Source organism: Labrus bergylta, chromosome 15, assembly GCF_963930695.1.
Source record: "Labrus bergylta chromosome 15, fLabBer1.1, whole genome shotgun sequence".
NCBI classification, from domain to species: Eukaryota; Metazoa; Chordata; class Actinopteri; order Labriformes; family Labridae; genus Labrus; species Labrus bergylta.
In genome coordinates, this window is record NC_089209.1 from 8,593,717 (window position 1) to 8,700,707 (window position 106,991).

General features: G+C 39.2%; 11 protein-coding genes across 20 annotated transcripts; 5 read left to right on the top strand and 6 right to left on the bottom strand.

The window, feature by feature from the left end:
* Positions 1-4,377: 4,377 nt before the first annotated feature.
* LOC109978908 (cytospin-A-like) lies at positions 4,378-13,139 on the top strand. Of its 2 annotated transcripts, none has more exons than XM_065963734.1 (12): positions 4,378-4,802; positions 5,787-5,910; positions 7,689-8,165; positions 9,482-9,555; positions 9,800-10,431; positions 10,516-10,603; positions 10,746-10,821; positions 10,918-10,954; positions 11,308-11,404; positions 11,515-11,631; positions 12,343-12,402; positions 12,538-13,139. In XM_065963734.1, exons 2-12 carry the CDS (start codon positions 5,871-5,873, stop codon positions 12,625-12,627), a joined length of 1,788 nt encoding a protein of 595 aa, XP_065819806.1. In that variant the 5' UTR covers positions 4,378-4,802; positions 5,787-5,870; the 3' UTR covers positions 12,628-13,139. The 2 variants fall into 2 exon arrangements, with proteins under 2 accessions (XP_065819806.1, XP_065819807.1); XM_065963735.1 differs by lacking the exon at positions 4,378-4,802 and adding an exon at positions 4,807-4,944.
* Positions 13,140-13,283: 144 nt separating this feature from the next.
* Positions 13,284-16,008, bottom strand: grcc10 (gene rich cluster, C10 gene). Of its 2 annotated transcripts, none has more exons than XM_020628169.3 (4): positions 15,923-16,008; positions 14,452-14,505; positions 14,172-14,348; positions 13,284-13,927 (listed from the first exon to the last, which is right to left on the bottom strand). In XM_020628169.3, the coding sequence occupies exons 2-4, from the start codon at positions 14,501-14,503 to the stop codon at positions 13,788-13,790; spliced, it is 369 nt and encodes a 122-aa protein (XP_020483825.1). In that variant the 5' UTR covers positions 14,504-14,505; positions 15,923-16,008; the 3' UTR covers positions 13,284-13,787. The 2 variants fall into 2 exon arrangements, with proteins under 2 accessions (XP_020483825.1, XP_029131915.1); XM_029276082.2 differs by lacking the exon at positions 15,923-16,008 and adding an exon at positions 14,594-14,617.
* A 36-nt stretch (positions 16,009-16,044) lies between these two features.
* Positions 16,045-18,014, top strand: saysd1 (SAYSVFN motif domain containing 1). The gene is made up of 2 exons (XM_020628165.3): positions 16,045-16,478; positions 16,897-18,014. Exons 1-2 carry the CDS (start codon positions 16,290-16,292, stop codon positions 17,218-17,220), a joined length of 513 nt encoding a protein of 170 aa, XP_020483821.2. The 5' UTR covers positions 16,045-16,289; the 3' UTR covers positions 17,221-18,014.
* Positions 18,015-18,160: 146 nt separating this feature from the next.
* On the top strand, positions 18,161-23,441 carry bpnt1 (bisphosphate nucleotidase 1). 3 transcript variants are annotated; one of them, XM_065963736.1, is made up of 11 exons: positions 18,161-18,380; positions 18,474-18,598; positions 19,052-19,173; positions 19,324-19,428; positions 19,695-19,802; positions 20,011-20,059; positions 21,701-21,784; positions 21,980-22,071; positions 22,147-22,344; positions 22,685-22,790; positions 22,998-23,441. In XM_065963736.1, exons 3-11 carry the CDS (start codon positions 19,054-19,056, stop codon positions 23,147-23,149), a joined length of 1,014 nt encoding a protein of 337 aa, XP_065819808.1. In that variant the 5' UTR covers positions 18,161-18,380; positions 18,474-18,598; positions 19,052-19,053; the 3' UTR covers positions 23,150-23,441. The 3 variants fall into 3 exon arrangements, with proteins under 3 accessions (XP_065819808.1, XP_065819809.1, XP_029131906.2); XM_065963737.1 differs by having other exon boundaries at positions 18,478-18,598; XM_029276073.2 differs by lacking the exon at positions 21,701-21,784.
* Positions 23,438-29,666, bottom strand: LOC109979064 (serine/threonine-protein phosphatase PP1-beta catalytic subunit). Its single transcript, XM_020628155.3, has 8 exons — positions 29,516-29,666; positions 27,812-27,943; positions 27,274-27,504; positions 27,047-27,151; positions 26,520-26,591; positions 25,848-25,999; positions 25,451-25,585; positions 23,438-25,359 (listed from the first exon to the last, which is right to left on the bottom strand). The coding sequence occupies exons 1-8, from the start codon at positions 29,565-29,567 to the stop codon at positions 25,255-25,257; spliced, it is 984 nt and encodes a 327-aa protein (XP_020483811.1). The 5' UTR covers positions 29,568-29,666; the 3' UTR covers positions 23,438-25,254.
* Positions 29,667-30,573: 907 nt separating this feature from the next.
* On the bottom strand, positions 30,574-48,416 carry LOC109979702 (phospholipase B1, membrane-associated). 2 transcript variants are annotated; one of them, XM_020628470.3, is made up of 42 exons: positions 48,259-48,415; positions 47,418-47,471; positions 46,935-46,995; positions 46,787-46,821; positions 46,071-46,155; positions 45,939-45,990; positions 45,673-45,753; positions 45,332-45,397; positions 45,175-45,236; positions 44,472-44,541; positions 44,245-44,352; positions 42,601-42,675; positions 42,414-42,485; positions 42,141-42,215; positions 41,985-42,045; positions 41,378-41,436; positions 39,956-40,029; positions 39,777-39,820; positions 39,565-39,673; positions 39,158-39,209; positions 38,841-38,921; positions 38,677-38,742; positions 38,490-38,590; positions 38,235-38,316; positions 38,037-38,141; positions 37,708-37,803; positions 37,393-37,464; positions 37,139-37,216; positions 36,829-36,889; positions 36,360-36,418; positions 35,880-35,947; positions 35,740-35,783; positions 34,684-34,783; positions 34,535-34,586; positions 34,268-34,348; positions 34,115-34,180; positions 33,914-34,008; positions 32,689-32,770; positions 32,492-32,596; positions 32,306-32,401; positions 32,144-32,218; positions 30,574-31,475 (listed from the first exon to the last, which is right to left on the bottom strand). In XM_020628470.3, the coding sequence occupies exons 1-42, from the start codon at positions 48,311-48,313 to the stop codon at positions 31,212-31,214; spliced, it is 3,279 nt and encodes a 1,092-aa protein (XP_020484126.3). In that variant the 5' UTR covers positions 48,314-48,415; the 3' UTR covers positions 30,574-31,211. The 2 variants fall into 2 exon arrangements, 1 of the variants encoding a protein (XP_020484126.3); XR_010668755.1 differs by lacking the exons at positions 30,574-31,475; positions 32,144-32,218; positions 32,306-32,401 and adding an exon at positions 33,136-33,252 and having other exon boundaries at positions 32,538-32,596; positions 48,259-48,416.
* LOC109979489 (protein yippee-like 5) lies at positions 37,726-56,922 on the top strand. Of its 4 annotated transcripts, none has more exons than XM_065963739.1 (3): positions 37,726-37,815; positions 55,155-55,306; positions 55,942-56,922. In XM_065963739.1, the coding sequence occupies exons 2-3, from the start codon at positions 55,166-55,168 to the stop codon at positions 56,161-56,163; spliced, it is 363 nt and encodes a 120-aa protein (XP_065819811.1). In that variant the 5' UTR covers positions 37,726-37,815; positions 55,155-55,165; the 3' UTR covers positions 56,164-56,922. The 4 variants fall into 4 exon arrangements, with proteins under 4 accessions (XP_065819811.1, XP_065819812.1, XP_020484010.1 ...); XM_065963740.1 differs by having other exon boundaries at positions 55,158-55,306; XM_020628354.3 differs by lacking the exon at positions 37,726-37,815 and adding an exon at positions 53,708-53,889.
* Positions 56,923-58,268: 1,346 nt separating this feature from the next.
* Positions 58,269-65,291, top strand: slc35a1 (solute carrier family 35 member A1). Its single transcript, XM_020628194.3, has 8 exons — positions 58,269-58,443; positions 58,724-58,904; positions 61,916-62,075; positions 62,524-62,676; positions 62,829-62,895; positions 63,269-63,445; positions 63,544-63,678; positions 64,536-65,291. The coding sequence occupies exons 1-8, from the start codon at positions 58,434-58,436 to the stop codon at positions 64,670-64,672; spliced, it is 1,020 nt and encodes a 339-aa protein (XP_020483850.2). The 5' UTR covers positions 58,269-58,433; the 3' UTR covers positions 64,673-65,291.
* A 1,451-nt stretch (positions 65,292-66,742) lies between these two features.
* On the bottom strand, positions 66,743-76,826 carry rars2 (arginyl-tRNA synthetase 2, mitochondrial). Its single transcript, XM_020628191.3, has 20 exons — positions 76,679-76,826; positions 76,456-76,529; positions 76,264-76,366; positions 74,565-74,648; positions 74,350-74,450; positions 74,193-74,248; positions 73,469-73,552; positions 73,307-73,383; positions 73,003-73,161; positions 71,807-71,913; positions 71,223-71,318; positions 70,668-70,728; positions 70,435-70,511; positions 69,662-69,786; positions 69,062-69,129; positions 68,827-68,936; positions 68,403-68,498; positions 68,219-68,293; positions 68,012-68,075; positions 66,743-66,942 (listed from the first exon to the last, which is right to left on the bottom strand). The coding sequence occupies exons 1-20, from the start codon at positions 76,712-76,714 to the stop codon at positions 66,856-66,858; spliced, it is 1,740 nt and encodes a 579-aa protein (XP_020483847.2). The 5' UTR covers positions 76,715-76,826; the 3' UTR covers positions 66,743-66,855.
* A 777-nt stretch (positions 76,827-77,603) lies between these two features.
* akirin2 (akirin 2) lies at positions 77,604-82,229 on the bottom strand. The gene is made up of 5 exons (XM_020628554.3): positions 81,691-82,229; positions 80,997-81,131; positions 80,422-80,571; positions 80,254-80,325; positions 77,604-78,260 (listed from the first exon to the last, which is right to left on the bottom strand). The coding sequence occupies exons 1-5, from the start codon at positions 81,860-81,862 to the stop codon at positions 78,250-78,252; spliced, it is 540 nt and encodes a 179-aa protein (XP_020484210.1). The 5' UTR covers positions 81,863-82,229; the 3' UTR covers positions 77,604-78,249.
* A 1,771-nt stretch (positions 82,230-84,000) lies between these two features.
* Positions 84,001-88,239, bottom strand: cnr1 (cannabinoid receptor 1). 2 transcript variants are annotated; one of them, XM_020628525.3, is made up of 2 exons: positions 87,908-88,239; positions 84,001-87,058 (listed from the first exon to the last, which is right to left on the bottom strand). In XM_020628525.3, exon 2 carries the CDS (start codon positions 87,011-87,013, stop codon positions 85,607-85,609), a length of 1,407 nt encoding a protein of 468 aa, XP_020484181.1. In that variant the 5' UTR covers positions 87,014-87,058; positions 87,908-88,239; the 3' UTR covers positions 84,001-85,606. The 2 variants fall into 2 exon arrangements, with proteins under 2 accessions (XP_020484181.1, XP_020484180.1); XM_020628524.3 differs by having other exon boundaries at positions 87,903-88,239.
* Positions 88,240-106,991: the final 18,752 nt, after the last annotated feature.

A 106,991-nucleotide genomic window follows, 5' to 3' on the forward strand; every position in this document is an offset into this window, starting at 1 on the left:
ATACATTGAATGCATAAAGGGGAGCAACACAATGGGGACATGTGACAATTTACAGACAGGAAACTTAAACCGGGTTGAGATGTGGGTCTCCTACAATAACACGGGAGGACACGAACCTTCATCCTCCAAATACATGAACAGTAATCTCTCAAAAGCACACAGGCCGACACCTTTCATGCATTAGTGTGTGCATTCATTGAATGATCTGTGCAGGAAATCATTCATAGAGTGACTCATTCACGCTCTGCATAACTTAGTACAGCTTCTAACATTCACACCTTTACTCCCACCAGGTGCGTTGTTTATCCGGTCAACTCCTCGCCATCCTCACACCTCATGAAAGGTGCACTTGAAATAAACAGTCAACAACAACAACAACAACAACAACAAGCTCTGCAGCTGCAGGCTCCATGCACAAACACCGTGCACGTTTCCTTCATCTTACCTTTTTCAGCGCTGACATCTTCCTCCTCGGAGAAGGTCACTACTTCTTCTTCTTCTTCTTCTTCTTCTTCTCCTCCTTCTCCTTCTTCTTCCTCCTCTTCTTCTTCGATAGTAAACGGGCGACAAATAAGTAAGAGGCGATCATGTCCCCCGGTATCCGTGAAAATGTTCATTGCCACGTTCGTTAGAAACATCTGCGGCAGAGCGGCTGTAGTTTCTCATCATGACAGCTACTCAAGTGCGTCTCTCTGTCCGCGTCGAGCCCAGATCCAGCGGCACACTTCTTCATTCTCTCCAGATGAATTTGTTAAGCGGAGATGTTGTTGTGCCCTCTGATAGCACAGCTGTTCTTGCAGAGGCAGCCGATATCAGACGCCATTTTTGACAAAAGTCTGCGTCTACAGTCTTGTAGCCCACTTTCTTGGACACAGCGTGAAATTGAAATTGCAACTTAACAACAAAATATCGTGCAAACTTCAACAGAAAAAGTGTTTAAAAAGAACGAGCGTCTCTTTTTGTGAACGCTGTCTTGAATTGTTGGTGATGACGCACTTAGTAAAAAGTGAATTGATTAATTAAGATGAGTCACGTGAAGCTTAATTACTGGTGACTGATATGTGTGGCTTTACCATGAAAAGACAAAACAACCGTGTGTGATGCTAATTATTTAAACTATTTTATAAACTAGAGTACATAGCATACACAAATTACCAAACAGTGACACATGAATTATTTTTCTTGTCCTTAATTTATGGATAACAGAAGCCTAACTCATAAGCATACTGGCTAAGTTCGTTACATTAAAACAAGAAATGAATGGTGAACAAAGTAACTGATGTAAACAGCAATACAAGATAGTTGACTAAACTTTTGTATGTTTTAGCAAATAGAAAAAGAGAAAGTTTTATAATTGGATATAAGAAGGGGTTTAAATATAGATACTGACTTTGCTCTCACATCTGAATGATTAGAATAACAGAAACTGTGATGATCCCACTGAAATCTTTTTATATCTAAAGTTTGAATTGATCAAAAACGTTTGTAATGTCCTTTATAAGCCTTCAGCTGGAGTGAATTTCAGCAGGGCACTACATTTACTTAAAACAGCTTCATAACAGGTCAGTGTTGACAGCAGTGTACTGGAAAAAAAACACAAACTCAGCATGGGTTACTGCAAAAAGGGGTCTATTGATCTGTCTAAGCTGCACCTATACAGCCAATCTCCTCTGCTCACCTGTACCTTTCTTTTCTCTTTTACTCTTTTGTCTTTTACTTGCAGCAGCTGCCTCCCAGATGAGAGAGAAATCAACCATAGAGAGATGAAGACTCAGTAAGTTCCTCTTTATCTTTTTCATCTTCAGAATTAAAAAATATATGCAACTTTTTTTTAAATTCTTAAAGAAAAGTACAAAGAAAATTTGCAGAAAACCCATCTCTGTAAAACCAGTTTGTCCTGGTACCTTAAAATTAATTGTCAGTTTAACTAGAAGTTATGTTAATTTTGTGATAATTCAACATTTTGTCTTTTTGTCATCTTAACTGATGTGACGTTTTCAAACTTATAGACAATATTTAATTTAAAATATTTTACAATAAGTAAACAATTAAGGAAAACAAAAATTACAAGTTAATTTCACAAGGAAGGGCTTTTCTGTAATGAATATAAATTTATCTGGATTTACCGTCTGAAATCCAGTCAACTTAACAGTTTAACGCAGCCTGAATACAAACTTTTGCCTAAAGCTTTGGAAAAAAAAAAGTTTCAGTCGTAAAAGTGAGTGGGCTTGGTGTGAAGAGACTTGGTGAGATTGATTTCTAATGCTTATGAAGCAGGTTTTTCAGTGTGTGGTCTAAAGGTCAACAAGAACTCAAGAGGATTCAGCACATAGAACAGCCAGAAGCTGTTACTGCCCCCATATCTTAACCTCTGCTCTCACTGCAGAGAGCAATGGATTTTACACAGCGCAAAACAATCTGCACTTCCACCATAACCTAACAGTGATAACTTAACCTCGCAATCAATAAAACAACATACACACACACTGGCCAAAACAAGTTTCTCTCTGAAATGAAATGAAACCGAAGCAAATTAATCAAATATAAATCACACTGCAGCTTTTTTTTTTGTGACGGCAATAATGGCTGCACATTTTGCTTAAATGTATAGAATCTTTTTTTTAAACACTTAGCAAAAGTTGCAAAACAAAGTAAATATATATTTTGTGCAAATACAAACAATAATCTATAATATATACATATATATATATATATATATATATATATATATATATATATATATATATATATATATATATTAGTGTGTGTGCAATTTTATATACATTTTAAAAATCGATAGACCAAATGTACCCAATGTGTAAAAACTTTTAGAAACCAAAATTCAAACTTTATGTTGCAAATCCAAACTTTTATAGCAACAAAGAACAACATTCATAGGGCCCAAGTAGCCTAGCGGTTAGTGTGTGCGCCCCATGTACAAGAGGCTTATATCCTCTAGAGCAGGCGGCACAGGTTTGAATGCAACCTGTGGCTCCTTTTCCTGCAGGTCATCCCCCACTCTCTATCTCCCCCCAGTTTCTGACTTTGTCCACTGCCGTGTCTCTAAAAAAAGGTATAAAAAGCACAAATATAAATCTTTATATATCTTTATACATTTTTAAAGACTGAAGTTTATGTTTAAATATATTTTTCTCTTCCAATTTTCCTGACAGTACTAAATTTAGGGACTAGGTGGCGCCAGAGACATTTTTTTTTTTCTCACTGAGCTCTGTCCATGGTGCTGGAAAAACTCACCTTCTCTGTATATCTACATAATTATGATTTCACTTAAAAAAAATTACCAATCATTTATCTAAATGATATATAGTTTAACATTGCTTCCTTGGCAATACACAATACATCTTCTCCAGCCTTCAGTTTCCCATTCTTTGTATTCCTTCATCCTTGATGTCTCTATGCTATGCTGAAGTCATCCAACTTTTCTGTGTATCAAACAACACAAAGACTTGAACAAGTGTATATTTTTGTTTTGCCTATTCAAACAACACAAAGACTTGAACAAGTGTATATTTTTGTTTTGCCTAATTCTTATTTTAATCTATTTAATAAAGGTTCTGAGAGCATCTGCACTTTTGGGGTTTAGACCCCATCATCGGTCATGTCAGCTGCATAGCTTCCGAAGTAGTCTAACTTCTATTTATACATTTTATTACATAGTTTAAAACCATAGCCAGGCAGCAGTGTTTGTTGTGTGATTGTATTGGTTTAAAGATACCGATATGGCATCATCAGTGTAATTATAATGTCTTCATACTACAGGGACATGTTTATTCCTGTTCCACCTCACCGTGCCCTTTGCCCTCAGCACCATGGTCTGCTACCCAGCTCTGGAACTCTCTGCCACCTGACATTCGCAACATTGACTCTCTCCCCATCTTCAAATCCAGACTCAAAACCCATCTGTTCAAAATCGCCTACTCACTCGAACATTTTAAACATTTGCAATTCCACTGTCCTACATTTCATTTCTTTTATTGTATGCTGATTTTATCCATCGTTGTTTTTTAAATGTTGATTGTTGTACAGTGTCCTTGTGTGTCTTGGAAGGTGCTTATAAATAAAATGTATTATTATTATTTTTATTATTATTATTCTGGCTATGTGGAATAAGAAAATAAAGAATATCTTATCTGATATTCCTGGTGTAATAATAACTGTTTTCTTTAATTCAGTAGCCTATTGGTGCAGGTGGAGCTTCAGGAAAAGAGAGGTGGACCTCTGAATATCTGCAGCTGAAACCTACACATGCTAGTTATGTCATCCAAATATTTCAGAATGACTGTGACGTAAGCCAGCCCGAGATGTTACCTGTTAGCCTACCCACCCACGTGCAGCCACACCTGCAGTAATAATTAGCCTCCAGCCGGTTGAGCTGCTTTGTCGCGCGCCCTGTTTCACACCTGCAACACAACACATTTCTGTCCATTGGAGTACACCACACGTTATTTCGATTTGTTTTATTCATTATGTCTGATAAATTATATTAATAATGTCATTGAATTCACTTGTGTCGTCGTCTCAACGTGCAGCTTCTACGCAACCAGTTTGTTTCTGCTTCCTTCTCTGCTTTTTGTCGCATTGGATTTAAAGGCAAAGCAGAGTTGGAATATAAATCTGAGTTGGACAACCAAGTGATACATGGTTGCTGCCTTATACACGCTATCTGTATGGTCCATCGGACAGTGTCCTAGGCTGAATTTAAGATCGAGACATCCCGGATAGGAAACCGTCGCACAGTCGGGGACCAAGCTTGGAACTCGTCCCACTGTCCGGCTGATCAGGTAGGATGAAACTGCAGGGTGTCGGGAGTCGAGCAGTGTCGTTGGTTGGAGAAATCGTATGTCTGAAATGAATCTGCAACCACGAGACGGGGGAGACAATTCTGGGATGAAAATGTGAATCCAAACTTCATTCACCTAACGGGTATTTTAATATTCAAGGCTAATTGAAGACAGGGGCTTGAAGCACGACCACGAAATGAAAACATTTCACATCTTTTGATACATTTGATTTTTTTTTTTATTATTACGGTTTACAATATTTTAAGCAACACGTTTATTAAGTAGCCTAATGATTTGGCGAGATAGTCATCCTGACACCTGAACCTGATCTGCGTTGGTCAGTAACAAGTGTGATTCTGGTGTTAAAAAAAAAAAAAAAAAACGAGATTATTTTGACACCTATTGCTTCAGAGGAATCATATCTATGCCGATGTCTTCTAGAGATTGTGCCGATGTGTTCCTGACGCTTGTTGTGAAGATTGGTGTATTTGTCTTTTCTTAATTCTATTAGTTGTTATAATTTGTTGGGATTTACGATGGAGTTTGGTTGATTTTTTTTTTACGAGGTCATGTGTTGTAAATCCAGCTCTGCAAGAGATCCTCAGTGAACGTTGTTGGAAAGGATGTCTACAAATCTGTGGCTTCTTGTAGTGACACATTGAGGTTGAGTAAAGTTGAAAACATGCTGTGTGACCTGAGGCACTTCATTCATGAGGAGGACAAATCTGACAGCTGTCTGACAGCAATTTAACAACAACTGCAGCCAGGTGACACTCCTGGCACATTGACTTTTGTACCGTTCAATAACAAACCATTATCTTATTGTGCTTGAGAAAATATTTGTAAGATTATTCAACACTCCCTGAGCAATGGTTACATTGTCCGACTCTTTTTGTTTTGACATGTTGCACTCATTTTGTAGGCTGATTCAGCTCTGAGTTATGACTATCATTGAAGATTTGTATTTTATTCCCTCCTGTCCAGAGACAGCTGGGAGCCTCACGAAACAGAGGGACACAGTGAAGGACACAGGGGTCGCCTGTCCAGATAACCCACCCTTGCTGGATCATGGGTAACCAACATGGCAAGGACGGCCACAGCACTACAGGTACTAGAAACTGAAAAAAAACCCAAGTATTTTACATGTTTCCAAATATGATAGAGGGGGGAAAAAATCTGTTTTTTTGGGGGGTTGCTGCAGTGAATATGGTCTGTTTTTCACTCATGTTTGAATTGATACCCTTAATTTGTTCATCATACCATAGGACTGACGGTCTATTCTTAGACTATTGTTTCCTTGCTTCGGAGACGGTGTGCTGTGTGTGTGTGTGTTTCTTTTTTTTTTTTAAGTGTCAGTCTTTTCCTTCCTACTCCAGGTGAAAATAAGCTTTTTTCACTCAGAAGAAGAAAAATGTTTGAAGTTCTTCTTTGTATATGCGGACATGTAACAGAGGATCCTTTATTCTGAGAAAAGCTGTGAGGTTCTAACTCCTGTGCGCATCAAAAGAAACAAATCTGTAGAATACAAACATACAGAGTCAACACAAAAGAAGAGAACTTCAGAGGATTATTGTGTATAACAGTTTCAGATTTTGCTGGCTTTAACACCCTTGAGGTAACAGTGAGTGCAGTGATATTCATTGTGTTCCTTGAATTATGAGAACATGTAATCACAAAGGCCATTCATTGTATCCTTCTGTTTACCTTAAGTACACTAATAGAATACAAAGGCTGCACAAAGCATTTTTGTAACAAAAGTATGACACTAAACCAAAAATAAGAAAATAGTGAAAAAAAACATAATCAGGAAAAAAAAAAATTTCAACCAAGTTAAACAAAAATGTTAATTCAAGTTTTTGTGAACAAAGAAGATGCTACTCTGTGCGAATGCATTTCTGGTGCTGACTACTGTGCAAACACTGAAATATCACTTGGCAGACAAATAAGGAGATGAATCAGTTTGGTGTTAAATAAAAAACAGTATCCCAGATGATTCTGTATTTAGCCTCTCTCGTGCCTTCAGCATCCTTCAGATCACAGCCAGCTGTCATTTAGCTCAGCTAATGTGTGAAATTTCCCCTGTGCAGCCTTACTTGTCGTGTTGTGTAGACATTCGGCAGTTAAACTCCAACTCACAGCTGTTCAAAATGCTAGTCCTTGTTTTCCTCTCTTGGCTGTCAGCATGCAGGAAGTATGCTCAGGCTAGAGGATGAGAATAGCTCCCCTGCAGCTGTAGCCCGACAGACTACATCATGCTGCTGCTGCTGCTGCTTGCGGGGAAATGATGAGTCTGCAGAATCCTGCAGTACGACGCAAGGGCAAGGAGGATGAAGGAGTAGAAAAAGATCTGAAATGAACAGGTGGAGAACCCTGTAGCATGACGTTTATGACCAATGCACACCATAAACAGAGTTTAAAAATCACATAAACGGATTGATACGCATACTTCTTAGGACATGGAAAAACAAGCAAATAAAATCCACAAATTCACTCTAAATTTCTTTCAAAAATGTATTTCAAAGGTATATGCTTTCATGCATAATACTTGCAGTAAGATGATACATGTAATGGCCTTGTGACTGCAGTGACAGCAGCTGTTTGATAGCAGATAAGGGTGAAATCACCTCGCTTCCTGGATCTTGCCACATGGGGGAACAGTGTGTGAGTATTAGCCTGCCAAGACTCGGAGAGGAGAGATTTTTTGCTGCATCAGTCAGCCCAGGACGGTAAATAAGCGAGCAGACACTGAGTGCTTACATCTGCATCAAGGAAAAGAAGAGAGGGGCTCTGCAGTTAGCACATTTTTCATCCTATATTAGATGATTTTTCAGGCTCAGAAAAATATTTTTCTCCCTGTCTGTTTTACAAATTATTCCCCCCTCTTAGGCTCTCCCCTAGATTTCTTCCACACGCCTCCCACCACACCCTCAGATTCCGATCTGTCTGCCATGGCCTTGTCCTCTACAGCCGCCTCTAATAAGGCACAGACGCCGTCACCAGCCGGCAGCAGCACCACCCCCTCCACCACTTCTCCAATTGCAGACTGGACACAGAAGCTGGCTGCTCCCTCAGAATGGGCCGTTATAAGCGAGGACAGCATCACCAGCTCAGAGGCTGTCGTGAGCAATGCAGAAGCGAGGCACAAGAAGGCAGAGCTCAGCCCGAGCAGCCCCTCGTCTCTGCATTCGTCCAGAGCATCGCCATCAGGGCAGAGCTGGCAGGATCAGGACAGCGGAGTGGAGCCGCAGGCTGCAGTAGAGAGAGCTGGAGAAGAGATGACCCTGGTTTTACTCAGTCTGATGGAGCACTATAGAGTCTCTCTAAGCCTGAGCCCCAACACTGATGTAACCACAGGAGCAGTAGGTAGGTCCTCTATCTGCTATGTTTAATTTTTAACTTTATTTTTATCGCTGAAATTCCCTGAAAAATATTGACACTAAAGACAAAACAATGAGACAGAACAAAACCGAAGAGTGAGATAGTTGACAGAATACCAACAATGACAATAACAATAATGTATGGCTGGCTGCTGTAGGCTAAGTCACAGGGGGGAGATACTTCAGAGGAAAAAAAGTAAAATAATAGTGATGGTAATAACTGCACAGAAAAAAGGGAAATGAGAGAATGGAAAGAAATTTTAAGTAATGGAAATGTATAGAGGCATTTATTGTTAATAATGTGTTTGGACTGTATAAAGATGGTCGGGAGAGAAGTGAAGCCAAAAGATTTAGAGCGCCCTCTGCTGAAAGACTACAGTAGTAGAGTAGTAAAATTAAAAAAACATGACAAAAAATGTCTCAAACATGATTTCTGTCATTATAGTACCGGTAAGTTCTTTTCATGGCGATTTATGTCCCTAGTGTTCACTTTTCTGACAACTTTAAATTTTGTTACTTTATGTGAAAAAGAGCTCATGTAAAATCATGATTGACAGCTTTGTTGACATATGTGGCTCCTACAGCATTATTTACCAGATTAGTAGAGTAAGGAGGGATAGCAAGAGGAAAGGAAGTGACTACTAATACTGGAGTCTTTAGACTTTATCACCATCAATATCAAGTGCCTGCTTCAAACCTACACAAGTTTCCGTTCTGCTGTACACTGTTTTACTTAGCGAAGAGGTGGGGCGTCCATACCCCGGCCCCACCAGCCTGTCCGTTTTACATGACCAGCCAAATATGTTAGTGCCCATTGAGATGGAGATGCATTGTCCATATTTATATGCAGTCTATATGGAGGACAAGGAATATGAAAATAGTAAGATGATTAAAAAGGTGAGGTTATTTGGTGATAATATTTGAAACAACTTCCCATTCTAACGTCAGTTTACTGTGGGCGTCCATAATTTTCCAAGCAGATGATCAGGGTACGTATGGAATTACGTAATATCAATTTAGAACTATGGAGATTGCAGCTTCATACCACGCTTGTTTGATGAATACCTATATTCTCCCAGCTTTATGCCTCCCTTGATAGCCCAGGATTTCTATACCACAATTGTCATTTTCAAGTCTTAACTGGGGAAACCTTGATGACATCAGAATGACACTTACCAGGCTTAAAAGCACCCTCCACAACTAAAGAAGAACAGGTATCACAGGAAAGTTATTGCTGTTGTCATAATCTTGAATCCTTTTTTCTAAACTTTGTGATCAACTTGTGTTTGACTCTTCTCTCAGAGCTGCTCAGGCGCCTGATATCAGAAAAGGATGAACTGGTTGATGAGGTGGACGCACTGAGAGAGACACTCAGGGTGAGTTGAAACTGAAGTTCCAATGATAATGATAACTAATTTATATTTTTAATATTAATTATTTTTCGGTGACTTTTTATTTTTCATTTTATTCCTAACTATATAAGAATTTTTCTGATATGTCACTGCAGGCTAATTATTCTAATAGCCAACATTGTTCTAAGAGAGCATTAAGAGTTATATTAAGAACATTGTTTCACAGTTTTCTCATTTATTTTTGTCTTTGTTTTGTCCTCTGTGACAGACAGAGAGGCTGGAGTGGCGTCAGTTCCAGAGTGACCTGCAGGTAGCAGTGTCTGTGGCCGACCGGCTGCGTGCTGAGTCGGAGCAGGCCATGGAATTGCTTCAGGAAAGCCACAGGGCTGTGAAGGAGCAGCTGGATCAGGCCCTCAGCAGACAGCAGGAAAAGGAGCAAGAGCTGGAGATTCTGAGAGCTGAGCAGAGAGACGTTCACCTCAAACTGACTGAACTCTCAAAGCAGCAGCAACAGGAGTGGGCCGAGCTTAAAGCCCTGAGGAACACCAGCAGAGTGAAAGATGTGGCAAACTGTGACAAACAGGCTGAAAGACAAGACTCTGATGAGGGGCAGGGGGGGGGAATACAAAAAGTAAAAGAGGAAAATCGCAGGGGAGATAAAGACGAGGTGGAAGCTAAAAACATTGAAAAGAAAGAGGAGAACGGAACAGATAAAGAGTTGGATGCTAAAGTTGTTGATCAAGATCTTGAGGAGGCAAACGAATCAGGGAGTGAGCTGCTGAAAGGGAAAGGAGTTGCGGAGGGATACCTTCGCAGTTTGGCTGTGCAGGAAAAGAGGAAAGACGAGGGACGTGGGCAGAAGGATCCAAGGAGGATTGTTATGTTGTCTGAAAGATCTTGGTGAGTCTATATGAAAGCTCACACTCACAGACACAACTATAAATAGATAGCTAAAAAAAAAACATTCAAAAAAATGTCTTCCAGGAGTCTCTCTCGTCTCCCGCTCCCATGTGACCCTTCCAGTGAAAATGGGACCCCCAAAAAGACAAGCTCAACATTGCCTCTATCCAAGGTATACCAGTTTTTAAAGTTATTTTAAAAGGTTATTTAATTTTGCTTGATTACATGGACAAATACCTCGATGATTAGCGAGGGGGAAACCAAAGAAGGCATTGGCAGAACTAAAACATCTTGTCATTTCTAACTTTTTCCAGAAAGAAGAGCTTCCGAACCGAAGAAGAATGGACCGTGTTTTTCATAGGCAGGACAGCTGGTCCAGCTTTTACACAGGTGAGCTTAAATGTAAATATTTAAATGGCCTTTATGTTGTTTAAAAGCTTAGTCAGAAACTGTGTTGCAATGGCAGAGTCTTTCTTTGTCTCTCAGGAAAACAGGATGAGGACCAAAGCTCAGATTCTACCAGGTAAGTAACTAAATGGCTTCTTCTTATTTGACTCAGACAGGCTACATTTCAATACCCCCCCCCCCCAATATATTTTAATTAGTTCAACAGAAAAGGATTAAGTGTGTCCTGTATTTCAAATGCATTAGGGAGATTAAAAAAAAAACATGATGTCCTACTACGTTCATTTAGTTATGCAGTAATCAAGCCAGCATGCTCCTTTGGCACATCCGCTAAATTGTATTTAAACTTTTTACCTTTTATATCACTTTTTAAACCTTATTTGTCGTTTTACTTTTCTTAGTGTCTTAACTTTATTTTGAAAACTTGCAACTCTGTTTAAGTCATTATCAAACATTTTCTTGCCCTCTTAGACCTCAGGATGGTTTCAGCGCTCTGTTGAGGCGTTATGGCGGCTCCAGAAGAAACTCCCTGCTGCGCTGGTGCCAGAGTCGTACCCAGGGTTATAAGGTGAGGGGAAGGTTATTTTTCATATTGAGGGAAATTAAGTTAAGATCAGGGTGTTCAAAAAAAAATTCAATGACTATGTATTGTCTTTATTCTCTATGTTTTTATGGCAGAATATTGAGATCACAAACTTCAGCAGCAGCTGGGAGGACGGCTTGGCGTTCTGTGCAGTTTATCACACGTTTTTACCAACTCGCATCCCGTATGACACCCTCAACCTGGTGGACAAGGTAAATTGGAATTTAAATTGTAATAAGTGCATTTAAAAAATACTTTTGAAAAAGGCACAAGTCTCAAAAGCCATCGCAGTGACTGACTATAAATGAATATAACGGCTATCCAGACACAAATATTGATAATTTTTCATTTTGCTAAATTATTCCTACAAGTTAACAATGATTTCTAGTGACTCAAGAATCCATCATTTACATCAAACTTCGCCTCCAGTATGTTTCACCAAAAGTACTGCATGCTATTGAGGTGGCTGTGGTTCAGTGGTAGTTTGTTGTCTCTCAACCTGATGAGCGGGGGTTTGATCCCCAGCTCCTGCAGGCACATGTCAAAGTGTCTTTGGGAAAGACACTGAGCCCCAAATTAGGCCTGCTACTGAATGTGTATGAAGGGGAATATTTATACTAAGCAGCCTCTGCCATCAGTGTGTGAACGTGGTATTATGGGGTGAATGTGACATGTAGTTTAAAAAGAGTTTGAGTAATCAAGACAACTAGAAAAGCACGATACAAGCTCAAGTCTATTTACCTTTTATTGATCAATTCTACATATTTCCAAAACATTTCAGTCCTCAGATTGTGTTTCATCTGATGGTCTAAGGAATGAAAGTTATTTGGTAACAGTGAAGAAAAGTGATTTTGATGTTTTACCAGAATTACAAATTCATACTTGATTATAGAAAAAAGTTTTGACTCAGATTTCTCTTTCAGAAAGAAAATCTCGACCTGGCTTTTAAGACAGGAGAGAGTGTAGGAATCACAGCTACACTGGTGAGTTATTCACGAGATTACCTTCTGATGTTTGGTTTTATATTTTACAAAGCCTATTCAGAAATGTCATTAAAACTCCCTGGCACCGACGGACTGTTCGTCTAATATAATCTCTCCCTGTTTACTTTGTATCAGACAGTTGAGGAGATGCTGAAATCAGACGGGCCAGACTGGCAGAAGGTCCTGGGTTATGTTGAAAACATTTTCCGCCACTTTGAGATGTGAGCTCGGTCTATCTCTTCTTTCTTATCAGCCTGTTGCAACTGAGGGACTGAAACAGTGTTCAACACTAGAGGGTGCTCTCCACATAATGAACTCAGCCAGGATTGAAAATGTAAGCAATATTCGATTTTATGACATGGTTTTATGTATCACACACAAACAGGATTGTTTTCTGACGCCCAGATGGAAGAAACTGCACCTTGTAGTCATCTTATTGTCTACATACCATCTGTTCAGATCCAAAAAGCTGCTGGGTAATAAGGTACAAGACACAAGAATCAGCACAAGTACAGAATATGAGTTCCTTTCACATTTGTTACAAGGTGCAGGGTCACTGGTTTGCCTTTTTTTAATAAACAAGGAGCACTTTAGGAACATGTTTGTTTTTGTATAGATGTTTAAGAATATGGGGCACTTTATTTTTCTTTACTTACTGTGCAAGTTTTATTATGAACCTCTTCTGCTATGATGTCTGCATGCACCTTAACTTAAAGCCCACTGAACAAAGGATGGAGAGAGGCCTGATCCCAGATTTTATATATGAGACTAGGGATCTTTTAACTTTATATTTTGCTGCACCTGTCTAAGGAAGATAAATCATTACAGAAATGTATATATATGTACATGTGTTAGCGCTTCAGATTTTTTTTTTTTAAACATTGTAAACATATGAGTATGTTGTTGCCAAAGCCTTATTGCAATAATAAAGTTATGTATATATGCAAGTTATTGTTTTCTTTACCACAACATTACTACACAAGAGTTTCACGTAAAACCTTTTAATACAAGACAAAATAATGACATTTTATACATTTGACAGCATATAAAAATGGTTTAATGATTAAAAAAAAACAAGGCATTAAAGGAATTGTTTAAGGTTGAATGACGTAAGAGTATGGTCAAAGTGTAACATGTAACGAATAAATATGAAAACATTAAAAAAGCAATAATTTAACAAGTCTGCAAGTATGCTCTGAATAAAATAAATTGACTGACTTTCTTGGAACGTTTTAGTGTTTTGAGTATTTTTCCATTATTTCCTCAAGAAAAGTAATGTAACTAACAAATTAAAAAGAAGGAATAACAGTTCTTAAATGTTGATCCCTAAAGCATTACTTGAAAGCAACGTTGCAGTTGAACAATTGAGTGAATGTAAATATTTCCTATGAAGCTGGAATGGCGCCTCCTATAGGAGGTGTTGACAGCGGTGGCAGGAGGAGAGACTTCAATTTAGCTGACATGGCTGCAATTTCAGGGTCCTGAGTTTCATACATCTTCACCAATCTGGCAAATTTTAGGACACCTGTAAGTGGAGCGCCGAGATCATTATGAGGAAGATGCATCATCTGCTCTGAAACACTGAGGTTGATTTTTGCCACCCTCAGGTTCTCATACATAATTTTATAACGGTGTGCTAAGGCCTGAATAAAACACTCATGCCCTCATGTAGTAAATCCAAATTTGTGAATGCGCCCAAAATACTTCAGGGCGTCTATCTCTGAAGTTAATCTCTACTCAAGGGGTAGAAAATGCTGCGTTTTGCTTACCTTCTCCTTCGTTGTTGAAACCGTACGCTTTGATGACCTCTTGTTGAATCTGAGTGGCCACAGGGAGCACAAGCTGCAGCATCTTTCCCATGTCGTTGCAGGCACTTTCTCGAGCCTCCTCCATCCTCGCTGCATTATCTGGTACCGAGAAAGCCTGGATCACCTCACTCAGTACCACTGTAACATAAACAAAGTGTTAACAGTTTCAAGGCTTCTAAGGCAGGGATGTCTGAGATAAAGGTGAGTGTATTTTTAATAATATGAAATCTAGCTTTGTCACCTCTGGTCTGCTCAACAGTCAGGGTGGGCTGCTGTGCTGGAGCTGAGGCCATGTCTGCAGAGAACATAGGACAATTTTTCATTTCATTTATTATACAGGAAAGTTTAAAAGTAACATTAAGTTACAGTTTAACGGGCCTGACTCAGTTTAAAAAACTGGTTTCCAGCAGGTTCCTGTTCTGCAAAACATTACAAACATAAACCACAGTCATGACACATCAAGACAATGTGTATTGTCAATGTGACAACAGAGATATTTACAGTAACACTAACAGGACAGAACAAAAACTTTTTAAAAATGTTAGAGGCTGTTGATTATCTAACCCCAAACATTAACTAGTTTCTAGTCGGGCCGGATAATATATCAAGTTTTTAAGATATATCGATATATTTTCAAACAAGATATATGATAAGACAACATCATTAATATCGATATAGTTTATGTTGCATTAAAATAACGTTATAGAGGTGCCAGCTCACCTTTTTCTCATCTCACTGATGAAGACTGTCTGTCCCTCTTAACCCCGCTCCTCCTCTCTCTCTTTTATTGTATTTAAGGAACATTTTTATTTTATAATATTACTTTTTTTAAATTCACAACCAGGTAGTTTATTTTTCCATGTGTTTTCACTGTTAATAAAATACATATCGATATATATCGAGTATCGCCATTCAGCTAAACAATATCAAGACATGAGTTTTGGTCCATATCGCCCCAGCCCTAGTTTCTAGTCTCCCACTGTTTTAATTTGCTTCTTTTCTATGATAAACCTGAAACACTGATTTTCTTTCATGCTTGGTAGGTTTTGCATATTACAGTTAAAGTGTTTTTTTTTTCTTTATTGTTTTGGATCATTGATTTTATTTTATATTTTTTAAAGCATTCAAACTTCAGACGTAATTTTAAACTCACAAATAAATAATAAAGGGAATTTTTTAATGGTTATTTTATTTAATTTAATCGGCAATAGTTAGAATAGCCTACCTTTCTGTGCCACTTTATATAAGAGATTCAGAGGTACATTCTGATATAGGCAACTGTACTTTGATCATTTATGCACAAACAGATGTTATTGTGTGATTTAAGATTTGTAACAGTGTGGGTTGGTTGTAGGTTTTGCAGGAATAATGGTGCAATAATGCAAAAGTTGAACCATTAAACATCAGTAAGATGCTCTCTGTCGTTTAAAACCACCTGAAATCAGTGCAGGATAACATTAACTAATATGTAACACGATGAAACAGCAACATAAAACAAGAGCTATGATGGAGGAATTATGTTTTTAAAAACGATTAAGGTTTCGAGGTTTGAAACATCGTCGACAGCTTAAAAAAAACAAACGTAAAGCGACGTTGTTTTTTAAAAAACTCAGGGCCGACGTTAGGTTACCAATAGCAACAACATATAAAACCAAAAGATGCGTTAATCCATTAACAACTTAAAATGAATGCGTAAAGGTTTAAACACTCACCAGCAATGAAATAACCTAGCTAGTGGCAGACCTGTATTTTCTTTGCCAGAAAACCACCACACCCTTTTACGACAGTGGAAGCTTGTTTGCGACAGGACTTCCTCCTTTCTGTCCAACGCGGATGTAAAAGGTAAACAAGGAGCTTCGCTGAGCTAGTAGCGCCGTGAAATCTCACCAAAATGTAGTTTAAGTGGGAGTGGAAGTTAAGGACAGTGCGTGGAAACGAATTATACATCGTGTAAGGGTTTAACAAGACAAAGCTGCCGTCAAGAAGTTTTGAAATAGTTGTACTAGCAGGGTTTTTTTGTGGGTTTTTTGCCACGTACGCTTAACAACAGGAGGGTTAACACATTAGTTTGCTTTATCAATGGAGCAGAAGCTGGCGGATTTCCGAGCCAGACGCCAGGCTGCTCAAAGGGATAACAGTGCTGACCTGCAGTGCACAACAGAAACAGAAATGGAGACATCTCAGACTGACACAAAGGAAACATCAGACAGTCAGCACACAACACAGAGTGCAGAAAACAGACACTCAACTCTGACTTCTGCAAAAAAGGTGAGACATGCACCTGCTTCATTCATACTTGAACAATGCATCAAGTCGTTTAGAAACTTATTGACTTGAACAGGGTTAACTGTGGATGACGACACTTCTCTATTAACATTATTATAATTCTTTGGTTTGCTGAGAAAGTATCAGTTCTACTTGTACAATGTGCATACCCTGTAGATGAATATAAAACAACATACATAATATAATGGTATTATTTAATCTATACTTTAGTATAAAATACCTCTGATCTTACCTCAGAATCAGTAATATTTTATTAATCCTCTGCAGACACCGGCTCCAGAAGCACCTTTATTTTTTATCAGCTTGGTTTCCACAACACACCAATAGTACAAAGTTATGTTATTTAAAAAAAAAAAAAAGTGATTGGACTTATTAAACATTCTGTTGTGTCTCCCTGCAGGACAGCGCTGACTGGGTAGCGGACAGTGCTTTTGGAAGGTGGCTGGCTTCGAGACACTTAGTCTTGTCAAACCTCACGTTGCTTAAAGTGCTGCTGTGGCTGGTGCTGCTCGGTCTGTTCGTGGAACTGGAGTTCGGCCTGCCTTTCTTCGTCATCTCCCTCTTCTACTGGCTCTACGAGGGACTCCGCAGCCCAGCCGCCCGCGAGCCCGGAGAACTGAGCGCTTACTCCGTCTTCAACCCGGACTGTCAGCCTCTGCTGGGTTCTCTCACGGCAGAGCAGCTGGAGGGAGAGATGGGCTACAGACCTCTGGCCAACAGATGAAGCACTTTGTTTTCTGACGATGTAAACTTTATCCAGGGAATAAGATCTATGATGTCAGCTCATTTTCTCTGTGTAACACACTCACTTCAGATTGGTCTATTTACAACTTTACTTCAGATGTAATGCTAAAAAGTGATTGTAATATATGATTATAGGTTTAAATTCATCTATAATTGTTTGACCTTCGAACTTAATTTCCTACTGAAAGTTAGTTTGGTAAAAAAAAATAAAAAAAATGGGAATAACATTTAGGTGTGAAAGTTGGAAACAACAGCCTTTAATACAGTCACTTAAAAAGATAAGAAAGCTTAATCCACATGAGAAAAATGTTAACTTTTGAATAAATGGTTTCCAAAGTTCAATGCCTGTCTTCACACACCATGGTATAAAAATATAATTCGCAGACTTTTGCCAAACTATGGGTCATCGCACATTGAGTTCACCAGGGATGTTTTTTATGTGCAACATGAAATTTTCACATTTATTTAAAATTGAAGTTTTTTTTTTCTTACAACTCTTCATAGGAAATGTCTTACTAACGATCATGGGAATTAGGCTTTAGGGGAACGAGAGTAAAAATATCTATTTATGAGGACTTTTGGTGGGGTTCATCCCTTTGTTCCCGGGTCTTGCGTTTACTTTTATTACGAGAGATGTATAAGAGCAACCTTTGCATTTAAAGATGGAGAGAACAGTGTTTCCAATGCACTTAAATTGTAAAATTGTTCTTATTCATGTACAAGATAAGAAGGCTGTAGGTTGAATGGGTGAAATAAACTGAGAACATGAAATCATTTGAAAGCTCTTCCTAATGTGTAATCATTCCCATCATAATCTTTACTGACAGACTCAGTCATATATGCAATAAGAGGATCATTATCAGAGGAGCATAGAAACCCTGACAATTAAGAAAACCTTTAACTTTGAAGACCTCTTTTGCTCTTTTAAACTTGTACAAACACGACGGTCGCTTGGACCCGTAATACGACGTTTTCCCCAAAGAGTACATCGTATGCTGATAACGCGAGAGGTTTCACTGCAATCTACTTCCGCGTTTGCGTTTAGCTTTTAAACCAGTTTTGACTGTTTAGCTTGGAACACAAAGCTGATATATCCTTCTGTTGTCAATATAGTGTGTTTATTTTAAAATATTCATTATTGTAAGTTAGTGTTAAAGTCCTCTGTATGCATTAAAACTCATATTCAGCAGACGCTAGCTGTGATCGCTAACCTCTTGTCTTCTGATTGGAAAGGTAGATATCCTGACGTTGATTTCAGCTCTTTGGGTAAAAGGTCTTCTGCTCTTCAGGCATCTGCAAAATTCAAGTTGACCAACCTGTGACAGCTGTTTTCCGGGTACATCTGCGTGTTCACATCAGTAAGTAACACAGACTGTAAATATTAAGCCAAAACCTTTCTACAACTCTACAAAGCCGACCTAATCATCTTTGATTTCAGTGGTAGCATATCAGCTAATCATGTGACTTGCAGGGGGATTGTAGTTTATTCTCACTGTTTGTTCTTTTGAGTTCTGTGACTAACCTAAATCCTACCAATGTGGCAGTGTAAGACTTAGAAGAATATATTAGACAACATATGCAAGTGGCAATACAGTTCCCCTGCTGAATGCATTGGTTGCAAACTTGCTGTTGATTTATTAACTTTCTGTAAAACATTCACATAACAGTAGATGTGGAAAAGCAGGTCACATGGTTATAAAGTTTGCAGATCATCTTTTTTATTGTCCTGATTTAGGCATCTTTATCGACTCCACAAGTGTTCTTTATTTTTTTATTCATCCACCAGTAAAGATGATTGTTTTCTCCATCAGCAATGTCTGGAAGTCCTGCTGTGGTTATGCGGCTGGTGGCATCTGCCTACAATGTTGCTGAAAAGGCTGGCTCCATTGTGAGAAAGGTCCTTCACAGTGGAGAACTTGGCATTGTGGAAAAGGTGGTACTGATTTTCTTTTCTTTTTTAATGTTGTTTAAACAAATATTTAACTGCTCCTAGTTGAAAGAATGAAACAGCATGTACCTATCGCCTGCTGTTTCTATGAATTGACTGCAATGTTTTCTAATTCATCCATTTCCCCATCAACAGACAGGAGCTAATGATCTGCAGACACTGGCAGACAGACTGGCACAGCAGAGCATTTGTGCATCACTGTCCAGACGTTTCCCCAAAATCACCATCATTGGAGAGGAGGTGAGTGTATTGGAGATTTTTCTTTAGTCAATCAATCAGTTTTTATTTGTATAGCGTCAACTCATAACAAGTGTTATCTCGAGACACTTTACAAAGAGCAGGTAAAAAGACCTTACTTATTGCTATGTTACAAAGACCCGGCCTATCCATCATGAGCACTTAAGCAAAGCAGCAAACGTTACAGTGGTTAGTGTGTTGGTAGAAGTAATTCTAGTATCCGTTTTAATTGAAGAAAAGTCAAAGTTTAATGTGCATCACTTGTTTAGGAGCTTCCAGCGGAGGAGATCAAGGAAGATCTCATTGAAAACGGTCACTCAGAGGAAATCCTGCAGAAGACATGTCCAGCAGAGTACATCGGGCTGAAAGAGGAGGAGGTAACTACCAGAGAATCAGAAATGCTATTAACTTATTGGGATTAGTAATAGAGTATAATCTTTTCTACGTGTCATACAGTCTTAACAGATGTGTAGCACAGCTGTATCAACAGAGAAATGTGTGCATGATGATGTTGAGTGGTTACACACCGTCTCGTCTTACTGTGTACACAAACATGTCCTGATTGTTTCTCTCTCTGAATCTCAGCTCGTTGTTTGGGTTGATCCTCTGGATGGTACAAAGGAATACACTGAAGGTATGCGCTTAACATTATTCTGCGTTTAAACAAAATCTGCGTTACCTCAACATGCGCATGGGTGTGTGAATTTAACTACCCTCGCAACACATGTAGTAGGAAGATCAACTTTCATGATGGAGGCTACAAGCTGAAACGTGTCGGTCTAATAAAGTTCATAAACATGATCTCCATACTTCCAAGTGTTGCTGGAGCTTTTTGACCTCTTCAATCCTTTTACTCTTCATGCACCTGAGAAGTAAGTGAAGTTGTTGCCAGAAAACCTTACCTTTGCTTCTCCATTTCCGTAACTGCCCGTCAAATTCTTCTGCTTTAAGTGCGACGTTTTGGCTGATACAGTTCTTCTTCAAGAGACCCCCGTTACAAATACATTTATCAACAAAGAGACTCCTCCTGCTTCTGATCAGGGCATAGAAGAAACAGTCATTATCGGCTCGGTCTGGATTTGCAGCATGTTGCAACACTGGACCCTGAAGCTTTCTTATTAATCATTTATGTATGTAGTCAACAGCAGTGGCACAACGTCAAAGTTTGATCCGTCCTAATGTAAAACAGAAATCAAAAGGTTAAAATCAGGGCGCCGGTAGCCTAGTGGTTAGTGTGCATGGCCAATGTACAGAGGATGTAGTCCTCCAGGTGGGCAACCCGGGTTTGAATCCGACCTGTGACTCCTGTCCTGCATGTCATCCCCCACTCTCTCTCTCTCTTTCTCTCTCTCTCTCTCCAATTTTGGATTATATCCACTGTCCTATCTCTAAAGAAAAGCATCAATAGCACCAAAACCTTAAAAAAAAAGGTAAAAATCAAATCTGTCATTATGACAAGTAACTGAAAAGGGACAGAAACTGACTGGGTGTGTTAACAGTGATGTGCATGGCTTCCTGGGAGACAAAGTATTTGGCTAATTATTAAAATGAGATATGTTGTGAAAGGCTTCTCACACTAGTAATGCAATCTTTATGTCCATAGTGCAGTGAGTACCAGCTGTGGAATTACGATTTTATATTGATTATCAAACGCTCTTACGACAAGTCATCTGTTCTTCACAAACTACCAATCAACAGATACTGTAAAGGAGACATGGAATAGTTGATTGCAAAGCAATTAGGCTAATGCACCGAGGTGTCAGATTCACATTTAAAAAGTGCACATTACTGTCTGGTCGATCACTGTGGACGAGCCTATTGTTTTGTTTTCTTGATCAGCAGGAAGTTGCCCTCTTATCACAATAAAAGCTTTGTTATATGAAGATAATAAGATAAATGAATTCCATTATAATGGAAAAAAAACTAGCATTTTTATCTCAGATACCAATAAAAAATAAGATCTGGCGAAAACAACCTGAAATGACTCCTCCTCATCACGGGGAAATGAAGTGAACAAAATGTACGGATGCATGTTTGCCGAGAGCTTCTGTAAATGTCAGAACAGGACGTAGCCACAGTTTATGTATTTTGAAATATTTCTTTCTGATTCCTTGAGTTCCTTTTGATTTGGTTGTGTTATTCTGTCGCTGGCTTTTGTGCTTTTAGACTGCAAGGGCTTCAATATCACTTTTCTATTTTTCTTTCCCTTCTTTGTGTGTCCTTGTTTCTGCTGTAAACCTCTCTCTCTCTCTTTCTCTTCTCCTGCTGCCCTTAGCATCAAGGTGTCTCCGTCACCAAACTGACGCCCAGATACTGCACAAAGGGTTGGACACCTCTCAAGTTCAAAGCACAGCTCTCTGTATGGGAAGGCAACAGAAAGAAACTGTTATTGTGCACCAACAAGAAACCAATCTTTGACTTGGAAAAACCTACAGCTCTTATAGTCCTTTCCATACTGCATGTTTTCTTTTTTGCTAACACTTCATTTTAGTCAGACACAAGAGAAACATTTCAGTCTTTAAGTGGCTAACATCCTGCTGCTCTCTGATTTAAGGGCTCCTGGATAATGTCACAGTGCTCATTGGCATCGCATACCGAGGCAGAGCTATTGCAGGCGTCATCAACCAGCCTTTCTACAACTACCAGGTACAGACCGAACGAAACGACCCACTATGTGTTTCCTAAATGCTCTGCTTGATTTGAGACTGTTTCCTCCATCAGCTCGGAGGAGGAGAGGACTTAGGAAGGACCATGTGGGGGATACTGGGATTGGGCGCCTTTGGATTTCAGCTGCAGGAGGTCCCAGGAGATAAACGAATTGTTACCACCACGCGTTCTCATAGTAACAAGCTGGTAACGGACTGCGTGGACGCCATGGAGCCCCATGAAGTCATACGAGTGGGTGGTGCAGGAAACAAGGTGAGATGGATTCATGTAGATGGAAATGTGTAGTAAAGTTAAAATAATAACATTTCTCTCTCTTTTTTAAAATAATTCATATAAAGTAGAATTATCCCCTTTCTGACCAGAGTCCCAAAAGTAGAATTTGTGATAGAACTCCTGTTTTGGATTACATTAGATTGCACAGGTGGTCACAATAGAATTGATGTACATTACTTACACTTTAGTCCGAGGTTTGTCATTCCATCAAAGTGGGCAGTTGAACCTGGAGTTCATTCACAACACAAGAAGGGGAAGCTGCTTTAAATCATTGACATCATCAGCACACCTGTCGATGAGTTCATTTCTTTGCGTGCAGATCATCCAGCTCGTTGAGGGAAAAGCTTCTGCTTACGTCTTCGCAAGTCCAGGATGCAAGAAGTGGGACACCTGCGCTCCTGAAGCCATTCTGCACGCCGTTGGAGGTAAGATAACCTTCACTTCTGTCTTAGTGGAAGATATTAGGAGTGTATTAAAACACCTCTGTGCCTTTATTTTTATAAAAGAGTTGCTAAACCACACTAGTAGCACTTATAACCCTGCATATGAAAGCTCAGATTTAGGCTTTATTACATGCTTTGTTTCCGAGCTTTTCTATAATTTCCCCCTTGATTATTTCATTTCTCATGCAGGTAAGCTGACCGACATGCATGGTAATGCATACCGCTACAACGCTGATGTAAAGCACATGAATTCTGCCGGGGTTCTTGCTACACTGCGGAACCACGAGTACTACATCAGCAGAGTGCCAAAGTCAGTGCTGCAAGCCCTCAAGTCTGAGTGAGGTCTATCTGCATCACAAATCACACTAATGTCTCTCTGTGGTAGAAAGACTGTGACTGTACATAAAGAGAGTTCAGTCCTCTCAATACTTTCAAACCTTCAGAGATTATATTCTGTACACACATGCAGAAAAAACTTCTTGTGTTAGAAATCAATAAATCTTTTTTTGTACTTTTAAAAATGTTAAATTACTGTAATGTTTGAAAACACGTGATTTTGTTGAAGCGGTCACATCAAACATGCATCGTTCATGGTTTCTGAACATTAAAATCAACCAGAGAGAGCAGGCTCAACAGCACTTCCATTTATTTCACTCGTTTGAAACACTCGTACAAATCTCGAAACATCGTAACATACCGTTTCCAACTTGAAGACCGAATAAGATGAACAAGGCAAAAGGCAAGATTTCAATAAATAAAAATACATCGGTTAACTGTTCGTTTAGTGGGAACAATGTATTATAACTAGCATTATGCCAACAACACACAAAATGCCATCATCTTAACTGGATGAGTTTGACTTCTATATAACGTCGGGCGATGACCTGAAGTGCATTCATGTTCAATGTGAAGACAAACAACTTATGAAAGGTGATTCCTGTACCGTTAGTTAGTGAGTTAGTATCTTCCTTCCTCACACTGATACGTCCTTCCTTTTCTTCACACCTGCTGTGACTTTAACACACAAACTCAAAATGCTTCCTGGTGTTTGGCGCCACTCTTTTTTTTTTCTGCTTTACACACAATTTACATCAAAACTGAAAAATGAAACTTTTTACACTGATTAATTGCTCAATGAAATTATGCTCTCGAAGTGATGTGAGGGGTGAAAACCAGTTTGAGAGCTTTTCATGGAAGAGGCTGAAAACACTGATCTGATGTAGAGCATCTACTCAACGTGAACGCCCCATTAAAAAGGTACAGCATTAGGTCGGCTGTGTCCTCTGTTTTTAGCTGGAATAGGCATTTATTCCCTTCTGCATATGAAACGTTTTTTTTTTGAGCAAGTTATTGCACTTGTTTTGTTAAAACCTCAGGATATGTATACCTCCAAGGAGAGAAAAACATTCTTGAGTCACGGGGAATGTAAAAGCTATGTCCTCTAGTTGGTTGTTGATGGAAAAATATGGTAAAAAGAAACTTAAGCATATTTCACAAAGTTTCAAGAGTTACATGAGAAGATTGATATACATGTCTGTTAAATAGGAAGCTACAGCAAGAAGCTAGCCCACTTTTACTAGCATCAAGAAATACTGATAAGACTGGCTTCATCTAAGGGTAACAAAAAAAATAAAAACCTTCTAGAACCTCGAACACCATCTGATGAACGTGTTATAACTTACAGTAAACCTAAGAGAAAGATGGGTACTTACAGAAACAGTCAAACGCAGCGACCTTTGTAAAAGGAGGCTAGCTTTCTGCCCCCGTTTCGAGTCTTTATCAATGCTAAGCTAAATTAGCCTGCTCCAAGTGGTAGGTTCATATTTGACAGACGAGCGTTGTCTCGATCTTCTCATCAAACTTTTTGCATGAAAGCAAACAGGAAATGTCAAAGTATTTCCTTTTGCAGAGCACTACTTTAGCAAATATACAAGGGGGGGAGGGGGGCAATGGCACTAATAAGGTTGATTACATGAACATTAATCAAGGAGAGACAAGAAACAACTCTTGTCTGAGGGTAAGTATGGATTTTACAACGGCTAGGTCCAAGAACCCGTCTCAATTAACAAGCGAGCATGCATTCACAAAACCACTATGGAAATTGTTACTCTGACAGCAGAGAAGCATTGTATATACATCTTGTCCACTCCACAAGAGGTTTGGTTCTCATATTGCTAAATGGACCGATATTAGAAGTGAGGGCCGAGTTAATACATACCATGGCATGAAAAATATGGAGAAAAGATACCACTCACATGTTCATTAAAAATACCCACAGAACAAGCAAAAAACACTCCTGAAGTTTCTGAAAACACATGAACAAGCTGACCGAGAGAGGGCTGGAGTGTTTGAGGCAGCCTGCAGGGACGTGGGCCAGTGACCCGCCGGGGGTGGGGGGGGGGGGGGGATGGGGGGGAGGAGGAGGAGGAGAGTCAGGACCAGCTGCTCACCTCTTTTTAGGGGCCTGAGCTGTGCGTGGAGGGGTCACTGGGCGTCCTACATTCACACCTCCGTACTGGTACTTGGCTTTTTTTTCTGACGGCTTCAGGATCTAAAAGAAAAAGGTTAAAAGGTGGTGATCCATACTCAAACATATGAATCATCACTTCATGTTAGGGTAAAAGTAGCCGGAAGTTTTGTACCTGAAAGGAGCACATGAGAGACTCGTCCACACTCATCATGCCGCCCGCATTGTCAAACTCTCCGCAGTAGTTTGGGGCAGAGAACAGGGTGACCAGCTGTCGCTTGGCAAAGAACTCATAGCCGTCTTCAACAACCTGAGATGAGAACAGAGGCCATTTTATTATTTTTGAGAACTTTCACACTAACTTTGATAACGACTAATCCTTGGAGTCTTCCCGCCCCCCCCCCCCCCCCCACAAATTTGGCAAAAATTCACTGTTATTGTGTCTTTGATTCTTAGTAAGTATTTATTTGTTTTCACGAACAAGAATTTCTGCCGTCATTCTCTTCTTGGAATCAGTGTCCTGTGTTTTGTCTAAATCTCTAATATCTTGAATTCAGTGGTACACGTGTTACCTGATGCGCTCGGCAGATGAGGTCCAGGTCGTGACGGTTGAGAAACTTGCTGACAACATCGGCCCCAAAAGTGAAGGAAACTCCGCGATCGTTCTCCCCCCAGCCCTGCACGTCTTTGTCGGGGTCTGACCACAGCAGGTCGCACAGGAGGCCTGCAGCAAAAATAAAAAGCATGGAGCAGTCAGAAACAAAACAGTAAGAGGAGGAAACATGTTGTGGTGATACTCAGAAACCCTGTTGTGAACATGTTACGCAACAGAGTCACTCAGTGGGGAGTTATGTAGGAGTTTCTTTCTGGCGGCTCTGTACAATTCTGACCTTTTTTTGTCATTTCATTTATTTTTTTGGAGGTCCTGAGACTGCAAGATGGGCAAGTCCGACCAATATTTAAGAAATGTGCATGAATTCAATTTTCATTTTGAATTTTCTGTTAATGTTCAGGTAATTGAGCATGCACTAGGGTGTGATGTCATTGTGCCAGATTTAGCCAAGGGGGCTCATTTTCATTTGCAGCCTCAATGAAAAACTTTAAGAAAAAAACAAAAAAACACAAAAAGAACTACAGCACAAACAAATTGTAAAATAATAAGGACACAACCACCAATACAGATGATAACAGCATGTTTGACCATCTTCTATTTTAGAGTAAACTTTTATAAAGAAGCACTGCACCTGTGTCTGGGACATCAGTGGGTCTCATAATGCGTCGAATCTGTTCCATGGACTGTAGATCAGGTGACAGCCCTGAGGAATACAGGTTGTTGTGTTAACGATGACTCACCGTACAACGAGATCTTTCTTCATCCTAAAGCAACGTGGCGCTGCTTGACTTGCGTGTTGTAATCTGACGTGCTCAAAGTGTTATGAAATGTTCTGAATTGAATGAAATGTACTTTTTCCAAAGCTCTAACATGTAACAAATTACTTTACATCACATTCAATAAAACTGCATGTTTCCCGACATAGTCTAAATAATTTTTAAGCAATGTTGTAGGAATATGGACACAAGATCACACACTGATAATCCCCGTACAGAATGATACCCAACATTCAATACTAAATGCTCATGAATATTTCATTTAAAGTTACATAATCTGATATTCTAAACCCACACACAATCACACATTAATTACACAATGACAGGCATCTTATCCACATTAGTCAGCAGTAAAGCTACATGACAGAAATGTTTCACAAACCTCCATGGCAGCAGAAAATCTTCTCATCAATAATTGCAGCAATGGGCAGACAATTAAAACAGTCTGTGAAGGTCTTCCAGAGCTTTATGTTGAACCTGCGCTTGCCTGAGGAAACAAAAACAAGAATAATATTAATGCTATATATAGGATTTTAAGGGAATGTTTCAGATTTGCCTCTCTTTGGTCGAATGCGAAACACTCAGGAGGCAAACTGTTCTCCAACTTACACTCATCATAGAAGCCGTAAATGCGATTGATGGAGGCACACTCGTGGTTCCCCCTGAGCAAGAAGAAGTTTTCTGGGTATTTGATCTTGTAGGCGAGCAGCAGGCAGATGGTTTCCAGCGACTGCTTCCCCCGGTCCACATAGTCCCCCAGGAACAGATAGTTGGCCTCTGGAGGGAAGCCTCCATACTCGAACAGCCTCAGCAAATCTGTGTACTGTCCATGGATATCACCTGGAAGGTATGTACAGCTCATTTCACAACATTGTTGAATCTTAACAGTCTAAATCATTAAAGTGAAAGTGATGAAACATTATATTACTTGAATAAGGAATATATTTAATGTTGCTTTATAATAATGGCTCCATGCTGTAAAATACATAACTGTGAGAGGGAAACCACATACCTAAAGGCTGGTTCTTACCATTATTACTACATGTTACCTCATCACCTTACAGCGTCAACAGTCACATGATAAACTCGGACATAGAAATGTAAACCAAAAGAAAGAGGTGTTTTTGTTGATTGGGGCTGTTCTCACCACAAATCTTGAGTGGCGCCTCTAGTTCCAGCAGGATTGGCTGACTGAGGAAAATTTCTCTGGACTTGATGCAGAGTCCTCGCACCTCAGCCTCCGTCATCTGTACCACCTTCCCTGGACGACATCCTCGCACTGGAGATCAAGAGCACAGATTAGTCTTACCCTGACCCAAAAAGATTGTCAGAACACTCAAATGTATATTTAAGGAGTCTGAATAACAGCTGCATTTTCAGGCCTGATTCACACAATGACTTTAATGAAGCTAACTGATGCATAACAATCTAAATCTTTCAAAGACATAGACTAAGTGATTCTTAGTCGGAGCATGTGTTGCTCTTTCGGCAGTGGTTAGCTCCCACTCTGTTTACAACAGCGTCATGGTGCTTCTATTAAGAAGAGATGGCACTCGCGTTTGCTTTTGAGTTGTTGTGAACTGGCAACAAGTACAGGAATGAACAGCTTGTTGGCTCAGCTGGAAGTTTGTGACTGTGTGAGGGCGGTGTGGTCCGAGCGGGACAAAAAGTCTAATGTCAGCATTATTTATAAAGAATTAACCACATGCTTGTTTAGTAATGTATTATTAACTTTGGCTGCATGACTGCATGTTGGTGATTACAGTACCTCAGAGAAGTGTCATAATAGCAGACCTTGTGCATTTGTCTAAGTAGCAATAAACAAAAACATAGAATATATTTTAAAAAAAATAAAAGGTGATATTTACACATACATTTTTTTTAAAAATTGATTTTGATGGGGACAGAGGGTTGGAAGGAATTCACCGCATGACTAACACTATTGATGAATTTCGAAAATGTCCATATTATGAGGGGTGCAGGTTTTTTGTTTTTTAAATATTAGCTTTAAGAGTAAATTTACAAACTATTTTGGCATTCAGACCGACTAAAGAAGCAATGCAAACAATAAGAAAAACACAATTGCTTGTCTATATCTATGTTCTGTTTTAACTTTTCGCTCCCAACCTTTCGTCCCTTTTTAGAAATGCCCCCCCGCCAAATATTTTTATTGCAGATCTAAATGAATCACACAAATGACCTATTTGGGATCAAAAACGGTGCATTTGGCCAAAAGGTGACAAATTTGCACCCCTGTATTACACAAGATTTACTGATGTCCTGCGTAATGGGAGGGAGAGGGGGGGGGGGGGGGGTGTGTCCGAGGCGGTAGCCGAGCAGCTAAGCTAAGCTAACTACCGAGAACATTTAACGTTCCTAAGCAACCACCACATTCGACGTTCCTAAGCAACCACCACGTTCGAATGTTCTGACCCGTCCCACGATATTCAGTTTTAATACTGACCGACACATGATGTGCTTCAAGGCTAGTTTCGTTTTTATACTGGTAAGTTACCCGACCAACTAACTTAACCAAGTTAGCTCTCTATCAGGTGCCGTTATGGGAATTGTTTCTCTCTCAATAAGCATAACTAACTAACAATCAACCACTAGTAAAAGAAACAATCTAACTACAATGTACATTATATTAACGTGCATAGCAACAAGCTTTAGCAACAAGCTTTCAACGCCACGGTTAGCTTAACGTTCAGGTGATTCTAGACCGTGGAATAAAATGTTAAAATGGAATTTTAACAACTTGTGAAGTTATTAGATGTAAACAAGAGCACATAGAGCTGTCGATTTGTTAAATAAGGACCCAGAAAGACCACAAATAACAATGCTGTCCTACCTTCCAGCAATCGAGAGATGATGCTGTCAACGTTCAGTTCGCTCTCCGCCATGTTTCTGATGCTCACACAGGCTAGCAGGCTAACAGGCTAACTGAGCCCTGAACACGGGCTGTAAGGCTTAAAGAGGACAGGCCCTCCTATAAGGAGCCAATAAACACAGATCACCCAAGTTATCAGCAGCGTCGGCTCTAACTAAGTTTTTATTATTATTATTATTAGTCATGTACATTAAGTAGCTATTTTAATCTGAGGGGCTTTTCCTTTTAGAGGAAACAGAAACAAGGAAACTTAATCTGTTGGCTGAATTTTTCCTGTTTGTCTTTATGTTACAGTTAAAATGAGATCCTGAATTTAAAAGAAACCAGATGGCCATGCTCTTGAGTATGAAGATAAATAAAAGGTTGGTAATCTTTTTTTTTTTTTAACCCCCACTCAACAACTTTCTTGTATTTCTAGACGACCAGACCACATTTACAAATTCTAGGTTGTAAAAAAACATGTATACTTTTCTTAGAAGCAATATGCCATGTGGTGGACACTGAAGCTTCAGTGTTTAGCCAGCTCTGCAAGGGTCTGTAAACCTTTCTGTGTTCTAACCTCACTCCATTTTTCAAAAAGCATCTCCAATATTGATCCTATAGTTTGAGCACGTTTCTGCTCGTGGAGCTTATTAGAAACATGCAGAGGCTTTTTAGGTCGGGTACAATCACTTCTATCTGAACCACTTCTCTTGCCCGCTTCCATCGCTGCAACACCTGTTGGTTTGACCTGATCACTGCTCTCATATCTGGATATGGGTTTATTGAATAATTTCCTGTCACGGTTATAAGTTTGTTGACATAGCCTATGTAATCTATTTTGGATTTGCAACAATCATTCAGTATCAAACTATATCTCCTTGTTTCCTGCACATTAAGTTTACAGACAACTTGTGTGTATTTGTGACCTGTATCGAGTGTTTTTCATCACCTAGAAAATGATGACATCAGATATCCAGAAACAGTTTAAGGCACACGACTCCTTGCTTTTTCAGTTCACAAAGTATACACTAGTAAACTATGGCTTCAATGTTTAATTAGTTCTATTTTCTCAATAAATAAAAATTTGTAAAGCGAAATGAAAAAAAAGAAAAAAGAAAAAACAAACAGATTCATCAAGGTCAGTACAGTATTGAATATTCTACACCATTCTATAAAGGTAAAAAAAACAAAAAAAACTTTTCACATACCTGAGGCACAATAAATTTGTATTTTCAAGACAAACCACATTATTCTCTAAAATGTGATCACAGTGCGATTTGCACTTCAACTAAAACGAATGTACACCCCAGTATGCCACTCTATGCATCTCTTAGCGGTTTTTTTTAAGTTAGTTGTTCATATAATTTCAAGATTATTGGGTTAGGGTTAACCCAAGTGTTTGGTTTCAAAAGCTTATAACACCAGCACAAAATCACAACAGCTACTCCCACATCAAAACACCAGAACTGACTTTTCACAAGAGAGAACTGTGTCTTTGAGAGATAAAGAGACACAGAGGAATTGGTCAAGTTGTCAAATTGGCAAGAAAGAAGGCCGCTGCGTTGCCCCTAAGTATTTCTTCTGGACATTGTGCCCGCTTGTGGTCAAAAACTTTACGAGGCAGCTTTAAGGCTTCAATATCATGATCACAATAAATACAGCGTTGTAGGAACAATTAAAAACCAGTTCCCTTCAGTTCCACTGCTTTCTCCACTTTGTTTTTCCGACTGCTTCGACTGGAGAGAAGAAGCCAAGCAAAAATAATGCCAGCCATTGAACATAGGATTCCCACAATCACTGGCACCCACACAGGCAAAGAGGGGGGACATAAAGGCACAATGACTGTTGATGCAGGGCTGGTAAAGCTGGTGGCTGTGGTGGTGATGGTCACTGGTGGACTTCGTACACTGTTGACTTTAGTGAAGATGAAGGGATTAGCCTAAAGGGAAACAAACAACAGAGCAGACAAGTATGTGAAATTATTGTTCAGATAAAGGTTTAGTATTGACAAGACTCAAAGTGTTAATTATTAAATAATAATTTATTGAAAAAATAAAAATAGCCTATAATTTTTTTTATTTTAGAGCAACCCAAGTCTTTTAAACATCAGGGCTGCAATAATAAAATGTTTATTTGATTGATCATATGACCATTCGTAAATCCAAAATTGATTTTTTTAAACATATTTTCTTATTTTCTTTATGTCATAAAAGTCGGAAAAAAAACAGGACAAAAGTATTCATAAAGTCTTGGTTTGGTTTTGGTTCGGTTTTAAAGAATCGCGCCCTTTTCCCATGCCCCCCCCCCCCCAAAAAAAAAAAACATTAAAAAAAGCATTCTGCAAATATGCAATCCAAAGTTTAAAAAAAAGATCACAAACATAAAAGCCAAAAAAACATCAAAATATATAAAATTACATTTCAGCATAACTTGAGATACGATAAAAGTTCAAGTAACTTATTATCAAAATGGCCCTGTTATACTTCCATCATTATACATTTCTTCTCATACTTTATTATGTAATATTGAACACTTTAGGCGATCAAACAAATGAATTAGTTGTTGTAACAAAAAGAGTTGTGAGCTGATACTTCTCTCCACACATACCTCAGAGGGACAATGGATTTTCGAGCGGTCATATGTGAAGTTATTGTATGCCTGCTTTCTGCCCACTGGCTCCAACTGTGTAGACAGAAAGATCAATGATGTAAAACCTAAAAAAAAACTATCAATGAGCTGTAGTTTGGTCCATTATTCCTCCACGCTTACCATATTATTCCAGAGGGCAATGGCCATCTCAGCATGAGCTCGCTCGTTGATGTGGAAACAGTCCACAGAGAAGAAACTGGAGTCAGCCTCTCCTGCCTGTTAAGAGATCACATTTTAAAAAACAGATGCCTTTAATACTAATGTGACGTAATTGCTTGGATAAATCTGGATATTTTTGTAACTTACCCCGACTTGAGGGATAAAGGTATTCTGTAAAAAGGGTTGAAGGACAACAGCGAAGTCGTCTTTTCCCTCGTAACGATTTCCAGAGATAAGATGCTGGATCTCAGCCTGGGGAGGAAAGAGAGAGGAAATTTAGAGGAATAAAAGAGGGAACCCTGCAAATACAAAAAAAGATGCTTAAAGGAGCTCTTTGCTTGTACCTGATACTCGGAGTTTACACGTTTTATCACTTCAAGCTCTGGGGAGTTTTCAGCTGGGTTGATGACGCAGGGACAGCTGGTCCTGTAAAAGAAAAACTCCCATTTATTAAAATTTTCTAAGAAACAAAGAGGAATCAGATCTCAAATGAAACTTTAATGAGCTAAGGTCAATGCATAAAAATGGTTGAATCAAAGATACTTCCAGCAACTCTTATGTTTCCAGAAACACCGCAATGTCGACTTTACGTCCACTGAAGCTGTTTGGTCGAAGTGTGAATGTGATAACATTTGTCTCTACTCATTTCAAGCCTTTAAGGGCAAACTAAACCAATTGAATTCATCTTAACATTTGGTAGGTTAAACACATTCCTCCTTTTTTAACCACCTGAGGGCAGCACAAACAAATATTAACCTGACTTGACATTTGACCTTTAAAGTTGTTCTTGCGTATAGCTTCTTTCAGCAATCACAAAGCAAAAAGTCCTTCATTTGGAGATGTTTTTGGTCTTGTATTGAGTCCAGCATTCAGCTCTCCTTTCACTTGTTTTGGGTATTCATTAATTCCTGAAGGAAACATTGGGCTCTTCAGTTTATGCATCTTAACCAGTTGATTCACTTTTCTGTGTGCTGTTTGGTGGAGCTCTCTGTAGTCTACTCGCTGCAGCTTAAAACACTAACACATAGCAGAACAAAATCATAAAGTTACAGACTAACAAAAACAATAAGCTAAAAGATGCTTAAAGTCCCCATGAAAGGAAAAAAAAAATGTTCCCCATAATCTGCCAAATACATTTAAAAAAAAAAAAAGCAAAAGAATATTTTTTACAACAAAATAATTGTATTTTCTCTTCCCTGTGAAACGTTTGCAAGGACTGATGACTCATCCTGCACTCAGCGGCGTTTACTAATGTTTGGACCAATGGAAGAGTTTTGTCGACGCTAAAGATCCAATCAAATTAATCCCAACTTTATGTCCCGCCTTCTATCTTGTGATTGGTTATATCCCATTTTAGTTGGAAATACGCCCCAACAAGGCAGTTACGAGTTCAGTTTCATGAGGTCTTTAAATGGTCTGGAAAGCTGGAGGGGACTGCAAACATCTGTTGACTCGTTGAACGTTATAAAATAATGTGAATGTTGATTTGATTTGCCTCAATATCCTATGGCTTCTGATGTTACACAACGAGAGGAGGATGAAAAACACACAAAAACAGCTCAAACAAACCTCTGCAGGAGAGAGCAGCCAAGTGTGTTCTCCTTAACTGATTTCAAAGTATCTATCTGGAAGAGCTCCACAACATTAACCAGCAGCCTTGGTACCTAAAGAAACAAGGAGAGGAGGGGTAAGAGGGTGAAGAGTAAACATGGCCCCCATGCACTCCCAAGGAAGGCAGATGACAATAACTTCAAGTTTATAATATCTTACCTCTTTGTGTAACATGTCCAAACCGAGCATGATGTGGTGACTATAATTCTGAGGTGACAGATTATTCTGCAGAGATGAAAAAGTATGTTGAGTTTCATTACAAAATCAACGGGGCTATTTATGTACAATACATGGCGTTTAAGGAACACCTACCTGGTCTATGCAGTAACTGCAAAGATCATTTCCGCCGACTAATATTGTGACAAGTTTCCAGTCCTTTTCAAAGTTCACGTCCTGTGTAGTAAGTGTATAGAACATGAGCATGGAGGAGGTAGACACCTTTGAAAAACATCTTCTACAGTAAAGGTGATTACTGTTAGCTAACGTTCAGTTTCACTGCCGCTAAAAAGAGGTTGGCATTACAACTGTCAGAGCAGCAACCATCAAAACCATTCAGTCTCTTGTAGGTTTCAGTTTTACCTTATTTTCCCGCATGGCCTTGATGAGAGCTTGGGCCTGTGCTGGGATCTCACTGTAACACAACAAGCACATACAGCAGGCGTAAGAGGGAAGACAGGGTTGGTGAAACATTTCACTCAGGAAGAGGAACTAAAGGAAAATGTACATACGAGGCTTTAGCTCCAGGTACAGCCATGTTGAAGGCCTTCTGTCTTGAGCCGACGCCTTTGGAGAAGCCCTTTAAGGCGTTGTTGAACTTCCTCAAGATGTCTACAACAAGAAAGGGAAAGAAGGTATGGTACTTAGCACACTATTGTTTTTTTTCACTGTAGCAGGTAAAGTTTCTGCTCCTGCAACGGATAGACTTTTGAACTAGTAATCTAAGACACAGCTTTCAGTGGTGCGCCGTATACAGAAATGAAGACAAATTATTTGACAGTAAGTCGTTTTAACTCGTTAGTCATTTGGATTAAGGTACTTATATGTTTAACATGTTGATTACGCCCATACGAATGTAACTTGTGTGACAGATCTTGTGCCCTAAAAGAAAGTTCTCTTTATGAGGTGTGACGGCCTCAGGGTTGGCCTCTCTACCTGTCTGTTCTTCCCCTTTGCTGGCTTTGTTTCCCTTGTTGCAGGAAATGTGGGCGGAGTCTGAGAGGACTCTGTAATCGACACACATGAGCAGGCTGATTTTAGGAGGCCATAAAGCAGACCTGCTTAGTCCTCTCGCTCTCTTCCCTGACCTGCAGACTGCTGTCAGTATGTGTTTGTATTATACTGTGTTGACGACATGTACTCATTCACCCACACACACACACACACACTCAACACTGCATGCACACTGACTCCTCTCATGGCTCAAAACCACGTAACAGAATAGTCTAATTAAAATATATGACTGTGTGTGGTCTCTCTCTTTTGTCGCATACTGTAGAGCCAGGTTGAGACAGATGGAAGCGGCGAAAGTGCTTCCCTTCATTAACATATTTTTTTCCACTTCTTTTAATCAATTTCCAAGTGTGTGCGTTTTTCTTTCTCTGAGGCCCAGTGTTTTGCAAAAACGTCCCCAATTAAGATTACAACTGGCTGAGAGATCTCCAATACTACAAATACTGCTCCTCTGCAGATAACAAACACAAATCCCCAGAATTATGTTGGAGAGATTTTTAATTCTTGTGCGATAAAGTGACTCAGAGAAACTATTCCTTGCCAAGCATACTCACTTGGTAGTGTTGTGACAGTCTCCAGAGATTTATCCCCGCCAATGCTAGAAGAAAAAGCCACAACATATCAGCCTGGAACATACAATGTGATCTAATGTTAGAGTCACTTAAACCTAACGTATTGTGCAGGCAGCTCATACCTCCATGATACTCCTTTATACTCCTTATTGAGGTCAAACAAAGTCTTTGCTTTAGCGCCTGTGCCTGCCTGTGAACACAGGGGAGCAAAGAGGACACATTGGAAGACAAAAAAAAAGTAGAAAGTGAGATTATTACTAAGATAATTATGGTATCAAAGATGGAACAGCACTACATAAAAGCTGTAAGCATCAATGGTTATCTGGCTGATAACAAATGGATTAGATAGTTCATAGTTCAATGGCAGTAAATAGCTGATACCTACAGGTTTACAGTAAGGGCTGAGTTGCAATTTTTACTTCCCCCTTTCCCAGACACATACAGTACATACAGTATAATATATTAGTATGTGCGTGATTGTTATCTGTCAATTACTCATTGTCCTTTATTGCTAACATTGGTGAAAGATGTGCACTTTTCTTATATGCGTCTAACAGTTGACCCAGAAATAATCTGGATATCTTTTTGTGCAGGACACTGACCGTTGACGAGTCTCCCAGTGCTGCCACCACCTTGATGTCTGCTGGTCTCAGCTGGTGAACTTCAGATAAAAGAAAGAGACGATGCTGCTGAAATCAAGGTACACTACAAACAACCTCGCTCTACTTTGCAATATTTGACACTGATTGCCCCCCCCCCCCATCAACCCCACCTTCCTGTAGTCATTTCCCCCCTCACTTGAAGTCACTATCTGTGTCTTTTGAATGTAATTACAGCATTTTCAAATTAGTTTGATGTCTGTAGAAAATTGTGCAAATCTTAATAGCATCTGGAGCACTTTCATCATCTGTGTCACTTTTGGTTTAAAAGTAGAAAGGTGAACAGTGGTGTTTTTATCTTTGTAGTTATATGAAAGAGTTCATACAAAAATATCAAACAGCATGCACATCCAAAAACTGAAGTTCTGCTTGGTGAACAGAAAAAAACAGCAAAATGAACTTTTCATGTCACCTAAAGTTGGCACAGAGTCAGATGGAGCAAGGTCCACGCATGAGAAGTCACTTCCCCAGTTCTAAGGTGAAAGAAACATCAAATCACATTGTGTAAATAGTTGAGTTCATAAAACGTCACAAAATAGAGAACAACACGCTCCTTGAAGGAAATGCAACATCTATACATCTTAGTTTGTGCAAGCATGAATCCACGGCCAAACAAGGTTTAGTTTTTAATCATATTAATCATTAATCATTAATCATTTTTATAATCAGATAATGGATTTTTTATTTTGTCATAAAAGTGAGATCTCAGATTATGTGCTTACCTGGATAGGTCCAGGTGTTGGAGGGGGACCAGCATATGAGTAATCACTGTTGTTGTAGGTCCGAATGTAAGGTGAAGTCTATAGACCAAACAGTAAGTCACTTTGATGAAGTGATGAAGCCAAGGAACACAAATGAATCGTACACTTAGACGTTGAACAGCCGTCTGAGCATTCCCTCGCTTAATCGAGTCATCACAGAATTTACAAACACCTTCATCGTTATAACTAAATCTCTACTTGAATGGATTTCCTACCTTGGTTGGACAGCTGATGTCAGGGTCTGCAGAAAAATCCTGTTTGGAAGTTTTATTTCCGAGAGGTTCCAACTGGGAAAACAAAAAGTGAGCATGATGGCTGAATATTTATTTTAATATTTAGTTTTATAATTAACTAACAAAAAAAAAACGTGATATCTGATTTGATAAACACTGTTCTTACATGGGCAGGACAAAATATGTCCACAGGGGGCGCCAAAATCAACACCAACCAAAAGTTTGTTAAGTTAAGCGCCTCTGCAAATTATGACACAAAAGGTAAACTGAAAGATCTCCCTCTAGTCTGATTCTTACCATGTTGTTCCAGAGGGAGCGGGCCATCAGCGTGTGAGCTTTCTGGCTGAGATGGAAACAGTCAGCACTGAAGTAGGAGCGATCAGGACGGCCATCCTGTGACAAAAGGTATGATCAATAAAAGAACCATTGGACCCACCTTTTTTTTTCCAATCAGTGAATGTCCTGGTTCTAATAAAAAGACTAAAGTCTGTAAGAGTTTGGAAAATACATCAAGAGCAAGATACTCTTATAATCCTGCCACTATAACTAATGGTTATATGTTGGCTACAGCATCTCATTGATGAAACTTACGACATCTTAGTGAGAAACACAGTTTTGTTACTGACCGGCAGTCTGGGAACGATGATTTCTCTGAAGAAAGGCTGGATGACCACAGTGAAGTCTGAGCGAGTATCGTAGCGGCCTGACTCCACCAGCTCAGACAGTGCATGCTTAAAGAAAAATGAAGGAGAGGTGTCTGTGTCTGAAGATAAAGCGGTATCTCAATGATCATAGTTTTGATTGAATATTTTGTTCTTTCCAACCTGATAGCCTCTGTTCAGGTTCTCCAACATTTGCAGAGCTTGAGAGTTGGCCTTTGGTAAGATAACGCAAGGACACAGAATTCTATAAATCACCGGAGAGATAAAAAAAGGTTGTTACATCACATCTTATGATTATAAATGAGATGCCAGTTAATGGATAGCCATGATGACTATCTGTGCTGTTGTAAAACGTTTTCAAATGTTTTATATTTCAGAAAGCTTTACAGAAAGGCTGGGAGAAAAACTGGTACTTACTTTACGAGCCAAGTCGGACATTTAAGTGAAGCGTCCGTGTGCATTTCTCTCAGCGGGAGAATATGAAGAGGCTCTATTAAGTTCACCAGAGCACGGGGGACCTGGCAGAGACAGGCCAAGATGATTAAAAAAAAAAAACTGAACAGTGTCTGTCTGAGAGGGTAGCAGCATGTCCATTAAATTTTACCTCTTTATGTAGATAATCCAGGCTGTTACGGACATTACGAACATAATTATCCACAGAGTAGAGCAGCTGTAGAGAAAAGGAAAGCATCTTTAGGTGTTCCTTTTTTTTTTAACCCCGGAAGAAAATTACTCATGAATTTGTAATTACTCCACATTAGTACTCACAGAGTTGTAGCAGTGGTCACAGACGTCATTCCCTCCAATAAAAAGGGTGATCACCTTCCAGTCGGACTCAAAATTGATTCTCTGCAAAAGACATGAGATTGTGAGCAAATGTGAGTCGTGTTTCGTTTTTGTTTTTTTCCAACTGTAAGTGAAATGAGAGGCATGATGAATAAGGTGTTGCTTGTTGGAAGTCTGAATCAAATGCCGTCTTAGAGGCAAAAATGACTTACTATGTCGTTTTCCAAGGTGGATATAAGTTATGCAAGATGATTTTAATAAGCGATATGTAAAGAATCTGTATAAACATATAAACTTACTGAGTCATTCTTCATCCTTGCCACTAAGGCTCGCACCTGTTTTGGTACATCCCTGAAATCAAAAATACAAATAAGATAAAATCAACAGGCACAAAAACAGACACAAAAAAACTCAGTTTATTTTATACAAACAGAATAACTTTGATTCCAAATCAAAGTGCGCACTTTCATTTTCACACTTGTGAAAACTTTTAAATATATAGATGACACTATTCTTAAAAGTCATGAGTATCAATGTTTTTCCCTTCCTGTTTATGTTGAAGTAAAACCTGATGTGAATATTTAAAATAGCATACTTATTATTAGATTTTTTAATGTCTTGGCCTGCTAACAACTGTATTATTTGATTAATAAACTTTTAAAAAGCTGCCAAAACCCCCCAAAAAACAACCTCTGTCTAAACGTACTTGCTCTTAGCTCCAGTCACAGCCTGGTTGAGGGAAGCCTGAGGAGTGTTCTGTTGACCAATTCCAAGAGAGTAGCCTGTCAGGTTCTGGTTAAAATACCTTAAGATGTCTATGATAGCAGAGGAAGAGAAGAGAAATACACATGGTTTTTTTTTCCCACTATAAAGAAACTTATTTTAACGTGATCTAAAGCATTAATCAAAGAGACTCACTGGGCAGTGTGGTGACACTTGTGAGGTTTTCATCTCCACCAATACTGCAAAAAATACAAACACACGAGCAGCGTTAAAATGATGATCACATTTTTTTCAAACTAAAATAAGACTATATAATTAGACAAACTCTAGAACATATATATGAGCTCTGTTCTGCAGTATCTGTGCTGCCTTACCTCCAGGACAATCCTCTGTACTGCTGCAGGACCCCCAGGATGTTGTTGGGGCTGGTTGGAATCCCGTTCCCTGCCTGACACACAGAACAGGACAGAGTTTTAGTAACATGACCTTCTATGACCTCTATCAGACGGTTTACTGTAGATATGAAAAATGGGATTCTTTTCATTTCTGTAATATTTACAGGAAGTAGTCTTTGGACTTTTATTAAACCATTTTCATTATTGGTTCATGTGCTGGTTATCTTTCAATCACGAGAAGCTCAGTCTTAAAAAAAACTTGAACAAATGAAGTAAATAGAAATTCAAATTTAATGTGGTAAGAATGTGTGTCTGGGTGGGGTGCAGATGGCCTAGCGGTTATGTTTCGCCCCATTTAAAGAGCCCATATTCTGCCCTTTTTGGGGTTCGTATATTTAATCTATGTATCTACTTTTGTACGTTCACAATAACTAAAGTTATAAAAAAGTGTCTGTTTTCATGTACTGCTCCTCCTTGCTCCCTCTACGCTCTGAGTCCGTCAGCTACACTCTGTTGAGCCCACACTGTTAGACCCCACGTGGGCCAAGTCTGCTCTGATTGGTCTGCCGATCCGCTCTGTCGTTATTGGTCAGTTGCTCAGCACGCGTCTCGGAAATTTCAACAAGAGCTGCAGGGCTTGCCACAACGAGCCAATGGGCTTAGATCAGTGATCTCACACTGACAGTGACGTCGGACTGACACATTTTTATTGAGGGGGGCTAGAACCGAGCGTTACATGCAGCTAATGCTACAGCTAACAGGAGGACGTAGGAGAAGCTGTGTTTCCGTGGACTTTGAATTTTTGCACATAGATGTGCCTAAACATGCACAGGACACTTGGAAAACACACTAAAGGGCATATAAAACCAGAAAAAGCATAATATGGGACCTTTAAGAGGATGTAGTCCACCAAGCGGGCGGCCCAGGTTCAAGTCCAACCTGTGGCTCCTTTCCTGCATGTCATTCCCCACTCTCTCTCTCTCTCTCTCTCTCTCTTCTCTGTTTCCTACTCTATCCACTGTCCTATCAAATAAATGGTGTCTGTGTTCAAAATGTATGTTGTTCGATATCACTTTTCAGACGCTCTGTTACCACATGTATCTACTCTCTTGTACATACACATACAGTAAAGACTGTAGGTATAAATATATACATACAGTTATGTTTGGTTGCTATGGAACTATAGTCCTTCAACTCACAGTATAGAGTATGACTTAATGTTTCCACTTGTTCTATTCAACAATAAGCAGAATTTTCTGACCAGTGTCGGTATACAGTAATTAGTAAATGTTTGTTTTCAACATTGTACTTTATAGTTGATATCTCACACAATACGAACTGTTTCTTCTTCACCTTCCTCTGTGTTTTCTATTCTCTGAAAGTAATAACAAAACTACGTACAGTCAGAGAGTCTCCCACAGCAGCAACCACTTTGATATCTCCGGGCCGGAGTTCATGAACTGTGAAAATGAAAGAGGACACAAAGAAGAATTAATATGATGGCAGGACATTCAAATGGCTGCACAACTAGATAATAAAACGCCTGTGACTGTAATGATTTCGCAATAATATTAGCTAGTAATACTTTAAAGTAGTAGTTCAGTGAAAATCTTTGAAAGGACGAAGAAATGGTTCGTCATAAGATAACTCATCATCATAAAATGACATAAAAAGTAACGTTTGCAGAGGAAATCACAGACTTAAAGACGATTTATGAAATGATAAGTGATAGACAAGAAACAAACACAAGGATGAAACAGAGTAAAGTTTGTTATAATATAAGTTTGTTATTTTTAGTTGAAAGATAATAAAAAATCTCATTAGCAAACATAAATTTGCTGATCTTGGAATATAAAAAAACCTATGCGTGGCAAATGAACCCTAATTCCCTAATGTCTATCTTTGTACATTTAAGGCTTCCCTGAAAGCATGATTTGACCTTTTCTGTCAACTAAAAGTCGCCCTATCGCCTGTTAGAAGCAAACATGTCATGTCCAAACCAGCTTACCTGTGGCAGGTATGGAGGGCGAGGTGCTAAAGTCCTCACAGGGCATCTCTGTGCCTGTAAACTGAGTGCACACACACAGCACATGCACGCTGAGAACCAAACAGGACACGCACAACACTAAAGCCTCCATCAGGCTCACTATGACACTATACTCACTGGGAGAACGAGAGGAGATTCACCATGGTGGTGATACGAGGGAGAGTTCCCCTCCGTCCTCAGGAAGGGTCGGTGCTTTGGGGAGGGAGGAAGATAACCGAGAGGAGGAGGAGGAGGAACAAGAGCGTTGGGTGTTAAATTGGAAAGAAGTTAGGGTGGAATATTAGCATGGAAAGGTGGGATCTATTTTCCAAGCATGTTATGTGTAACTTCAGGCTTTGACGTGCTGATTGGACAGCGTGTGTGTACGGTCTGGCACAGATTGTTTCTCACCTCGGTTGGACATGGCAGTGCGATGATCTTTCCATTGTCATCTGTGTTATGTTGGCCATTTGTGGGCTGCAGCTGAAAGACAGAAAACTCTTTGTTTTCATGTTTGCAACACAGAGAACAACAACTCTGTATGTCGTTTGGTTTGTGTGTGTGCGTGTGTGTGTGTGTGAGAGAGAGTTCTTCTCACCAGGTTTGTCCACATCTGCACCAGCTGTTTATCAGTTTGTTGTGACACTTGTGACTCAGAAAGAGGCTTCCCACTCTGTAGAAAAAAATAAACGCAAGTTAGATACAGAAAGTACATCTACAGTACGATGACCAAGTCTCTGCATCTGTCAGTGTCACAAACACTCATGTAGAATTATCACAGACGATGAGGGCGTTTTCATCTCTCGTAAGACTTTGGCAATTTTTTAAATCTTTTTGGCATTTGTCTTGATTCCAAGCAACACGACTAAACATGCTCTGATTATACAGTATAAACTTTGCACTGTGAACTTTATTGAACTTGCCAATTGACATCCCTGGACCAAATGTTCCTCTGAGGACAGTTTGTGTATGGAGTTATGAACATATACCACAGAATCTGTACACCTTTCACATTTCACATTTCTCTACCAAAACTCCATAGTGCACCTTTAAAATAAACTTTACTCAGGTATCAAAAGTAAAAAGAAGATATTTTTGCCTTAATTGGATAGGACAGCTGAAGAGACAGGAAACATTTGGAGGAGAGAAGGGTTAATGACATGCAGCAAAGAGGTCAGATCTGAGCCCACGGCCCACTGACACGAGGACTATAGCCTCTGTTCATGGGGTGGGCAACATGACCACTAGGCTATCCGTCCCCCCAGGGTGGGCGCACATGGAATACTGTAAGTACTCCATGTTTTGAATCTTTGTGATTTGTGTCTCAACTTCTTCGGTCAGTTTGACTTCTAGTGTGCAGAGACCGTAGTGGAGCACACTGTTTTCTTTATTTGAGAAGCAGTTACTGCTCGCATCAAATTTAAAACTCTGCTGCTCGCTTACAAAACAGCGACAGAAACGGCTCCTCCTTACTTTAACTCTCTCATCTCCCTCCCGCCCACTACGCTCTGCCAATGAAAGGCGTCTGATCCAACCTTCACAACAGGGTCCTAAGACGCTGACTAGACTCTTCTCCTCTGTTGCCCCCCGGTGGTGGAATGAACTCCCAAACTCCATTCGATCTGCAGAGTCCCTCTGCACCTTTAAGAAAAAGCTAAAGACCCAGCTCTTTAATGAATACCTAACTTAACTTAATGATGATGTTTATTGATATTATTGATGATGATGATGGTTGTAACGATGGTTTTTGTTTGATAAACAACGACTTATAAGATGGTTTCTATACTGATTAGAGTGCCTCTGGTCACTTCCTGTCAGCACCTGTGTGTCCAATCAGACTCCGGGGTAAATGTGAAAGATAAGACTGCTAGGTGACAACAGAAACAATCAAACCAGTTTTCACTTTTTGCTTTCCCAGCTAGAGGATACAGGACTGCTACAGAAATGTGAACACTTTCCTGCCTTAGTCTCTGGAAATAGGTCTTTTTTTTAAAATTTGGGAACATCTTAGTTTCCACCTTTTCTTTGTAATGTCTGGGTTCTTGCATAAAGAGATAAATAATAAGAAAAGGCAAATGATAAAAAAAGAAAAATAGATCAACAATCAAATACTGTAAGAGTTTAAGCTATGCACTTTTATTGTGGAAAAATGATTTACCACAATTAAGCATTACATTTAAGTGGAGATAAGATGAATGAATGAATTAAAGGTGTAGAGAGATAGTTTGTGCCTGTGACTCACAGAGACAGATGAAATGTCTGGGATGAACGGCGTGTCCTGCAGAATCACAGTGAAGTCATCTCTGTCATTGAACCAGCTCTTCTTTACAAGCAGCTCATCCAAGGACTCCTGCAGTCAAGATGGAAAGTCACCAAAAAGTTTCAAAGAGTAAATAAAAAAAAACGAACGCCCTCAATGCATCAGGCAGATATTTTATTATGTAAAAAAAAAAAAAAGCACACACAAACCTGCAGAGCCTGACTCAGCATGGCCCTGAGCAGTCTGACTTCTCCTTCACTGTTTGTCTCCATGCACATCCTGTCAGTTAGAGAGAGTTAACAACTCAATACGTTTGTGTTTAGAGAATCACATCTTCATATGTCGCTTAAACTCTGATTTTACTGTAGCTTCAGGTAAATTGCTCCTTTTATAAATCTCTTTGTTTTGTTAACATTATTTTTTTGTTGTGTTTATTTTGACAGGGACAGTGTTCAGATAATTAGCTGAACCACAGTTAGCTATGAGCTGATTTAGCATCTGTAGTCCCTGTAGGCATATGTATGTAGGAGACTCATTTGTTGTTTTTTGCTTGTCTTGTGATTTTTTTCTTTTTTAAATTCATTTTTTTAGGGGCTAAAAAACCTACCTGCCTAAATAATAGAGACAGACTTGTGTCACATATAAAACATATATTTAATGTCATAAACTAAAAGGCTTGTTGTAAAAGCCTTGTTTCATCGAAAAGCTAAAGATGTAAGTGAGACACTCTTTATCTGCTCTTTTGTAATATTAAATTAAAAAGAGTAAGGTCTTTTACTTGCTTTTTGTAAAGCGTCTCGAGAGAACGCTTGTTATGAATTGTGGTGTATACAAATAATGATTGATGGATTGATGTTAAGCCAGAGATGATTCACCCGAAAAAAGAAAAAGATAATTTATGTATAAACTCACTTTTTCTGGCAACTGTCGTGCTCTCCATCCCACAGTGCCACACTTACGATGGTCCTCTTCAGCTGTGGCACAGGGGAGTGAAACAAAATGTGGAGGAATGTGTTAATATATGTCAAACACAGCAGTTGTGAATACTTTTGTGTCACTCTAAATCTACCTGAGAGTGCAACAGCTGCAGAGCCTCATCCACGTCTTTAACCACGGCTCGGACTACAGACTGAACCTGCAGACAAAGAACAGTCTGAGACACAAATAACCTTTCAGATCACCTCTCAATTGTCCAAGTTTATATACGTTTTCTCTGTCTCCAAAAGCAGAGTTTTGGTTTACTGATAAATGTTTGAAGAAGGGGATAGAATAGCGACTAAGCATTCTTTTTCCATCATGACTTGCCTTCATGTGCACATTATTTGACTGGTGAAAGTTAAAAAAAAAATAGAACAAGTGATTTGATTTAAACACAGCACATGTATCTTTCTTGTCAGTTCTTCTTCTTACCTGCTGCTGCTCACAGGGACAGAGCTGATCCACCTGAACAAAGAGAAGGAGAATCTTCCAGTCTTTCTCCACATCAACGACCTGAAATAAAAAAAATAACAGCTGATTCAAACGTCTGCAGACAATACAGTTGATTCATAAGTTAGTTTTTATGCTCACTCCCAAACAAGCCTCAGTGTGGAGTCATCACAATTAACAAGACAAATTAAGCAAAAGGTGACTTTAATCAAATTCTTTTCCAAAGAGAGCGTACTTTCATGAACTACCTGATTGTGTTGGAGGTAGCGGGAGACTTCCTTTGCCTGCTCCACCAGTGAGCTGCAAATCAAACGCAACAAGTTTAAATATTGGTCAAATCATGGGAAGAAAACCAGAGTAACACGTCTGTGGGTTTGTACCTGTTTTGAACAAACTGAGGGCTGTACGGGTTTGTTTGATCCGACAGAGGACTGATCAGTGCAGGACTGAACAGGGTCAGCAGCTCTGAAGGAGGAAGACGGACACTAAATGAACACCAAATAAACACAGCTTCTTCTCCTATGTGGTGCAGATGTGTTAACATAAGAAACAGAACAAAATTAAACATGCAAACATACATTATGGCCAACTTATTTTGTAATGAAATACAAAAAACATCCTCATTCTTATAAAGGAAATTGTCCCTAAAAACAATACAGTGGTACATTTTTCCAAAAGGCTAAAAAAAACAACAAGTGCACACTTTAATAAGAGGAAATTGTTTAATTAAATTGCATTTAATAACACTTTGATCAACCATTCTGCACTGTGTTAGTCTGTGTTTATCTCTATGAAGTATCGGCGGTACTTTGTGTTTTTTTTACAGAAAAGATAACAGCACACGGGCCTGACGTGTGACGAGTACATAAGGGTCTATTGTTTCAAATAATCACGGCTCATGTAGATTATCATTGTAGTAAAGATAGCACACAGTAGTGTGATAGAAGCTCATGTCATTTTAAGTGAAAGTTAAGTTTCAGACTCAGCACAACAGTGAAGACATGCCGAGTGAGGCAGCATTAGATAAAAACTGGTTTTAGACACACACACACACACACACACACACACACACAGAAACACATTTTGAATCTTATACCTGTGAGTCTTGATACCACCGTGGAGAGCTCAGTGCTGCAGGGAAAAGAAAAGACACGAGTGCCATTATGTTACTACACGGTTAGATTTCAGTCGTCTTCAGAGCTAATATCACTTACGGATGAAGCAAACTGTTGACCTGTTCTCACCTGTGCATGTGAAGTCCAACGGAGGAGAGCACGGCCACATCTGAAGGTCTAACGCTGTTAACTACAGAGAAAGAAATAATCCCTTCAGTCTATCATCAGCACTTTCCCTATAGTTTCATTATTAACACAAAGTCGAAAAACTCAAATTATTATCACAGCATAAGTAGTATTGCCACTCTGTGTAAACACTGCAAGAAACGCAAGTCAATGTGCAGAAACTTGACTTTTTTTTCATTCTTTGCATCTTAAGGTTAATTTTGTTCTATAGATATTAATTGTCTTTGGACTGTGGGGTAATTTTGTGCTTATCAAAACATCATCAACATATAAAAGCTGTTTGTTAAACTAAGTGAACCAAAAGGTTTTATATTCTCTGCAGAACTTCTGTGCAGTGTCCATCCAAAGCAACAATTAGCAGTTCACTCAGCCTACAGCGGTTCATATAAGTGGACGTATCATTAACTTTGTCTTTATTTCACTCACCGTTTGAAGGAGGCGACTGAGAGGGAAACATCTGAGAGCAAGGCATTCCAGTCACTGAAAACAAAAATACATAACTTTATTGAATACAACCTGTTTGTTCAGTAGATCTAATAGAAGAAAATCAGTTCCACCTCGGTCTACTGACTCTATCTCATGAAAAAGCTCAACACATAACAAAGAACTGATGAGCCATGAATATATAAAGATACATTTTGTTGTTATAAAAAAAAACCGATTAAATACAGACTTGATTGAGAGTGGGAAGAATATCTTTACTTTATCATCAAATCTAAAAGGGATTCCAAAAAATAAACCTACATTTTACATCAATGTTATGACTCACAACTGAAGTGCAAATTTATACTGGATTTCAGCTGCCAGCATATTTTCATAGAGGTATTCTCAGAGTCTTTCTTCTCCTGTGAGGCTCAACTCTGATTCAGAATCACCAAATCCAGCTCCAACCAATATGTGATATACCAGTGATGACTACTTTCAACTTTACAATATGATTTATGTTTATATCCTCCATAGCAGTTTTAAAAAAGCTATTTTCTAAAGTCCAATTTTTTAAAAATAACTCCAAGAATCAACAAAGGTGGGAGTGCCGATAGCCTAGCGGTTATGTTGTGTCCCCCATGAAAAGAGGCTCTAGTCCCTGTCGCAGCAGCTGTGGGTTTCGAATTCAGCCTCGGCCCCTTGCTGCATGTCAGTCCCTACTTTCTCCACCTAACATTTCCTCTCCCTTCAGCTGTCCTATCCAATAAAGGCAAAAAGGTCCCTTAAAAGAAAAACTTGAAATCGACAAAGGTGATCATGAAATCAAACAAACAGCAGGAACCTGTTGTCCATGTGAACCCGAGGACGCTGATCAGAAGCAGCCGTGGAAGCATCATCTCTGTGACTTTCTCTGATTGATTCTCTGTGATTGTGCAGCCTCTCTTCCTCTCTGCTCTCTCTCTCTCTCTCTCTCTCTCTCTCTCTCTCTCTCTCTGTTTGGCTGTGTGTCTATGTGATTAATTATACCTGGCCAGGATCACTGATAATGACAAACGCTGCAGATCATAAATGGACACAAAGGGGAGGGTCTGGCCTGCTTGTGCAAAGGACACGGCCGTGAGGTTTGATAATGAAACACGGACTCTGATAGCGCAGCTTTAATCATTATAATATAACATATATATATATATATATAGATATATATATCTATATATATATCTGCAGATATTTCTCAAACCACAAGATCGATGTCGAAATACTGTTGGGCTGTTGTCCAGAGGGTGGCCAGGGGTGGCATGGGCCCCCCTAGAAATTTAATCCCTATGGTGCCATCCCAAAAATCCTCAAATGTGATCGGCTATTTGCCCTGACAGAGGCGGGACTTATGATAATTTATTAGGTCTTCATTTCTTGCCAAGGCTGCTTGTAGTTTTCTTTACATATCAATGTAGCATGTTTTCCTTTGTTTGTACTTTAAATTGTAAACGCAAACTCTGGACATCTATTTCTTAAGACAGGTGCATGGGAAAGAAATGCACTTATGTCTTAATTGCAAAAAACTAACTGGCAATGTGACCAAAATGTTGCAAGTCAGACTGTACAGGAGTTTGCGTGCAATTTTATTATGTACTTTAAATTGTGACTTTGAACATAAATCTTCCTTTTGTGCCATTAAAAAATAAGCAAATGTTGTCATTATCTTGTGTTGTATAAGTCAGTAACCCAGTTTGGCCATCCCGGTCAAAAAAAGTCTGGTTGAAGTATCATCGTTTTTGTAAAAAAAAATTAAAAAAATAAAACATAGATGACTTTATCATCATGTACATGTGAACAAAAATAAAATACTAAAGTGACATCATGAAAATGATCCCTTGTTATCATAAGAAAAGTTGTTTTCAGTCTTGCTCTATTCAAGTTTTTTTGTTGACCTTCGCTTAATGTCAGAATCATAGATACAATCAATGAGATAACATCACTAAGTCTACCTTCTTGTAACTTGCTTTACCCAATAATTTTAACTTTGTTCTGTTGCAGTCACGATGTTATATACTTCTATACTTCTGACACCACTGGGCTGAAGAGAAACAATCATAATCAATCATAATGAAGAGGTATGGAGTTTGAATCCAAAGTTAGAAGAGCAGTACATGAGACATCTCTCCATGTTTCAGAGAAGAGAAGAGGCGAAGGTGAATAAAACACTGTCAAATAATGAATCCGCTCTGAGGTTATGATTCAGATCTGCCTGTGTGCATCAAACAATCAGAGTTCAGTTATTTAGTTCAGTTCAGTTGTTCAGTTGTTTCCTGTGGCAATGATTTCACTCTCAGTTTGTCTTTTAGTTTAATCCCCGGATGCTTTGATTCTTTGACTGAGAACACACAGCATCCCTCCATCTTGAATGAACGACGGCCAAACAAGCGTGTGTTTTACCAGGGACAGCTTCTGTGTTTGAAGTGTTATTCAAATCTCAGTCAGAACATTTCTACAAAAGGCTCGTCCCACAAAGCACTCATCAGCATCACATCAGTGCAGTGAATATGAAGCTTCAGCCAGCAGCTCGTCAGATTATTTTAGCAAAAAAGAATGGAAACAAATAAACCACAGCCAGGCTTTGTCCAGTGAAATCAGCTCAGCCTTCAATCTTTTGAAAACTCTCTGATGAAAAACTCGTAGGTGGAAGGATTAAGAGTTTTAAATGGCGTCATGTACTGGAGACAATAGTTTATCTATTAGGCAGAGCCAGCCTTCTTGTTTCTCCTGTTGTTGTTCTTGACTGTAGTCTTGGTATTTCCCAATAATCCTTTAATCCCTGATATATAAGTATGTCCTTGGCATGTACTCTTGACCTCCTCACTGCAGCAATAAATACACGGTCAGGACTCACACCACTCTGTAGACTGATTAACTGTGGGAACAGATGTGTTAAAAACACAGGTTGACAAGGTGAATGGGGCAGGATTATCCAAAAGGGTAATGGTTACTAGCCCTTTTTTTTCTACAGATGTTATGAGTACAGTAAAAGAAGAAACACTTTTCTTCCCACCAACCATGGCTTAATTTGAGATAAGTTATTTGCCATTAATTATAAAAAAATGTCTACGTTCATTCTAAAGAGGAGACAGACCGAACCAGTTAACAGCTGAGAAGCACAGTTAGTGTAATGTAGAAGACATGCTGAGTCCTGTATGTTACAGGATGGATGTACACTGTTGTGCTTTTTGTTACAGCTTCCTGTTAGACTGTCTGGGGGATTTTAATCTTATAATGCTATTAAAAAAAAAAGTAAGGCATCTTATGACAAAGATAGGCTAAATAATGGCATTTGAATGTGATTTTCTTAAGGCTGACATGCCCACTTTATACCTTTTTATTTTCATCTCCAAAACACAGCAGGAGAAATATCCTTTTTTTATGTAACAGTGACTCTTTAGTGTTGAAAAGGTATCTCTTATCTCCAGCTGATTGGAGAGGTGATGGTCAGGAGGAAGGGCAAAGAAGTTAAGAAAACAAATAACCTGGAGAACTGGAGAAGTCAGACACCCGTCATGCGCTGTATTGCGTACATTTAAAGCAGCAGAAGTCCAGAAAGTTTACAGTCATGTTTTTCTCCATTTTGTCCAGACCTTAAACGCAGCACAGAACTCTAATCATGATCACAGTAATCCAGATATGAGGTCACACTGCCTTTACAGTCTGTTATCTTCACTCAAGGACATTCACTCTTTATGAACCTCCTGCTGGAGCATGGCCTCTATCTCTCTGATCTATGAACAGTTTGTCCTGTAGTCACACTTCTTAAACACACAAAAAGCAGACACCGTCATTGTCTGTATGTACTGGAAGAAGACAGATTGGAATGAATCCACCATCTTCATTTTCTTAGGTCAAAAAGGCGCAACAATTAAGATTTACTGAAAAAAAAAAAAAAAATAGGCGGTCCACCAGAATGGAAAAAAAGATAAATCAAGCATGTTTAGATACAGAAAAAAAAAAAGACTAGAGGAAATTCTACAAAGAAAATGTGTGGTTATCTCACAGTGCATTTTCAATTATTAGTAATTAGATGTCTTGTTGTTAATATTTCTGTAATTTTCCTTTTTTACATAACTGTGTTATACATGTTGGCTATTAGAAATATTGAGAATATAACAAAAATTAAATATAACACTTGTTTTCTCTCATTTATTTCAAAGAATTGATATGTCGGATGAGAGTAAATCCTAGTAGCTGAGCGTAAACAAGTCATAAAATATCACTTACAAATAATTTTTCATTGATCAGGTAATCGTTCTGTTAATCGAGTACTCTCACAACTAACCCCTAAAAGGAAAGTATTTAAATCACTGCAGCAGAATCAGACGTGTCTTTGATTAACCACACATTCTCCTTCTTTAACCACATTACCCACAATGCACCGCACACCTCCTATAGTGAAGTCACAGATTTAGGTGTTGTGTCTGTCCCCCTGATGTGTTTTTATTTTCAAACGTGTGTCTCACAACTACATTTAACTTTTTCAGCCATCTGACTCAGGTGACATCACGTGAGGCCATTTACCAGATCTTGATTAAGTTGTATTTAAATTAACACTTTATATTTAGGTTAAAATGTTTTGTTTACTTGCACTGTTGTTAATTTAGTGCTCTGTGTGCCTTTGAATTGCCGCCCGGGGAGAAATAAAGTTTTTTGAATTGAATTGAATTGAATTGCAGACCTACTTGTAGGTGATTGGTTGACTGACTGAGAACATTTGCAGCCAATTAATAAATAGAGATGGCATTGAAGACGTTTAAAGGGACTCTACATGGAAATAAGAAGAATCTATTAGTAACTTTGAGGAGGGCAGGAAATCTTCAGCAGAATATAAGAACAGAAGAAGTTCAGTTTACAGTAGAAAGATTTTCTCAGATATTATTTATGATTCTGTTTTATTTCGCAAATGATCAAAGCAGAGGGAAGTACTAAGAAACAAGACAAACTTTTAGGAGACAGGGCTGCCTTGTTATCCACTCACTGCGGCAATAGACCACCAGATGGATGTTACCGATGGCTGCTTTTCTGGCAGCTCAGAGCACACAAACATGATCAGGCACCAGATGCAGTCTGTGGTATTTTGGGACATTGCTAGTGCCTTTGGCTGACTGTCATATAACTTCACAGAGGATTTTAGTTTCTCTGAACAATCTGGTGAAGACATATGAAATGCCACGGGAGGAATTAGTTCACTATAGGCATTCAGTGTGAAACAAAAGTTGCTGGACTGGTCGAGGTGGAACAGGACAGGATCCAAGTTGGGATTAAAATGGTTTGCAGTAAAGCCTGTTGGGTTGTCTTTTACCAACAATGTCTCATCACAACAATACATTTCCAGTAAATTCTTTTTAAAAAGTCCATCCCTGCTTCTACATGGTAACAAAGATAGAAGTCCTAGGCACCCAATTTGGGTAATTTCTTGTTTTAAATTACCAACAAAAAATACAGGAAACTGCTGCACACTGTCTAAATTTCCCAAATATGACAATGTTTCTGTAGGCCAAGTAATTTGGAAAATTTAGTCTCTCAAATTGAATCTCTCTCTTCTGCTCCCAGTAGCTTTTGGTCTAAAGTATGACTGAACTTCTGAAGGGTTTTTTTAGGCTTCTATACTTTTCAGTATAGGCTATTGATCATTAAAATAAAGAATGTATTCTTTTAAAACACTTTTCTTTTAAAAGTATTGAAGTATTTAACTTTTTAGTCCTTTATTAGCTTCTATCTGCTCTCTGTTTTACTCCTATAGAAGATATAGAGATCTTGTAAAACTTGTCACAACACTGTATTTTCACTTAAAAACTAATAACAAAAAGGTTAAAAATCCTCAATAAACCATAACATCAGGGCACATTACAAATTTAAAATAACACAGAGAGCATGTAGAAAAAGGAGTTTCTATATTTGAAATGAATAATTCATGTATCTTTAAAATGTAGCACTCATCATGCAGCATCCAGTACGTGTGCGCTCTGCTGCCCTCATGTGGCCATCATCTGGAGCGGCACTAAGCTGCTCGCTTCAAACATTGGCTAGACTCGGCCTTCAAAATAAAAGAAATCATTTGTAATTGGAAGAAGAGTTAGTTACCAGCAGGGAAGTTTGGACTCAAATTTTGTGCATTTATTCTACCAATTGATTTTAACTGTGATTGTGATCATTATCAAAAGGCAGGCGCGACTTTAAACGGCAGTGTCTCAGTTTATATTTGCAACGGTGATTTTATTCTGAAATTCAGAGCGAACCATCCCGTTTGTCGTTGATGCTAGCAAGGCAAAAACAAGCTGACTGGTTTGCATCAACTGCTGTCCTCTGTTGTTGTTAATCAAAGTCGATCCAGGGGATTCGTGGACGTCTGTAGTCACTCGATAATAACCAAAACGTAGAGGTGAAGAGTCAGCCTCGACGCGACTGCCATCCCGCTTGTTTACGTTTCGAGGTGAGACATTTATCTTCGAGTTAACCGTGTGGCCTTTTCAGCTAGCTGTTATGTGGATGCCTTTTTGTAGTTCTTTCTGACAAAGCTGCTTTTTCTCTGACGAACCATCAAGCAAACTGTAGGTTTTTAATTTACTAATGTTTTCACAGCTTTTGCGAGTTAAGGACACAATGCTAATCCGCAGTGATGTGTAACGTTGTTTACCTTGTTGTTGACATCCCATGAAGTGAGTCCTACAAAACAAACATCAGCAGTGTGTGACTAAAGCTCATCACTATTTCTAATCTTAGCATTAAATCGTAATCCAAATGTCTTAACATTCGTTAAAGTTAGTGAAAGAAAATACAACAGTAGCCTTAAACATCAGGATTGAGCATCACATATAATTCAACATTAATGTCCTTAATCCCTTTAAATGTAACTTTCCAAAAGGCTGAATTTGTCATTTTCATTTAACAAAATGTATTGTACACATTTTCTAATTTGGTTGTTGTGGAAAAGCCAATTAATTTCCTTTTAATGGGGGAAAAAAGGACCAGATGTGAACGTCTTAATCCATTACTTGATCACATTAATTAAAAAGACTGCTGTTAGTCAATATTCAACATGACCTCACACAACCAGATACATGAAGGGGTCATTCATGTTTTTCCCCAAATACTCTCCCTAAATACCATTTTCTCCTGTTGTATTTACAGTTGCAAGAAAAGGTATGTGAACCCTTAGGAGTTTACTAGTTGTCTGCTTAAATTTCCTGCATGGTTCACATCAGGCGATGCTTCTTGAGAGCAGCAAACTCAAAGCTGGAGTGTGTTTTTCACAGGGCAGGGCAGCTTTAAACCAACACCTCCAATCTCGTCTCATCGATTGGACTGCAGGTTGGCTGACTCCTGACTCCAATTAGCTCTGTGAGAAGTCATTAGCCTAAGGGCTCACATACTTTTTCCACCCTGCACTGTGAAAGTTTACATGTTGTGGTTCAACAAAAACATGAAAACACATGATTGTTTGTGTGGTATTAGTTTAAACAGACTGTGTTTGTCTATTGTTGTGACTTAGATGAAGATCAGAACACATTTTATGACCAATTTAATCAGAAAGCTAAGAAATTCCAAAGGGTTCACATACTTTTTCCTGCAGCTGTATTTGGTTGGGTTGTGCGGCGCCTTCCAAATACAACAGCGTGATGTGTCACGTGTTCTTACGAGGCTGTTTCACTTGTTTGTTTAAAGTTATTTGCGTTAATATCTTTTGTTCCCTGGCAGCAGTCATCAACATGGGCCGGATCTTCTTGGACCACATTGGCGGGACTCGCCTCTTCTCCTGTGCCAACTGTGACACCATTCTGACAAACCGTGCAGAACTCATCTCGACACGCTTCACAGGAGCAACCGGCCGGGCTTTCCTTTTCAACAAGGTAGCCTAAACACATCACCACCTTCACCTGGATCAAACATAACGTTCCTGTTGCACTTGTTAGTTCAACAGATTAAACTTTGTTACAAAGTACTTGATGACAGAGGTATTGATGTTAAACACTGTGTAATCTGTTTGTAGACACTCCCTTATTTGATGATTTATCATAGTAAGCGCTACAAAGTAATGTCAAAAAGTATTTGTTTAATGATGATGATGTACTAGGATGTCTTTGGAAATGATATGGTACAAAATGTTTAAAGCTAAAACGCAAACAAATGCTCAGATGCTCCTCAGTTGTGAAGATGAGTAACTTCTCACCTTTTAATGTCACTGAGAGAATCAATATTTTAGTTTTATTTTATTTGTTAGTTTTTGTAATAACACAAACAATAATTAAGTAACCACATCAGCCTGGTGTTTGAATAATAATTTTCTTTTCAATTTTTTTTTAATGAAATGAATTCAAACAGTCTTCAAACCAAGACACTTGAATTTATTGATTATATCATCAGCTTGTACAATTTTCACGTTTTAAAGACAGTTTTAAAACTTGCAAAAATGACCTTTTAAAAAAATGACTCAGTACAAATCAGTACATTTTCCGGTGAGAGATATCTGTCTGCTGCCCTCCAGGTTGTGAATCTACAGCACAGCGAGGTGCAGGACAGAGTCATGCTGACGGGAAGACACATGGTGCGGGACGTCAGCTGCAAGAACTGCAACAGCAAAGTGGGCTGGATGTACGAGTTCGCCACGGAGGAGAGCCAGCGTTACAAAGAAGGCCGCGTCATCCTGGAGAGGGCGCTGGTGAGGGAGAGTGAAGGCTTCGAGCATGTTCCCTCCGACAACTCCTGAGTTCACATCTGTGGCCGTGGAAGAGCTCAACCTGTGCTCACTGCAGCTTGTCTCTTTGCAGGGGTGCATTGACAGTGTGCCATCTGTGAGGGTAGCTGCACCAAAATAAATCACAGGCTGTGTCTTTATGAGAAGTTTTCCATTATCCAACATCTAAGAATGATTTCTATGACGGGTAATAACATCATTGCTTCTCCACCCATTTAAAAACACCTGCAGTTGGAGTACCTGCCCTGCAAGCTGTGATAAATGTGAAACATGTTGGTGTGGTATCTGGCTGCCGTCAGAGGAGGAGGGTTTGCTCCTGCTGCTGTACAAGAAGCTCAGACAGACAGATTGTTCTGCAGTGGTTAGAATAAATGTTTACAGCACTGGTGAATTCTGAGCGTTTACAGAAGCGTTATTCAGGTTAAGTAAGTAGGTGAAGTATTAACATAAAAAAGTATATGATGTTAATATCACTTGGTATAACATCAGTTTTGTCCATGAAAGAGTTCAGAAGTTTCCACTTTATGTTACGTCCTGATAAATGATATGGTATCATTACCACTCTAACTGCAGAAGTTGATTTACTTTATCCGAGTCCAATGTTCTCATTAGCCTTTTAAATCTTAATATTTCACAGAATTTTTCCCCCCCAACTCTTCGTATGTGACATGGTTGATGTAATGGACAAACAATTGGAATCACGAGTGGAACGTGCTTCTTTGTATTTAGTCATATGTGTTCATAGAAATAAATAAAAAATATATAAAATCATAGAGTCTGTTTTTTTTCTTTCTTACATATGTGTTCATCTTTATATTTAAACAAATGTGTCCTGGCTGAAATATCACAAAATGTGTTTCATTTGCTTTCTTGAGTTTTGTTAGCATTGCCTTCATATTTGTTTACACTTGACTATACTGTGTTTCTGAATACAGAAATGTAGAATGTTTTAAAGTATAACTTGTACAGTAAGTGGTTGAATAAGAAGAGCCTGATGGAGAAATTAGAAGTGCTTTTGTAACCTGGTGATAGAATAGAATAGAATTACTTTATTGATCCCGAACTGGGAAATTGTGGCGTTACAGCAGCAGGTTGTCCAAACACACAATGAGTTAAAAAAAACACAATATTAGCAAATCTAAACACAATATAATATTAAATACAAAGTAAATAAGCACTAAAAATATCAAAACTAAGAATGGGAATATATACAACCAGGATTTAACTTAGCATTGCTAGTCTAAAATATGAAAGATTAAATGTAAATGTACAAAAACAGAGTTGTAAATGGACAGTATTGACATAGGGAGATGTGCAATCAGTGATACTATAAGTTAAAGTGCATGAGTGTATACATGTTATCAGCAGAGACTATTCAATATAATGGTGAGTAGACAGACATACATGTGTAACAATTTGTTTTTATTTCTGTTTTTTCTTCCTGTAGCACTTTGAGATTTTTTGGGAAAAATGTAAAGTGCGTTACAAATTAAATGTATTATTATTATTATTATTATTGTTAATTAGATATTGTTATTACATTGTGTTATTACAGTTTATTGTTTTTTTTAAGTATGTTTATGTAAGTCTACTGTAAAAAACAAACCATAATGTAAACAGCAGATATCTGTAAGGTTAAAAAAAGGAAAAGAAAATGCTTCCTTTTTTTAATTTAAAAAGATAAAGATAAACTTTATTGATCCCCCCGTGGGGCAAATATGTGCATTACAGCAGCTCCAGAAAAACAGGGGACGGGAATATAATTATTAAAAATAAAAATAGAATTTAAAATCAAATCAAACATATTTACATCAGTTAAATAAAATAAAAAAAATACAATAATGGAAGATTACACAGTAACTACACTGGAAAGGGTTATTGTTATTAAAAAAACACTGTAGCATGAGGTTAATAATAGTTATAATGACATTATACCAGTCAATACTTTTCATCTCATAATAACTTTATTTTAAATCGTAGTTGTGACAATTTCTTTCATAATTCTGACTTGAATCGCAGAGCAAAACAATTGTAAAACCGACGGGACCGAGGCAATCTCAGAACAAACACACCTAAGTCGACTCGCGCAGCATTCTGGGAATTGTAGTAATCTCCCCGATATCAGGCAGGAAACTCTAAATCAGACCAGTCGTCCCATGTCTCGATGTGTTGCAGGTCGGGCGACATTCTTCCCAGCAGACTGCTTTAGATGTTATGACATGTGACCTGCGCAGTTCAGTTCAGGTCCTTTACCTCCTGGAGTGACAGAAAGCAGAGACACCATGGGAGTCGGTGAGTTTGACCATTTCATACAGGCTAGCATGTGAGGCTAATGTTAGCAGGTTAGGGTTAAGAAAAAGTAACGTTTTGTGGATGGCTTTAAGAGCTTCTAGCTTATGATTATGTGTTATTTCGTTTTCAGTGAGGGAAGTGATAACATGTCAGCGACTGATAAGGTCACCTGTTTCTATAGTGATGCTATAATAAACACAAGACATGTAGGCTAATGATTGTTAGCAGCTTTGAGATCATGTTCCCCCCTCTCTCTCTCTTTCTCTCTCTCTCTCCTCAGAAAATGTGAGCGTGGTCTTCAAGCTGTACTGCCTGACGGTGATGACCCTGGTGGCTGCCACATACACAGTGGCGCTCAGGTACACGAGGACCATCTCAGCCGGAGACCTGTACTTCTCCACGACTGCAGTGTGCATCACTGAGGTCATCAAGTTAATCCTGAGTCTGGGGATGCTGTCAAAGTAAGTGTTTGAACACACAATAACAAATGAACGTTTAGAGATACATTTTTTTTTATTTTCTTGATTATGTTTTACACTACTCATGGCTGCTATTCTTGACCACGAAAAATAGATCCTCAATGTGAGTAATCTGGTTAAATAAATAAATACACGAATAACCTGAGTCACAATGTGAATAAAGGCGATATCCAGATCGCAATAACCTGCAATTATATATGAGAAGTAAATGTCAAAACATGTTTTACAACATCAACTATTGGTCCTGGGGGGGAGGGGGGGAGGGGGGGGGAACAGGGCTTTCTCCATCGCCGCTCCCACCCTCTGGAACTCTCTCCCAAATAACATCCGAGACTCCCCTACACTCACCTCCTTGAAGAAATCCCTCAAAACTCACCTCTTCAACACTGCCTACAACCACTAACCCCCCCCCCCCCCCACACACACACACACACACACACACACACACACACACATACACACATTACTTCTTCAATGTACTGTCCTCGTCGTTTTTTGTTTTGTTTTATGGTTTTATGTTTCGTCAAAGCGTCTTTGAGTTTTTAGAAAAGCGCGGTTAAAAAAACCAATGTATTATTGTTATTATTATTATTATTATTAACATGTTTGTGTGGTAAAGACATCAGCAAAATGTCGCTTATCATTTTTATTCAACCTTTATTAACGCATTGAGGTCAAGATCCCTTCCACAAGGGTGACCTGGTTTAGAGGGCAGCAGCACACGTCATAATAAACATTACATTACATGATTATACTTGTTTTATGATGCAAAATTCAATCATCCACTCCTATTGCCAATTATATCGCAATCACGATAGCCGTCAAAAATAATTGCAATATGAGTTTTTGACCATATCGTGATGTGCAGCCCTAACAGACACATCACAGCCTGCAGGTAGAGGGACGTCTCTCCCGGTGAAGCATGTGGAATACAACATCCACATGTGTTAGGGCTGCCACCAAAGGCTTGATTATTGATTAACTAACTACTTTCTGGGTTAATGTACTTTTCATTTGGTGTATAAAATGTCAGAAACCAAAGGTCAGAACCGTTTCAAACAGCCTAAGGAGACATCGTCAAGTTGCTAAAGCAGTGAAAATGGCAACTTAAAATGTTATTGCAGAGGTGCTGGTTTACATATGTTAAGACAGTGGCTCAGTTGGTACTGTCGTTATCTCTCAATTGGAGGGTCGAGGTTTGGATCCCCTGTTCCTGCAGGTCCTGTGTGCATGGGCAAGATACTTAACCCCGAATTGCTCCCACCGGCGGCGCATAAATGCATATGAATGGGATTAGTTACTTCTGAATGAGTTTGAATGCGTAGGTGTGACATGCGGTGTAAAAGCACTTTGAGTAGTCAGAAGACTAGAAAAAACGCTTTACAAGCTCAAGTCCATTAATCATTTACGACATGGTCATATGGACCTTAAAAAACACACTTTGATGTGTTTTGGCATCAAGCCTTCATCAGGAAGTCAAACAGATGAAAAAGAACACTTATCTATTTATAGTGGTACACACACCTACTTTTAAAGATGTATTTTTTGGGGGCTTTTTATGCCTTTAATGGACAGACAGGACAGGGGATAGAGTCGGAAATCAGGGAGAGAGAGTGGGGAACGACATGCGGGACAAGCCACAGGTGGGATGTGAACCCGGGCCGCCCGCTTGAGACAACAGCCTCCATACATGGGGTGCGCGCACTAACCACTGCGCCACCAGCGCCCCATGAATTTATAACTTTATACAATGTTTTATTTATTTATTTATTTATTTATTGATATTCTGTCTCTGTTTGTTAAAATAAAGGTACCATAAAAATTATAGACCGCTCACTTCTTTGTAATTGGTCAAACTTACAAAATCAGCAGGGAATCAAATAATTATTTCCTCCACTGCCATGGGGTAATTCACATTACCAGGGGCCCGTTTCAGAAAGAAGGTTCAACTAACTCTCACCTGACCCTGAGCTCTGAGTAAATTTACCCTCAGGTGGGAAACTCTGAGTTTTGGGTTCCAGATCAGCTGATTCAAGTTTGTTAAATCAACTCCGCGATGATAAACAGCCATCAATAATGGAGCCATGGCAACAGGTGACAAAAAAAGAGATCCTTGTACTTTAATCCTCTCGAAATATAGTTTACATATTCATGTGGATATGCGAGGAAAATGGAACAGATTTTAAAAAGGAAAAAAAAAGGAACATTTCTGCAGCGGCAAAGGAGAGAAAAGTGGTGTGTGGGAGAAAACTGCTGCTCGCGTCAGCACGTCATGTTGGCGAGTCTATTCCGGTGGGATGGTTTTAAACCTAAAATAAATCATTTAGATCAATCAATTCAATCAATCAATTTTTATTTGTATAGCATCAACTCATAACAAGTGTTATCTCGAGACACTTTACAAAAAGCAGGTAAAAGACCTTACTTATTGCTATATTACAAAGATCCGGCCTATCCATCATGAGCACTTTAGCAAAGCAGCAAAAGTTACAGTGGTAAGAAAAAACTGCCTTATTAAAAAGGCAGAAATCTTCGGCTGGATCCCCGGCTTGGAAAGAGATAGGGGGAGAGATGGGATACGATGCAGGAAGAGGGATAGGGCGCAAGGGGGTGGGGGGGAGGCAAGCCATCCATCAACAATCCGGTGGGGAGGGGAGGGGGGGGGGGGTTTGCAGGCCGTCAACCAACGATCTAGCCTAAGAGAGCTCGAGAGCTCCCAGGAAAGTAGGTGGTTAGTGACTGAGATTTACAGATAGATACATGCAAGATGGAAGGGCTAGATGCAATCCATTAGGAGAAAAGGGACTAAAGCAGCTCAAAGTGAAACATTATAACAAACTCGGATCATGGTGGTAGCTTACCTTATTTAAATCATATTTGATATATTAAACACAGTCAACTTATTTTCAGTGTCTATTAGTCAGCTCTAATTATTACTGTAGTCATTTGTAGTTTTCACATTCCTCATCCGTCTGTTTTTTTTTTGCTTCCAGTGAAACGGGGAGCCCTTCCAGACTGAAGAAAGCCTTAGTGGAACACGTTCTGTGCAGCCCCAAAGAGCTGCTGAAGCTGAGTGTGCCCTCGCTGGTGTACGCCGTTCAGAACAACATGGCCTTTCTAGCCTTGAGTAACCTTGATGCAGCAGTTTATCAGGTGTGGACTGAATCCTGTTTGCTTAGTAGTTGTTTAAGGTAACTTACAGTGCATGTGTCTGTGTCAATATGTTGGCAGGGTGTGGAGCTTTGATGAACCTGTTGAGTCTGTGCTGCACCCACACTATGGATTGAAAATCTCAGCAAAGTGTCACATTTGAAAAGCCAGGACTAGAGATTGCTTGTGTTCCTCATTGTTCAAAAACATTTCAGGCATTCTCCCGACTAGTTGTGCACTTACAGACACACAGTGTTAGGAGGCAGATGCTTTAGCTTGCAGATGTAGGAACATTGACTCCTGAGAAGTTTGAAGTTCAATATTCATTTTTGTTGTCATAACATCTGCAGTATGTGTTAAACTGAATCAGTGTGATGCAGAACACGTTAGCTCAGGTTCACTATAATCTGGATTAAAAAAAAATAATAATAACCTGTGTTTGTCCGTGTAGGTGACCTATCAGCTGAAGATCCCGTGCACAGCGTTGTGTACAGTCCTCATGCTGAACCGCTCTCTCAGCCGGCTGCAGTGGTTCTCTGTCTTCATGCTCTGCGGGGGCGTGACGCTCGTTCAGTGGAAGCCCGCAGAGGCTACTAAAGTCCAGGTGGGTGTGGTTCAAGTTTAAAGAAACCCGGTCACTGTAAATAATAATCCTTGTCCTGTAACTGACACTATTATAGATTTGGCTTTTTATTACCCATGATGCCTTCACAGTCATTCATCGTGTTCCATTTCTTTTCTTTTCTGTCTTTACAGATTGAACAAAATCCTTTTGTTGGCTTTGTGGCCATCGCTATTGCTGTGCTTTGCTCTGGATTTGCAGGTAAACTCGCCTCAATCTGTGTAAAAGAGTAGGAGTGAGCTATCACTGATTTATTTATCGACACGATGCAGTAACCTTTGATTAACTTAACAAACACTGTGCAACAGGCAGAAACAAAATGCACAAGTCATGTCAAAACACATTCAGACTTTAGGTGATACAAATCACAATAAATATCAGATAAAAGACAATGCATGATATACAGCTGTTGTGCAGATCACAGTGTAACTGAAGTCAAGATAATGGCGCCAGCTGTTTCCCCACCACGAGTCGAACGCTCATTTTAGGCATCGCCTTTCTCATGGAGTCATCTGACTTTTAATCACGTGTTTAACGTGTTAAAAACAGTGTTGTGCGTACTCTCTGATTGCAGGTGTTTACTTTGAGAAGGTGCTGAAGAGTTCCGACACGTCTCTGTGGGTGAGAAACATCCAGATGTACCTGTCCGGCATCGTGGTCACCCTGATCGGCGTTTTTGTCAACGATGGAGATAACATCTTGGAGAAAGGCTTCTTCTTCGGTTACACTCCCTGGGTGTGCTTTGTCGTTTGTGAGTACGACTCAACAGGAGGATGCTGCGACTGTGTTCCTTTTTTTGCTTTCGCTTTTCTTTTCCGTGTTAACGACGTTAACTGTTTGTGTTTCCAGTCCTGGCCAGCGTGGGTGGTCTGTACACGTCGGTGGTGGTGAAGTACACGGACAACATCATGAAAGGATTCTCTGCCGCCGCCGCCATACTCCTCTCAACCGTGGCGTCGGTGCTCCTGTTTGGACTACAGATAAGTACGTTAGCTTCTCGCAGTCGGTGCACTGATTTTTACATTTCGTGTTAGTTTCCTGGGCTCGGCGGTGAAGTGGTTAGCGCTGTTGCCGATGCGATGGTTCGAGTCCTCGTCGGACAGGGTCTCTCCGGGTGGAGAATGTGAGTGTGGCTGGTTGTTTTGTCTCCGTATGTCAGCCCGGTGATTGGCTGGTGAACAGCCCAGGGTTTACCCCGCCTTTCCACCAATGACAGCTGGGATTGGCTCCAGCCCCCCAATTACCCAGAACAGAAAAAGGGAATAGATAATGGACGGATGTAGTTTCCAGTTTCCTAGAAAGTTAATGGAATTGGAAATTGAAAGTTCTTAATACTACTACCCCAAGGGAGTTTCAATATGTTACTTATTGTATTGAGAGAATGAGATCGGACCATCGGGGACATCAAAAGAAATGTAATAAAATAATGAAGGACCACTTTAGGTGTCTTTTTTTAAAACTTTTGAGACAATCAAAAGGAACTTTGTTGGCTTCCATCGTTCATGAAACATCAGCACACAAGCCGGGTATCCTGACTTGGAGATGATGAAATAACCACGTCTGATCAGTAGTAGACTAAGGGGGGCATTCATATGGACTGACCCCAAATCCAGCCCTAATTACAGTATGTTTAAAGTTTTGTTTTTTTTGTCAAGAAAGTTTTAAACTCACCGTAACTACATCAACTGTAATTTGTCTTAATTAGCTTCCTGTGTCATCGAGAACAAACACGTTTCTTTCTGGGAAACTTGTCCGTATATTGCCACCAAATTTTAATCTTTCAAAGCACTTTCAAAAATACTAATCTAATGTGTGTTTTTCTTTTTCCTCTTGTTGCGCAGCCATCTCTTTTGCCTCCGGATCCTTCCTGGTGTGTATTTCCATCTACCTTTACGGACTCCCAAAGCAAGACACGAGCAAGGTGAAAAATGTGGATCACACAGACCCAGAATCCAAACAGAAACTGATCAGTGTGTGAGCCCTCAACCTCATGGACCAGGTCTTTCCTGGGGGAGGGGGGGGGGGTCCAGGTCAGGTCTTATGAGCCAAGAGGAGATTTGGAAGCCACAGTGAACTGTTTTTAAGTTGAATTGGCTCCTCAGTTCATCACATAGACGACTATTGTCCTTCAGTCCAGCTCACTCTTACCCACGAGACCCGTGACAGTGATATGAATTTTGGGGTAATATGAGATAACATTGTTTTTTATTTCAGTTAATCTGCCTTTTTTTTTTTTTTTTTAAAGATGGTAAGAAATCAGAAACAATCAGAGAGGTCTTTGTAATTTATCTTTAACAGAAACATGACTCTGTGTATTTGGGATCAGAGGTACATGTATAAATATCCTCATCATGAAGGTTTTTATTTTAGTCTGTTCAAACTGTGTAATGTGAGTATCTCACTTTGTTATCACAGAGTGCTGATTGTGAATGTGCCCGGCTCACAGAGAAACACAGATGACGACAGAATGCACTTGTGATTATTTGTTTATGACATCATCTCTTCAGTGTCTTTTATCTTTTTTTGTATCACATCTATGCTGCCTTTTTTCTGAAGTCATATTTAATTTGATTAAAAGTGACTGGAAAAAGCTTCAATCGCCGCCCGGTCTCCTTCGCCTAAATCGTCATTGTTCAATCGCAGATTAGCGTAGCAGAGCGAGGCGCAGCATGCCGGTCGAGCGGTGGAAATCATCCACGTGTATGGAGGTGAATATTAAGAGTGCTTCCATTCACCTAAAATTTCCAAGTTTTATCAAATTTACTGATTAAAAAAAGACAATGAGTGTAAGGAATAGTTCTTTTTAATATCAGTTAGCAGCCTTTAAGTAAAACTAGCCAAGGCTAAAGCTAATTCAAATAGTGTGCAGTAATTCCCCCCTTCATAAAATAAAATTAATGGGGGGGGAATACAGGTCATGATACAACATCATACCCAACAGGTGGTCCATAAAAATACTAATAATAATACCGACTTATACAGTTTTTTCTGTGTACTCAAAGACGCTTAACAAAAAACAACAAAGCAAAACTGTGAAAACAGTACGATGAATAAATAGCGTAAGAGAAGGTGGAGAATCAGAAGGAGGGATTGCATCAGTAAACTTGAGTGTGCCGATGGAGGAGCTCAGACAGGTAGGGGGGGGGGTGCCACGTTATGGAGGGCTTTGTAGGTGAGGATGAGGAGTCTAAAGTGGATACGTTGGGGGATGGGGAGCTAGTAGAGGTCATGAAGGACGGGGGTGATGTGGTTGAAATCAAAGGACGGATGATGCATCACAATATCATAAAGTTGACCATATGAAATGCCCCTAGAGTTCAAGTGCAGGATTAATATATGTATTCATTGCAATTTGGTGACAGCTGCACGTCTTATCAAGCTTCAACCTTTAGCTTCTTTTCACCACGGTCAGACTTTGTCCCCTCACCATCGTCTTCTTCTCCAGCCTATTAAAGTCCCTTCATGTGACCCTCGTTCATCATGTCATAAGTGCCGTTGAGCAAAGTCTCACTGTGTACAGTGCTGAATTTTCTAAATGTGAAATCAGCGATTTTTGGCACCAGCAATTCCATTATTTTATCACACAGGTCAGGACGTGTATTTGTAGTTTATTGTTTGTTTTAATGGTTTGAGAGTTTGTCTTTATCGTCAATTTGAAGCTGCATTTTTTTTTTTTACAATACTGACCATTGTACTGTACTATGTTTTTATTTTCTTTGTTCACCTTTTTTAATATCAGTGAGTCAGTTAAATACCAGCGACACCTTTTCGTTTTATAAGTTTACCCATGAGCCTAAAAGAAAATATCAGTCCGTCATTACATTCACGGACTTTAAGTGTGAAGGTGGAACCTGCTGAACCAGTTTAACCTTCAGCTATTGATAACAAACGCTCCCAAACTGACATCATCATCATCATTGGTGTGTCAAGTTTTAAAAAAAAGCAGCATAGTCACATAATATAACTCTGGTTTTACAGCTTTCAACTCCAGTCAACATAAAACCAAAGTTTATCACTGCTGATCAAAACCTGAACCGGCGATCAGTCAAAAAAAATACAGAATTTTATTTTATTTTTAAAATAGATTTTTAATTTATAATAAAAAAAAACAATACAGCAGTGAAATGACACGGATTAAGTGATAACAAACTGTGTTGAGGTTCACATCTTATCAACCGGTGTGATTCCCAGGATCCTCATCCCGTTAGCCAGGACTGAGCAGGCCGCACTGAACAGTCGTAACCTGGCCTGTAGACATTAAGCACATCAGATAAGATCACGTTTTCAGTAGGAAACACAGCTGAACCTCACAACCTAAATTAAGTATTTGTCTTCAGTATTGTTCTCTGACATTTAAAATGCTGGGGATAAATTGGTTCTCCATTGAAATCAGGATCCAGAAGTGCCATGCCAGACTTATTAACTAGTTTAAAAAAGAAGTGTCAATATGTAAAAGTACAACCTGTGTCTGCATTTCGTCCGCTGAAGTTAAAAGTCATTCACTTTGTGATCTGAAGTACAAAACTATGCTATGCTTCATCTCAAAGAAGCCATCTTTGACTGAGCATAGTTTTGTATCTTTCTAGGATGAGTTTTCTCCACACAGGCATTGATATGGATTAGTTTTCACATGAATTCACTGAGAAAATAACAAGGTCTCTAATGACCAGTATCTTCTGCTGGCTCATGTTCACAAACTTCATCTACATTTAGACAAAGTGCAGTGGAGTCAATTTCCTAGCGTCTCTATTTCTACGGATATTAAACAAGGGTTAGGGTTCTCTGCTCTACAGATGGGAGAGTCTAAATAATAAAACATATTGACAGGCATAGTCTCCCACTGTGAGGAACAGTCCCCCCAGAAATTATCGAGATATAAGAAGGGCCGTCTAACAGGCAGCCTGAGCATTCTCGTAAAATTGCGACTTTTTTCCTAATATCTTTAAAATATTGGCCTAATACTCTGTGGTAGTGCTAGAAAATACCCTACACATAAACAATGAAAGGAATGCAATGCCTCTGGTCTACCATTACAGTTAGATATTATTTAGGTTTGGTGATTGATTTGCACTGCGGCTGTCTCCTGTCTTACACTGAACAAATAAAACCATGCAGTATGTCGTCTTGGCCATCCTAATTCAAATATATCTGTTCCTCTTTTGAGTAGTGGATTTAGTGCAGATTTGGACAGGGCGTCCACTCTGGAGAGGGTCTTGTTTTAGTGTTGCAGACCAGGATTGACTCTTTGCACGTTGACACTGCATGGTGCGTTGAAAAGATAAACCGTAGTAAGTGTGTGTGTGTTTTTACTCATTACCTGTGCAACATCCTGATGGCTTCCTTTCACCGGCAGCTCTCTGTGTGCAGAGGCGACCAGGTGGCTGGAAAAGATGGGAAAAGAAAACAGGAGAACAATTAGTTCACACTTTTATCACACCTAGTATAAATACGTCTACTGTGCATAAGAAACAAGGCAAACATTAATCAGGAGAAGATCCAACAGGACCAACATCCTGTTCCTTACCTCAGCTTCAATAAAAAGTTGACCAGGTGTTTGGGCTGCAGATCCTGGACTGACTGGAACAACACTTCATCATAACTGTTGTCAAAGGGAGAGCACAGCCCGTACTGAGTTACACATGTAGCAAATACTGATACAACACCTGCAGATTGTAATGTCAACACAGAGAGGAAGACACGTTGCTTACCGAAGGAGGTGCTGCAGGATGCTTACACTCGTCTGCTCCAGCAGAAGAGATGGATCAAATATGGCTGCCTGGGCTTCTTCATTCCTCCGTATTAAACTGCAGGAGAAAAATGCAAAGTAGAACTATAAATGAAGAACTTAATAAGTAAGCATCCTGTTTGGTTCCTGGGTATTTCTTGGAGGACCACTTGCATCCAAAACTATATATAATTGAATCCTGTGAGTAATGTAGAAAAACTCCAAACCTTGAGAATCTTCTCTTTGGTTAAAAAAAAATCAGAAACTGAAAACCTTTGAAGTTCTTCTCGACAAAAATAAGCCAACGTTTGGGAAATTGAGGACTGTAACTTCCCTACACTTCAAAGTTTGCCATTATTAAAGCACCAAAATGAAAACAGGAGTTTGAGGAACTGATGAATACACACCTGCAGAGTCGAGCATGTGTGTACTGGAGGAACACTCCTGTGTCTCCCTGAGCCTGCAGCATCCGCTCCCAGTCGAACGAGTAGTCGGACTGCAGGGGACCTTTGAAGTCCTGAAACAAAGTCAATGAATCACACTCACTAAGACGTTTCCTTTCACAGTGGAGTGATACAGGTTAGTAGCTGAACTTCAGACTGTATGGAGAGCGTATAGGAAGGTTTCAAGAAAACTATTCACCTGGACTATTAGCGCACTGATTCCTACTTTCTCTGCCGTGTCCTCTGGATTTTCCAGTTCCTTTGTTGCTGTGAAGAAAGTGAAAGCTTGTGTCACTTCTTTCCCACAAACTCAGCTTCATATTCCCCACCTTCGAAAGTTTATTCAGCACCATCATGTCCGTTAGCCGAACATTAGGATGTGTGGTGTTGGTTAGCTTTCCTTATGAACACAATAGTTTAGTGTTAGTTTTGTTTATCCTGATTTTTAAAAAAGCCCCATGTACGGAGGCTGTAGTCCTCCAAGCGGGCAGCCCCAGTTCAAATCTGACCTGTGGCTCCTTTCCTGCATGTCCTTCGCCCCTCTCTCTCTCTCTCTCTCTCTGCCTGATTTCCGACACTATCCACTGTCCTATCTGTACAATAAAGGCCCAAAAATAAATCAAAAAAGTATCTGTCTGTAAATCTGAGATTCCTTGGAGCCAGATTTCAGTATTGAAATGTAGTTACTTACACGACATTTAAAGTCTAAAATACCAGGAACCATGCAAATATTCTTTAGGCTACAAGTTATTTGTGCTCGCTGTGGTTGGAGAATGCCTTCATGTAAGAATGGTTTTACTTGTCGAGCGGCTCATGTTGTGGAGCATTCTGGATCGAGCTTCATCCAGCACATCCTCCAGAAACACCACCTCACCGCTCCGGGTCTTCATACCCCGCACCAGGCCAAAGGGCACATGTTGACAACTGCAACCAAACATACATGCACGTATTCATCTGTATTTTTAAGGAAAAGTGACACAACACTTTAATTATGCTCTCTAACGAGCAACATACCGCTGCATCCAGTGATTTAAAACACAACAACAAGAAAAACTACGCCTACCACTATATCTACAGACCACTTTAGTTTCTAGAAATGATGTTGAGTAGAACTATGGTGGCACATAATTAATACAAGATATCATAAAGTATATAACATACATTATATACTCAAGCAAAGCACTTAAAAATGATTTAATGTATTTGGTTACATTTCACAACTGATTGCTGCAACAGCTCCAACAAATCACATCATCCAAAACAGATGTTTCTAATTAAAACAGATGTCTGTACTGGGCGGGGTGAAGTAACTAATTTCAACCTAATTCATTTAAAATGCCTTTTGACTTAGTTTCAGGCTGTAAAAAGATAAAAACCCTCTTTTTAAACAAGTAGAGTTTCTATTATTTTTTCAGACTTGTACACCTATTTGTATTATGTTCATTATTGAGAGAGTTAAAAAGTTACATGAAGGTATTTTATATCTCTCTAAGGAACATTAACCTTTAGTTAAAGACCGCTAACAGCTTTCATTCAGCCTTTCTTATGATGCATCGTGTGCGGTTCTTCTACCTGTCAGCCCAAGAATGTCCCGCAGATAGCAGGATCTGGAACAGCTGGCTGAAGTGATTCGCTTGACTCTTATCCGTCTGCAGGAGAAGAAGATATGAGGATGAACGACGTGCAGAGACAGAAGGAGGAAACAAGCTGTCTTGTATATGTGAATTTGTTCAAATCAAATTTTTAAGGAACGTCAAGTTAGACCAAAGAAAATGTCAAGAACGTGACTGCAGCAGATTTCTTACCACGTAAATCATCTCATTGAAATGATACTTTTCTTTTCGGTCGATCGCTGCAGCGAGATCTCTGTAATGAAGGAAGAGGAAAACAAGCTGTTGTTGTTGTGTTAAGAAAACTGACTGACTTTGATTTATAGTCGTAAAAATCAAAATGTCCAAAATGTGCAGCTGTAAGTAACAGACTGTATTGAATACTCATTCATGTTTAAGACAGCCAACAGCTTCTAAAAAGTGCTATGAAAACAAACAACTTTTCATCTTCATTATAGGTTATATGATGAGCTTTATGAAGGACTCCGATGATATTACATAAACCCTGATCCTGATCTGACCCTGACTCCGGTATCCTCTTTAGGCCAGGACAACCACAGAGTGGAATTCAACGTTTCTATGGTTCATGAAGGAAGCGGTTATTAAACATTCAGTATTACAGATGTGTCCTCACGCTGGAATTAAGAGAACAACAAGCAGACAGACCAGTCGACCCGCAAGATAACAGGAGGAAGAAAGAAAAAAGAAAAGAAAAAGGGAAAGAAGAGGGAAAGGGGTATCAGTACAGACCTGGTGATGTAGAGAGTTGTGCCGTCACTGCGGAGCACCGTGCAGACGCTGCTCATGTCTCCAGCAGGTGAGAGATCCACTACACCTGTTCCTCTTCTACAAACACAACAACTCAACATGAAGTCACCACTATTTCAGCTCGCACTGGGCTGGAAGTCATTTCATGCACAATGAATAACTTAAAAATACAATTCTACATGAACATCACAGCCACCAGATAACAAAAAAATACAAGATCTGTGAGAATCGTGTCTCTGAATAAATGTTGAAATTTATTCACGATTCAAGGATCTAAAAAAAAAGATTAGAAAAGGATGACTCAAACTGTTCTGATACGAATAGCATGAAATTGTTTTTTTCAAGGGATTTTAATCAAAATATTGAGTGACTGGGACGTTTTGAGGTGTCAGTAAGCAGATTACTCAATGCTACTTTGAAACTTGAAGGTTGTCAAGCAGCCCAAACAGTCTAAAGCCTAATTTAACAGTTAGCTTTTGGTAGCAGCCCAGAAACTTAACAAACTGAGCATCCTGGCTTCCTGTAACGTGTACTTAAAGTGTGCTATGAGAATGATAGTCACATACTTAGAGGTTTTCAGCAGGCCTTGATTCTGCAGCTGCTGCACCACCTCCTGGGCCCGGTCCTGGTGAAAAGACTCTCCGGAGTAAACATCGAAGTGGACGCCCAACCGCTGCAAAACATTTGAAATGAAAAACAATAATTCTTAACAAAAGGCCGTTATATTTGTTCTATTTATATTTTAATTTCTCCATGGACAAAAATCAAAAACTTTTATCTTCTCTTGTCAAAATAGTTCCCTACAGATTTTTGAGCTATTACTTTACAAATCTAATTTTCCCCCGTCAAGATTGAATATCCCTCTATATGCTCCTCAGTGGCTGCTTACTTTTAACAGTTAAAGGAGATTTCTTATGCTGATCCTTGTTTAAATACATGTGTATAATGTTAGGATGTTGGATGTGCATACTAAACCTTGGCAAAGTTTTATTAAACACAAGATACACAGAAATTCTCGGACGTTGTTTTTCTGCTGTTATGGAAACCTCACGAGACTCGGCCTGAACCTGACGTCTGGTTCTGTCTACGTATTAGTGCAAAGCATATAGCAAAGTAATAGGACATGCCCACCCCAGCAGCTCACTTAATTATCCCTGCGACTGCAGACAGGGCAGGCCGATCAGAGGAAAGTTTGCACGTGGGGAGGCGGGCCTTAAAGAGACAGCGGCTGAAATGAAACGTTTCAGGCAGAGGCTGAAATGAGGGACTTTTGCTGTCGATAAAGATAAATAAGGAGGTTTTGAGCTAAACATCTCGTAACGCTACTCAATGGGTGTCCCGGACTGAAATAAGTAATGGTGAAAGTGTAGACAATAGATCTCCTTTAAATGAATCACTCACTCAGATGTTTTAATGTGTAAAATGTATGTGTCTGCTGCATGTAGTTTGTCTGAAATCTTCCATATGGTAAAGGCTTCAGGCATTAATAATAATAAAAATAACCATGTAGGGATAGTCAGTCTTTATAATGATGGTCTGTTCGTCTTTTGTAGGTCATAAAGAGAAATCAATGATCATTTTAGTCTGTTTCATAACCAGCTAAAAACTCCCCACAGGACCTTTACTGTTGCGATAAATTGCCTTTTTATTTTTTGATCCTGATTGTGAAATACTTTGTAATCGACTGCTTTAAAAGTGCTGTGTAAATAAAACTTGACTTGGTCACTACATTTTTGTCTCTTGGTCTTCCGGCTTGTCGTACCTTGTACACACGTTGATACTCGACCACTGTGATCTCTCTGAACTGTTGCCATAACGACACAGCTTCCCCCTCGTGCTGCTCCAGCTGTCTAAAGAAATCTCTGGCGGCCTGTTTCATATCTTCATTGTGCTCTGCTTCCTTGTTCACCTGGACGTAAACCTGCAACACCACCACAATACTGCTGAGGAGAAGTCTTTGAAAGAGTAACGCACACGTGTAGAGGAACATTACACAACGTTTCTAGATAATTGGCAGATAAAGCAGCTCTTTGTTATGAGGGTGTGCCTGTCTTTGTTCCTCTCACCTCAAATAAATGCTGTAAGGGATTCTGTTTCAGTTTTTCCTGACATCCAAACTGACTGAACCCAGCTCCCAGCAAACCTGAAACACAAGAAGCAAACAGAGAAGTGATTTAATCAGACCTGAAAAACAAACGTGGAATATTTTGCACACATCATTTACTCACCAAACTGCATCCCCCAGTCTCCGAGATAGTTCATTCGAATAACATCGTGTCCAAGCGACTGCTTTAAGTTAGCGATGAAGTTACCTGGAGAAGAAGGTGTACGGTAATTTAATCTGCACACCTCCACATTGATAACTTAGTTAAAATACCCATTTTGGTTTGAGCTCTAGACTCTTGATGTTTTATATTGTGTTCTGATTGTTTTGAACTAATTTTACTGCTGATGTTGTCCTTGCATAGGTTGTCTTCTGTGCTCCACAAATCCCCCTTGTGGGATGATAAAGAATCTGATATAAGTCAGTCCTGTTGACTAGCTTCAATTAACTCAAAATGAAAGTTTACAATACAACTGAGTAGAAGCAAGGTTTCTTAGGCCAATACCAATACTGACACCTTCTACATTTAAAAAACAAGGAGTGTACAGCAAGGTCAGGTAAACTGTAAAAATCTAATCGTCACTGCTCTCTGGTGGACAAACTACAGAAAGGTGTTTCAATGTAATATGCACCAGCCAAAAGCACACGTTGTGAAAACAAAGGTATCTACAGAATTTAGAGCAAAATATAGGGTTTTCTCTTTAGCTTCTGTGATGCTGTGAAACAGAGATTTTCTTGAATGGTTGTCTTACACAAAAGATCTCATACTGCTGCAACCAAGGTACTTGTATTCCTTGACTGTTTTGGTCTCATTAATTGAACGAACTGACTCAAGCACCAATCCTCACCAATAATTGTAGAGCGCAGATGTCCAGCGTGAAATTTCTTGGCAATATTTGGAGAGCTGAAACATGAAAACGCATTAAAACTCTCTGTTAAGCAATCACACGTGTGTATGTTCAGAAGAAAAATCTAAACAAACTATGTAACATAGATGTAACACACCTATACTCAACTAAAGTTGTTCCTCTCTTTAGACTGTTGAAGAGTTCACTGTTCAACCCAAATTTGTCATCCTCGTCTTTTCCAAACAGCTCCAACATTTTCTACAAGAGATGTAGAGGAAGAGGTTATAATAAAAATTAAAAAAAAGCCAAAAACACAGTCAGGAGTCAGGATCTGTTGTTTTCATCAATGAGGAAAAAGAAAAAGTCACAAACCTGGACAAGAAGTTTGCGATTAACCTTGAAATGTATCACTCCAGGTCCAGCCGATATCTCCTCCACCACACTGTCCTGCTCCAGCTGACGACCACAAAGCAGGTTTGGAAACAATAAACACAGAAACCTTTGTCGTTTCAAGTGCAGGATTATACTGAGCAGGAAGACCAAGAGTTGTCAGCAATAGGTAAAGCATCCGAAATCTTTGGATAAGGGTCTGGTTTGGTATCAGCTGGTATCTTACACATGTGAAGCTACAAAAATATGATGAAAAATGTAATTTAAAACATAAATACCATCTCAATTCAGGCGTGTACACGACCAAAAAGAAGGTGTTTTTACAGGATAAGATAAACCAAGAATGTCAGAAGAAATCCTATAGAGAGATATATTACAAAACCCTGTCCAATTATGTCTGTCTAGTCTACATGCTAAGACGCTGATCTTGAAGCACAGCGTATTTTCTGTGATGGTATGTGAAGTGTTATGAAGACAAGTTAAGCGTTAAAGTGTATACTTAGGCCTTAGTTTAACTTACAGACAAAAATCAAAGCAGCAAGTGAAGCGTTACTGTTTTTACTTCCCCAGAGATCCTGTGAGCTGCATGTGGAGGTAAACCTTAAAACCATTAAGTGCTACAAATGTGTGTGCATGAAAGATAAAGTAGATGACTTTGGGCTACACGTACCTAGTAAATAAATAAAGACAGGTAAGCGTTGATGTTTGGTGCCTTTGCATTGTCATCAAATTTACATCAGCTTTGAATTATTATGCACTGGCAGAGCTAGTATTTTGTACTGTTATCTGTGAGTAACAGCTACTTATGCACATGGACCATCCAGACCACTGTTTTATCCTGGCTATGTATTGTGGGCTCATGTTTTTTGTGTGGGTGGGATATGTACAGTGGGTACGTAAAGTATTCAGACCCCTTTACATTTTTCACTCTTTGTTTCATTGCAGCCATTTGCTAAAATCAAAAAAGTTCATTTGATTTCTCATTAATGTACACTCAGCACCCCATCTTGACAGAAAAAAAACAGAAATGTAGAAATTTTTGCAAATTTATTAAAAAAGAAAAACTGAAATATCACATGGTCATAAGTATTCAGACCCTTTGCTGTGACACTCATATTTAACTCGCATGCTGCCCATTTCTTCTGATCCTCCTTGAGATGGTTCTGCTCCTTCATTGGAGTCCAGCTGTGTTTAATTAAACTGACTGGACTTGATTAGGAAAGGCACACACCTGTCTATATAAGACCTTACAGCTCACAGTGTATATCAGAGCAAATGAGAATCATGAGGTCGAAGGAACTGCCCAAGGAGCTCAGAGACAGAATTGTGGCAAGGCACAGATCTGGCATATTTCAGTTTTTCTTTTTTAATAAATTTGCAAAAATTTCTACATTTCAGTTTTTTTTCTGTCAAGATGGGGTGCTGAGTGAACATTAATGAGAAATAAAATGAACTTTTTTGATTTTAGCAAATGGCTGCAATGAAACAAAGAGTGAAAAATGTAAAGGGGTCTGAATATTTTCCGTACCCACTGTATGTATATATGTGTTTGTATGTATGCTGGCTGCTGGAACACCTACATTTCCCTGCTTAGATGAATAAAGTAAATCTTATCTCATCTTATTTCATCCCTTTAAAACAGTCTATTATTCAAATCTGTGCAAATGCAATTTTTTTTTACCTGATTGGCCAAGGTTTCTGTCTGCTGCTGGATGTCAACATTGGACGGTAAAATCCCACTGATTCTTAATGTGCCGATGGGCAATTTGAAGTCAGCACTCTGCCTGAGGAGGAGAAAGTGTGTGGAGCTACAACAGGTAAGATATGAGCATTTAGAGGAGACACTTTATGTTAAAAGATTAAACACACTCACTGTTTCTTAAAAACTGGAACTGCTGACAGAGCTGTGATGAAGGCATCTTCAGACTGCTGCAAAGTCCTCCCGAGCTAAGCATTAAAACACACAAAGAAGGGCAAATTCTCAATGAGCAAGCACCTTTCTCTTGTTTTCACTTGTTCCAGGGTCAAGTCACAGGAATGCTGCTAAGTTAGCATTCACTCAAAGTGTCACCTTTACATGCGTCCAGCTGTATTACCTTTGCTGCAATACTCCTCCTGAAGAAACAGGCCATATCAGTTCGACATGTAAACACAATTTATTGATTAAAAAAAAAAAAGTAGCTATACTGTATCTGCTGGTGGTTCACATTGACATGGCTACTGCACTTCCTCGTTAGTGACGCCGCTTCCTCTAAGCTCGTCCAATCACAGGCTTCGTTCGCAAGCGTCGTCATAGGCTCGTAAAGGTTCGTTCGATTCTTCTCTCCATTGCTCCCGATATGATGGTCGTTTCGGTCACTTTGTCAACCAAACTGCAGGTGTTAAGCCTTACAGATTTACTAGAACATCATATATGCATGGTGAGTTGGTAGAAATCAAGACTAGAATCATCAAATGTATTAATTCTGAGTTGTTTATTTACACAAAGTAAATGGGTTTCTAGTCCTGTACAACTTAAAATATGTTGTAGGGGAATATGGGTGCATTGGTTTCACTGGGGTTGTACTCTTTATTAGTGGTTAACTTTACTTTAATATTAAACTATTATGTTTATAAAGTTCTTGTCTTTCAAGTCAAAACAAAAGCCAGTCACTTTAATAACAAGTTTTTTCTAGGTCCCAATTCAAACCACGCTTTCTAATCTGTCACATCTACGCCAAGTAATATTATTTTACAATGAATGCCATCAGTTGATACGTATCTTCAGATAACTGTTGGATTCTTTGCAGCGACTTTACTTTTTCATGCCAGTCAAATGTCTTATAGAGCGATTTGAAAATGAAAAATAAAAAGCTCCTTATATTATAGAGCGTCTTTTCAAATGTTTGTGGAAATCTTTTGGCACTGCGGGGTAGCCGCTGAAGTCCAACTGATGCACATGTACAGAAACGAAGATTTGTGGTGGGATCCCTTCAAAAGATGTCAACTGAAGTTTATCCTCAAACAATGAAACAAAAAAAGTAATTGTGTAAATGCTTTATTGGTTTTATTTTCTTGAATCAAAGCCCCATTAAACCTACAGCAAATCAAATCATGACATTTTTTTTTTTTTATACAATGAACAAAAGTCAAGCAAGAATAAAAAAAATACAGTGTATACAAATGTAAAAGCAGTAATTTTCAGAACAGTTTAAAAACAATGCTGTAAAAAAAAAAAAAAAAAGCCCAAGACGCCCATTCCCGGAGTCCAGGCTGTAGGTGTCCTTGGTTTTTTCACTCATCAATATTCCCTCCCTTTTTTAAAAATGTACACAAAGAGAAGCTTCACAACTAACGTCTCCCTGTAAAATTAACTAAATTCAACAAAAATTAAATCAGAAGGCCATGTGTGGGTGTTGGCAGTCAGCCTTTTACGAAGGCATCAGAACAAAGCCAAATAAATATTGACACGGCCTTTAAGAGGCCACTGGTAGAGTCACAGAGAATCCTGGCGGCAGGAAGCCCTCCTAACTCTGGCACACACAGCAAACGTAGACTAACTGACGCCTGAGGCAGCGAGTCCACATAGAGGCGATATGGCACAGCTAGGAGAAAAGTCCATCTAGACCCACGGAGTCCATGGAGCAGATTGCATTAAATGGTAATCCTCGATATCAGACGCCAAGGCTCAGGAAACATCTGTGAAGGACAAACACAGGGATCACATCGGAAGGATTTTCCATTTTCCGTGTGTGTGTGTGTGTGTGTGTGTGTGTGTGTGTGTGTGTGTGTGTGTGTGTGTGTAAGCATACCTGGCCAATAAATCTGATTCTGATTTTCAACATTTGATATGATAGGGCGAGGAATTTTCTTTAGAGCTCATCATTGTGATGTGAAAGTGAGTGTAGGCTGGACCAGCCAGCAGAGAAGTGCAGTCTGAAGTTTACAGCACACTTTAACAAAATCATACTATACATTTTTTTTAAATCAAGGTAAGACTTTGTAGTCAGAAAAAAATGGTAAGTTGATTTCTTGGCTAATTGTCACATTTTTAGGTTCACCATTCAGCATTGTGGAGAGTGGACCAGGCTTTAGTTTGTTCATTTTTTGTGTTTTAAACTTGTGCACACAGGGCATAAATGTACAATTGTGTTCATTTTGATTGGACGGCCCTTGGCACCCCTGCAGAATCTATGAACAGGAATAATTGTATAATATGAATCAGCATAGCTTGTTTTTTGTCTTTATAGAAGCATTGCTCAAATTAAAATTTAAGTCGAACTGTCTCATGTTAAAGTCGCACCAGAGAGTTTAAAATCTATCCAAATATAAAATGCTTTTTATATCAAGAATAATTCAACTGAAGACAGAAATTTACTTATTGAACAGACTTAACCGCAGAATCAGGTTCTCATTAACACTTGAACGACTCAGCAGGTGAACTGTAATAATGGGGCGTTATTACAAAGCTACAGTGATTGAAAAAGCTGCTTTCTCATTGGATACTGTGAATGCTCTGTCAATGTAGACAGTTAAACCTGCTTCATTGCACTACTGCATTCCTCTGTAACATGGATGTATCTACATAGAGGATGTGCAGTCACAGCCGAAACACATACTAGTGTCAGGAATCAGGAGGATATAAGCAGGAAATGGTTTTAAGCCAGGTGAGAGTGGCTTCTACTCAGTTATTATTTCTTGACGATGTTGTTCACAAGCAGTAAAGATTCACAGATGATGTTATGTTTGTTTGTTTAGAAACATTTGGAACTGTAAAGTTCTATTAATAAAGCCACAGTACCTAGTACATATATCACAGAGCCTGCATGTGTTCATAGTGATAAATATACCCCCCCCCCCCTGTTTCACTTAGGTAAAATGAGGACATTAAATGTCAGCAGACCAGACAGTAAAAGAGCGATGATGACTCAGCATCTAAAGACAACAGAATTAATGCTTGGACTTAAAATCCTACAATGTCTCATTAACATGGCTGGTTTTACAGCGAACGATAATAAAATTCATTTGTCATAGATGTCACAGATTTAATGAAATCAGCAAATAAACTGGACTTCTATTGGTCCAAATCCTGAAGTTACTGCCGCATATTTTATCATGAAGTGAAAGTATCCGACCTGATCACAGTTCCTTTTTACTCTACTGAATGAATAATCATTTCTTAAGAGTGGTACTGTGTTCAGTTGTCACTTTAGAAATAAATGTGAGTGACATTTTATCAGACGATAAAATCAAGACAGCCTGTATTCAAAAAAAAAAAAAAAGGCTGAGTATTTGTAACTCCCTTCAAACTGCTCCCATCTGTTCTGCGATTGACCAGACGAACAGGATCAACAAACACAGAAGGAACGTTTTACAGACAGGCTAAAGTAAAAAAAAAGACATAAAACTATCACTGAAATTTGAAGAATCTAAAAGGTATCCCTACACGCTGACCACACGCAGAGTTTATTCAGTTTAACATCCATCAATGAGCGAACCGGCCTTTCAAATCAGGTTCATATAAATGTCAGGAAACCCGATTTCTAGCAACATATCAACACCCTACCTACATCCATGATTCACCCGGGTCACCTCTTTACGTTGGAACAACCTACATATCAAATAAATCCTGGAGGAATCACATCCCCTGATTAATGTACTGTACGTGTCTGACAATAATTCTTGTACTTACAGCTAGCCGGCTGCTCTCCAAACCGTCGCATCAGTTGATCATGCGTGAACTTCACAAACGCATCATATTGCTCTGTTGGAAGAAAAACATTCATCAGCTCCTTTCATTGGTCACTTTGCAGATTGTTCTCTATTACTTTTTTTTTTTTTTGTCTTCTAAATATTATACCTGCGAGCTTTGTCGTCAGTATCTCGTCGTACTCCTCCCTGATTTTATCCTCTCGCTCTTTCAGTAGTCGCTCACAGATCATCCCCACCTGTCTCAGGGAAAATAAAGGCTGCTCTTTTCTGGTGGGAGACGAGGCACCCGCGGACGTACCTGTGAGGAGAGTCAACTCAATTAATAATACACGATGGAAGATGCTGCAACCCGGACATTTTTAGAATTTTAACTAAATATCAGACAACAAAAATAATTTAACTTGAAGCCATCAAAAGCCGATAATCTCGCTGAGGTACCTTTACACTTTATCACAGGGTGGGGTCGATAAGAAAATCTACAAAATAAGAGGAAGGATGAGTTCTGTCTTTCTTTTGTATTTTATGGCTAAGTGGGGAAAAAGCGTCAGCCACTGTTGACCAGTCATTTCACTGACAGAAATGGGTGAAAAGAAAGTAATGTAAGACATTTATAAAGCTGTAACAAAGACTACAGTACCCATGTCATCCTAGCCAAGACCTACACCAACCACTCAGGATAATATCTTGTGGCAGTAAAGCTGAGTGTCATTGGCAGCTGCCCACCTGGTAGAGCAGATCCACTGTGGATGTTCTGCAGGTCCAGAGGACAACAGCCGTCCGCCTGCTGGAAAGCACTATCCAGGTGTCGTCTTTTCTGCAGCCGCTTGTACTCCTGTTTGATGTTGTGTAGAATTTGCTCTGGAACAGGAAGAAAACAACATGACCCATCATATATATAAAAAAAACAAAAAACATTTCCCCCTAGAAGCTGCACAGAATTTGCAAAATCTAGTCACTTGTCGTGGCCTTGCAGATCGCAAACAGGGGCATTAAAAAGCACTTTAAATCACCATCCAAATAAGTGCTTATAATGACAACAAGGTTCATCATATCCATACATTACTGTGCAGCAGAATAGTATTTAAAACCATGTGATCTTTAAACTTCACAGCCCAAACCACTTCATTTAAAGAAAACTGAACACTAGGTGTAGGCCGAATTACCCACTGGACAACAAAGACTCATATCACATTGTTTGCACTGTGTGTATAACAACAGAATGGATTATTAATAACAACTATAATTAAAGTTGACGAAATGTGGATGAAGTTTTGTTTAACCCCAGACAGAAACCGGTGTAGGATAAGGAAATGCGAATTAGAGGAAACCTTAAAGTAGCCCAAAGGAAACATTTGAAGACGGTTTTTTCTACATTTCACCTTCAGTGTGAATCAAAAGGTGTGTTTAATATTCTTACCTGTGGTGAGTCTGGACGACACTTCCCCGAAAGGCGAGGGCTCCATACGCAGATACTTCTGAGGTGAAGACACTGGAGACATGATGGGAGCGCACCTCCTTCTTTTCGGGGACGCTTGGCTCATTAACGGATCGAAGTCCAGAGTCCTCTTCAGGGTCGCCCCACAAGCCATCACAGCTAAGATGTTTTCCCCCCTCCCCACCAAAAAAATAATATATATATATATCAAAAAGGAAAACTTTAAATATTCACCAGTTGTCTGGGAATCTCGCTGACCTGGGCCCCTGGGGGGGGTTTGTGCTGCTAATGCTATAGCTCCTTCGGCTGCAGCGGTTCCGGTCTGAAGAGAAAAACGCAATATGTTCGTCTCTCGTAGCTTTTAGCTGATAAATCTTGTGTGGTGTAAATCACCGAGAGTACCTTCAAGTTATAAGCAAAAACTAAAACGTGGTAAATTCGCTATTTATTCAGATGATTGAAGATTTCCCAGCACTGGTTACGAGAAACGAACCACAACGGATCGGACTAGGATATATATTTTTTTGAGTCATTGGTATTGCGCATGCGCAACACAGTGGTCCCGTCTTGGTACTTGTAGTTTTTAATCCCAACGACAGCCGTTTTTAAAATGAGCTAAAATACTACATTTCCCGTTTACCTTGAAATTGCTCTTCTTTTTTCAAATTTGTTTTGTTTGCTTACACAAAACATGCTCGCTTTCACTTTAACTTTTACAGATAGGCCTTCACGAAAAGTATTTTTGTAAACGTTTTTTTAATTTTTTATCGTAAACAAATAGTTATACTATTCGTGTTTGTGACTATTAGACAAAACGGACTTTAAGATATGGTTAGTCAAATTATTTAGAACATGTTAATTACACAGGACTTTACAACTTTTTCTCATTCAAAATTGAAGGTTTAAACCGTCTGTGGTTTAAACTCAGGCCAGTTGACAAAAATACAATGTCAAAGAAAGTTTCATGAAGTGGTTACGTTTTAAATGCTATTCCTCAAGAACTTTGAATTTCCTTTGTTGTTGAAATGTGCTTTATAAACTTGCCCTGCCTTATATAGAACTAAAAATATGTCCGGTTCAGATATAATAATACCGATTTAATTTCGATTCAAAACAAAAAATGTGTTGCCAATTACGATGTTAAGATTTTGAGAAGGAAAAAAGTGGTAGGCTACAATAATACATTGTTCTTTTATGGTATAAAAATGTATTATTTATCATAATATATAAGGTGGAACTTAAAATATTACTTTGGTTTCAAAACTTTCTTTGTCGTCTTTTTTTCTTTGTCGTACACAGACAGTAAAATGTTGAAACATTTCCCTTCCGACATTACTTCCCCATCCACCCCTTTACACACACATTGCTATTTTAAACTGTGCTAAAATGCAGGGAAGGTGGATGTGCAACTTGTGCTTCAACACTTATTCTCCAACTCAAAAAGAGGGAAATTATGCTATGTCAGTGTTACATTTTACTTTTTACGTCACTATTTTCCAATCACTTAAATCTATTGTGTGACCTGACAATATGAATCCTTATGTCCGGTAAAGGTGATTTACTTCTTTGGTTTAAGACTGGATTTCTCTGACATTTTTTTTCCCAGTTTCATATCTTAAATGTGGGGAAAACCAAAACGTTTCTATAGCTCAAGATTATGTCTTGACATGGCGTGTTTAGTTTGACCAACAATCCAAAACCTGAAGATTTTCAGCTTACCATCACATGACAAAGAGGAGCTGCCGGCTGTATATGTTAATCAATATATCGGCTAACTGTATTGGTTCTAGCCTGGACCCTTTGTTTATTTATTTATGTAGCCTAAGTGTTGTGTTCAACCTTTAAATACAGCCTTTTACACATGGCAGTGTCAGCCTGTCTCATGACTTCTCTTAGATTGGAGTATTTGCTGGATAAATGAACACAATCCTCCTGACATCTGGGCAAACAGATGTTGTAATTTGTCTTCTCCTTGTAAGCCCAGAGATGAGAAGAGAGGAGCAGATGTTGCAGTAAGAGGATGCTGTCGTTGCCATTTTCATTATTATTATTATTTTTTCACTTTCATTGTTACGAAAGTAACTACAGTAGTGGTGAGAAAGTTAAAACAAATAAATAGAATTGCCGTCTTTCCTCACTGCAATAAAAGATCTTCCACCAGGGAGCAGTAGAACAGCATAGTTGGCTTTGCGGCCGTCGTTCCTCCTGAATGTTTGGACAAATTAAACCACAAAGTGCTGCGACCTTCTGCTTCTGTCGTCACGTCATCAATCAAACAACCACAGGCGAAGATGACAACCAGCTGCGACTTTATTGAAAAGTTTGAAAACAGCAATACTAAAAACACATTTGACGGATTGTGATTTTTAAGTCGTCATTATGCCAACACTGTACAGAAGCCACTTGACAGTTGACATATTGATCTTTAATACTCAATAATACGAGAGGCAGCAAAGCATACTGATAAACAGCTTGTCTGGATAACGTTACACCAAGATAAATGTCTATAGAACAATTGTGCTGTGAGATTTCTAGATTCAAAGTATTGTAAGAGAAATCACACCTTCTTATTCTTAGTTGTTTTTTTTTGTAAGCTCAGTTTGTTGATTCTCCACACAATGCATACACACAGACTGCCATTCAAGGTACCCGCTAATGAAAAGACCCATTTTTCTTTGTTTAGATAAGAAAAGAAATGAACAGCAGACATATTTGTATTTAGAGTCACACCAGAAATACTTCACTAGGCCTGTGCATGGGTTGCTTTTATTTTCCCAAATGAGGCCCCTGCTGCAACAGTAGCACTATAACAACTCACTGCAATGATTCAAAAAGGCCAAGTCACAAGGTATCACACACATACAAGGCCGAATCCAGAAAACCCTACATTTCATGAAAGCAGCTTTAGTCAGAAACATTTTCAGTTTGCCACAGCGTGTCCAGCACACTGCATTCAACTTCCGTTTTGATGATTTCAAGGTTGTTATTGTTTTTTTTTTTACATGAACAAGTCTATTTGAACATTTTATTTAGCAAGAAAACACTGTACATTTGTTAGGTTTGCATTTGAACAAAGACACGTTACTTTAAAGGTCAAACAGCCAGCGAAGGAAAGAAATGGACGTCACAGAAAAAAAAGCCATTTCAGATTGGACAAACTCAAAAACTTGTGAATCACTTTACCGCCATCTGATTAAAGTTTATTTGTGATGGTGACAAATGTTTTGGTTGCTTTGAGTATGAATGGCCTCTCATTTGTACCCCTCAAAATCTATTCCTACATGTGCCCCTCAATGAGTGTTGTCAAAAGAAGTATAAAAAGAAAGTAGCCATGTTTAATGGCAATTTTGGAAATACACACTCAGAGTCATTAGAGCTCTCTGCTCATAGAAATGCCTATGTGCAACACGTAGATGTACAAAGTCAAGATGCTAGTTGTTATAGGTATGGTGTGCGACACGTTAAGAGTCTAAATGACACATGAAAACATCTCGAACTTAGAACATCAGTAGCCCCTTATCCCGTAAATTAAGATACAGTATATTGTTTTCAAAACCTGAATTCACAGTACAAAAATATAATATGCCCTTCACTAACTGGATATCATGAAGTCTATGGTTAACCGCAGACTTATGATCGTCTGTCATAATCCTTGCAGAATATGAGTCCCTTCTCTGAACTTGTGATACCGTTTGGCACTTTGGCACACCACGTACTCACACACTGACCTAAAATAATGCAACCACTGAAGCGTCTATGTGAGGGTGTACTTTCAGGAGAGGATTTTTTATTTTTTCGCTCTGGAATATCTAACAGCTGCTTTATTGTGTTGAATGGCATTTTTTTTTTTTTTTTCTCGGGAGGATAACATTTACACAGTTTCCCTTGTGATAGCCAATTAGACGGCCTCTGCTGAAGTTTCAGTGGACACAGATATGGTTACTTTGGCTATTTTCACAGTGGTCTTCACGCAGCTCTCTGCAGCCCTGTTGGCAGAAATGTTGGCGTTCCTGTTCTGGCAGTCCGACTCGAGGCTATTGTCCAACTGCTGCGCGCTTCCCCTGCAGGCATGGCAGGAGCTGAGGAAAGCATGCCGCAGGTCTTTGCTCCTCAAGGCGTAGATGATGGGGTTAACGGTGGAGTTGAGGAGGCAGAGCATGCTGCAGAATGCGAACACCGTCTTGATGTCATTATCCATCCTCCAGAAGAGGTCGTAGACCATGATGGCGAGCACTGGGCCCCAGCAGATGACCAGCACCACCAGGATAAGCACCAGGGTCTTGGCCAGACGGATGTCCATGCGAGTCTGCTCCGGGCGCGCCGTCTGCACTTTAGTCCCGTCTGCGGAGTAGACGACAAGGCTCTTCTGGGAGGTGCGGCTCAGCATTCGCACAGCGTGGTGGTGTGCTTTCCACAGGATGTAAATGTAGGCATAGATGATGAAAAGAACGAGGACACTGGTTATGCCGATCCAGAACAACAGGTAGTTCTCGTCAATCAGAGGGAAGATGTCTGAGCAAACAGAGTTGAGGCGCTTACAATTCCAGCCCAGCAGAGGTAGCACTGCTATGATGATGGAGATGCTCCACATCATGCAAAAGGCAATGACAGCCTTGGTCCGTGTCACAATACGCCTGTAGGCGAGAGGCCGGTGTATGGAGATGTAGCGGTCGATAGCGGTGAGGAAAAGACTCCCTACAGACGCGGTGAACGATGCCGTGACTCCGCCCAACTTGAAGAGGAAAATATTGGGGCTGTCCTTCCGATGAAACACATGGAAGTCCAGAAAGCTGTAGACGAATATAACGCTCCCCAGCAGGTCAGCCACAGCCAGACTGCCGATGAAGTGGTAGGACGGTCTGCAGCGGAGAGTCCGCGACTGCAGGATGACGCAGAGCACCACCACGTTCTCCAGCACGGTGAAAGTTCCCAGAGTCAGAGACAAAACAGCCACGGCCAGCTGCTGGCTGGGCGTCAGGATCATGAAACACTCCATGTCCATAAAGTTCTCCCCACATTGTATGGTGTTGCTCTCATCTCTGAACGTGCTCCTGTTGCTGAACAAGTCTGTGCCGTTGGTGGGGAAGGGGATGTTCTTTAGGATGAGCTCCTCGTCCCCGGGCACTTTGTCTGGGAAAGAGTTGCTGCGAAAGGCAGATAAAGGTTTCTGCATGGAGAAACCGCCCTTGAAGTTGACATCGTTGAGAGGGCCCTCGTAGCTAGCATCGTTGGAGCCCAGAAACTGTAAACCAGATGTAATAGTCCGAAAGGTGGTGTCGGCCACACCGTCCAGCACAGACTTCATGGCTGCGTATGAGAGTGAAGCTGCAGCCTGAGACGCCTGGACAACCTACAAATTGATGACATAAATTTCAGACATGCTGGAAAAACCTAAAAATCAATCCCATGCATATAAAGTCAAAAATATTGCCGGTAATCGATTGTTTGTGCTCACATCTTTGATTCTAAAATGGCTTTAAAATGGATGAATTCACACTTTGAAAATACTTGTTATTGCAAATATTTGCACGTTTGATAGTTTTATACAATTGCAGGTGTTTTTTTTTTTACATTTATCCCATGATGGTGTAAAAATTATAGTATTAACTTTGCACTTATCATCACATTTGTGATAATTTAACCCCTACTTCTTATGACTAGAAAACCATACTTCACAAACAGTAAACTAAGAGGTTAAAATAAACACGCATCCTTTTTTCTGAGATTTATAAGCAATATCAACAATTCCTCTAGACCTGTATAGACTGGAACAAATGTGCAGAACAGATGAACAAGCTAATTATTCTATAAAACAATTAACTAAAGTCATCATGCACGATCAGATTTTGTTTTTCTAATTTTCTGCAAGGGTAGGGGTGCATATAACTGCGGAGTATATTGGCTATTACATAATGTAGATGTGCAAAATCTGTCGTTATTTTAAGATAACGCTATTTAGTGAGTCTGAAAACGCAGTTTAGTAATGATGTAAGATGTTAGAAAAAAGGGGAAAATCACTAAAACAAATCACGAATCTGCACAAATTAAAAAAAAAAAGATGAAGAATAAAGATAGGCTACTTTTAACCTTAGTAAAAGCGACCCAAAATATGTTTAGGTAAGTGAAATTGTAGCAGGAAAAACCATACTTAAAAAGCCACAGTCGAGAATTAAAAGATGAAAATTGCTTTTTACCTTACATAATTTTTCCAAGTGCGCAGAATCGCCCTTTATCACCGCGCGTAAATCCAAGTCAGAAGCGCATCGTCCACAGGTCTTATATAAAAGAGGAGGCCAACGTGCGTGTGTCAAAACGAAAACACAATTTCCATCCCTATAGTTACTTTTCTTACTCAGAGTTTATGCGTGAAATAAGTTTGTCAGTTCTTTGTTCAAGTGCTGTGTGTCGCTCAGTGAGTGCGCTCCTGCTCTGTGGGTACAGGTTGCTGCTGCTGCTGCTGATGCTGCTGCTGCTGCTGCTGACTCCAGCGTCTCTCCAGTCTTTCTCTGACTCTCTCCCTCTCTCTCTCTCCCTCTCTCCCTCTCTCTCTCTCTGAGTCTTCACACTTATGAAGCGTCGCTCCTACAAGTCCTGTCACGTGTTTCCATATAGCTCCTCTATCTGCCCTGCCCATGAAGCTCTCCAGTGCGCGGCATAGGAACAAGGCAGACGACAATGGTGGCGGACGGATTATACAAAAGAAGAAAGAAAATCTGATTTGAATTCCCAAAGCTCCTCAGCAGCGGACGATGTAAGCTCGGACAAAGAACATCAACACAACACATGGTTAATTAAAAAACGAGATTAAGAACAGCTCAGAATAAATGTCTTATCTACCTTATTTAAATTGTGACCACAACTTCTACAATGAACAGGAACAAAACGCTGAATTTCTCCCATTATCTCTCTTTATGAAGTACCTTTGTAATGCTTCTGAACAGACTGTCCTTTAGTTTTCAGAGAGATAAGGTTGCAGACTTCATTACTAGTCAGTATGAGCCTGTTTGTTGTTTGAAAAACCAACGGAACTAGAGAATCAGGAACAACAAAAGGACAATTTTGAGCATCATTTCATTACCTTCCACACATTACAGTTTTTACTTTTTACAATTTAAGAAGTTTTCCTTCCTGATATTTTTTAATTATCCAAATTAACTATTTTGAGTGCTTAAAAGCGCATTAGTGTTTGTATTCTGAGGACAATGCAAAAGGAAAGAACATTTGAGCAGCTTAACAACCCATTTATGCAGTTAGAAATAAAACTCAGGGGGACTCTCTTTTGGATTAACCATCAAGTTATCAGCACATTGAATCAGATTGAATCACCACACATCAACGACTCAGATCCTGCTATGAATCCCAATAACAAAGACATGGCCTCTGTTTGGCTCCAATAAAAAGAGATTCAATCCACAGATTAAGAATGATCCAATTTCTAGTTATTCATATGGCTACATCCATTCATCCATACCTAATGTTTTTCCTTGTTTTATACAATGGGAGAATCAGAAGTGCAGGTCTAGTAGGCAGGAGACGAGTGGCTGTTTAGTTATAGATAAAAAAAAGAATAGATGCATTAATGTGACATTTTGCAGCCACGTATCTCAGCAGACAGAAAATGCAAAACCTCTGACACTTCAGGACTCAGATGAGGTTATGGCTCTATCGTCATCACAGGTGTTGTTATTAATATCGCTTTGCCGTGCGGCAGCCATCTGTGTCAGAACTGAACAAAATGTTCCCCTTCACAAAAACGATAAGACATTATGGTCAGGGCTGAGGGAAATGTCTAAAAAAAACATGCATGTTGAGGTGTTTTAGGTTAACTGCTCTGTACATTTCTAATTTACATCCTATTTTTGGCAAAATGATCTGCTGTCAGCTTCTCAGTTTAAGGAGGTACCTGTAAAACTCTCTGAGCTGATTACCATTAATTATTAGGCAAACAGATAAAAAAACACCTTGTTTCTGATTTTCAGTACAGTTTGAATTCACAGTTTATTCATTTGTTCATGTTTTGTACTATAGACAGTATATTAAGATGGACAGAGAAACTGCCACCTGGGACTGAAGCCAAAAGGTTTAGAGCTGCGCCTGCTTGCTGGCTGTAATAAAGGTCATTAACCCCGCCTCCTCCAACCATAACCGTGACTGTAAAGTTGAAGTACACGTTAAGTACATTTTTCTTAAACATGGATTCTGTTGTGATGGTTAGCAATTATCATGATGATAAATGTACAGGTGTTCCTCTTTCGGAGAAGTCTTGTTTTAATTTGTTATTTGATATTTAAAATACAGGATGTAAGGTCATGACTGACAGCTCTATTGATAAATGCTGCTATCAGTTGGATTAGCTGGGTAGAGGAGGACATGCGAGAGAAATGGTAACAAAAACTAACAATGCAGTCATTGGACTTTCTTATAACATCAGTGATTGCTTAAAATCGACACAAGGCTTTGGCTTGTTGCATCTTAAGTACGTTGTTCCAAGTACTTTCATACTTAAGTGCATAATTTATATTAAAATGTATTGCAAAATGCAGTCTATTAAATATCAAATGGTTGACTCCTGACAGTCCAATCCTGAGTGTTGAAGTCAGATGCTTCTCAGCTTCAATAGTAAGGATCTCTGTCACTTTGCAGAACGATAGTAAGACTAGGATTTGAGATAGAAGGGAGGGCACACACTAGCCAGTAAAAGTAAAAGCCAGGTCATTTTATTATTTTAAATACAATTTAATTGAAGGAAAATGTGTTATCAAGCATGCATATTGTTTTGGGGAAAATACTCCAACTGATCACCATTTGAAAGTAAAAGAAAGGGTCAAAATCTGAGTTTGGACAGTCCATCAACGTTAAATGATGATGAGAGTTTGTGTAAGGAGTGTACCACATGGATGAAAGCGATGATGAACTGTCAGGGCTTTAAGTAGCCAATGATGATGGTAAAGTGTGTGTGAGTGTTACCACGGTTTACAGTCCAAAGAACAACTTGAGAAGTGAAAAGTGGAGTTGGAGTCGAGTTGGACACATCGCAGAGGGGACTGTTAGCTACACATGCATGTAGATATCTGTTCATATGGATTAAATAATGATAATACATCGTCAAATAATAGCCAATGTTTAAAGTACATCTGTCATAAATCAGCTGCAAGCAAGCGAAATAATTAAGCATCAATGGCAACAAAGAAAAAACTAAACAAATGAAGGACATCATTCAAAATTAATCCGCTCCCTATTCTCATCAGATCTACTGAGGCTTTGTCATTTTCACCACATGGAGCAGTTAGACTTTCGGCAGAAGGGCGATTTGTCAGACTGACGGGTGTACTGTGACTGTTTCTCTGACTTGGTTGGCATGCTGACCTGTGACTGAGCAATGACTGATGGCTCAAGCAAAGCTCATGGCCATCTGCGTTTCAAATGCGCTACGTAACATTTTGTACTGTATTGACTCACTTTGGGTCCATGGATCCTAAAATAAAACTCAGGATGGGGGGGGTGGGGAATCTTAGAAGATCTCTATTCCAGTTTGAAATTGAATCAACTAATTACTATTCAGTGTTAAATGTCAGACTCCCAAAGATTGTGTTTGGTTAATTGTTTTGCCATTTAAACCTATTAAAATGAAAACACAGAAATGACCATAATAGAACAGAATCATTTCAGAATATGTCACTACAACATCACAGTGTAAACTATGACAACATTACGTGTAGCCGGACATGGCCAGACAAATGGTATCAACTTAGTTTACTTACTAACTTTACAAACTGGGCCGACCTTTAACAAATCAGAGGAATGAAATACGTGATGAACCAGTAAACTATAACAAGTTCCAACATCTGGATCTTAGCATGGCATCTAAAGTCTAATACACAGATGTTTGGCATGATGATGGCATGTAGTCAACACTTCCCATTTGAATTGAATGTGATCTAGCTTTATGTTTGTTCGATAGTCAGGTAACGAGGTGAGGATATTAAACTGGTTTGCAAATGATCTTTCTGATTGGGAGGGGGGGGGGCCGTAATGATTTGCTTAACCTGAGAACCCATCATCTATTGTGCGACAACGATTCTGCGCCTGACAGCGACGGCCAACTTTTCCAAGCTTCAGATTGTCAGCCAGTATAGATACAGGAAGTCTGGCTAATGGACGAAAATAATCGTTAGCTTATTATGAAGTATTTCTACAGGTAGAGAGTCACAAAATACTTTTTGTAAATGGTGATGCCACTTGGGATTTTTTTTATTAATGTTTTTTGGGGCCCTTTTTCTGACTTTTTTTTGGAGATACAGGATGGTGGATAGAGTCAGGAATTGGGGAGAGAGAAAGTGTGGAATGACATGCGGCAAAGGAGCCACTGGGCGGATTTGAACCCAGGCAGGACTTTACCCTCTGTACATGGGGTGCGCACTAACCAGCGTCCCCTCTTGAGATATTTTTTCAAAATACATTTCCCAATAAACAAAATCTAAACAATAAGCCTAATGCTGTATGTCAGCTAGCGTTATTCTTTATTTCACTTTTTCCATCTTTAAAAAACTACCAACTAAAACAAGTTATCATTAATAAATATTACAAAGTTAAAAGTTGGCAAATTAAGTTTTGAAAAATATCCTTTGGCTTTCCAAGAACAGTTGATTTCTGAAGTTTTCCTTGTTGCCTCACATCACGGTTCATACATCAGGGATGCTGGATGAGAGACAGAAATAGGAGTTCACTCAGGACTTATAATGCATCTTGCACCAGACTAATATCCTGCCTCCTCCCAGCAGGTTGTTCCATACTCAAGGCTTTTTTTCATGATGCACTTCTGACTCACAGAATCCATTAAAATATCTCAGATACCTCACTCATGCATCGGTAAGAACCCAATCGATATGAAAAGGTGAACTAAGGTTGAAAAAAATAAATGATTGTCTTATGTGAAGGGTTGTTTTGCCCGAGTATTACCTTGATTGGAATCTTGAAATGTACTAAAGAAACTCAAGAGTTTCGTTGCTCCTGCTTCCAAGTAAACAAGTGAATCGGGTCGTCAGCCCGATCCAGCCTATGCATGAGTCAGCTCCATCTGAAAGTAGGCCACATGTACTGTTAGCAGATACTTTTATCTTTTTGCCAGTGAGCAGTTCAAGTAACTTGAAGATCATTTATCAAACATGGCACTTCATAATTCTGCATTCGAATGTGAAGAAAAACTACAGACAAATAGGTGTTTGGTGCCTCTACAAATAGGTACAATCAAGCTACAACGTCTGTGTTGCACTACTGAGCTGCAGCTGCACCATCAGTTCCTGACAAATTATTGTTTATCCCAGTTCTACCAAGACCATGCTGAACCTTTGCTTGATTATAATAATCACTGAACAATCATCAGTAATTGTGAGGAATAGATTTGATTAGTTTTTAATCAGGTGTTGGGGGGGGGGTCATCTGTCAGTGATTATTGTCTGTATCTATCATGTCTAGAGGAAGCGTCACCATAGCGTGTGTGAAATTATTGGTAAATTGATGTGTCATTTCTCCCTTGAAAGCCTGTGTAATTTCAGAAGGACACTCTGTATAGGAATATATTCATCCAAACACTGGGTTTGTTTTCAGACTTAAATCGATTTAATATCTTATTTCTGAAGACAGTTTTTAATTCCCGAACCAAACAAAAACACAAAACATAACAAGATTGACCGTGCAGGTAACAGAACAGGATAACTCAAATGAAGACGATTGAGGTCTAATGAAGAGCCTGTTTCATCTCTGGGGACTATTGTATCCTCTCTTCTACATTTCTTCTTTGCATAGTTGCATTGCATGGCAGATGTTATATATGTTATATATGCGCAAATTCTATTCTACAATTCACTTAGCAGATTATCCAGCGTACATCAGAGAGTAAGTATAAAACAAGCAAGGATCTAGAAAAGAGGAAACAATGTCAGTAAGAGCAAACGATCAGCTTTGAGTCTGATTGGACACACAGGTGCTGACAGGAAGTGACCAGAGGCAAAGCACAACATTGACGGCAGATCTTAAGAGCTCTCATCAGTAAAGAATCCATCTTAAAATTGTTGTTGTAAAAAAAAAACATCGTCATTACCATCATCATCACCACCATCGTCATCGTCATCATTAAGGCCATAGGTATTCATTAAAGAGCTGGGTCTTTAGCTTTTTCTTAAAGGTACAACGGGACTGAATGCAGACCGAATTGAGTTTGGTAGTTCATTCCACCAACAGAGGAGAAGAGTCTAGTTAGTGTCTTAGGACCCTGTTATGAAGGTTGGATCAGACACCTTTCAATTGTCTTGAAAGAGAGAAGTCCAACCACTTTCCCTTCTAACATGATTTGCTGTCAAATGTCATCACTAACATCTCAGCAAATACTGTCAAACAAGCAATCTACTTTTGTTTGTTTTTGAAGCAAATTGTGAATTTGTGTACCCGTGCATAACCAATGGAGGAGCAGAATATACTGAGTGTTTTTCATTTATTATAAAGTAATAAATCAAAGTGCATGTTGTAAGAGGGACATTTTTGTAATGAAAAAAATGGGGGGTGGCACTGCAAACAAAGAAAAAGACAAATCAGCATTTGTTTATCTTTTCTCTTCCTGCTGAACTTTTACGAAAGGCAATAAAGTGAAAGTCTCACACGGCTGAACACCGTTGCTCTTTGCTGCTGTATGTGCACTGATGATACTGCTTTATAAACCACAAATAAGTCAAAATGACTTATGGGCGTGAAGACTTTGAGCTGAAAATCTTGCATAACACATTTAAAAAAGAAATACTTTCCCTTATCTCATGCAGGTTTGGACCCACTATGTGTTCTACACATCCAGTAATCCTAATGAAAAGTGGTAGAAATTTAAATGTAAACAGAGAGAAAGCTGTTTTTAATCTCATGAGCTCGACTGTCGGAGTGGCATTAATTCTTAACAGCCAATTAACTTTCACATTTTTAATGGAAATGTTTTGCATAAAAACAGGGGCGTATCCAGACATTTGAACTGGGTGGCCCACCTGGGGTTCTGACTTATGCAGGGGTGGCATGACCTTTGTGGGCACATCCATGAAAACAAATTACATTTTTTTGTACCCTTTCTATCCCTACTCATGAGCTGTAATTGAAAGTAACACAATTTGGCAACAATAATAGTGAAGTCCTTTTTCAAGTTGGACAGTCACAAGCTATTCCCTTGGATTTTTTTGGGGAAAAAGAAAAGTATTTATTTACAACTGAAATCAGCCAGAATAATTGATTTTTCTACCTATGTCCCGCCTCTGACTTTTTTAAGTTGTATACACGTTTATTTAAAAAATATAAAGCACCTTTAAGAATTGATCGTATGTTTATTTATTTATTTCCTTTTTGTGGGGGCTGACTCTTTCTTGACTCTGTTTCTAGTCTTCATGCTAAGCTATGATTTGCTCGCTCTAGCGACACAAATCTAAATATCTATTCAAAGATTTATTTCTTTTTAAAGTAGAAGTAACACATCAGCTCTACATAAGTTAGAATACAACAGTAACAGTCAGTACCTTCAGTCTAAGGTGACTGGTGAAATATTTAGTTTCAGATATAAACACCTTTTTTTCTCTTCTGTTTTTTCACTTTTGTTTTTTTTCTCTGTTTCATTTCTGCTTTAATTCTATCAAATTATGAAGTAACTCACTTTCTCCTCCTCCTGTTAAACACTACGTCATGTTTCGGCACTTGTATAGTAATCGTACTTTTGCTAAAACATCTACCTAATGACAGATTAGAAAACAATCTGCTAACAAAGACTGTAAAGTATGGAAAGGTCTTGAAGATCTCCTAAATGGATTTTGATAGAAGGTGTTTAATGCTAAAAGCTCCCACTATAATCTCTGTCCTCAAATGACTGGTAATAATAGTTTTGCATTTTTAGAGGTGAGAGTGCAGGTCGTATTGATCCTATTGATGTGTGTAGCTTCTCATTCATTGGTTTTTATATTGTTCGTGTGTGCTTGATGCTCTCTCGTTGTCTTCATGTGTCATACGAGACATTCCTGATATCTCATAAATATAAGGACGTTTAATGCGGATGTTAATATTTAACGATTTGTAAATAGACTCTCATTTGTTTGCAGATATTTTCTCCTCCTGGTCTCATCGAGCTGCAATCCTTAAAGTGCTATGAAGCAGTTTATGTTTCAGTTTTGACACAGTTCAAACGAGGATCAGCTCCTCTGAGTCAGAGTGCTCCCAGAACAAAGAGGCTCATAATCGTCCAGGTGAAAGGAACCGTGGACAACTTATTGTCATTTTGGGGCTTTGAGAAACTATGAGACGGCTAGCTTGTCATAGACGCTTTGTGTCAGACTGTGGCAGGGGACAGATAGGAGCAGGACAGCTGGTGAGGACGCCACCTCTCTGCTTCGTTTCTGCAGAGACCTCGGGGGTGACCCAGGAAACATTGGTGGATAACATGTCCCATCTGGACTGGGCATGCCTGAGGCTGCAGCTCATTAAATCGTCCTAACAACAATAGCTGTTTGTTAATCTGAGTTTAATAAAGTATTATATTTAAGAACATATCAAAGAACATCTTTCATGGAAAGAGGAAAATATTAATTCACAACTGAGGGTGAATGCATGTAATTACAAAAGGCTTTTTATTTTTCTTCCAAAACAATACAATAAATGAAATAACAATCGTCCATCTAAAAAAGGGTTAAACTGCTTTAATGCATCACTTATTTAAAACCAGTTGTTCCTTTCTATTTGGGCCTCACAGCTCTTCACTGCAGGCTGAATTGGAGTGTGGGCATTTTGAAGATCCCAAACTTTGCTGTTTGCACATGCACAAAATGACACAAAATGGCAAAAAAAGATTTCACTTTGATGAGCCTAAGAAGTCATTATGATTCCCAGGTTTCAAATATGCTGCTCATTGTAAATATCAAAGAACTTCAGAGAAAAGGTTTGGAAGCTGCTATAACAAAGCCCAAAGAAACCTGGAATGAGAGGATTCAACTCACCTTGAAAGCCCTAAAAACTTGATTTATTTCCCCCAGTGGTTTCAGGTGGCTGGTTCTTTTGGAATACCCATCTGGATTTAACAACCTATGAATCAATATCTGAAGACAGTTGGTGGGTTGTTGTTAGCACTGTCAATCAAATGACAAAGTACACCCACAGAAATGATCCTATCTCAGTGTTTGATTGTTATAAGCTCTTAATGACTGTCACAGACTGTGTGTTATTTTTGCATAAAAAGGCAGAATCTGTAGGCCGTATATGTTAGCGTATGCTGAAAATTTGAATAAAAAGTAGTTTTTACAGGCTTGGGTATCATCAGTGAGGTTTGGTGTTAGCAGGAAAAGCAGTCTGTATGGAGAGCAAAGGCATGCAGAACACAATCCGCTCTAGTGACTCCTCGGCTCCCATATGCTAATCTAATGACAAGTTGTTCAATTCTATGAACAATTATAAGACATCATTCTAAAACAAAATTTTACTTCATAGGTTTACAATCGAGTACAGATTCAGAAACCTGTTTGGTCTCAACAGCATGCCTGTAAATTAACAACAAATAAAAAAATGTACAAGTTTTCAGTGAATATGCCTCTGTGAAATATGAAGATGGTATCAGACAAACCACAGCTTACAGTCTGACCTACTGTATGTACCTGCTTGCCCATCTGTGAAGTGCACACATCTCATCTCTCCACTGCACGACTGCCTCAGATATACTGTTGGCATGACAACCAGGGAGGATTTAAATGACTAGTCACATGACACAGCCAAGGTTGAGCACAGACAAAGCAAAAGAACATTATAATTTTTTTTTTTCCTCAAGGAAAGACTTCACAACAGCACTGGAAAAAAAAAAAGAGAAAAAGAAAAAAGAAGAGGGCAATAACAAGATGTTCTGTGCCAATTATACCGGGGACATCCAGGAGGTGTGAGGATGCCTCTTCTGCTGTACAACACATCTGAAGTGGATGTTTATTCCAGCCCAACACATCCTGATCCTACAAGTGTTACTGATCCAAACACAAATGGTGGACTATAAACTCCTCGAGGAAAAAAGTTCAGAGGCAAAGAACACAAGACAAAAATTGAATAAAAGGCCGTAAACATCTGTTATCTAAACCGACTAAGCTTGGGAATCATGGCAGCCGAGGACCATTGAATGAGATGTTTGTGTTTCTGCATCATGCGGCTGAGAAGCAGACTGATGGGCAGACGTGGTGGTGGAGGGAAGATCCCAGCTGGAGTATAAGCACTTTGGGGGTTGAAGTCATTTAGAGATACTGTGTTGAGAAATGTATTCTGGAGTCCATCCTGTGGAAACACGAAAGATGAAACAAACAAATTCAAAGTAAAGAAAACATGAAAATCACAATTTTGCTAAAAAAAAAAAACCCAACTCTTTCTAACAGCAGCCACATGGTGCAGACTCCCTATGGCTAATATCCCGGAATGAAACACACAGGACAGGAGCCTGGGTTGCACTGAAGCATTCAGAGGGTGTGCTCTTCTTGTGTAGCAGACCATTGGTATGAATAACAGGCCTTTGCAAGAGACACATTAATAATATAGGACTCTGGAGGATTATCTGTAATCATATAGATTCTCAGAAACAATTGTGGTCAATTTGGCACTGGATTGTTTGCTGTGGGGAAACGAAAACAAAAGAGAAAAAAGACGTACAAATTGTGGACAGACAGATGTACAAAATTGAAAATGGCACACGAAGTAAACACTATCAGAGCAGGGTTTGGGATACAGCACGGCCTGCAGCACTGACTCATAAATGAAAAAGAAAACACAGGGGGAGATAGCTTCATTAAACTTTGCCAAATATATTCACAAAACAACCAAAAGTCTGGCTTTTAAGTCTGAACATGGAGATTTCTTGCACCATGGCAGCACCGAAGTGGCGATGAGAGGGTAATTTATTTCCCTAATATGCACTCAGACTGCCGATGTCTGCAAACAGTCAGTGCTTTGAGGGCACAGGTTTGTTTCCCTCTGTAGTTTTAAAGATCAAAGTAATCTGAAAAAACTAAGTCTAAAAAATCAGGTCGGTTTCCTGAGAGAGGCCGGTGTCAGACTATTTTTTACCAGAACCAGAAAGTGCAAAACAACTCCTTTTCACCGAGATTACTATTTCCAGGTCTAAAGCTGCTTCTGTTGCCATTTATGTGTTCTTGGTGAAATGTATTTGAAAAAATATTAAGCATATGTGTGTTGCATTTTAAGACAGAACTTTTGGTCATTACTGAGAGAAGCCGAGGCACCCTGAGTCAACTTTTGTAAACTAGCAACAGTAAGCACTGGCCCTTAAAGTACAGGATCTGTTTAATCTTTTAACAGAGCTTATCTAACAGCTAGTTTACAATCTTGATGCTAAGCTACAGTCTTGATGCTAAGCTAAGCTAACAAGCTGCTACTGTTTAAACACTAATCTTTACACACCAAACAAATGATTATATTAAAATATCCAAACAAGAAAAATCTGTTTTATCTCCAATAGAATAATATAAAAATATCTCTAAATACACCACAGTGTGTGTTATGAACGATTATGAATTAGAATAAATGCAAATTGTTTTTTAACATGGATTATTACCACAAAATTTCCGCTCTGGAGTACTTTGTTACAATTACATAATCACACAGAGGAACAATTATGCAGAGCAGCATTTTAAGTAGCAGCTACAGAAGCTACTGAGGATGAAAAGGGGAGTTTTTGAAAAACACTGTAGTTAGCAAGGTTGTTATTTCTTTGTTGTAATGTTCACAAACAACAATTGCAGCCAAGACAGACTCATGAAACACCCAAATACCACTGCAGCTGCAAAGCATTCACCAGAAAAGATAACAATTTAACATTAGTTAACATTTATTCTGCCCCTCTCAAACACAAATCAGAAGTTTGTTTTTCCTCAATAAACATTCAACCAGAAACATCAGTGAGAAATCAAACACGACATGGACTCTTCCTGAAGATTTACTGTTAATAAAGCCCTCCACAGATCAAGCATTGCATTCCTATAGTAAGACCGAACTATATTACCCACAATGCAGCTCAAACACCTACAGTAAATGAGTTAAATCAGGTGTGTTGTGCTAACAAATGAGCTCTTAATCACATGGCTTGAAAGTTTGAAGGTAAATGTGAAGTTGAGCTAGCAAACTATTGGTATTGTTTCGACTCGGCTAATAAAATTTCAGTACATTTTGACATTTTGACATTGCAGATATGCAGGATTACCTCTACTTAAAAAATTAAGTTAATGTCTTCCGCATATTTTGAAAAAAAAAAGAATTATAAAAAATATATGCTCTGCAGATATTACATTTAAAGCAACATCGTGAAAGAATTTGGTCTGGTGCTCTTTGAGCGCCCGCTGAAAGTCTATGAGTGTAACTGCATTGTCTTAAAATACAATCCTGTTATGACTCCCCCTCAAAGACAAACGTGCATTCGTTGACCATCAGAGAGGCGATGTCGTGAGAAGCAAAAAGAAATCAAGTCAATTGACCAGCTAATATTACCGGATTCTGCATACAGCCTGTTGTAGGGAAAACTTTTAACATAAGCTAGATTCATTTATTTCGATGGGAGCCTGAGACTTTCTGCACCTAAACATGAGACAATGCTGACATTGATAACAACAAAAACTAATGAAGATATGTGTAGCAATAAGCTGCATGCACAGATAAACCATGATCACACGTTCATGAAGTTCATCTGTAAAAGTTTTGTTTTAAGCATGTCTATTTTGTAAACTGCAGCTTGCTATGTACCTGAATATACTGGTATGTACACAAATAAATTGATCTTTCTCAACCATTACAGACAAAATATTTATTTTAGATTTGTAACAACATTACTGTTCAGAAACGTGATGTGAAAGCTAACATGGACTATTCTTGTTTGATTGTGGAGTTTTAAAAAAAATCTTTTTGCGTTGATGCTATGATTTAAAACAACAACTAAGAACTAAATCGACAGGTTGCTAAGTAATACTTTAGGTCATGAATACAACTGTTGTCATGTAACTGCTGCTTAACTGTTATGTGTGATCAAAAATATCAATAGGAAATAAAGTGATAAAAGACACGAGGGGAATATAAAGAAAATATATGACAAGAAATAAAAGCACACGCTGTAAAAAACAAAAAGTCATAATAACAGAAAATTCTAAATTAGTTTTACTTCAAGTCTATGAAAATGTTGTTAACTCAAAATTATACGTTTATGTCACCTCAACTAATTGAAATTTTTCCAACTTTGAATGGTGATTTATATAAACTTAAAAATAACGAGCTCTGTTGAACCCGCCTTGCTCGCAGAGACATCTGTTGTTAGGGCAACAGAGGGCGCAGCTGTTATTTGTGCTTATCTGCATCGTACAGCGGACTCTGTTGCTCTGTCCGCTAATTCCACGTCGTTTTTTTTTACATCACGTCAACTAGATAATTTCACAGGAACGGAATTGTGAACAAAAGTTTTGTTAACTTAAAGATTTAATTACAACTGACTTGATGTCAAGTTTATTTGACTAGAAAATGTTTTTTTTCTTTTGAATAATCACAAATGTATCTCAACTAAACGTTTTAAGTTCAGTTAGCTTAAAAATTTAAGGCAGCCCGGGCACTAGCTTTTTTAAGTTAAAACAACTAGCTTTTTTTTTTACAGTGCATGTACAGTATTGAAAATGTGCATCATTAATTATCCATGAATGTCTCGAGGCGTCTCTGGGTTGAAGTGCTTTCTTCATTAGCTGACAGATCAGGGAGTTTGTTTACACCGAGGGATTTAGATTGTACAGGATGTACAGATCTGTATCTGCCCATCATTTTCACACCCAGGCAGGGAAATACTGCACAACACCTACAGGACAGAGAAATATGACACATTGCAGGTTCCCGTGTGTAAGGTCTGTTAATACTCATGAAAAATTATTCTGTACCACTTTTTATAGACACGGGAGACAGTGATTTAATGAAGACACTAAACCAAGAAATGGCGAGAGAGTGAAAAAAAAAGTATAATAGATAAAACAATAAATCAAATCTACACTTCCACCATAACTAAAAACTGTGTGTGTGTGTGTGTGTGTGTGTGTGTGTGTGTGTTCAGTTTAAACAGAGCGTGCAGCCTCAGAGGGTGGGAGATGGTGTCTAATGAAGTTTAGGTTGAGCGATGGTGTGGGAAGAAGTCTGACGATGTGACTGACAGACGAGGAGGGGAGGGGAATGCTGTCATATCCTTCTTGTGCTATTTAAATCTTTTACAGATTTTTTTTTAGTTCACAAAGAAGCTGTCACAATAGAGACCCTTGCATGTATCTTACGTTATAAAAAAGAAGTAAGAACACCATTTTCACGGCTTTGAGAAAAGAGAAAACGTTCAAGGGGGGGGCTCATTCTGATCATGACTGTGAATTAAACTATATATTGACCATCAGGTGTGGGAGGTACCCAGGCTCAGACCTGCAATCTGGCTGTTCTGGCAAAATTCAGATAGGCCCACCCACACAGAAAGCCATAAGGAAATGTTAGCAAAGAGAAGAAAGTTGTGGAAAAAAACAAAAAACTTCCAGTTTATGCCCACTAAATATTGTAATAACAATACAGACAAAATTAACACACAGGCTAACTTTTTTTTTAAATTCTAGTCTGAGGTTGAGTGGGAAATAATCAAATAACATCAGGTGTAAAAAAAACACACCTGACCAGATTGGGCAAATGATCAGTAAAAGGATCATAGACAGAAAAAGAACATTTTCCCTTGGCTACCTGAAATATTTTTTTATAATTCATTTTCTTAATTCAAAGCAGTTGTGTCAGTGATGCCATTGACGAGAATATTCCTTCTAGATGCTGCAGTAGTGAAAGTTGACTACTGAAGGACTTGAAAGATGTCTTTTAGCTGGCTGTTAAACTATTAGCATTATGCACAAGATACAAATCAATTGATTACAAATTAAAATCAGGCACAAAAAAACGAGGCTCTATAGATTTAGCCGTCCCTTCCTGTTGTATTTAGGAACATTAAACTCTTTTTCTTTTTACCCATTTTATCTTATCACATTCTTCCTTCGTTAACCATTTCCTTTTCTCTTTGCCTTTCTTTCCCTCCCTCAGTACAGAAAGGGAAAGATGCCACCATGACATGCCTCAACAACGTTTTGTTTCTCTCCCCTGAGCTTCAACCCCGGCGGGTTCCTCGACCTACTCAACTGATGATTCATCTCCTCACGTGTGACCCTTTTTTAATCTCTGCCCGGACCTAGTTTTGATCCCCACATCTGAACACTTCATTTGAATAAACTGATCAATACATCAGTGAATGCATCTAAGATAATTAGTGTTCTTTTTCTTGTAGGTCATGGAGGTATTTCGACTTGATCAATCAATTAGTGCACACTCCGTTAGTACTTTTACTTAATGTGTGTAAATACTGTATAAACACAGCTCTGACTATGCTTACGCACTGAATCAAGTGGTAGAACATTTAAAAAATCAATACAAACCATTACGAGTGTCACAGCATGCGTTAATCAATCTCATAATCCATGCATGTTCTGAGTTTTCTTTCATTAAAAACACTCAATTAATCATTTAGTCTAGTTTCAGACAGAGATGTTTCCTAACAGGTGTCGTCAAAACCTTTGAAGACAGCTTATTGCAGGTGTTTGAAATGTCGTGCGATGCGGCTCATCTCGGTTTATTACAGGAATTGGCAAACCACGCGCTCCAGGGAGCAGTTTTAACAGAGCGCGCTGATCTGTTGGGTCCAGCTTGTTCTGTGGGGAGAGCGTCACAGCTTGATTATTAATCCCAGAGAGAACTGTGTCGCAGATGATGCTGAAAATGAGGTGCCCAAGGGTGAAAAACTGTGTGGTATCCCCGTTATCCTCTGGTTGCAGATACTACTCGCTTAGGTAAGAGCCAGCTGGTCTTGAAAAAAGGGTGAACTGTTGAAGGAGGGAAGCCATTTGTTGTCTTCAGGAAGATTTACATGGAGACAAGGTTTATGTTCGAATGCCTTCATGTAGTTCAATTTGACATTTTTACCATCTGTTTCTCATTTCATTCAAGGGGCATAACCAATGTTCTCTTTTTAATATTTGATTCAACTGGCTGAAGGATTTTACACAGTTAGTGTCCTGAGGTTAGAAGCCAATTTGATTTTAGAGTTGCGGCTGTTGCTCAGCCAGCTTATTAACAGGACCTGCTGCGTAACAACAGGTAAGGTAGCTGTCATGCCAGAAAGGAAGTTGTCGTTTTCCAAAAAGCTCCAATTACAGCTTCCTCTCGAAAGTACCAGGCAATGAATATGCTGCGTTTTGCACACATTTCCAATCGCCCATGGTGGAAATGCAGACATACGAAACCATAGTGAACGAGTAAACACAAATGGAGGGGAGCAGGCTGGAAGTAGCACTGTTGCAACTATTGACAACCAACCTGAGTGGGCATCTTTACCTACCACCTTGTGTGATCAGTGCAGGTCACTGATCTGGTGATAAATAAATAAAATGGTTTATTACACCAATTTACTGGTAAATTGTGGTTGATCTTGGGAGATAAAATTTTTACTGCTGAGGCACTTTCCATTGATGAAGAGAAACTGTTAAAGACTGAAGAGACACTAAGAAACTAACTAGAAACCATCTATTTTACATTGCAAGGCGAAGTAAAAAAAAAAATAGTTTCTAAAGTTGTAAGTCCATTAATGGAAGCATCTTCTATGTTTTAGCAACAAGCTAACAAAATAAGATGTACATCTTAGATATGTGGCCCTCCCTAGAAGTGCCACTGCTCTGCTGGAAACAGATCAGACTGAGACGATAATAAATGGTCCTTCATCTGAAGGATTTTGTTTGTTGTTTTAGGAAGGTAGTAATCACAAGATGTTCTGGGACAAGGAGACATTCATAAGAGCTCCCCACTATAAAAAACAACAGGTAGCCTGTGTGTTCTGAGTCAGAGTGCACTCTTTGATGCAGCGGGGGCAAACACTGTCAGGGAATACAGCCTTTTAAATCCTCACAAAATAATGCTGTAGCTCAGTTTAGTGGCGCTCTGTTTTCACTCTTTTCAGAGAGAGACAAAATGTCGCACAAAGGCTTTTCTCTGCTCTCCTTCCGAAAGGCTCTCATTTCAAAGCTTTTCCCCTTGATCCATTATATCAATTACAAACACCCCCTCAATCCAAAACCCAGACTCAATATTCTTCTCTTGGATTTCAAAAATGCATAATTACCAATGGCAGCTTGGGTGCAATTTCGAACATAATTTTCTCTCCAGCCTTGCAGCTATATATTATGACAATTGTGAAGACTCTTTGTGCATGACGATTGGAGCTGACAATATTCAACAATGTGAGAAAAGACTCATTAGTCCGTTTTGTTTTTTTTATACAGAGGAATTAAAGAATAAAGACGGTATTGTATGATTTTGTTCACATCATGTCAATCACTCTGAGGCTTTTGGATAAGTGTCAGAGTCTAGAAGCAGGGTGTCTGTGACCACATCGGTGACAGCAGTGAACAAATGAAGCTTGGAGTTTCCCCCTGCTAAGTGCCTCATCCTTGGGGCTATCAGATATCTCCCAATGACACAGAGTCGTGTCATTAGTGTTGCTGGAAGCCGAGGAGAGGCGGAGTTGGAGGGAATCAGATGGATCCCTGCGGCGACAGCTTTAAAGGCTGAGCGGAGATACAGCGAACCTGCAGCTCCTCTGTTATACATTTAAAGAGGTTTCTTTTAAAGCAGCTGGGAGAGAGAGCAACAGCATTTGGCCAAATAGCCCTTGGCTTTTTAGTTATATTGGTCTGTTATTGATCCCCAGTCTTATAGTCAGAAAGGAGGTAAGCACCAGGCAGAATTTGTCATGTCTGTTTATGGATTTCTTGTCTTGAAAGTAGTAATTTAACTTGTTAAAAACCAGTAAACCCAATCATTTTCCACACTGTTGCTCTGAGTAACATGTTTTAATTGTAATGAACATGGACACTGTAGTTTACATATTCCCCATACAATTTTATAGTAGATCACATGTTCATTTTCCCACCATTTAAAAAGTCCTTGTGAGACTTCATGTGTGGCTGAAGTTTGCCAAATAACTGCACTACCCGCACTAAGTAATTCAACTTTTTTGGCCTGTAATCTTGCTCTATGTGGTTGTTGAGGGTTCACCATTCAAAGGGAAACCTGATTTAAATGCATACATATCCTGTAAGTGCTCTTTCAGATGGGGAGTGATAATAAACAGAGATTATTCTAGTGAGAACTGTTGACAGTGAGGTCTTTGGAGAACAGCTCTCTGGCTCTGGGAGTAACGCTCATAATGGATGTCAAGGGCCATTATTCAGTAGCAATAATGGGACGAGTGCATCCTTCATGTAGAGGAGCAGAAAGTAAGAGTGTGGAGGTGGTGGATGGTCCTGAAGCACATTTTGCTTTCATGAGGGAGAACAGTTGATGTTTGCCCTTTTTATAAACGGACTCAACCAAACATCTCTTTGCTTAGTGTTATTCAACAGGTTTAGTTTTCTCCATTTACTAGAACATTTATTTTCTCTAACCTTTCATTCGGTCATTCGGTTTTGGATATTTACGAATAATTCCTTTCAGATATTCTCCCAGAAAAGTTTTGGCAGACATGTCCACAACCATTATTCTGACTGGTGACAGGGTCAGTGGCTTACCTCGAGTAACTGGGGAAATTGCTTCCTGGGCAAAGGTTTGCCGAAATGTTATTCTTCAATGCTTTGAAGCACGGACATGACATTTAAACGTAACCTTCAGATGAGTCTCGTCCAACTAAGGTCAATTCAACCCAAGAAAAAAAAAAGTTACTTTAAAATGATTTGAATAACATTTACACACTTCCCCCCCCTCATTGAAAGTGATTTGATTATTTTATCAAACAAGTCAGGTCAACAATACAGTGTCTCTCATCTCACCAGTCTCTCAAACGAAAACAAAACTTTATCAGTGCACCACCTCTGCTCCGCTTCTCCCCTACTCATCCCATAGTGTTACTTAGTGTATCTTTTTGAAGGGCAGATCTCCATTCTGTTTTGCAGCCCAACGTTGAATTGATATTAAATTCTTTTGGGTATTTTAGACTAAACTAAATCTTTTCTTTGGTTTGCAAAGTCTGCTAGCTCTCCAAGCTGTACCCTTGCTATGACCCCCTCTACATATCACGCGCCTGAGTGGACCGAGCCTTCTCTGTTCTCTCCTGTGGTGGAAGGGCTAATGGAAGGGCTAATGGAAGG

Bases quoted from the DNA above. Each gene is read 5' to 3' on its own strand.
- LOC109978908 (XM_065963734.1), top strand. From the start codon at position 5,871: ATGGGTAACCAACATGGCAAGGACGGCCACAGCACTACAG. The intron at 10,604-10,745 runs GTATACCAGTTT...AACTTTTTCCAG, and splicing joins CAACATTGCCTCTATCCAAG to AAAGAAGAGCTTCCGAACCG. The intron at 10,955-11,307 runs GTAAGTAACTAA...TTGCCCTCTTAG, and splicing joins CAAAGCTCAGATTCTACCAG to ACCTCAGGATGGTTTCAGCG.
- grcc10 (XM_020628169.3), bottom strand. From the start codon at position 14,503: ATGGCCTCAGCTCCAGCACAGCAGCCCACCCTGACTGTTGAGCAGACC. The intron at 14,349-14,451 runs GTGACAAAGCTA...TTTATGTTACAG, and splicing joins GACTGTTGAGCAGACCAGAG to TGGTACTGAGTGAGGTGATC. The intron at 13,928-14,171 runs GTAAGCAAAACG...CTCCACTTACAG, and splicing joins TTTCAACAACGAAGGAGAAG to GTGTCCTAAAATTTGCCAGA.
- saysd1 (XM_020628165.3), top strand. From the start codon at position 16,290: ATGGAGCAGAAGCTGGCGGATTTCCGAGCCAGACGCCAGGCTGCTCAA. The intron at 16,479-16,896 runs GTGAGACATGCA...GTCTCCCTGCAG, and splicing joins CTCTGACTTCTGCAAAAAAG to GACAGCGCTGACTGGGTAGC.
- bpnt1 (XM_065963736.1), top strand. From the start codon at position 19,054: ATGTCTGGAAGTCCTGCTGTGGTTATGCGGCTGGTGGCATCTGCCTAC. The intron at 20,060-21,700 runs GTATGCGCTTAA...TGCTGCCCTTAG, and splicing joins TACAAAGGAATACACTGAAG to CATCAAGGTGTCTCCGTCAC. The intron at 22,345-22,684 runs GTGAGATGGATT...CTTTGCGTGCAG, and splicing joins TGGGTGGTGCAGGAAACAAG to ATCATCCAGCTCGTTGAGGG.
- LOC109979064 (XM_020628155.3), bottom strand. From the start codon at position 29,567: ATGGCGGAGAGCGAACTGAACGTTGACAGCATCATCTCTCGATTGCTG. The intron at 26,592-27,046 runs GTTTGTGAAACA...TGTATTCCTCAG, and splicing joins GATTTTCTGCTGCCATGGAG to GGCTGTCACCTGATCTACAG. The intron at 25,586-25,847 runs GTAACACGTGTA...TTCTCATCTCAG, and splicing joins TCATCTGCCGAGCGCATCAG to GTTGTTGAAGACGGCTATGA.
- LOC109979702 (XM_020628470.3), bottom strand. From the start codon at position 48,313: ATGATGCTTCCACGGCTGCTTCTGATCAGCGTCCTCGGGTTCACATGG. The intron at 46,822-46,934 runs GTGAGAACAGGT...TTTTCCCTGCAG, and splicing joins GTTGGACTTCACATGCACAG to CACTGAGCTCTCCACGGTGG. The intron at 45,398-45,672 runs GTAAGAAGAAGA...CTTTGTCTGCAG, and splicing joins GTCCCTGTGAGCAGCAGCAG to GTTCAGTCTGTAGTCCGAGC.
- LOC109979489 (XM_065963739.1), top strand. From the start codon at position 55,166: ATGGGCCGGATCTTCTTGGACCACATTGGCGGGACTCGCCTCTTCTCC. The intron at 55,307-55,941 runs GTAGCCTAAACA...GCTGCCCTCCAG, and splicing joins GGGCTTTCCTTTTCAACAAG to GTTGTGAATCTACAGCACAG.
- slc35a1 (XM_020628194.3), top strand. The intron at 62,677-62,828 runs GTGGGTGTGGTT...CTGTCTTTACAG, and splicing joins CAGAGGCTACTAAAGTCCAG to ATTGAACAAAATCCTTTTGT. The intron at 62,896-63,268 runs GTAAACTCGCCT...CTCTGATTGCAG, and splicing joins GCTTTGCTCTGGATTTGCAG to GTGTTTACTTTGAGAAGGTG.
- rars2 (XM_020628191.3), bottom strand. From the start codon at position 76,714: ATGGCCTGTTTCTTCAGGAGGAGTATTGCAGCAAAG. The intron at 69,787-70,434 runs GTAGAAGAACCG...GTTTGGTTGCAG, and splicing joins GGACATTCTTGGGCTGACAG to TTGTCAACATGTGCCCTTTG. The intron at 69,130-69,661 runs GTAAAACCATTC...CTTTCTTCACAG, and splicing joins CAACATGAGCCGCTCGACAA to CAACAAAGGAACTGGAAAAT.
- akirin2 (XM_020628554.3), bottom strand. From the start codon at position 81,862: ATGGCTTGTGGGGCGACCCTGAAGAGGACTCTGGACTTCGATCCGTTA. The intron at 81,132-81,690 runs GTAAGAATATTA...TTCCTGTTCCAG, and splicing joins GTCGTCCAGACTCACCACAG to AGCAAATTCTACACAACATC. The intron at 80,326-80,421 runs GTATAATATTTA...TTCTTCCAACAG, and splicing joins ACTGACGACAAAGCTCGCAG to AGCAATATGATGCGTTTGTG.
- cnr1 (XM_020628525.3), bottom strand. From the start codon at position 87,013: ATGAAGTCTGTGCTGGACGGTGTGGCCGACACCACCTTTCGGACTATT.